Source organism: Antechinus flavipes, chromosome 2 (genome assembly GCF_016432865.1).
Source record: "Antechinus flavipes isolate AdamAnt ecotype Samford, QLD, Australia chromosome 2, AdamAnt_v2, whole genome shotgun sequence".
NCBI classification, from domain to species: Eukaryota; Metazoa; Chordata; class Mammalia; order Dasyuromorphia; family Dasyuridae; genus Antechinus; species Antechinus flavipes.
In genome coordinates this window covers 437,442,902-437,587,080 of record NC_067399.1, presented here as the reverse complement: position 1 = coordinate 437,587,080, position 144,179 = coordinate 437,442,902, and the positions used below count along the sequence as shown (strand labels likewise).

The following is a 144,179-nucleotide window of genomic DNA, read 5'->3' as shown; positions in this document are numbered from 1 at the left end:
ATAATAACAAAATTCATCTGGAAAAACCAAAAGTCAAGAATATCAAGGAAATTAATGGGAAAAAAACACACAAAAGATGGTGGCCTACCAGTAACAAACCTAAAACTACATTATAAAGCAACATTCATCAAAATCATTTAATACTGGCTAAGAAATAGAGTGGAATAGATTAGATACACACAATACAATAAGCAAGACTTAGAGCAATCTACTATTTGATAAACCCCCAAACTCCAGCTTCTGCAATAAGAACTCACTATTTAACAAAAATTGCTGGAAAAACTGGAAAATAGTATGTCAGAAACTCAGCATAGACCTACATCTCATACCACATACCAAAATAAGGTCAAAATGGATTCATGATTTGGGCATAAAGGATGATACCATAAACAAATTAGGAGAACGAGGCATAATTTACCTATCAGATCTTTGAGAAGGTAGGAATTTATGACCAATAAAGAATGAGAGAACATTATGAAAGACAAAATGGACAATTTTGATTACATTAAATTAAAAAGGTTTTGCACAAATAAAATCAACAGAAACAAGATTAAAAGGAAAGTACAAAAAAAAAATCTTTACAGCCAGTATTTCTGATAAAGGTCTCATTTCTAAAATATATAAAAAACTGTGTCAAATTTATAAGAATTCACATCATTCCTCAATTGATAAATGATCAAAGGATATGAACAATTTTCAAATGATGAAATTAAAACTATTTATAGTAATATGAAAAAATCCTTTAAATCACTATTGATTAAAGAAATACAAATTAAAATAACTCTGAGGAACCATCTCACACCTCTCAGATTGGCTAAAATGACAGGAAAGAATAATGGTAAATGCTGGAGGGGATATGGAAAAACTGGGACACTAATGCATTGTTGGTGGAGTTGTGAACTGATTCAACCATTCTGGAAAGCAATTTGGAACGATGCCCAATGGGTTCTCAAATTGTATATACCCTTTGACCCAGCAGGGCCATTACTGGGTCTGTATCTCAAGGAAATAATAAAAAAGGGAAAAGACCCCACGTGTGCAAAAATGTTTGTAGCAGCCTCTTTTGTGGTAACAAAGAACTGGAAAAAGAACAGGGTCTATCAATTGGGGAATGGCTGGGAACAAGCTGTGGTACATGAAGGTAATGGGATATTACAAGCTAATTATAGAAAAATCTGGAAAGATTTACATGAACTGATGCTGAGAGAAACAAGCAAAACCAGGAATACATTGTACCCAATAACAGCAAGAATGTGTGATGATCAACTATGAAACACTTGATTCTCGTCAGTGGTTCAGTGATCCAAGGCAATGCCAATAGACTTTGGACAGAAAACAGCAAAAATAAATAAACAAACAAGTAAATGAATGAATGAATGAATGAATGAACAAATAGATAAATAAATGAAATGGATATTTCTTTTAAAGTATTAGCATCAACATTAGCTTGAAAACTGATGTGTAGTGGTTGATTGTCCCTCAAGGTAATTTTGCTCTCCACAGGAATCTTCCTGCATTGTAGACTGAAGTGTAACAGACTTTTATGATGTATTTATTGCCTAGAAATCTAAATAAATTGGATAATACCTGGATCTTCTTGGAACTTGTTCACCAAGAGATCAAGATTGAGGAGGATCCCCCATTCATTAATTTAATAATTGTCAACCTATAATGTCCAGTTTGCCAGGTAAAGCCCTAATCCCTGGAATATATGAATACTAATTAATACTAAATGACTGAGAAACAGGGTATTGCCCCCTTCCTAGCAGCTTCCTTGCTGTGGCACAAGTAGAATGGTTGTCTGGGTCCCTGTCTCTCATTCCTTCTTAGGTGATTCAGAGAATACTCCGCTTTTAGGGGTCTAAACTAGCCCATTTCCTTGACTCATAGATGACCAGGCAGTTATCTTTTATTAGGAGTTTGAAGTGAACACTTTACACAATCGGAGATTGTCTACAATCTACAGGTTGCCTGTAGAGCTGATATTCTCACAGCTATGCTGTTTCCCATTGCCATTTGTCCTCCCAGGACAATCATTCCAGTGTGGGAGGGTTGCTCTTTAGGAAGAGCTTCCTTCCCTTTTGCCTTGCAATCATTTTGATTTGTTAATCTTTTCTGACTCAGTATTGATTAGTTCTACAATGCTCTTGCTTTCCCCATGACTTGGTAATTTGTCACTATAACTGTTGACATGAGTACCTTCTACTTGTAAGTCTATTCACAGACTTTGGGTCCTTTGGGGATCTAACATAAAAGTTTTAGGCTCCAAAACCAAGATTTTGACCTCCAATAATGATGATTTATTCATAATATTACAAATTAGTTTGCCCAGGAACTCAGCCCAGCACAAATACTTCCTAATCCCCAGCTCCCATACATAGGTCTATCCAACTATGAGTTTGGTTATAGAATCACTCACTGGCTGGGGAGTATTTTCAGGGGCCTATCAAATCCAGGAACAGTGAGAGGGCCAGAAATGACCAGACAAGGTGCTTCTCCTCAAGCTGGGTAGGTGCCTGCCAAAGTTTTCTGAAGCCCAGTTCTCTGCGAATTTCAGTTCAGCTTAAAATTCAAACCAAAAAGTAAGCTACTCCAGCTTTTAGGAAAATGCAGTAATGTGTGGTCTGAGTAGATAAACCCTGATATAGGGTTTACTTCTCTTTTATCACTAACCAGTCAGTGTCACTCTTCCCTTGGTTATTATGGCCAGTCCTAAGTCAGTTACTGTATAACTCTTATTCACAATTGGTGACTTCTGAGATCAAAGGAGATCTTTACTCATGACTGTTGTCTCAGAATATGCCCCTGTTTTGTTCCAATAAAAATGGAGTTCAGGAGAGTAGAATGTCATTCAGACACAGGTCAGCCCCACTGGTGCTTGGTGAGAGTGTCAGACTTGGAGTCAAAAAAATCTAGATTCAAATCCCACTAAATCACTTAGTAAAAGTGTGAGTCTAGGCAAGTCCTTTAAGTCTCCTCCTCAGTTTTCTCAGCTATAAAATGAGAATTCTAATATAACTATAGCACTTAGCTCATCCCTGTTATTATAAGGATCAAATGAGAGAATTGTGTTAAGTGTATTGAAAACTTTAAGATGCTATGGAAAACTAGCAACTCTTACTATATTGTGATTATATAATATGTGGGATATTGATGGGATGTAAGACTATAAGTTTAGGGAAAAAGTAAAAATCTGGAATTTCTGAAGAAAATTTATTTTAATATAATAACCTAATGACTGCTATAATTCTAAACCAATTAAAACATAGGTAATATTTCTGTAGAAATGTGATAATTAAATAACTTTGTAATGTACCTAAATAATTTGATATGGTTTGTAATTATTACAATGAGGAGAATTTACTGTATAAGATAGAACCTATTGGACTACTTCCATCTTCCTCTGTATTCCTGTTTTGATCTTGTGATTACTTCTTAGATCAGATAACCAGTAAGCAAGCAGCCTAGTTCAAAGGATCTTAATATTTTTTGTGTCATGGATCCTTCTGGCAGTCTACTGAAACTGATCAAGTGCTTCCCAGAATCATGTTTTTAAAAGCACCAGGAAAAAAAAAAAAAGATTAGTAAACAGCCTAATTATATTTAAATAAAGTTATCAAAATATATTTTCTTCAAAGTTCACAAACACCCCCCCCAGGTTAGAAATGCCTACTTAACTTTGCATATCTTTTGATCCGACAGTGTCACTAATGTGTCTGTATCCCAAAGAGACCATAAAAGAGTGAAAAGGACTCACATCTGTAAAAATGTTTGTAGCAGCAATTTTTGTAGTGGCAAGAAACTGGAGATTGAGGGGATGCCCATCAGATGGAAAATGGCTGAATAAGTTATGATATAGGAATGTTAGGGAATATTATTGTTCTATAAGAAACAATGAGCAGGATGATTTCAGAGAGGCCTGGAAAGACATGAAATAATACTGAGTGAAATGAGCAGAACCAGGACCACATTGTACACAGTAAAAAAAAATTACATGATGATTAATTGTGATAGACTTGGCTTTTGTCAGCAATGGGGTGATTTAAGGCAATTCCAAGAGACTTGGAATGAAAAATGTTATTCACAACCAGAAAGAATATGGAGACTAAATATGTATTGAACCTTGGTATTTTCATCTTTTTTGTTTGTTTGGTGTTTTTTTTTCTTTCTCTTGGTTTTTTTTTTTCCTTTCTGTCCATTTTTTTTCTTGCACAACATAAAAAATATAGAAATGTGTTTAAAAGAATTGCACATATTTAATCTATATCAGATTGCTTATTGTCTTAGGAAAGGGGAAAGGAAGTAAAAGAGGGAGAGAGGCAGAAAAATTTGGAACACAAAGTCTTACAAAAGTGAACATTGATAATGATCTTAACATGTATTTGGAAAAATAAAGTGTTATTGAGGAAAAAAAAGTGCCTGTTTAAGAACCACCTAATATGGTGGCCACATGAGAAAACTATTTAAATGATATAACAAAGCCCTAATAATAGTCCCAAATAGCACATCTGTAGAACCTCCTAGAAGTGAATAAATGGGGGAAGTGAGAGTAATTGAAAAAGTGTTTGGACTTTTTTGAAGATCTCATTGTGCTCCCTCTCTTGAAAGGATCAGACCCAAGTCTGGTTGACCATAGGCAGACCTGACTATGACATCCTTGGGTTAATATGAAGATGTATTGTATGAACTAATAATGCAGAAAGCAAATTTACCCAGGAGCAAAACAGAATTAGAATAACTAATGTTGGTTAGGACAACAGATGATAAAACATACTTCTTTCCCCTTGGGAACAATGAGTGCAGAATTTTAAATGTGATGTCACAATTACTGTGTCTATTGATTTTGTTTAATTGTTTTAATTTGTTTTAAGGGACTACGAGGTAGGGAGGAGAGATTTGATTTCCAGATTCTTATAGTCAAAAAATGAAGTAGCAAAGCAAAATCATCAATAAAACTTTGTTTTTAACTACAGGATTAAAAGAAATCAGGTTCAACAAAATTATTCAAAGATTAGTCTGTCTGGATCAAATATTGGCAGAAAACCATCAAGTTCTCCATCACTACCAGTGTTCCTCCCTCCCATTTTCACAATCAGTTCTTCCACTATAGTCCTTGAGAAAAATTTTCAGCTGCCACATAATCATATTTTTTGCAGCTATCTGACTCGTGCCTAGAGAAAAGAAACAAATGTTTGCAAGATCAGACTGAAACTGAGAGGGATATATTAGAACAAAAGAATGTTTCTAAGATATCCCTATTATGAGAAACCATGGTAGAAGGAATAAAGGGATACAGAATAAAGGGGAATAGTAATAACTCTAAAACTCTGACTGGTTTTTTTAAATACCCCATTTCAACTTTACTCTTTTGTTTACACAACTTATTTTCACAGTCCCCTGAAGGAGCATCCTTTCCTTACAGGATACCATTCTGGTATTCCTGAACATGAAAATCACCAATGAGGAATTCCTCATCCATGAAGCCTGACTTTTAGCACCATCAGGATTGGCCACAACTACAAAGTGATAAGTTACTTTGCTTAATTGAATAGCCCAGCTAATACTGTCAGTCTCAATTGGGATTGCCATTCCAAATTCTTTATATTTGTTATTTTTTTTCACAGAGCAGCCACAGAGCTGTCAAGAACAAACTCAAACATATATAATTAGGCCTCTTCTAATACTCTACTGCATGTCTAGGACCTGATTATGTACAACCAAGGAGTGGACTATGGTTTGTGAATCAGCTTGAAAGGCAAAAATCCTTACTTACTCAATTTGCTTTCCACATGATAAAAACAAGAATATGTTTTAAGTTTTGCTTTTCAATTTATTTCCCCAAAATGAGTCTCTCAGATCCTGGCTTTCCCATCAAAAAAAGAGAAGGAAAAAAAAAACCACTTGACCCAAGATCATACTTCATGTTTTCTACCAATGATACATACAAAGTCAATAAGGGAAAATTTTATTTTAAAATAGTAATAAAATCTAAACCCAAGGTCAAAGGTTCAACTGTATTCCTCTATTCCCTATTCGAATGAGCCTCAGTGAATATGGAATATTAGGTCTTCAGTCAAGAAAGTCTGAGTTTGAACATGTTCAGACAGTTAACAGCAATATGAATTTGGGCATGTCACTTAATGTCTGCCTCAGTTTCCTTATCTGTAAAATGAGCATAATAATTACACTTCTCTTCTAAAGTATTTGTGAGAATAAAATGCTAGACATTTTTCTTATTGTTTTTGACTGCTTCTCCAACTTTTCCAACTGGCTCCTAAAAAAGCATGATAATAATTCAATTCAGATTAAGAGAGGCCTTAAGTCATTCAGTTGACTGATTATAAAGCTGCATAGAATCGTAATTAAATTTACATAGAAAAATTAAAATATGAAATGACACTTAAAAAAAAACCTATGATAGATTATTTATTGAGACTGACTTTCAAACATACTACAAATCAGATTTCACCAAAACGAATTGGCAGTTTAACCAAAAAAAGAAAACAATTAATAGAATGAAAAAAAATAGAATCAAGTATATATGAAATATTAATGCTTGATTAATTTGAGGGAAAAAAACAACAAAATATAAGGGACTATGTAATTCAATTAAATTAAACAAATATTTATTAGGTATTAACAAGCTATGCTTGGCACTAGGGAGACAAAAAAAAAAAAAAAGTTCCTTCCCTCAAGGAACTTCCATCATAATGAATATATCATTCAATAAATATTTTTGGAAAACTAAATTGGGACAAAAAATGAATTTAGCCCTTCATAGCATTAAATATATTACATCAATGTAATGAATAAAACATCAAAAGAACTATAAACATTTTAAACTGGCATTATATATTTATGTAATTTGTAGAAAAGAGATATTTATTGAAGGAATCATTGTAAATAAGGCAGGTAGGTTAAATTACATAAAAATAAAATATTTCTAAGATAAAGGGAAAATATATTTATAGCATATGTAACAAAAACTTAATGCTTAAAAGGAATTGAAATAACTATTGAAACTCAATCCCCAATAGATAAAATGATCAAAGGATAAGAACATATAATTCACATAAAAATGCACACTAGGGCTGCAAGGTGGTACAGTAGGCAGGACAAAGCATTGGCCTTGGAGTCAGGAGGACTTGAGTTCAAATTCTCAGCACTAGCTATGTGACCCTAGGGAAAGAAAAAAAAAAAAAAAGAGGGAGGAAGGAAGAAAGGAAAGAAGGAAGGAAAGAAGGAAGAGGGAGAGGGGAGGAAGGAGGAGGTAAGGGGAGGGAAGAGGAACGAAGGAAGAAGGAGGGGGGAAGGAAGGAGGGAAAAGAGAAGAGAAGAAAAAGGAAAGGAGAAAGAAAAGGAAAAGAAATTACAATCATTGAAAAAATTTCTGTCTTCCCAAATAAGATGATGGTAAGGTAAAGTCTGGCATAGTGGATAAAGTGCCAGCCTCAGAACTAGGAAGACCCAGGTTCAAGTTCGGCCTCTAACACATATTGGCCATCTGGGCCTAGGCAAGTTTCTGAATCTCTCAGTGTTCCAGGCAATTAAATAAGACGATAAGTTTCAGAAAAGGTACCTGAGTAGAGAGAGTTCCCTATATCAGTGAAATGACAGGTCTGGTCTCTATACCTAATAAATAAAGCTTAATGCTTCTACTCCCTAAGAGATGTAAATTGAAACAGCTCCAGGGCATCAACTCTACTGAACCAAATTGTTACAAATAACAAAACATGCCCGTGGGGTTTGTGAAGAAATAGGTAAATCCATGCATTATAATACATTAATTGTGGAATTGGAAATTCTTTGTGATGATCCCATTTGTGTTTTCTGGGCAAAGACAGTGAAATGGTTTGCCATTTCCTTCACTAGTTCATGATGAGAAAACTAAGGCAGATTTGTGTTAAGTGACTTGTCCACACAGCTGGTGTCTGAGGACCAATTTGAATCAGGAAAATGTCTTCCTGACTCCAGGCCCAGTATTGTATCTACTGAACCATCTAGTTGCAACTCTTCTATACTTTAGTAAGTAGTTTAATACTGTGATGCTGTGGATGAAAAACAAGTCCTCGTTGATCACACTTCTGGACTGAGCTCCTCTGAATTAAATTAGGCTGGTCTTTAGATGACATAGACTTCTTACCAAGGCCATACTCCAAGTCTTTCTACTGTCTAAAGATGACTTAATCTGCTTGATAAAGCTTTCAAGAGCCATGTCATGACAAGATCGCAAAAAAAAAAAAAAAAAAGGAAACACACACACAGAGATGTTTTATATATATATATATATATATATATATATATATTTATATATTTATATTTATAAGATTTTTAAAAATCTTTTTGGGATGTAAGATTTGACTCAGAAATACTACTATAAGCCTATTCCCCCAAAAAGAGATCAAAGAAAAAGGAAAGGGATTTATATATACAAAAACATTTATAGCAGCACTTTTTGTGATGAAAAAAAAAAAAAAAAAACCTAAGGGAGTATCCCTTGTTTGGATGATGGCTGACCAAGTATAATGCAATACTATTGAGCTATTAAGAAATAAAGAGACAGTATTAGAGATATCTGGGAAGACTTGTATCAATAGTTGCAGTGAAGTGAGCAGAACCAGAACAATATATACTATAACATTAAATAAAAATAAACAATTTGGAAGAACTGGAGATTCTGATTAACAAAGATTCCAGAGAATAAGTGGTACAGAATATTACCCATCTACTGATAAAGAGATGACAAGCTAAATATGAAAAATGAAATCCATTTCTGGACTGGGTGCATATAGAAATTGATTGTAATTGACTACATTTCTGCAAAAAATACTTATTCATTCATTTGTTTTTCTTCCTTTCTATTTAAAAAGGAAGAGAAATAAATTCTTGACAATAAAAAACATAAAATTTAATTTTAAAAAGAGGATCTGAGTAGAAAATAATTTAAGAATCACAAATTGAAAAATATAAATTAGAGATATATAAAACAATACAAAGCAGAGAAAATAAAACCAGAGCAGTTTACATATCAAGTATAACTACATAAAAGAGGACATAAATACAGAGATAAATGTATAAATAGAGTGAGAAAGGACATAAAGAGAATAACATATATTGGTATATTGATTTTCATTTTAAAAGTAAATAATTATAAGTATATATTTAATTGGTTTTATTTATGATTATTTATGTCAGGCTATTTTTTAGAAAGGAATGTCTTCATGTGATTTTTGTGAAAATGATATTTCTTATAATACTTATTCATGTTTAAAGTAATTTTCATATATATGTATTGTTTCTCCATCTAGTTCAGTATTCTTGAGAAAAAGAACTTTTTCCTGAACAAATTATTCAGGATCTCCCCAAACCCTTACTAGAGTGTTTTGTCCTGTTTTGTTACAGGGAGTCCTCACCGAATTGCATGGCCTCTCGTGGATGACCACCAAGGCTCTTCCCCTAGAGCCTTTCCTGTCTTTCATTGTCCCCTTGGTGGTTTCGGCCAATCCCTTGTCTTTATAGAATCATGAAAAGCTGAATGAGGCCTGGAGGTCAAGCAGTTACATTTTAGAGATGCAACCTTTTATTTTACAGTAGAACTGAGTAAATGACCTGGCAATGCCCATGTACTGGTGGTCCAGGATTAGAATTCAGGTTCTGTGCCTCCCCCTTCAGACTTCTCTACATGATGGCACCTCAAATCCCATCTCCTAACCCAACCTGCCTGCCTACCACACAGCTAGGAGTCTCCTTTGATTGGTTTCCTAGACAGGAGAGGCTACTTTAAAACTGGCCAGAATGCGACAGTCTCTTGAGATTATGCACAATCTTTAGGGCCACAAAAATGGAACAGAACTGCTCCCACAACTCAGGTATCAGAAGGGCAGAACGATTTCCCTTTCCTTTCACCCCAGCTCAGAGAAATGGGCCTGGGGGGGGTTCTGTTCTTGTCCTTGGTTTGGGGTGTCACTAGTAACTGCTGCTGGACCTTGGAGTTCAAGTGATAGTGACCTTGAAGCGAGGATTCCAGGATGGGCTGTTGCAGTCAGGCAGCCTGGCAAGGAGACCAACAGAAGCCAAAGAACTTGCCATGTGAGCCTCAGAGAGGCTTGGGGATTTGGAACTGGGACTGTTCCTTATAGAACAAGAGCTAAACTGGGAACCTAATCCCACCCTCCTCCCCAGAAACTGAGGACAGGTAAAATATACCTCCCGTGTGTCATGGGGTAAGTATAAAAGTAAATTTTTTTTGCAAGTCAATAGTGAAGTCAGTTATTTCTTTATAAAAGTTAATCCTACTACTGGGGTACAGGAGACATCCCTTACATTTGAGGAAATGCCATGTGGGGACCCAGGAGCCCTTGACAGAGAGGGAGACCCCAGTTGCTTAAATAGAAGGCTTTGCAAGGGTCAATGTTTCCAAATCCTTTTTGTTCTTACTCACTCCCACCCTTCCTCTCACCTAGGCTATTCTAGTATCCTCTTTACTCTGGTATCCTCTCTGACTCTGGTCTCTCCCCAGTTCAGTCTTCTCTCTACAAACCTTGTCCAAGAAACCTTCCTAACCCAGCCCTGCCCTATCACTTCTTTTTCATTTATTTTCATTTATTCCTCACTGCCTACTAATAAAGTTTACATTTTTGCCTTTCTTATTCAAGGTCCTTCACAATCTAGTTCCAAATAGCCAGTCTAAACTCTTCTCATACTACTTCCCTTGACATTTTCTACTCCCTAGTCTAAATGAACTATTTATGCCACCCCATCCTCATCTTACTTCCCTTGCCTCCTGCCATCCCCCAGTCTGCCTAGACCTTATGGCCATCACCACCCTGTGTCCTGTGATCCAGGGACACTGGCCTCTTTGATACTACAATCTCCTAACTCTGGACACTTTCACTGGCTGGTCTTCACTCCAAGAATACTCTGTCCCCTCTATTCTCAACCTCAGGGTTCCCTAGCTAAAATTTCACCAACATGAAACCTTTCCTGATTCCCCTCAATTCTAAGGCCTTCCCTGTGTTGAGATTGGGAAGGGACCCCAAAATGATCACAAGGTGTCTCAAAAGAATTTGCAGGCTTGAAACCACATCCACATCAAGGAGCAAAGTTTATTGTAAATGTAAGGCCAATTGAAGTGGGCTAAAGTCCAAAAGATTTATCAAGGAACCTGAAACAAGAAGATACATTTATCTAGTTGTTTATGTTATAGATATGCTAATTTTATGGCCTAGGGGTAGAACCAAGGAGTGGTCTCAAAAATGTGCTTATCACTGACCAACATATTGTTAGAATAATAGTTTCAGGATCACTAATATATCTTCCCTAAAGTCTAATGGAAGAAATATTATATTCCTAGGCCAAAAGACTTTTACAATCATTGACAGAAACAGCATTCTTAGATCAAAAGGCCGCAGGATCAGATTCCAAAGCCAAAAGATTTAGAATCACTGACAAATTGTTAGAATAGAAGCCCCCTAAGGTCAGGGGACCTTAAAATTATTGCTGTCTCCCTAGAAGCTATATGACATCATCTGTGTTGATTAGTTCCAATTTATTCTATAAATAGCCTGTTGGTTTGTAGTTGTTTACATGTCTCCTCAGTAAACTAAAGGAGGACTTTTTCTTTCTTGGGGCTTAGCACAATGCCTGACACATATAGTAGATGCCTAATTATTGACCATCTGACTGCTTCTCTGTGGTGTTCTCTTCTTTTAAAATATAATGGTTCTCTCTGGGAGCAGGTTTCTTGGGGAGGTTTTCTGGAGGCAGCCTTAGTTTCAGTTCCCAGTAATAATCACTCCAAATGCAGCCAGGTGTTAAAAGTTCAGATCTTTTATTGCTTCCTCCAAAATAGCCCGGTTAGTTTTCTTAGAGGCCTATCTCTCTGCTTGGTTCCAAGAGCTCCCTCCCAATGTCTCCAAATCCAAAGGTTTGTCCTTCAGCCTCCAACCAGCACAAAGGTGGAAAATGGAATGAATCTCTTGTCTCCCTGTCTAGGACTGGGCAGCTTTCTGGAGAGCCTTTCAGAGCAGCCTTGGTCTCAGTGAGGAAGTGCAGGAGGCCAGCCACCACGGCGAAAGTTGGAATGAATCTGACTCCACCTCCGAGAGAGAGGGCTTGTGGGCTTCTGTATCTCCCAGAGTACTCCTTTCCGACTAATGGCAATGTTTCAAACTAACTCTGACTAATTCACTGAAGCTCTATTTATGCTCTGTGTAAAAGGTTGACTCCTCCTCTGAGGGAGGGATTAAGGGAGGTGTGAATTCACAAAGTTACAAAGTTAATTTTGTGAATCTCCCATACTTGTGAACTCCAATGAGTACTTAAATACATTAATGAGTTAGAAAATTTGCTAGGTACCATGCTAAATTAGATAATTATTGTCTCTATCAACTCTAATGAGTTAACACTTTGTAAAGATTCCAACACTTCTCTATGTCAGTTTGGTCAAATTTCTTTCATTATTCAAAATCCAACAATATGGCCCCAACCCATATTGAAAGTGATATATCTTTCCTAAAAATTTTTATGGCACTTTGCTTGGATTGCTCTTATCTCACTCCTCCTACAATGATTGATTATGCACTTCAACTAAATTCAAACATTTCTCAAGTGCTTCATAAGTGAAAGGCACTATTCTAGATCCTAGGAATATAAAAATGAAAAATTACACAATTCTTGCCCTCAGGGGATTTACAGAGTCTTGTGGTCATGTGCCATGTAAAAAGATGTTTTTGTTGTTTAGTCATTTCAATCATGTGCAATCCACTGTGCCTCCTCCCTCCAAAATAAAATATACATATAAATTTTACTAGAATTTTTTTCCTTCTTTATTTTTGGGGTTAGGGAAGTAGAAACATAGATTTTTATTCATTAAAAAATTTTTTTTAAACTTTTAAAAGTATAAAACAAACCAATCAGGAATACTCAATTTTCTGAATTAAATCTGGCCTCAGACACTTACTAGCTGTATGACCCTAGGCAAGTCACTTAATCCTGTTTGCCTCAGTTTTCTCATTTGTAAAGTGAACAGAAATGGTAAACCACTCAAGTATTTTTGCCAAGAGAACCCCAAATGGCGTCATGAAGAGATGGACATGACTGAAAAACAACTGAATAATAAATATGTGATGGAGGTAAAGGAAAAATCTGGGAGTATTGGGGAAAGTGGCCTGAGCAATATTTGGAGAAAAGAGACAGCAATTTCTTCCCCATATTAGATTTTAAGATTCTTGAGAGCAAGATCTGGGTTACACTGACCTAAATTCTGAGCATTTTAGGACTCTACCTCCTTGCACAAAGAGGATATTGTGGAAGAGATAGACTGTGAGTTTAAGAGAAACTTCCCCCCCCCTCTCTCTCTCTCTCTCTCACACACACACACACACACACACACACACACACACACACACACACACAAAACCAGCCTTAAAAATAAAAAAAATTTAAAAACTGAAAGGGGTTGTTTAAATAGAGACACTCAGGCTGTCAAGGATAAGATTTCTGTCTTGAAAGAGACCTCCACTAGCTTAAGAGATTTTCTCCCAGGATACCTGGTAATATTAACCACAGAGAAAACATCCCACTGAAATAAACCTGACCTATGACAACTCCTGAGATCCCATGGGTAAGATATTTTATACCCAAGATTAACTTTTTTTTGTCCCAAATCACCTAGCATCCTCTTCCTAGTATTTAAAGTAGCTGTGTGGCATTACTGGATAGGCTCTTTTTGTCACTGACAGTGTCATCCTAAGGCTGTGTAAAACCCCATATATTTGCATATCTCCCTTGTTCTGTGAAGTTGCTACCCTTCTGACATCACTCCAATCACATTATGCTAACTTTAAAATGTTCTAGCCTAATTTTAATTCTAAATTTCTAATTTTAATTGTCTAGCCTTCCTTTATTGTTCTCCAGTCCAGTAGACTAAAGTAGGAGGATCCTCGAGGAGGATCTTAGGTCCACTGGTGAATTCCTCAAAAGTTCATATTTTGAGGTTTGTTCAACTTAATTGGAACTAATAGACCTCAGAGAGGGATCAAGGAAGAAATCTTTTCCCTATTCTCTGTTCACATCCTGAACCAATTCTAAAAACCAATGATGACTATGAAAATGTGTTTCAGGCAGGAAATGAACTTTCTAAAGAGTTGGCAGCTCAACTTAGAGGCGTAATGTTTTATATAAGTTTGAAAAAAATATATTTGTTTAACAAATATTGGACTACTTGCCATCTAGGGAGGGGTTGGGGGAAGGGGAGAAAATTGAAGCACAAGGTTTTGCAAGGGTTATTGTTGAAGAATTATTCATGAATGTTTTGAAAATAAAGTTTTAATTATATATGTTTGTATTTTATAATACATAAATTTAAAATATGTATTTTATATATATATGTGTGTGTGTGTGTGTGTGTGTATTGGACAACCTCTGCATTGTAAGGAGTGGATTCTGTTGATTTTGGAAGGTCTCTAAAATAAAGAAAGCAATCACCAATCTATTTAAGAATGGGAAGGCGTGAATCTGTTTCTATGAAGTAGGAGAGGAAGCAGCTAGTAGCTAGAAAGAGCCAGAAGGGTGCAGGGTGCTGGAGAAAAGCGAGGCATATAGAGAAAAGGAACACAAAAAAAAAAAAAAAAGCGACGGGAGAAGAGAAAAGGATGAATAATTATGTCCAAGAGTTTTCAGGGTTCAAGTAGAAGAGTAGATGGATTCTGTTTGCTCAATAAAATTGAAGGAAAGGCTCTCGGCTGAGAGAAGGAATGGAATGACCACTTGTGGAATAGCCCCTGTGACCGTGAGACAGTGACATAGAAAACAACTGAGGAAGTCTGGAAGATCTCCCTGAACTCAAATCCGGCCTCAGATACTTTGAAGCTGTGTGACGCTGGGCAAGTCACTTCACATTGTCTGCCTCAGTTTCCTTTTCTGTAAAATGAGTTGGAGAAGGAAATGGCCAACCATTCCAGTACGTCTGCCAAAAAAATCTCCGAAATATCCCCAAACCCCAGTTAGGATTGAAAACGACTAAACAACCAAACAGAATTGTGCAACCTGCAGGGTCCAACTGGATTAGATAATTTAAATTTACACTGAATCCAGTAAAAACAAACTACGTGGCCTCCTCCAGAGCTATGCCTTAGCCCCCAGCGAGGAGGGAGGGAGATGGCACGATGAACCCAGGGGCGGGCACAGGCATGGGCGCGGGCACAGGCATGGGCACGGGCACGGCATGGGCCCTGTAAAGTCGGGATCACTTCGCGGTGGGGCCTCTACGACTATAGGAACGGTATTAGGAAGAAAAGTGAGGCCGGCGGACGAATAATGGCCTCCCAGAGTAGGGAGGGGTGGAGCTGGGACGCTTCCCAATCCTATCACTTCCTCAAGTTCAGGTTTAAAAGCGCTGACGCCCAACCCCCGCCCCTGCTTCTGAGGCCCCATACGAGACTCTTCCGTGTTTATTATCGCCAGCAATAGGTAGTACTTCTAGAGCGGTTTTTAAAGGTTTATAGAGTGTTTTTCCATTTATTAACTCATCTGACCCTCACTATAATAAAAAGGGAGATATTATCCACACTGAACAGAGGAAACTGGGGAACAGAGAATTTCAGTGACTTGTTCAGGGTCGCACAGCGATTAGAAGGAAGAATTGGAACTCAGATCGACCTGCCCCCCTCTACCTAAAACCGGCAACTCCTGGCCCGCAGGAAAGGCGGGATAAGCCAACTAGATTCCCGAGGGACCAATTGGCACGTACTGCGTCCCTCACTGGGACGCCCCGGACCAATCCGATGACATCTCGTGCTCAGACCGGGTATGGGTGGGGAGAAACGCTGAGCATGCTAGGACCCGGCGCCAAGGGACCAATCCCGAGGCACAGCGCCCTACCCTAGCGGGCCGCTAGCCAATAGGTAGAGAAGACGTTCCCGGCCTCCCCTCATTCGGACCAATCCTAAGGCAAAGCAGGTGGGCGGCTACTTCATCCTGCAGTCACAACAGTTAAAAGGGCTCTAAAAGGCAACCTCGTATATAGTCACATATTCTGGAGCTGCGCGTTGATAGAAGAGTTTGGGGGTGGGGGGAGAATAAAGAGTGGAGAGAGTCTGGAAGCTGCTCGCCGCCAATCGGAGTGGTTTAGTGCAGAGAGCGCGAGTTCCGCGCATGCGTACGGCCTCCCGCACCTGCGCGGTGACGTAGGAAAGCGTGCCGGGAAGCCCCACCCCGCTCCGCCCTTATAGCCACGGCCTCAAAGCGCGCGCGCCATTGTGTGGCTGGGATTCGGCCGCCGTTGTTCCTTCGTCCTCTGTTCGTGTTCTCTTATTCTCCTTTTCTTTCCTTTTCCCCCTTCTGTCTTACCTTTTCTCTTCCTACCTTCCTAACCTCCTCACCCCTGTGACCTCCTCCTTTTTCCCCCCTTCCCCCGCCCACCAGCGGAAATGCCGCGCGTCTACATTGGGCGCCTCAGCTACCATGTCCGCGAGAAAGACATCCAGCGTTTTTTCAGTGGCTACGGGCGCCTGCTGGAAGTCGACCTGAAAAACGGGTGAGCGCGCGGCCTGGGTGCCCTAGCTCTCGCGGTGTCTCTTGGGGTGAGGTGGGGCGGAGTGTATGTGTATGGGGGGGGGGGGAGGTGAAAATAAGCGTCCGCGCCGCCGCGTGGCGGAGCTCGCTCTCAAAATGGCGGCGGCCCGACTGACAGGGGGCGGGGGAGGCCGGGGGGCGGGGCTGCACGTGCACGCGGAGGGAGGGGGCCTGTCGCCCGTCGCCTGAGGCCTGACTGCCGCCGGGCGTCTCCGCCCTCTTCCCTTCGGTCCAGGTACGGCTTTGTGGAGTTTGAGGACTCCCGAGACGCCGACGATGCAGTTTATGAGCTTAATGGCAAGGACTTATGCGGAGAGCGAGTGATCGTGGAGCACGCCCGGGGCCCCCGCCGGGACCGCGATGGCTATAGCTACGGCAGCCGCAGTGAGTCCAGTTCCGCGCGTGCCGCGACGCCTTAGGGAAAGGAGGGCGAGGAAGGGCTGGGGGCGGGCTGGCAGGCAGGCAGTGAGGGTCAGGCAGACTTCGGTGGCTCCCCCTGGCGGGGAGGGGAGGCGGGGCGGGGATTCAGCACAAAGGAGCCAGGCGCTCTTAGTCACCCGGGCCTAGGGCAGGTGTGCTGTGTGCAGGAGTGGTGAGGGCAGTGGGAGAGGGGAATTGAAAAATTGCCTTGGTTTGCGGGGCTAGCCTGGGGCACCGATGTCCTAGCTCTTGCACCGAGGAAAACTCCATATTGAGGAGCCTCGAGCTGATTGTCAACCCGGGGAAGGGTGGGGGGTTTTCCAGAAGAACGGGTGCATAACAGAAACGTTCCTCTGAGTTTTGCCTTTTGGTAATTTGTAAGAGCTCGGAGCGAAGTTAGAAGGGCACCACTGGAACCAAATCTGATGCAGGGGGTGTTAAAACCGTTAGAGGGACACTCCCTGAATTTTTAGCTCAATAGATGAAAATATCTATAGGCAAATTCCTTATCTGAGAATCCTAGTTGGGGGGTGGGGGGAGGGGGATAATGTTGGGCAGACTTTGAGACTTCTCTAATTGACAGTCAATAAGTAGCTTCTCTAGAAACAATTTAATATTGCATTAGTTTATTCAGACCGGGAATTAGAGCTAGTGTCGTGCTGTAATTGAAGTGTGGTTGGGGCATGTTTATGGGGGGGAGGTGGTAGTTATTTACTACTTAATGAAAATGTTAAATGTTGAAATTGTTGCATGTTGAATTCAAACTTTTTAACAAGTCCTTGATGTTTCAATTTGAAAGTGACCAATGGGGCTGAGGCTGTGTCCACTGAGGCTAAGATGACTGCCTTTCCTGATTGGCCTTGGCTTTTCCATACATTGTGTGACCCTTGCCCTATGACCCTTTGGCTGACCTTACCGGAAGCCATGACGACAGCAGCCTTTTGCCATTAGACGCAGGGTGATGGTGAGGATTCCAAGGGTTAGACAAAACTGGTTAATCTGAACTAGGTGACTGTTACCTTGCGTGTTTTGTGGCCAAACCACCACCAAAAACCTCACACTGTGATGTAAGTACTTAGTGTAACTAGTAAACATTTTTGTAAAATGTAGAAATGCATGTAATCAGTTAAGTTTTATATTTTACAATGTTCTGTAAAATAAAACTTAGCGAGGTAAATTGAATAAAGGAGCAGTCACTTTCTAACAGATTGTAGGAGAAATTTAGTAGGATTTTAGTATATTTGACTTGCCCTTAATATAATGTATGGCAAATCACATATGTGTTGGAGGTTTAGCAAGATTAAAAGCAAAGTCCTACTCCAGTAAATAAATTACTTTGTTTGTACTAACTTTCAAAACATTTTGTGCTCCTAGCATTATGAAATGCCTAACTATTCATTTATGTGATAAAGGTGGTGGAGGAGGAGGATACAGCAGTCGAAGAGCTACTGGCAGAGATAAATACGGACCACCTGTTCGAACAGAATACAGACTGATTGTAGAAAATCTTTCTAGTCGTTGCAGTTGGCAGGATTTAAAGGCATGTATATTTGTTATAAAAGTATTCCTATTAGTATATTTTAGAAAAAATTTTCTGATAAAAGTTATTTTGTGTCTTGGAATAAGTAATTGCTTTAAAATTTACACAGTTGTGTAGTAGATTATAGAAACTTTAAACTTTTTGCTTCATAGGATTTCATGAGACAAGCTGGAGAAGTAACATATGCAGATGCTCACAAAGAACGCACAAATGAAGGTGTAATTGAATTTCGTTCCTATTCTGACATGAAGCGTGCGTTAGATAAATTGGATGGCACAGAAATCAATGGCAGAAATATAAGACTCATTGAAGATAAGCCACGGACAAGCCATAGGAGATCCTATTCTGGAAGTAGATCTAGGTAATTTAAACCATTAGTTACCATTAACCAACTTTCATGTACTGTCAATTAGGGTTTCATGCACTATTATAAAAGGTACACTGGTTTTGGAGTTAGAACTAAGGTTCTTAGTCTATGCCCTGTTAACATGGAAAAAACTGCCTAAAATTTAAGGCAATTTGCTTTAGATATCATGTAATGGGTAATTAGTTACCATCCTTAGGTTGGTAAGGTGACTATCAATATTCAGCAATGACTATTGATAGTAAAGTTATGCGTTAAGTTTTTCTTTGGAGTTAATCCTCAACATAGTTTGGATACCAATTAAATAAAATCTAAGTGGGGCTTCATTGTATTGAATGAATAAAAAAGCATTGGTTTTATTGCTTACTGGATGCAAATGCAAGTGATGGCAGATAGTAGTACAAAGAGAAAAAAAAAGTAGACTCCTTGCTTTCTACTTGTAGGTCCCGATCTAGGCGAAGATCTCGAAGTAGGAGTCGAAGAAGCAGCCGGAGCAGATCCCGTAGTGCCTCCAAAAGTCGCTCAAGGTAGAGGGTGTTTTTTTTGTTGTTGTTGTTTGGTTGATTGTTGTTTGAAGTTTGTTCATTTAAGGTATGGTCATAAGATGATGTGCATGATAATTTGTTTCTTTTCAAGATCCAAATCTAGGTCTCGAAGCAAAGATCGTTCACGTTCCCGATCTAAAGGCAGGAAATCTAGATCGAAGAGCAAGTCTAAGGCCAAGTCTGATAGAGGCTCTCGATCTCGTAGCAGATCCAAGGCAAAGTCAGAGAAGTCACATAGTAGATCCAGGTCTCCATCTCCCAAAGAAAATGGAAAAGGAGAAACAAAGTCAAAGTCAAGATCAAGAAGCCAGTCTCACTCCAATTCACCACAACCTCCACCACCATCAAAGGCTCGTTCTGAGTCTCCTCCAGTCAAAAGGGCTACATCAGTATCTCACTCTAGATCTCGGTCACGATCGAGATCTAGTTCAAGAGATTAAAAGTCCAGAACTCCTTTGCACACTTACGGAACACTTTCTTACTTGCCAGGCAATTATTCTGTGATGTTAGTACTTCCGGTGTTGGCCTCTTCTCAGGAGAAAGCCTGAACATAGGGGCATAAAGGTTTGATTTGGAAGCAAAATTAATGGGGAAGAAATAAGGCTCTAGAAAAATGGTGACACAAAGCAAGCAAAGACCCCTTTTGTAGAAATTAAGCTCTTTGATTTTATAGTATTTCAGCAGTAATAACTTTTGTAGAGATTAGGCTTACTTTTGATTTTTAGCATTTCAGCAGGATCTGCTGTTGAATGAAGTTTTCTTTTAAAGTATTAAACTCTCAAAGAAAGGCTTTAAACTTTTAAAGCTTTGGAGAGGACTCAGTTGTTGGTTTTTTTTTTTTTTTTAATTATGTTCAAGTTAAAAATAATCCTGAGTTGTATTAAAGGTTTGCTACCAAGGAAATGAAAGCCACAGGTCAATATTAAATGGCTTTTGAGCAGTTTTGTCTCGTATCTATTTTTTTGAAAAAATACGAACTGTGTTGTGTATGGTTAAGTGTAAAATTAGGCAAACCTCAAATCAGCAATAAATTCAATTTGGTATACCATTGTATTTCCATGTTATTAATTAAAACTTGCTAAAGTAAATCTTCCCACCACCCCTGCTTTTTTTTTTCTCTTCCCCCCCATATTAAAAACAAAAGTTCTTTGTAGGTAGTCTTGCATGATGCAGGAAATGTGGTAAAGATGGAAATGTTCTAACTTTTGAGGTTTGCTAGTGCCCTGGGTAAATGATATTCCAAATATTTTTAGGTAATTGTCTTAATTGCCATTTTCTGGTAGTGGTTAGTGTCATAAACATAATAGTTGCAGGATTTGCAACTTGAATGAAAGCAGCAGCTATTCCTTAGTCTTCCACTATATTCGGAATGGGAAGTGTGAACATTAGGTTATCTTTCTAAAGTTAATTACTTTTGTAAAACTGAAATTGGAAAATCAATCCAATTTAGTAATTTGGAGGATAGGAACTTGATCTATTGTTTCCCTTAAAATAGGGATTCCAAGATGAGGAAACTTCAACTACTGATATTGGTAGGCCACTTAGTATTAAACAATTCCCTTCAACACAAAGGTTAAGTGACAATATTTGGGGTTATTCAGCCAAGTCTTCCTGTCTAAAAAAGTTGGCTTTCTCTGTTTAGCCATACTGCCTCTAATTCTATTAAAAAGTAAAATCCCAGTCCTTTAGTTAAGACAATTTAATAATGTGCAATTAGAATTTCCTTGTAAATTTTATACAAAGTGTTTTTTTTTTTTAATCAGTGGTAATTCCAAACCTTTTTTTTTCCTCATAAACTTTTAAATTTCATTCCTAGTAACGGGAAACTTGAATTCATATATTCATGATAACTACCATTTAGATTAATATAGAATATATACATGTATGATCAACATCTTACATGGTTGTAAAGTACTTGACTTGCTGATTGATACAAAGACAAAATATTTGGGAGTTAGCCAGATGTTTGTCGACTTAGTGAGGATGAATTAGTCATTTCCAGGATGCATACATTTAAAGTTTTTATTACCTTGACACTTACAACTGAGACCTTCCTCAGCTGTGTTCATAAAGCATAATATTTATCTCGGTGGCATAGAAAAAGGTTGTTCATAGAACAAAGGTCTGCAGTAGTGTGATGAATGAAGTCTTAAATGTTAGGATTATAGTTTATATTTTAATGAGTTCATTGTTAAAATTTATACAAAGTAAAATAGGGATAACCAAATAAGGATAGTAGAAAGATCCAATATTCTAGCTCTCTTGCCAACAAGATGTGCAGTTGGGGCAATTCTTTTGCTTCTAGTTGTTTGATCAGAAGAAAAGTCGATCTAAAAATCCCAAAAGTTTTATCACATTGGAATAATTTAGGAGTTTGATGTTGAAAGACCTGACAATTGCCTCAAACTTTGAATTAGAAAATTCAGATGGACAGAGACTAGGAGGAGGACTGGTCCAGTTTATCTAAAGGTACAAACGTAATTAGAAGTTGGGCTTTTAAAAACTAATTTTAGGATTTATGTTTTCAAGGAACTCTGTATTCTGAAGTATAGAGATTGTTATAGAAGTTGTTTAAATTGCTGCCAAAACACAAGGAGCAAAAATATTGGTGTTTTGCCTTGTGATAACTAGGTTTTCCTTGTTAAGTTATAAAAAATGAGCTGCTTGTTTGGTTAATTTTTTTATATGTTTACTATAATAGGATGTCTTTTATTTGTAGAAGAGCCTAGGGTATTGTAAGATTAGAGAGTAGTTAACAACAGTCTGCTATTTTTATTCATACTAGTGACCACAAGTAAATGGTTGAGTGTACTATCTCTTGGGCACTAAGCTAAAATAAAAACCATGAAATAGCTCACCTTTGGCCTTTGTGGATTCATTTTTGGAGGAACTTGGCTAGAATTTTTTTTCTTTTAAGAGTAGTTTTGAGGGAGGGGGGTTGAAATTGGCTTTTCAAAATTTCCAAGGCAGGGTGGTCCTTCATTCGGGCTTTACTCTTTAAAAAGTTATGCTACAGTATATAGCAATATTAGCATGTTTGGACATTGTTGACTACTGCCTTGGCTATATAGATAATTGTTTAGCTGTATTATTAAATAAAATTTTTTCAGTAACTACAAAGCCTACTGCATTTATTGAATTTGCCTGGTCACATTAACATAAACATAACTTGTTTAATGGTTCTGGTTAGGTTAGTTTTTGTTCGTAGCATTTGAAATACTTATTTTTTAATTTCACAAATACAGTGGGTAAATTCCTCCAGAAATTGTTGTGATGGATCAATCTTTTAAACTTAAATTTTACAGAGTATTTAGAAGCCTGATAAATCTTAATGTCAACTGAAAGGGAATAAACTTTTTTTTTTCTTTCTTATTTGCAAAATGTTTACTAGAAACAATGAAATGGAGAAGCTGAGACAAATAGGATTCAGTTTCCCATTTCCCTCAAATCATTAGTATAGATTTGCCAGCCCTCTGAAGAACCTATACTAGATTCTCCATCTGACTAATCTATCCAACTCTTCAGTTTATTGACAAAGTAAAGGAATTTGGACTAATTCAGAGGTATTAATCAGCCTATTGAAAAGCTCCCAAATGCAACTGGGAACTACGTTATTTAACAGTAAAAATGCAACGGAATATAATGTTTTCCAAACCGTATGTGGCCAACAGCAATCCTTTTTGTATAGTTTAGTTGCCACCATTTCTGCTAGATACCATTGGACAAGTTCATTTAAAATCAGAAGATTCCTTCCAACTCTTACCAGGGCTTTTAAAATTATAATTAGTGCTCAAATAATTTGCTTCTCTGCAGAATTTTACACAAAATAACCAATACATACCAAATTGTTCCAGTTGTCTATGGTTGCCTAGTTTTTCAGTGGTAATTACACTGAACTGCTATCTTACTAATATAATTCAGTTGTGTAAGCCACCCTATGTGAGGCTTTTTTGGCAATGATAAACTGAAGTGATTTGCCATTTCCTTCTCCAGGTAATTTTACAGATGAGGAAATGGAGGCAAACAAGATTGACTTACCCAGTGTCAAAACAAGTTGGTATCTGAAGCTATATTTTAATTTTGGGAGTTGTGTTTTCCTGACTCCAGCACACTATGGTACCACCTCGCTGCTCTAAATAACTATTACATGACCATAGTAAATAAGGTTGTCCTATTATACTTTTCATTAATATATCCCATTATATATGTGAAAGGAATAGAAGGATTCTATGAGAAAATTGGAGTGGATTAGCTTCAAGAAGGCAGAATAATTTGATTTGCCCAATATCAAAAATTACAAGATAGAAACCAGGTTAAATCTTAAAAGGGCTTAATCAGTCTTTAGTGTACAAGATGTTGAGTACTAACTGATTGTTCTTTTGAGAAGAAATTGTCTTTTGTAGGGAAATAGGTTTTCCCTAAATCCCATAGACTTCAAATTATTTAAAATTATCTTTCCAATTATTTTTCTAATAAGCACTTATTTTCTCTCCCACTTCTTAATTTTCAACATTCATTATAAGATTTTGAATTTCAAATTTTCTTCCTTCCTTTTCCACCCTCTCTCCAAGACAGGAAACAATCTGATAATAGGTTATGCAGTAATGTAAAACATTTCCGTATAGTCATGTTGTGAAAGAAGAAATGGAACAAAAAGAATTTTGCTCCATAAGAGATAAAAAGCCAACCACGTATGTTGTAAGAGTCTGTTCCAAGACATTGAGACTTAGTCTCCACACTTAGTGGAGGAATACTGAGAACCCAACCAAATCCCAATTCATCTCCTTCATTACTTCTGTTCTAAGACTCCAAATGCATGGCTGGTAACCAACATATTTGAAATTAATGTTTCATACTGTAAGTCCCATTATTGGGCATTCTAAATATCCCTGTTAAAGAGAAATATTTAGAGCTGAAAATAACTTTTAGAGACCACCAAGTCCAAACTATAATATATTCCTATATTTGTTTGAATTTATGGTAAGCAGACTGTTCAAATGCACCCTTTCAACAATATGACTATATATTTTTAGCTTGTTTCATCCTTCAGAGCACTAAGTTCCTTCATTTTCAGACTTTTTGTATTGGAAAAAATTATTCAATTAGTAGATTATGCCAAATAAAATAATTCCAACAAAGTCAAGTTCAGTTACACAGATTTTTATATATATGAACAATTTGAACAAGTAGGAAATAGGCTTTCCCTAAATCCCATAGACTTCAAATTATTTAAAATTATCTTTCCAATTATTTTTCTAATAAGCACTTATTTTCTCTCCCACTTCTTAATTTTCAACATTCATTATAAGATTTTGAATTTCAAATTTTCTTCCTTCCTTTTCCACCCTCTCTCCAAGACAGGAAACAATCTGATAATAGGTTATGCAGTAATGTAAAACATTTCCTTATAGTCATGTTGTGAAAGAAGAAATGGAACAAAAAGAATCCACACCCCCCCCCAAAAAAAAAAAAAAAAAAACTGAAGAAAGTGAAAATAGTATGCCTCAACCTGCATTCAGACTCCATTATTTCTTTCTCTGGCTATGGACAGCATTTTCCATCATGAAACTTTTGAAACTATTACTGAGAAAAGCTAAGATATTTATAGTTGATCACTGCACAATGTTGCTATTACTATGTACAGTGTTTTCCTGGTTCTGTTCACGCAGCATCAGTTTAAGGATTTTCTGAAATCCTCCTGCTCATTTTTTACTAGAGAGTTATATTCTATTACATTCATATACCACTACTTGTTCAGCCATTCTCCAATTGATGAACATTCCTTCAATTTCGAGGTCTGTCATCACCCAAAAAAAAAAAAAAAAAAAAAAGCTGCTTTAAGTATTTCCCCCTTTTTTATGATCATATCCCAAAGACTTAGGTATTGGTAGTATTAGTGGAACAAAGAGTATACATAGTTTGCCTTTTGGTCATGGTTCTAGATTGCTCTCCAGAATGGTTGGTTCTATTCACAATTCCACCAACAATGCACCAGTGTCCCAGTTTTCCCACATCTCCAACCTTTGTCGTTTTCCTTTTTTATCACATTAGCCAATCTGACAGGTGTGGAGTAGTACCCTCAGAGTTGTTTTAATTTGGGTTTCTCATTTTTTTCATATGACTATGTAACAGTGATATATGACTATAGATAGCTTTGATTTCTTCATTTGAAAATTGCCAGTTCCTTTGAGCACTTATCAATTGGGAAATGACTTCTATTTGAGTTTTCTATGTATTTGGATTGTAAAAAAATTTCCCAGCTTTCTGCCTTTCTTCTAATCTTGATTGAATTGATTTTGTTTGTGCAAAAACTTTTTAAGTTAATATAATCAAAATTATCCATTTTGCATTTCATGTAAAATCCATCTCATTTGATCATAAATTCTTTTTTTTTTTCTATAGATCTGACAGATAAACTATTCCTTGTTCTCCTAATTTGTTTGTTTATCAATGTTTATGTCAAAATTGTTTTGTCTACAATATTATTCTGCTCACTTCATCTTCACATCAGTTCATATAGCTAATCCCAGATTTCTCTGGAATTGTCCCTTTCCTCATTTCTTACATCACAATGATTCCATTATATTAATACACCATAATTTGTTTAGCCATTCCCCAATTGATGAATATCCCTTTGATTTCTAGTTCTTTGCCATCACAAAAAGTTACCATAATCATCTTTTAATAAATGGATTCTTTGCCTCTTCCTTGTTCACTTTGGGATATAGACCTAACAGTAATATCAGTGGATAAAAGAGTTTGCACAATTTAGTAACTTTCACAGCATACTTCCAAATTGATTTGCCATGAACTCATATAAAGTGAAATGTACTGTGTACAGAGTAATAGCAATGTTATGGGATGATCAGCTATAAATGACTTTGCTAAGCAATATAGTGATCCAAGACTACATTGAAAGACTTATAATACTCATACTCAGTGAAAGAATTGATTGTGTCTGAATCTAGATTGAAGCATACTTTTTAAAAATTTTATTTTTGTGGGGGGAGTTGTGGGGGAGATCTCATGTTTTCTTTTGTAGCATGACTTTTTAAGTTATATATATATATATTTTTTAGGTTATACATATACATTCATTTTTTACATATTTCCATACATGTTGGGAGAGTAAAATCAGAACAAAAGAAAAAACAAGGGAAAAAAAAAGGTGAAAATTATGTATTCAGTCTCTATCATTATCTCTGTGGATGTGGATGACATTTTCTATCCAAAGTTTATTGGAAGTCCAAAGGATTATCAAACTGTGCATACCTTCTGATCCAGGAGTGTCTCTACTGGGCCTGTATCCCAAAGAAATTTTAAAGAAGGGAAAGGGACCCACATGTGCAAAAATGTTTGTGGCAGCCCTTTTTGTAGTGGCAAGGAACTGGAAACTGAGTGGATACTCATCAGTTGGAAAATGGCTGATTAAGTTATGATATATGAATGTTATGGAATATTATTGTTCAGTAAGAAATTACCAGCAGGATGATTCCAGGGAAGTCTGGAGAGACTTATGTGAATTGAGGTTAAGTGAAATGAGCAGAACCAAGAGATTGTTGTACATGGCAACAGCAAGATTATGTGATGACCAAACTGATGGACTTGGCTTTTTAACAATGAGGTGATTCAGGGCAATTCCAATAGACTTGTGATGAGGAGAGCATCTGAATCCAGAGAGAAGACTGTGGGAACTGAATGTGGATCACAACATAATATTTTCACCTTTGTTGTTATTATTGTTTGCTTTTTTTCTTTCTATTTTTTTTCCTTTTTGATTTGGTTTTTGTTGTGCAGCATGATAAATGTAGAAATATATTTAGAAGAATTGCACTTATTGGATTACTTGCTATGTAGGATAGGGGAGAAGTGGGGAGTGAGGGAGAAAAAGTTGGAACACAAGATTTTGCAGGGGTGAATATTAAAAATAATGTTTTGTGTATTTTGAAAAGTATTTAGCTATTATTTTAAAAAATTAAAAATGAATTTAGCTATTATTTTAAAAATAAAGTAAAACAAAGTTTATTGGAATTGCTTTGGATCACTGAATTACTGAGAAGAGCCAAGTCTATCACAGTTGAACATCTCACAATTGTATTGCTGTGTACAATGTTTTCCTGGCTCTGCTTGCTTCACTCAGCATCAGTTCATATAAACTTTTCAAAGCTTTTATCAAAATCAGCCTGTTCATCAATTCTTATAGAACAATAATATTCCAGTACTTCTATAACTTGTTCAGCCATTCCCCAGTTGATAGGATCCACTCAATTCCCAATTTTTGCCACCACAAAAAGAGCTGCTACATTTTTGCACATGTCCTTTTTTCTTTTCTATGATTTCTTTTGCATATAGACCCAGTAGAGGCACAGCTGGATCCAAGGGTATGCACAATATTATAGCCCTTTGGCCATAGTTTAAGTTGTTCTTTTTACTTGTTCTTATATTATAAGATTTGCCATATTCCTTTTTTGTCAACTTTACTAATCTAATGGGAGTGAAATAAAGGTTCCCAGAGTTGTTTTAATTTGCAGCTCTGTTAGTGATTTGGAACCTTTTTTTTCATATGGCTGTGAATGGCTTATTGTTTCTTCTTTAGAAAACTGTCATTCATAAATTTTGACCATTGGTCAATTTCAGAATGATTTTTAATCTAATATATTTGAGCAATTTCCTTATATATGTTGGAAATTAGGCTGTCAACAGAGAAACTTAATGTAAAGATATTTTTCCCCCTTGGTGAAGGTTCCTTCCTAATTCTAACTGTATTAGTTTGTATAAAAACTTGTAGCATCTGCCTTATTTCCATTTTTTTGCTATCACAAAAATATTTTAGTGTGTACATACATACATATATATACATATACATTTGACTTTTTGAGGAATATATAAACAGCAGTAGAATCACTGAGTCAAAAATCATGGTATTTTAGCCACTTTATTTTTTTAAAGATTTTTTTGATGTCTTCTGTTTCTGACATCATGAGAATTATTGCAAGAATTCTTCCCCATCCCAGAGAACCATATCATAACAAAGTGCATTTTTTTAAGAGAAAAAAAAATCAGCACGACTGAAAAATCCAAAAACATGCAATGTATACTATCCCTGTAATTCTCCTGCCTTTACAAAAGGATGATCTGGGAATGTCCTTTCTTATTTCTTTATTCAAGTCATGCGTAATCTATATAATTTCATTATATCACTTAAATTTTCATTTTTGTAGTCACTGTTTATATTGTTTTCCTGCTCTGCTATTGCACTTTGCAGCAGTTCATATGGATCTTTCTGTGTTTCACTGTATTCATCCCATGTATGACTTCTTACATACAGCACAGTAATATTTCTTTACATTCATGTACCACAATTTGTTTAGCCATTCCACAATAAACATTTCCTGTTCTTTGCTATTACAAAATTGATGCTTTAAGGGCATATTTGGGGTTTTCTTTTTATTCAAAGGGTCCAAAGGATATGAACATTTTATGCAGTTCTTTCCATAATTCCAAATTGCCTTCTAAAACGGTTATTGTATTTGTATTATTGTATTTGTTCTTTCACAATTTCTCTATTATTATTTCCCTCTTTTTTGATCATCTTTGCCAATTTCCAGGATGTGAGATGAAACTTTAGGGTTGTTATGATTTTAATTTCACTTATTAATAGTGATTTTGAGCATTCTTTCATGTGAGTGTTAATTCTTTGTAGTTTTTTTGAGAATTATTTGTTCATATCCTTGACCCAAATATCTATTGGGTAATGGCTGTTAGTTATATACAAAATTGTTTATATATATATATATATATAAAATGCCAAATTCTTATTTGATACAAAGCTTTTTTTTCCCCATTTTTCCCTTTACCATAGGTACACTGATTTTTTTCAGTGTGACATAAACAAAGCTATGGATTTTATCTTTTGTAATGGTCTCTATCTCTTGTTTGATTAAAAATACACCTGCCTATACTTGTGAGATGAATATGATCTGCTTTTCTAATTTTTTAGTATTGTTATATTTAATATTAGTCATTTATCCATTTAAAACATATTGTGAAATTGTTCAAGTCTCCTGTCACTATTATATTATTGTGATTGTCTTCTTATAGCTCCATTAATATTTCCTTTATTAATTTGAATACTTTGAATATTTGGAGAACATAAGTTTATTACTAGTATTGGTTTGATTCAACATTCCCCCTTCCATCATTTATTTGACCATTCCCCTTTCTTCTTTTACCACAATATTTTACCCATCATAATCTTCCACTGAATTCCTTTTTTAATCCCTTTTTATTTTTTAAAAATTTGTTTTTGCTTTGTCAAATAGCATGATTGCAAATCCTGCTTTTTTTGTATTCACTTGATACAGAGTAATTTTTCAGCTTTATTTTGTATGATTTTGTTTTTAACATGTGTTTCTTTTAAGCAATAGATTGCAGAATTTTGTTTTCTTAACCAGTCTTATACTCATTTTTGTTTCATTGTATTGTTTGATCCATTCACATTTAAAAAGTTTTTTTTCTTTTTTTCCCCTTTTTCTAATTATTTTTGCTCTAAACTTAAAAAATAAAACAAATATGTTTATAACAAAGTGGAATAAAAAAATATTGTAACTGAAATTGCAGATCTATTATATGCAACTAGCCATTCCTTTTAAAATGTACAGCAAAGTACATGGTAGATAACTACCATTTATAAACATTTTGTATATAAATATATGTGTGTATGTATGTATATATCAGTTCTTTCTTTGAATGCAAACAGCATGTTCCTTCATAGGACCTTTGCAGCTAATTGGGTTATTTATAAAAATAGAATGACTTGGTCACTCAAAGTTATTTTTATAACAGTATTGATGTTACTGCTTATACAATGATCTTTCGGTTATGCTCATTTTACTCTTCATTATTTCATACAAGTCTTTTCATGTTTAGTCTTTTCATGTTTTTGTAAACTCAAACTCATAATTTCTTATAGCAGAGTTCCATCATGAACATATACCACAATTTAGCTCTGTAATTTGTAGTTCTTTGCTAACACAAAGAGAACTGCTATAAATATTTCAGAACATTTCAGATTGGAATTTTATCCCAATCATTCTGGAAAACAGACCTGACAGTGGTACACTAGGTCAGAGGGCATAGGATAGTTTAATATTTCCTTGGGTATACTTCCAGATTGCTCTTCAAAATAGTTGGATCAACCCAAAGGGCTATCAAACTGCAAAACCTTTGATCCAGCAGTGTCTCTACTGGGTCTGTATCCCAAAGAGATCGTAAAAAAGGGAAAAAGACCCACATGTGCAAAAATGTTTGTGCCAACCCTTTTTGTAGTGGCAAGAAACTGGAAACTGAGTGGATGCCCATCAGTTGGAGAATGGCTAAATAAGTTATGATATATGAATGTTATGAAATATTATTCTATAAAAAATGCTGAGTAGGCTGATTTCAAAAGATCCTGGAATTATATGAACTGTTGCTAAGTGAAATGAGCAGAACCAAAAGAATATTGTATAGAGTAATAACAAGATTATGTGATAATCAACTATTTTGGACTTGGCTCTTTTCAACAATGAGGTGATTCAGGGTAATTCCAATAGACTTGTGATGGAAATTCCATTTGCATCCAGAGAGAGAACTACAAAGACTAAATGTGAATCAAAATTATTTTCATTGTTTGTTGTTTGTGTGCTTGTTTGGTTTTTTCTTATTTTTTTCCTTATGGTCTGATTTTTGTTGCACAGCATAATGAATATGAATATATGTTTAAAAGAATTGCACATATTTAACCTATATTGGATTGCTTGCTCTCTTGAGGAGAGTGAAGGGGAGGAAAGAGAGAAAAAAATTTGGAACACAAGATTTTGCAAAAGTGAATGTTGAAAATTATCTTTGCATGTATTTGGAAAAATAAAATACTATTTTTAAAAATGGTTGTATCAGTTCACAGATCTACCAACAATGAATTAAGATCCCACTTTTTCCATATCCCCTCCAATATTTGTCACTTTCTTCCTTTATCGTTTTAGCCAACCTAATAACTCAAGGTTGTTTTACTTTGCATTTCTCTAAACAATAAAGATTTAAAGCATTTTTTTTTTCATCTGAATATAAATTATTTTGATGTCTTCGTTGGAAAACTGCCTATTCATGTCATTTGACCATTTATCATTTCAGGAATGACTCATATTCTTATAGATTTGACAAAGTTCTTTATATATATTAGATATGAGACCTTTATCTGAGGAAGTCTATAAATGTTTTCTTCCAGTTTTCTGCTTTGTTTTTGATCTTGGCTACATTTGTTTTATATATATAAAACCTTTTTTAATTTAATGTACTCAAAATTATCCATTTTATGTTTCACAATGCTCCCCTGTTTGTTCATAAATTGTTCATAAGTCTTATATGTTCTTCAGATTTTCTTGTAACATCTCCCTTTATATCTAAGTCACATATCTATTTTGACCTTATCTTGGTAAATGGTGTATAAAATATTGGTCTATGCCCATTTTTAACTAGACAGATTTCCCAGTTTCTCAACAATTTTTACCAAATAATGAATTCTTGTTCCAAAAACTTTAATTTTTGCCTTTGTTGGACACTAACAATATTCGTTTGATTCTGTAAATTGTATGTCTACTCTGTTCCACTGATCTATCTTTCTATTTCTTAGTATCAGATAGTTTTAATAGTTACTGCCTTACAATGTAGTATTAGATCTGGTACTGTTAAACCCACTTCCTTTATATTTTTTCATTAGTTCCTTTGATATTCTTGACTTTTTGTTTCTCCAAAAGAATTTTGTTACTATTTTTTGGTACCTCTTTATAAAAATTTTTTTTTGTTAACTTAATTGGGATAGCATTGAAAACATGGATTAATTTTGGTAAAATTGTCATTTTGTTACATTGGCCCTATCTATCTATGAGGAATTAATATTTTTCTACTTATTTACATTTGATTTTATTTGTATGTCAAGTTTTAAAAATGATTTTGTTCATATAATTCCTGGATTTGTTTTGGCAGGTGTGCTCCCAGGTAGTTTATACTGTGTAGAATTATTTTAAATGGAGTATCTCTTTCTATCTTTTCCTGCATAATCTGTTGGTGATATATACAAATGTTGATAATTATATAGCTTTACTTTATATCCTGCTACTTTGTTGATATTATTAATTATTTCAATTAACTTCTTAGTTGAGTCTTTAGGATTTTCCAAATATAGCATCTGACCAAAAAAAGATAGTTTTATTCCCTTATTCCCTATTCTGATTCCTTTTCTTTCTTTTTCTTTTTTTATTGCTATTGTTGGGATTTCCAATACAATATTGAATAATATTGGTCACAGTAGGCATTCTTATTTCATAACTGATCTTACTGGGAGAAAAAGTTCATTTATGCCTAAAATTCAAGTGTTTTTAATAGAAATGAGTGTTAAACTTTATTGATATTATCATATCATGTTACTTTTATTGTTGATATAACCAATTATGTTCATCATTTTCCTTATGTTGAACCATCTCTGCATTCTTTGTATGAATCCCATTTAGTCATAAGGTATAATCTTTGTCACATATTTTTGTGATCTTTTAGCTAGAATTTTATTTAGGATTTTTGCATCAATATTCATTAATGAAATTGGTCTATAGTTTTCCTTCTCTATTTTCACTCTTCCTGGTTTTGGTATCAGTTTCATGAAAGGAATTTAGTGAAACTCTTCCCTTATTTGCTTATTATTCCAGATAATTTATTTAATATTAGAATTACTCTTTAAATGTTTGACACACATTTAAAGTTATGAGTTATTTTTATGTTTTCTTCCCTTGATCTCTAATGTTGATTTTTTCAAGTTATATTCCCCCCCCCCCACCTTCTGCTATAAATATACTACTATGTTCCTTCAGTTATTATAGCTTCATTTTTTTAAAAGTAGCTCTGTTCTCATTGGCTCTCTTTTCCCTACTCCCTTTTCTGTTTGTTACACCTCTTTTTCTTTAAGGTTTTGCTAATTAGTTCCTTTTTCTTTCCTGTTTTTATCTGCTGAATTTCCTCTTCTTTTTTCCCTTTCTTCCCCTCTTCTCCTTCAACTAGTCCCATTCATTAATTGTTTTTTTTTTTTATTATTCATTTTTGTACCTCCTTCTAAAGAAGGTCTTTTTATTATCCATCCTTTCTGTCTACTCTAGTTTCTCATTTGCTGGTTCATGTTCATGACCTTTATAATTATCTTCATTGTTGTTTAGTCATTTTTTCAGTCATGTCTGACTCTCTGTGACCCCACTTGGGGGGGTCCTCCTCCAGCTCATTTTAAAAATGAGGAAACTAAGGCAGACAGGGTGAAGCGACTTGCTTAGCACTTGGCTAATAAGCACAAGGCTGGATTGGAACTTAAAGAGGTGATTCTTGGTGGCTCCAAGACTGGCATTCCTTCCATTGTGCCACCTGGCTGCCCTGTCTCGAAGCTCTGTATTCCATGAAATCAAAACTTCTAAGATTTCTATTTTGAACTTTCTCCTCTAGATAGTTTCTGCCACTGCCTTTGCCCCTCGGCTTCCTTATTTCCATTGTGCCTCATACCCAGAATAGTGTCAGTTGCTATTGCTATGTATAATTGGGTGATTGCCCACATATGTACACCCCCAGAACAAGATTCCCATTCTCCTTCCCAGAATATCTTTTTTCTTTTCTTTTTTTTTGGGGGGAGGGAAGCTGAGGCAAATGGGGTTAAGTAACTTGCCCAGGGTCTCACAGCTAAGAAGTGTTAAGTGTCTGAGGTCAAATTTGAACTCAGGTCCTCCTGACTTCAGGGCTGGTGTTCTATGCACTGCACCACCTAGCTGCTCCTTCCCAGATCTTTCTTCACCCATGGGAACATTTATAAGTGGAGCTTCCTCCCACTACCAAAACAAGGCCTTACTCCCCATTTCTCACCCATTCTCCTTCAAGATCTTCTCTTCCTGACACCATAGAAATAACCTTTCCTTCATAATTAACCCTCTTTTTCACTGGGGTACACCATATCTTCCTCTGTCCCCTTTTATGCCCTTGCATATTATAATATATCCTCACAAAAACATTGGTTCACTTGTAAGCAGGCTATCTCCAGATTCTGGTCCTGTGGCCCTAGGCTCACATCCTCTGTATTAACACTACCTGGTCTCTGCCTTCTACCTTGTATCTTTGTGTAGCTTTAGTAAGTCATTTTTTTACAGATCTCTGCTAATAACTTTCTTTGATACTGTCCTTGGCTACTACATTCATTCAACCTTCCTGCAATTCTGTTGTCTGGGGTGTTCAAGAAGTAAATAATCCCTTCAGGTTTTTTTTTTTCCCTTAAGAATGATTCAATGTCTTTCATTATATTAAACATTCTTTTCTTTTTTTCATTTGTGGTTAAGCTCAGATTTTTAGGGTGGGTAACCTTGGGCAGCATTCTGAGCCCTGTTGCTCTTCAGAGCACATCATTCTTTCCCATTTAAGAATAGTCTTGTATTACTCAAATTTCTTTTCCTTTATATCACTTGCTATTGCTTACAATTATAATGTTCAGATCTTTTGTCTTGTCCTGTCTTTCTGGGAGACTTTTGATCTTTAAATTGTCTTTGCATATAATTCATTTGGTGAGCATATTTTCTTTAAATATGACAAGACAAAAACTCTGAACATTTTAATTGCAAGAAATATCACATGAGAATTATGCAGAGTTTAGGAATACAGAAAATGAAATACCAATTCAAAGAATTAAAAAAAACCAAAGACTATAAACACCAATACATATAGGGGTTGAATTTAACAATTCAATTCAGAAATAACACATTTTGCAAGTGATACATAGAAAGGAAATTCAAATAATGCAAGACTATTTCTCAAACACCACAAAATGTAGAAAGGTTCTGAAGAGCAGTAGAGCTCAGAATTGCTACCCAGGGTGACCTACCTGAAAATCTGAACTTAACCACAAGTTTTAATTTCCATAAGGAGCATTTCATAATTGAACTGATACAAGTACTTTGGTAGAATGATACCCAAACATTTTATGCATTTTATGTTTTTTTTTAATAATATTAACCCTCAAGAGAAACATAAAAAGGTAAAAAGAAATTTTGGGAACTATATTTCCATTATAAATATACATAAAGAACACATATATAATTTGGTTTTACAGTTATAATATAAAAAAGAAACTAGAGGTGGAAAGGAAATTGTACCAGAAAAAGGGCAAAGTGGGGGTAACTACATCTCACGAAGAGGCAAAGGAAACCTATTATATCTGAGGGAAAGAAGAGAGGGGGATGAACATAGTGTGTATCTTACTCTCATCAGAATTGGCTTAAAAAGAAAAAAAAAATATTAGACATATTCGATTTACAGAGAAACTTCTCCCACCTCATTGAAAAGTGGGAGGGGAAAAATGAGCTCTAAGATGGGGGGAAGGATCCTAAAAAGGGAGGGCTGTGAGGGGCAAGTGGCGCTCACAAGTTTAATACTGGAAAAGGAGGTAAGGGGTTTGTAGTGGCTAGAAGCTGGAAAATGAAAGGATGTCCATCAATTGGAGAATGGTTGAGTAAATTGTGGTATATGAACGTTATGGAATATTATTGTTCTGTAAGGAACGACCAGCAGGATGAATACAGAGAGGACTGGCGAGACTTACATGAACTGATGCTGAGTGAAATGAGCAGAACCAGGAGATCATTATATACCTCAACAATGATACTGTTTGAGGATGTATTCTGATGGAAGTGGACCTCTTTGATAAAGAGAGCCTTAATTGATCAAAGATGGACAGAAGCAGCTACACCCAGAGAAAGAACACTGGAAATGAATATAAACTGCTTGCATTTATGTTTTTCCTCCGGGGTTATTTATACCTTCTGAATTCAATTCTCCCTGTGCAACAAGAAAACTGTTCAGTTCTGCACACATATATTGTATCTAGGATATACTGCAACCCATTCAACATGTAAAGGACTCTTGCCATCTGGGGGAAGGGGTGGAGGGAGGGAGGGAAAAAATCAGAACAGAAATGAATGCAAGGGATAATGCTGTAAAAAATTACCCTGGCATGCGTTCTATCAATAAAAAATTATTTAAAAAAAAAAAAGAAAGAAAAGGAGGTAAGGGAGAAGGAAAGGAGAAAAGCATAAACAGAGGTTAAACAAGATGGCAAGTAATACAGAATTAGTCATTTTAACCATCAATGTAAATCGGGTAAACTCCCCCATAAAGAGGAAGCAGTTAGCAGAATGGATTAAAAGCCAGAATCCTACAATATGTTGTTTACAGGAAAAACACTTGAAGTAGGATGATACATACAGAGTAAATGTAAAAGGCTAGAGCAGAATCTACTATGCTTCAAGTGAAGTCAAAAAAGCTAGGGTAACCATCCATATCTCAGATCAAGCAAAAGCAAAAATTGATGCAATTAAAAGAGGAAGGAGGGCACTATATCTTGCTAAAGGGTAGCATAGATAATGAAGCAATATCAATATTAAACATATATGCACCAAGTGATGTAGCATCTAAATTCTTAAAAGAGAAATTAAGAAAGGTGCAAGAAGCAATAGACAGCAAAACTATAATAGTGGGAGATCTCAATCTTGCACTCCCAGAATGAGATAAATCAAACCACAAAATAAATAAGAAAGAAGTCAAAGAGATAAATAGAATGCTAGAAAAGTTAGGTATGATAGATCTTTGGAGAAAACTAAATGGAGACAGAAAGGAGTATACTTTCTTCTCAGCAGTTCATGGAACCTATACAAAAATTGACCATATATTAGAACATAAAAATTTCAAATTCAAAGGCAGAATAGTAAATTAATTCACGATACAATGAAAATTACATTCAATAAAAACCCAGGGGAAAATAGACCAAAAAATAATTGGAAACTAAATATTCTCATCTTAAAGAATGATTGGGTGAAACAGCAAATCATAGGCATAATTAATAACTTCACCCAAGAAAATGACAATAATGAGAAGTCATATCAAAATGTGTGGGATGCAGCCAAAGTGGTAATAAGGGGAAATTTTATATCTCTAGAGACCTACTTGCATAAAATAAAGAGAAGGTCAATGAATTGGGCTTGCAGCAAAAAAGCTAGGAAAGGAACAAATTAAAAACCCCCAGTCAAACACTAAACTTGAAATTCTAAAAATTAAAGGAGAGATTAATAAAATTGAAAGTAAAAAAACTATTGAATTAATAAATAAAACTAAGAGTTGGTTTTATGAAAAAAACAACAAAATAGATAAATCCTTAGTAAATCTGATTTAAAAAGGAAAGAAGAAAATCAAATTGTTAGTCTTAAAAATGAAAAGGGAGAACTCGCCACTAATGAAGAGGAAATTAAAGTAATAATTAGGAGTTACTTTGCAAAACTTTATGCCAATAAATTTGACAACTTAAATGAAATGGACGAATACCTTCAAAAATATAGCTTGCCCAGATTAACAGAGGAAAAAGTAAATTGGTTAAACAGTCCCATTTTAGAAAAAAGAAATAGAACAAGCTATTAATCAATTCCCTAAGAAAAAATCCCCAGGACAAGATGGATTTACATGTGAATTCTACCAAACATTTAAAGAACAACTAACTCCTATGCTATATAAACTATTTGAAAAAATAGGGATTGAAGGAGTCCTACCCAAATTCCTTTTATGATAAAGACATGGTACTGATACCTAAACCGAGTAGGTTGAAAACAGAGAAAGAAAATTATAGACCAATCTCCCTAATGAATATTGATGCAAAAATCTTAAATAAAATATTAGCAAAAAGATTACAGAAAATCTTTCCCAGGATAATACACCATGACTAAGTAGGATTTATACCAGGAATGTAGGGCTGGTTCAATATAAGGAAAACTATTAGCATAATTGGACATATCAATAACCAAATTAACAAAAACCATATGATCATTTCAACAGAGGCAGAAAAAGCATTTGATAAAATCCAACATCCATTCCTAATAAAAACACTTGAGAGTATAGGAAAAATTCTTTTATTCCTATACTTTTCCATAAAATAGATCTATTTAAAACCTTCAGTAAGCATCATATATAATGAGGATAAACTGGAAGCATTCCCAGCAAGATCAGGAGTAAAACAAAGTTGCCCACTATCACCATTACTATTCAATATTGTATTAGAATCACTAGCTTCAGCAATAAAAGTTGAGAAAGAAATTAAAGGAATTAGAGTAGGTAATGAGGAAACCAAATTATCACTCTTTGCAGATGATATGATGGTATACTTAGAGAACCCCAGAGATTCTACTAAAAAGCTATTAGAAATAATTCACAACTTTAGGAAAGTTGCAGGATACAAAATAAATCCACATAAATCTTCAGTATTTTTATACATCACCAACAAAATCCAACAGCAAGAGGTACAAAGAGAAATTCCATTCAAAATAACTGTCAATAGCATAAAATATTTGGGAATCTATCTACCAAAGGAAAGTCAGAAATTATATGAGCAAAATTACAAAACACTTTCCACACAAAGTTAGATTTAAACAATTGGAAAAATATTAAGTGCTCTTGGATAGGCCAAGTGAATATAATAAGGATGACAATAAATGCTATACCAATCAGACTCCCAAGAAACTATTTTAATGACCTAGAAAAAATAACAACAAAATTCATATGGAAGAACAAAAGGTCAAGAATTTCAAGGGAATTAATGGGGAAAAAAATCAAATGAAGGTGGCCTAGCTGTACCAGATCTAAAATTATATTATAAAGCAACAGTTATCAAAACCATTTGGTATTGGCAAAGAAATAGACTAGTTGATCAGTGGAATAGGTTAGGTTCAAAGGACAAAACAGCCAATAACTTTACTAATATAGTGTTTGACAAACCCAAAGATCCCAGTTTTGGGGATAAGAACTCACTATTTGACAAAAATTGCTGGGAAAATTGGAAATTAGTATGGCAGAAACTAGGCATTCACCCACACTTAACATCATATACAAAGATAAAGTCAAAATGGGTTCATGACCTAGGCATAAAGAATGAGATTATAAACAAATTAGAAGAGCATGGGATAGTTTACCTCTCAGACCTGTGGAAGAGGAAGGAATTTATGACCAAAGAAGAACTAGAGATCATTATTGATCACAAAAGAGAAAACTTTGATTATATCAACTTGAAAAGTTTTTGTACAAACAAAACTAATGCAGACAAGATTAGAAGGGAAGCAATAAACTGGGAAAACATTTTTACAGTTAAAGGTTCTGATAAAGGCCTCATTTCCAAAATATATAGAGAATTGACTCTAATTTTTAAGAAATCAAGCCATTCTCCAGTTGATAAATGGTGAAATGATGAACAGATAATTTTCAGATGATGAAATTGAAACTATTTTTACTTATATGAAAGGGTGTTCCAAATCACTATTAATCAGAGAAATGCAAATTAAGACAACTCTGAGATACCATTATACACCTGTCATATTGGCTAAGATGACAGAAAAAGATAGTGACGAATGTTGAAGGGGATGCAGGAAAACTGGGACACTGATCATTGTTGATGGAGTTGTGAATGGATCCAGCCATTCTGGAAAGCAATTTGGAATTATGCTCAAAAAGTTATCAAACTGCATACTCTTTGATCCAGCAGTGTTACTATTGGGATCATATCCCAAAGAGATATTAAAAAAGGAAAAGTGACCTATATGTGCCAAAATGTTTATGGTAGCCCTTTTTGTAGTGGCTAGAAATTGGAAAATGAACAGATGCCCATCAATTGGAGAATGGTTGGGTAAATTGTGGTATATGAATGTTATGGAATATTATTGTTCTGTAAGAAATGACCAGCAGGATGAATACAGAGAGGCTTGAAGAGACTTAAATGAACTGATGTTGAGTGAAATGAGCAGAGCCAGGAGATCATTATACACCAACAACAATACTGTATGAGGATGTATTCTGATGGAAGTGGATATTTTTGACAAAGAGAAAATCTAATTCAGTTCCAATTGATCAATGATAGACAGAATCAGCTACACACAGAGAAGGAACACTGGGAAATGAATGTGGACTACTTACATTTTTGTTTTTCTTCCCAGGTTATTTTTACCTTCTGAATCCAATTTTTCTTGTGCAACAAGAGAACTGTACGGATCTGCACACATATATTGTATCTAGGATATATTTTAACATGTTTAACATGTATAGGACGACTGCTTGCCATCTGGGGAGGGGTGGAGGGAGGGAAGGGAAAAGTTGGAACAGAAGTGAGTGCAAGGGACAATATTGTAGGGATTACCCATGTTTATGTTCTGTCAATAAAAAGCTATAATTTAAAAAATAATAATATTAACTTTTCTATTATTGTGTTTTGGGTTATGCCTTCATAATTTAGAAATGTTTTTAATTTTTGTGTGTTTATTTTGTAGCCTGCAACCTTGCTAAAGCTATTGTCTTAGTTCCTTTGCTGATTCACCAGGATTTGCTAAGAAAATCGTCATATTATCACAAAACAGAGAATGTTTTAATCTCCTCTTCAATTATGTTTATGTTTTTAAATATTTTCTCTTCTTTTACTGCTAGTGCTAGCACTATACTATACTATATAGTATACTAAAACTATACTTAATAATAGTGTATAAATTTAAAAAATTTTAAATATATTTTTTTGAGAAGGCTTCTACTGGATTGTCATTGCATATGATACTTGCCTTTTGTTTTGATAAATACTGTTTATTATACTAAAAGAAAGTTTTTTTGACTATATCTTGTAGAATTTTTAGCATAAATGAGTGCTTTACTTTTCAAAAGCTTTTTGTATTATCAAGGTAAATCATAATTTTTCATTTTTGTATTCTTAATATGCTTACATTGATTTTTTCCAAATGTTGAACTCTCCTTGCATCTCTGCTATGAATCCAATTTTGTTATAATGAATTTGGATAATTTTCTTTTGACAGTATTTTTCTTTTCTTTTTGGTAGGATTTTATTTAAAACTTTTAAATCTACATTTATTAATACTGTCAGTCTCTTCCTTTGTGCTTTGTCATTACCTTATTTAAGTATTAGAAAGGAATTGAGCATTTTCTGAATTCTTGAGAATAACTATAGGATTGTTATTAATTGTTCTTTAAAAGCTTGATACTGTTGAGTTTGGGAAGGAGAACTCAAAAATTTGGAGTCACGGACTGGTGTTGCCAGATATCTCAAAAGAATTTGCAGGCTTGAACCTATTTCCTAGCCAAGGGGCAAAGTTTATTGTAATTGTATTGCCATTACAAGCCTGCTGAATTCCAAAAGAAAATAGCAAAGTCCTAAGAGAGAGGACACCCCTTTATCCAGTTTTCTATCATTGACATGCCCAGAGGCATGGCCCAGAGGAGTGGTCTCCAGAATTTAGTATCACTAACCAGATCAGCATTCAGCAAAAAATTGAGGAGTCGTCTCCAGAATTTGATTATCAGTGACAAGATTATCAATGAGCAATGAATTGAGGAGTGGTCTATCCAGAATCAGACAGAATGTTGTTCTTAGATTGGGAGTGTGGAAAGTCCCTGAGACTGACTCTAAAATCGTAAGATTTAGGATTTACTGACATATTGTTAAAGCACAACTCCTCCCCCACTAAAATCAGAGGACCAGAGGACCACAAAATCATATTACATCAATACTATCCTTTTGTAATCTGTGAAGGACCATGGATTGTTATTATTTCCTTTACATCTAGTACCGTTTCTTTTTTCCGAGATTAAATTATTTAAGATTTCTATTTCATATTCTATTAGTTGGGTAATTTCTTTTTTTTTTTTTTAAATTTCTGCCATTTCAACTTTTATTTTTTTTCTATCTAAACCATGTTTTAACTTTTTTGGTCTAGAAGTAAGATTTCATGGATATGGGAAGTTTTCTATGTGGAAACTTCCTCTGTAGATATAAATAGGCAATTCTCTTGTAACTTACATCCTTACAGGGAGTTGTTTAGGGCATTATGAGCTTTAGTGATTTGTCTGTGGTCATCCAGCATATTTCAGAAGGTGAGACTTGAACCTGGACCTTTCTCCAAGGCTGTTCCCTCCATCTATTATGCCATGTTGCATCTCACCATACCCATTGTATATCAGTTGGATATTTTTAACCAATAAAAATGAGAAATAACAAAGCAGTTTTTCATATACTTGCTAACTCATTATTCTTATGATACTTTCACAATAGCCAACTTATTAAATATTTATTTCATATGCAAATATAATATCACTCTTGGACACGGTTTAACATTTAATCTTTAGTAGATGACTGAAATATTTTGCAATGTCTACTTTATTTCTTGGTTGTCAAATCTTTAGCCTGTGTTCTCTTTGGCACATGTCCATGCCAGTATTTACAATGTTAATATTGAAAGCGAAGTCCATGGATTTTCTGTACTTGCATACTCAGTATTCTATTACGTGAGTACTCAGGCAACAGTAGCTGATGTTGATCAAAAAGAATTGCTTGATAAGTGAATGAATAACCACTCTCAGAACCATTACCAACTATGTGTTATTATAATCCCAATGAGATGGTTAAATTTTTTTTCTTTCTTTTCCCAGGCTAAAATTGAAAAATATTATTAAATTGAAAAGCAGAAAGAGAATTCATAATAATACAGCATGCCAAATCTCATGAAATTTCCTAACAAAAAAGTACCAAATAAAAGCATTTCTAATTCTAAAATATATGAATTAGATGCCTAAAGCAATTTAGAATAATACTATTACACTAATGACCTGTTGATAAAATAAGTCTCTGGTTTAAAAAAAAAAATAAGAACAAATTCCTGAAGATGTATTGTTTTAGTGTGATCTATTGGAGTGAAATGGAGGGCATTCTAGAATGGTCGACCAGAAAAGCTAAATGTTCAGTCCCAGAAGCATCATCTCTAGTTGGGTAATTTCTATTTTTTAAGGTAATTCTCTATTTCTTTTGTGTTCCCAAACTTGTAAGCATATATCTGTGCAAAGTTCTCATAATATTTTTTGTTTTTTCTGGTTTTGTTCTATTTTTACCTTAGTAATGTTTTATTTTGTTTCTTTGATTTTGTCCTCTTTTTAAAAAATTACATTAACTAAAGTTTTATGAATTTTATTAATCTTTTTAGAGGACCATTTTTTGGTTTTATTGATCTTTTTAGGTTTCCAATTTATCGATTTCTCCACATTTTTAAGACTTCCATATTTCAAGACAAAATACTTTTGTATTTATTTGGCTTTTTTGTTGTATCTTTAAGTTTTAAAAATATGTTTTCAATTCATTATTTCTCTCCTTTTCTATTTTGTGAATTTTTTTTTTTTGTTGTTTTTGTTTTTGTTTTCTTGTGACTTGCCCAGAGTCACACAGTTAGGAAGTTAAGTGTCTGAGGTCACATTTGAACTCAGGTCCTGGTGCTCTATCCACTGCACCACTTAACTGCCCCTTTTTTGTTGTATTTCTAAGTTTTAAAAATGTGTTTAATTCATTTCTTTCCTTTTCTATTTTGTGATTGCATATTTTTAAAGATTTTTTTTTTCTTTAAGGACTGCTTTAAATACATCCCAGACATTTCACTATATTGTTTCATCATTATCTTTCACATAATTATTAACAATTCCTATGATTTGTACTTTGACCTACCCATTATTTGGGGACTTCATTATTGTCTCCATTTAGATCTATGAATTTTGATTGTGCTCCTCCAAATGATTATTGTTTTTGTTGTGTTAAAATGTACAAAGGATATTTTTAATATTTTTGCCTTTTTACACTTAATTGTAATTTCTCTGTACCTTCATACATGGTCAATTTTTATAAAAGTTATAGGTAGTATTGATATATATGTATAAATAAATATGAATGTGTCTATTATATATATGAATGTCTTATATATGAATGTACCTTTTATATATAGAAATATGTGGGTCGATTTAAAATATTAATATATACTTTTTTACTAGACCCATTTAGAAGGCCATATATGTCTTTTACCTCTTATTTCTCCAGCAATTTGTTCCATTCCATATTTCTCCTTTTGTTTATCTTTCTGTTAGATTTGTCCATTTCTAAGAGAACCAGGCAAATAATTTTTTAAGGGCTTATTGAGTGCCAGGAACTTTGACAAGTTCTGGGGATCTAAAAAAAGGCAAAACAGTCCCTCTCTGCCTTCAAGGAGCTCCCAGTTTAATGAGGAGAGACAACAATCAAACAACTATATACAAACAAGCTGTGGGAAGAACAAATTGGAGATAACCTCAAAGGGAAGGCACTAAAGTCCTTAAGGACTGGGAAAGACTTCTGGTAGAAAGTTGAATTTTAACTGAAAACTCAAGAGAGTGAAAAAAGCTGGGACATAGGATGAGAAGGGAGAAAATTCCAGGCATGGGAGACAACTAGTGAAAATGCAATAGACACAAACTGGGCGTGTTGGTGCAAACCTGCAGTTCTTACTACTAGACAGGGTGACACTATGGATTTCTTGAATGTGGGAATTCTGTGGTGTAGTACAGCTAAAACGAATGGGTGTGTGCACTTAATCTGGCACCAATATGGTGAACTCCCTTGGATTAGAAGGCAACCAGGCTCTCTAAAGAGGAGCAAACAGCACAATAAAAGACCGCAGGTCCTGGAATCATACCTACCAACACTCAAAAAGAACTAGGCCTGCGGTCACAAATATCATATTCACCAAGATTATCTATGATAATGAATGAGAAAAAATGGATAGTCAACAAATTCGCAGATTTTGGGGACTTTCTATTATGTGGGTTAGTAGTGAGCACAAAAAAATCAGACTCTGAGTAAGAAAAAACAAAAAGTGGTTTATTATGATCTCACAGTCTGACAAGGATTTTGTCAGTAAAAGGGAGTGTGAAGTAAAAATTGCAAAACAAGATTAAATAGCCTGAAGAAGCTCCTGAAGCCCCTTCCCCTCCCACCTGGCCTTTTCTCCCATTGTTTGGGGGAGTCCAGGCTTACATTCTAATCAGAAATCTAAACCAGAAATAAGAGTACAAGTCAATAATAATAAACTCAATTTAAATTTCTTTAGAGAACTGCTATACAAGCAGATATCTTCAGATAAAAGAATTCAAAGCCATCATCACCTTTAAAAGAAGTACCCAAATGCTAATAAAGAGGTGGTGGGAAACAGTAGGGGACAAATACGTGCAACTTTTTAGCTATAGATCTATTTGTTATTATAAAGTCTCAAGTCACAATTAAGGTACAGGTTATGGCTATTTTCCCATGATAGTGTCTTCACTCCATTAATTCCACACATTAACAACCAAATCCAAACTTAATTGAAAATTTTACATATAAGAGCCAATATCAAAGATCAGTTTCAAGGAACTCAACATGGACAAATTGTTTATATTTCTCTACATGGAAAATCTATGCCATATGTTTTAAGATTGGCAACAATAGGATAGTTCAAAAGAAAGATTGAGGCAGAGTTAAAGTAAAAATAGTAATTATGTTATACAAATGAGATGTAGAGGAACACAGAGGCATTAGAGGAGGAGAAGGGCTCCTAGTTCTGAAAACTTATTCATATTGGAAATGAGTTAAATAGACAATACTACATATGTACCATGAAGGGTAAAGCACCCTTCAAAATCTATAAAGAAATAAAGTGGGGTTGATGGGGAACAAAGAGTGAGAGAAGAAGACAAGGGAAGTGTCCATGGGTGAGAGGAGGTTAAGTACTAATAAAGCAAGTTAAGAAGCAGAATTAAAGCAGAGTCAGCAGGGATAGGAAAGATGTGTATGTATATGTATACATAAATATATTCTTTCTTAATTATAGCCCGCCTGGAGGTGGGGGGAGGAGGAACAAAAGGAGAAAAAAATAAAGTAAAAAAAGTTCTCAGCAGAAAACCAAAGAACAATTTACAAGGAAGTTAAAAAAAAAAGATGAACATTCATGAATATAATTTCTTCTACTAATACATATTTAATATATAATATTGCATTAACATAATACGATATATATTATATGTTGGATTCTAGCTCCATTGAATACTGAGACTGTGAATGAATATCCAAGGTCAGGCGGAAGATATGCTTTGCAATCTCTGTTTATTAATCTGAGTGCCAGCCTTAATATACTTTTTAGGCTAGTGTTACAATATACTAGCTATCTTCAGGTGATATCATATACCTTCCAGGGTTAATGCACAATCCATACTTTGACATTTAAGTTCCACCTTAACTATCAATATCAAGATACTTATTAATACAGAATTGTAAATAGCCTAGTTGTGATGCTCATCCACATCAGCAGAATTGTAAATAGTTGTGATGTTTTATCAATAACAAAGTACTTGTCAAAAGTACCTTCATCCCACATATCCTGTCAATTCTCTCCCTACAACCCCTGCTATGAACAATTTCCTTTTCTCTGCTCACCGAACCATTCCCTTAGGTTAGGCCCTCATTAATTCTCACCTGAACTAAAAAGATTAATGATATTATTGTCTCCTCATTAGTCTCCCTGTCTCCAGACTCTCCTCCACCATCTTCCATATAGAAGTAAAGCTGATATTCCTAAGGCACAAGTATGAGCGTCAGTCCCCAATAATAGCTAGTCTCTGTATGCCCAATTCTTTATAATTGTTACCTCATTGGACCCTCCCAACAACCCTGAGAGTTAGGTGCTATTGTTGTCCCCATTTGGCAGATGGGGAAACTGAAGCTAAGATACCACAATTAGTAAGAATCCGAAGCCAAACTTGCTGACTTCAGACCCAGCTCTCTATCCTCTGTGTCACCTGGAGCTCTCATGCTTGCCCTGATAGCTTGATACCTTGTACAGGTTTTCCATTACTCCAGGAATATTCTCCATCTTCAATGCTACCTGGTAGAAACAGCAACTCAGCTGGCACCTCTAATAACACTAAGTACTAACAATAGAGCACTAATAACTGAGAGATTACAGATCTCCCAGAAAGTATGAGTTCTAAATGTATTTTATATAAGATTATCTGCTTACATGTTGATATCCCTCCAAGACAATGTAAGTGCCACAAAGGCCAGGAGATTTCCTATTTGTCTCTATTCCCACTATCAAATTCAGTGTCTGGCATATAGTTGGTCCTAGATATATGCTTGTGGCATTGAAGTAAACAAAACGGTTCCTATGTATATCATATGTCAAAATGATCTAAGATTCTTTGAATTATACAACAAAAGAACTATTCTTGTTCAAAACTCCTGGATCATTAATATCTATCTGGGTAAAAAGGACAGGAATATATGCTCATTAAAGGTATTTGTCACTGTTATGAAAGAAATGCTGTGCAAATTCCAATTCAAAGATAGGTTCCTTATAGAATAGGAGATCTTTCAAATGATTGCATTTGTGGATGAAACGCTGATTACATAAAGTCTTAACATGTTGCATGACTTGCTAACATTAATACATTATCATTTAAAAGAATTTGACATAACTATCCACACAGAAAAAAAATAATGGACCATAGGATCAAACCTGTAAAGATAGGACTGCAGGAAATCTTAGAGGTTATCTAGCTCAGCTTCCTAATTTGGAGACGAAGAATACCCATTATTCAAGCTATAATGGAAAAGCCCAGAAAGCTCATCCCTCATTACAGACATCTTGGATATACGTTGCAATTGGACAGTGAATTAGAACCAAATTTCAACAAGAGGAGAACAGAATTGGACTGGTTTGGGAAAAATGCAAATTCTCTTAATGATCCTAAGCTTAATTTCTAAGCTTCTTCCAGAAATAAAGGTCCACCTTTTTAACCACAGTATTTTTTGTTGATGTTGCATTGCTTCATGTCACAGAACACTAGAACTAGAAGAAATCCATGGTGGTTACAGATAGGCTGGAAAACATTACAGAAATGGAATTATGAAAAAGCAGCTGTACCAAACATGGTGGATTTTAATCCTTTCTACTAGAGAACTTGAGGTTGGTTTAGATTGAAATAAAGAGTTCTGAGCTGAACTGGATTATACTAATCAAGTGTCCATATTAAGTCTACCACCAAAATGATGATCCTCCATGAGTGAAGAGAAGATAAGGTTGCTTGTGGAGGAACCAACTAACCAAGGTTGGAAAAAAAAATGATTATTGAGACCGAATGCCTGAATGATTGCTACACTTCAAACACCAGCAAGATAGAGTGATTCAGCCTGAGATGAGAGATATATTGCAGAGATAAATGAATAAGCCTATGCTAGATAAATGAAGTTAATTTTTTTTAATTTTAAGAGAAATAGTTGTATAATGGATGATATTAAAGAATCATGGTCAAAAAAGATAATGTGGTAAGAGTAAATAGACAAGCCATGTGTTCTATCAATAGCCTCACAAACTCAACAGAACATGAGGACAGTCCCCAGAATATTGAGTGAACTCCCCACAGCAAAGTCATTGTAGAATATGAGTCATTATCATATGGGATGATTATCATGGATAAGTTGCAGTCTCTATTATTGAAGAAAATATCCACTTCAATAAACTCACAACTTCACTGGAACTTTGTAAAACAATTTTCAGAAGTCTGTATATGTTACTGACAGGAGCACAAAAATGGATTTAGCCAAGATATTGTCCCCAAAGATCTTACAATCTGGTACAGGGGATTAAATGTGCACCCCCCCCCAAAAAAAAAAAAGTAATACCTGGAAGAATGTGCTAAGAACCCAAAAAAGATACAAATAAAGTGTTATGAGGATTCGGTTATAAGTAGGAAATAAGAGGGAAGAAAGCATTTGAGCTAGGCCTTGAAGGATGGGTAGCATTTCTTCAGGAAGAAAAGTGGCAAAAGCATTCCAGGTAGAAGTAATAAACATAAGCAAAATCATAGAAAGGAAAACGTGAAAACATGTTACAAAGACAGTAAGTAGTTTGGCTTGATGGTGTCAGCTGGATGGAAACTGTCTTACTTCTGGATGGTGGGAGTTGAACAGAGTAGGTTAGAGATAGGAGAGTTAGGAATTAAACAAATTTAATTTCAAAATGAGGGAAAACAGACAGATCAAACACATATGCAGGGGCCTGCACCCCTTGTGAGGGTACTTGCAACTGAATCTTGATTTATATATACTTGTGACTGGATAAAAAATGGATTGTATAGCAATAGTCAGGAGGCACAACAGCAACAATGAGGCAAGGTCCCTAGTGACAAAAAGTCCTTACATAGAGAGCTTCAGGTCTAGGCCAGTTGATGCTTGCCTGAGCACAGAGATCACCGGTTTCAGGTGAGCACAAAGAATTGTTGTTTTGCCAAGCTAAGTTCACAGCTTGCTTGCTGGGCCTTGGCTCTGGAAAACAGAGCGTCTCCTAATAGTGTCTTGACAATGGAAATAAAAACTGTACAGGGGAGTTGTGCCCAACTCACTGTGATCCCTTCTGGGATTTTCCTGGCAAAGGTGCCATTTCTTCTCCAGCTCATTTTACAAATGAGGAACTGAAACAAACAGAATTAAGTGACTTGCTCATGATCACACGGCTAGTAAATGTGTAAAGCCAGATCTGAATTCAGAAAATTGAGTCTTCCTGACTCCAGGCCCAGTCTAACCACTGCACTACCTTGATGAAGAGAAGAAACTAGTGTCAGGAAGGTAGCTTGGGGCAGATTCCCAGAGGTCATTGAATTCTAGACTAAAGAGTTTAAACTTTATTTTTTAGGCAATGGGAAGGGAAGAGCCCTGGGATTGTTGATGGCTTGCAATGTGGCTCCTGATGTTGCCAACAAAACTCTCATCTCTTTAGGGGACTTGGGATACTGCGGCTCTCTGTAAATTGGCATGGAGTTTATGACCAGAGATCTGAAAAAAAAGAAAGATTAGGGATGAAAAAGTGGTGTTTGCACCTGTCAGATTGGCTAGAATGACAGGGAAAGACAATGCGGAATGTTAGAGGGGATGTGGGAAAACAGGGACACTGATACATTGTTGGTGGAATTGTGAACACATCCAGCCATTCTGGAGAGCACTTTGGAACTATGCTCAAAAAGTTATCAAACTGTGCATACCCTTTGACCCAGCAGTGTTACTACTGGGCTTATACCCCAAAGAGATCTTAAAGAAGGGACCTGTATGTGCCAAAATGTTTGTGGCAGCCCTGTTTGTAGTGGCTAGAAGCTGGAAAATGAATGGATGCCCATCAATTGGAGAATGGTTGAGTAAATTGTGGTATATGAATGTTATGGAATATTATTGTTCTGTAAGGAATGACCAGCAGGATGAATACAGAGAGGACTGGCGAGACCTACATGGACTGATGCTAAGTGAGATGAGCAGAACCAGATCATTATATATCTCAACAACAATACTGTTTGAGGATGTATTCTGATGGAAGTGGATTTCTTCGATAAGGAGAGCTAATTCAGTTTCAATTGATAAATGATGGACAGAAGCAGCTACACCCAAAGAAAGAACAATGGGAAATGAATATAAACTGCTTGCATTTCTGTTTTTCTTCTCAGGTTATTTATACCTTCTGAATTCAATTCTCCCTGTGCAACAAGAAAACTGTTCAGTTCTGTACACATATATTGTATCCAGGATATACTGTAACCTATTCAACATGTAAAGGATTGCTTGCCATCTGGGGGAGGAGGTGTAAGGAGGGAGGGGAAAAATCGGAACAGAAGTGAGTGCAAGGGATGATGCTGTAAAAAATTACCCTGGCATGGGTTCTGTCAATAAAAAGTTAAAAAAAAAAAAAGAAAGAAAGAAAGAAAAAGTGGTGTTTGGAGTGTATTACAATAGGCCAAGCAAAAAAGAAATGTCTGAATTAGAGTGAGGACAGTGGGAATGGTAAACAAAAGATGATGAATGTAAGAGCCAAAACATATTAATTTCCTTTACCTTTTTTGCATTACAGTCTACAAAAAAAGTTGAGAAAGAAAGGGCATCTTTCCATACTTTCCTTGAGATAGAAAATTGATGTAATCCAACATGGAATGGAGAACAGAAGGATGTTGCATAGAGAATAAAATGGAGGGAAATGGCCTCTTTCTATCTTTTGACAAGACAGGTTTCAGCAAGGTATTTGACGGAGCTGCTCATATTATTATTAGCAATAAAGAATTACAGGCTAGATGATTATACAATTGAGCAGATTTGGAACTGGCTGAAATGACTAAACCCAATAAGTAGTCATTAATTGGATGATGTCAATTCAGATTCAGGTCTTTGGAGTGTTTGATTTTAAAAAGGGACTTGGATGAAGACACAGATGGAATATAGATGACATATTGGTGGGGAGAAGAAGCTAATACAATGGATGATAGTTTCCTACAGGCCAGAAGAAAACTGTGGACTAATTCTAACAAGGGAAAATTTAATACAGTATATGGCATTCTACATTTGAGTTCAAATTCTATGGGGACAAGATGGAGTAAACTTTGCTAATCAACAATTCACCTGATACAGATCTGGAGGTTTTAGGGATTTGCAGTTTCAATAGGAGCCAAGAGTGAATTAAAACAGTCTAAATGCTCTGGGATCCCGCGTCAGACAGTTTATTATTCATAGTTGTGCAAGGGTGCTCCCCAGCCCTTTTGCCAGTCCTGGGAGCATACCCAGACCAAGAAGCAAAACTCTGGGTTCAAAATCTCCATACATGTTTGGAGTTTCTAGACAGCTTCACAGAGACCAAGTGGGAGGGGCATCATTGGAGCAGTCACCAGCCAATCAGCCATCGACTGGGCTGAAATTCCATCCATCTCAGCTACAGGGTATTGTGGTTAGGAAATTTTGCTAAACAGATTATGATTAGGAGAGCCTTGAATATCTGGCTTAGATGAAGCTGACTGAACCAGTTATTGGGCATATAGGAACTTCCTGGTGCAAGTGAGTCAGTGCACAAACATGGAACTGCTTCTGTTACCTGTAGCCTAGTAAAAGACTAATCTTCACACAGTTAAAAAAGTTAATGATATCTTAGGCTGCATTTAAAGAAGTATAATGTCTTCATTTCCCACCATCTGCATTTGGTCTTGGATTTGACTGGATTTGACTCCTCCATTATATGCTCTCTCAAAAAAATAAATCATTCATTAACAGAAAACTCATCATCATAATTTGCTTTTGCTTCAGTAGTCAACCTCATCAGTACATACCCTCTGTGGACTCTGCCCCTCTGATTGGAAGGCAGAAGGAGAAACCAAAAAAGTCTCCCCTGCCCAAAACCTTCCTTTAAAAAGGAGATCCAGACAAATTTTCATTTGCCACCAGCACCATTGCTTGGTTTCCACTCAACCTCATACCCTTTGTACTTCTCTCTTCCCAGTTTCCTTTTGTGAGTCGTCTTCCTTCATTAGATTGTAAGTTCCTTGAGAGGAGGGACTGTATCATATTTGTTTTCCTTGCATTTAACACAATGTGTAGAACATATTGTTCACTCATTTTCCAGTCAAGTCTGATTCTTCACGATCCCATTTGGGATTGAGTTTAGTTTTTGTTGTTGTATTTTGAGGTATTTGGGTTGTTTTGTTTTTGTTTTTGTTTTTTTGTTTTTTGGTGTTTTGTTTTGTTTTGTTTTTGCAAAGACACTAGAGTGATTTATGATTTCCTTTCTCAGCTCATTTTATAGATATGAAAAATGAGGCAAACAAGATTAAGGGGCTTGGTGACATAGCTACTAAGTGTCAGATTTGAACTCAGGAAGATGAGTCTTGCTGACTCCAAGTCTGGCATTGTATATACTTTGCCATCTCACTACCCTTTGTACTCTGTATGTGGCACATTGTAGTGTATTGCATTGGATTGTGCAGAATGAAGGAGGTAAACGTCCCATTTTACTCTTCCCTGTTCAGGATACATTTGACATGTATTTAACATAAGTTCTGGGAGATATATTATAAGAAAGAGATTAGAAACAGCTAAAATGGTGCAATACATAGAGATTCAGGAAGTTTTAGTTAATCCTGCCCCAACACTTAACATTCATGTGACCTTAGGCAAATGTTCCAACATATCTCAATCTTAGTTTCTTCATCTGTAAAATGAGGGCAATAATAGCACTTTCCTCACAAAAACTATTGCGCAGATCAAATGAAATAAGATGTATAAAGTGTTCTGCAAATCTTAAAATGCTATACAAATGCCAACTATTATTATTATGGACAAGAGAGTGAAAGCCATTCATTTGACAATCTATCAAGTTAACTGGGAATATTTTGTCTAGAGATGAGAAGACTTAGTCAGGAACATGATAATAATTTCAAGTATTTAAAAGAGAGCTTAAACTTGTTATCCTAGATCCCGCAGTTGGAAACTAGAAGCAGGATTTGCAAAGACAGATTGCCACTCTCTGTAGTGTTGCCCAACCCTCCTAGATTTGCTCTCCATTTTATCTACATCTAAGTTCATTAGTTCCTTGCCAATTCAAATCCATAGCTCCAAGCTCCTCACTAATATTCTCTCTATACCAGACCAAACCAGATGATACATGGATTCAAAGCAATCACACTTAATTAAAACAGAAAGATGAGGTAATAACAAATAATTGGATCAAGTGTGAAACGCTTTTGGCACTCATTCCCAAATAGCTGCCATCCCAAATGTCTCAGGCGTGCTAGTCAGCCCCCAGTGAACTTCTCTATCTGCCCAAAATGGCAGGAGAGGGACATTGTCTACACACAGCAAGGTGAAAGTAATTGGTGTGCAGAGCAGGTTCTCCTTGGTTCGCTCTCCTTCCAGTTCATTCCAGCAGCAGTGTTGGGAACCATGCCTTCTTGGTATAGCAACTACAGTATTGTTTTTGTTAGTACAGCAGCAATCCTAGGGGAACCCTCAACTTCTCTTGAATATTGAAAGGGAACATTTTCGCTGCATCTCTCCATGTCTCTACTGTCTCCACTCCCTGTGCTTACTTGTCTTACATCCATGTAGCTTTGGCATGGTCTGAAGCATCACTCTTCACAGCTGAATCCATACCTTCCAGCTTAAGCCTACTCAATCAGAATAAAAACTGGGGGAAAAAAATAAAATTAAAAAAAAAACCAAAGTCTACTCAAATCAGAATAAAAACTGGAGAAATAAAATAAAATAAAAAGCTTACTCAATCAGAATAAAAACTGGGGGGGGGGGGAAATAAAATTAAATTAAAAGCCTACTCAATCAAAAATGGAGAAATAAAATAAAATTAAAAAAAAAAAAAAACAAAGTCTATTCTATCAGAATATAAACTGGGGGGAAAAAAAGAATATAAACTGTGTGTTATACCCACAGTGACTCAGCCTGCCCACAGGTTTCTTTTTTTCTTTTTTCTTTTTTTTTTGAAACATTTTTCTTTTTTTTATTATTTTTTGTTTTTATGTATATGTTTTTTTAAATTTTTTAATAATATTTTATTGATAGAACGCATGCCAGGGTAATTTTTTACAGCATTATCCCTTGCACTCACTTCTGTTCCGATTTTTCCCCTCCCTCCCTCCACCCCTTCCCCCAGATGGCAAGAGTCCTTTACATGTTGAATGGGTTGCAGTATATCCTAGATACAATATATGTGTGCAGCACCAAACAGTTTTCTTGTTGCACAGGGAGAATTGAATTCAGAAAGTATAAATGACCCGAGAAGAAAAACAGAAATGCAAGCAGTTTATATTCATTTCCAGTGTTCTTTCTCTGAGTGTAGCTGCTTCTGTCCATCTTTGATCAATTAAGGCTCTCTTTATCAAAGAGGTCCACATCCTCAAACAGTATCGTTGTTGAGGTATATAATGATCTCCTGGTTCTGCTCATTTCACTCAGCATCAGTTCATGTAAGTCTCGCCAGTCCTCTCTGTATTCATCCTGCTGGTCGTTCCTTACAGAACAATAATATTCCATAACGTTCATATACCACAATTTACTCAACCATTCTCCAATTGATGGACATCCTTTCATTTTCCAGCTTCTAGCCACTACAAACAGGGCTGCCACAAACATTTTCTGCCCACAGGTTTCTGGCAGGTAATTTAGTCTCAGTAAAATTTCCTCTAATGGGGGTTTGTCTGAACCCAATCACTGTGTGGAAACATGGGGCCTCTGCACACTCCCATATAAAAAAAGACTTCCTTAAAATTAGACTCATCCAGAAGTGGAATCTGTCATCCTGAAAAATGATGAATTCTTCACATGGTAGCCCAATGAACTCTTGGAGATGTCTTAGAAGAGGTTCCTATCCAAGGACAGTTAGAACTAGATGACTGCGAAAGCCCCTTCTAACAGTGAAACGTGTTGTTATTTTGTTTGAAGTATAATCCTAGCTCATCAGACACACCTATATTCGAAGACCAAGATCAATTCAATCCAAGAAACCTTTAAGGAAGCACATTAGTGTGCAAATCTCTGGAAACACAAAGAAAGAAATAAAATATTCTCTGCCATCATGGAGTTTACCTTCTACTGGAGAATACACTAAGACTGATCAGGACATAGAAGGGGTTTTGAAGAGATAGAAGATACTAAGAGGGAAATCTTCAAAGAGTAGGAGGCACCTGAGCTAGAAGATAATGATCCTTGAAGAAGGAAGACATCCCAGTCCAGGAGGATGGTGTATGCTTCTAATTGTGAGAGTTGAATTGCCAAATTCAGGGAAGAGTCAATCATTGTGCTAGACCAAAAGGGAGATTATGTGAAGGAGAGTAACATGAAATGAAGACAATGAGATGACTGATTTTGAGCTAAAAAAGGATCCTCTCATCCCAAAGGAAAGAGGAAATACAACTCACCCATGTTACTTTATGTAGTATCAGAGCTAGAATAGAAACCCAACTCTTCAGACTCTTGGAGCAGTATTCTCTTCACTACACCAGACAGGTAAGGGGAAATTAAAGGAAGGAAACAAGAATTTAAATCACTTAACCTTGCCTCCCTCAGTTTCCTCATCTGTAAAATGAACTAGAGAAGGTAATGTCAAACCCCTCCAGTATCTTTGCCAAGAAAACCTCAAACACAGTCACAATGGAAAAATGACTAAACAAATGTGCCAGGCAACTTACAAATGCTATCTTTTTGATCCTAAAAATAGCTCTGGGAGGTAGGTACTATTATTATTTCCATTATATGGTTGAGAAAACTGAGGCAAACAGAGGCTAAATGACTTACTGTTCAGTCATTCGTGTCTGACTCTTCAAGTCCCCATGGACCATGAATACCTGGTCACAATTACACTAGACAAAGAGAGGTAGAGCCACAATGAAGGGTACTTAAATGTCCTTGGTTTTGTTGTTGTTATTGTTGTTGTTGATATCAGGCTAAGCAGGAGATGGTATTTTATCCTAGAGACAATAGGGAGCCACTGAAAGTTTTTTGATCCAGGAGTGACACATTCAGACCTATTTCCTTCAAACATTATTTGACTGCTTTGAAAAGCATCCTTTAGAGAAGCGAAAGCCCAGAATCCAGGAGATTAATTAGGAACAGAAAGTCAAAACATGGTAAATTAATTTTGGGCTGTCATCTGTAGTGTGAAGGCCTAGGACTATCTCTAAGATAAATTATACCATTTCCCCAATTCCCGAGTCTGTTTAAAAGGAATGACTTGAAATAGAAAATTGGAGCTCAAAGACAGTTCCAATAGACTTATAAGAGAAAATATCATTTGAATCCAGAGAGAGAACTATGAAGACTGAATATGGATCAAAGCATAGGATTTTCACCTTTTTTGTTTGTTTGCTTTTTCTTTCTCATGGTTTTTTCCCTTTTCTTCTGATTTTTCTTATACAACATGACAAAGATGGAAATATGTTTAAAAGGATTATATATATATAAACTTTATCAAATTGCTTTCTGTCTTGGAGAAGGGAAAGGAAAGAAAAGGAGAAAAAATTTGGAACACAAAATCTTATAAAAAATGTTGAAATCTATCTTTACATGTATTTGAAAAAATAAAATACTATTTAGAAGAAAGAAAGAACAAAATGAGGAAAGAAGAGAAAGAAAGAAAGAAAGAAAGAAAGAAAGAAAGAAAGAAAGAAAGAAAGAAAGAAAGAAAGAAAGAGAAGGGAGAGAGGGAGGGAGGGAGGGAGGAAGGAAGGGAGGGAGGAAGGAAAAGTTGGTGTTCAACAGGACAGTCATAGGGTCCCATGGGACTTTGAGTACCCTGTGGTGTAGTTACAACCTCTTTTGTGTGTAAGGAAGACTGGGATTTTTTTTTCCTGTGATGGCAGGAATGAAGGGCAAAAATCATTAGCTCTTTTTCTCCTCCTACCCCCATCCCATTACTAAGTGCTTCACTGAAACTTCCTGAAGCTACAGGGCCATTTTGTGAGCCTAAACACCCATGCCTGGGACATGATGAGGAATGGAAGGACAAATGAAAAGTGATGTAGAAAGAAAGGGAAAGGAAAGAAAAGGAGAAAAAATTTGGAACACAAAATCTTATAAAAAATGTTGAAATCTATCTTTACATGTATTTGGTAAAGCATCAGAAAGACTTAGTGAAGGACAAGGAGAGGCGGCTTGTTCAGGAAGTGACAATTATGAGGCTGGAGGAAAGCAATAATTTGTCCTCTCAACCAGGAATAATATAAAGAAAAAAAATTTTTCAGCTAGGAATAAGGACTGGAATGTTTCTATGAAGGGGAAAGGATGAGGCAGCAAGACCTCAACAATTGCTTGAGAGAAACCTTTTTGTGTAACAGACAAGTATAATCTTAAAATAGAAAAGCCAAGAATATATTATTAGCTCCAGGCATATTGGCCCAGATGGTCTTACTAGAGTCATAATACTCCTCTAGAAAGATGCAACTACAGAAAGAAGTTTCAGTAGTAACTCTGTGGAAAAACAGTGACTTTTAGCTTTGGGGTAAGAGAACTGCATCAGAAAGCAAGATTTGAATGAATAATAGTAGCAGAGAGAATCAAGAGAAATGTGGAGTTTCACCAAGGGAGCCTGATACTTCACTTTGGAGATTTACTCAAAAAATTTTTTCCTTCCCATTATGAGAGATTTATATTGTTTTTGTATAGGTGAGCTAGAGGAGGAGGAGGAAAAAGAAGAGGAGAAGGAGGAGGAGGAGGAGAAGAGGAGGAGGAGGAGGAGGAGGAGGAGGAGGAGGAGGAGGAGGAGGAGGAGGAGGAGGAGGAGGAGGAGGAGGAGGAGGAGGAGAATGATTGAATTATTTTCATTGTTCTTTACTTTTCTCTTCTTTCTCAATTAAATCACCTGCAATTTGACTTACCAATTCTTGCTTTCTCTGAGAAGATACCAAATGGGGGATTGAGCCATACTTCCATAATTTTTATGACCAAAAATATCTCATGCTGAACCTGAGAGAGAAAAAAGTTAAGGAGATTCTCATGATAGTAGATACATGAGTAGTTCCCCTAGAAATGGTATGCTCCAGAACAGAAAACTGTTTAATGATCTTGGAGCTCTCCTTGCTGTTACTATTCTATTTTACCTATCATTTGAAGGAGTTCCTCCCTATGCTTTCAAAATTGCTTTTCACTATTTCTCTTCTGAATTGCTAAAAAATAATAAATAATAGTTAACATTTTGATAGTGCCCACTATGTGCCTAATACTATACTAAGCACTTTGCAAATATCTCAGGTTGATCTTCACAACTCTGTCAAATAGGTACCGTTATAATCCCCATTTTACAGATGAGGAAAATGAAGAATAAAAAACTATGCCCAAGTTATATGTTAGTATCTAATCCAGATTTGAACTCAAGTCCTCCCATCTCCAGGTCCACTACTCTATTCCCTGCACCACTTAATTGCTATTTATTAAAGTTGTCATATGTCACTGCTTACTATTTTTTCCTCAAGGAGAATATGACTCTTATAAAACCCCTCTTGGACAATAAGTCCAGGGCTTATCAACATATTTCCAGTTCTTTTATTGGTCATGTCTAAATATACTACTCTTGACTGTCACACAAAAAGATTGTTCAGTCAGATGTCAAGATCTTGCTTATATCATATACCCCATACCTCCTTCTTTCCCTCCCTTCCAGTCTCCTCACTCTTAAGTGGATCAGGGTAAATAAATTCATTTCTTCTCTCCCTTGATTCAGAGTGTGCCCCATGTGCCCTAACCCTCTCTTCTCTCCCACTATACACATGATGCACACTTTCCCCTGACTCTTTCTTAGACTGGGAATAAATGCATGCTTCTCATTTCCCTTCCAACTTCCATCATGGCAGCTAGCGCTCAACCCTGCAAATTACTTTGTTGTTTCAATAAGCCTCAAGGAGACATTAATGCTGGAATGCAACAGGTGAAGCTGATGACCTCCACCCCTACTGCCACAGCAAAAAAATCCCTGTATTCTTTACATATGCACATAGATAAAAATCTCAGGTCCTTTTGACAGATAGACTTATGCAGGCAGACATGCATTCATGAATCACTGCTGCCAGTTCTTCCAGTCTCATTGCAAGTCTCATATTTTATTTTATTTTTAAGAGTATTTTTTTCCAGATATATGCAATGTTTTCAACATTTCACCTTTGCAAAACCTTGCGTTGCCAATTTTTCTCCCTCTCCCAAGACAGCAAGCAATCGGAAAAATTCCAAGTCTCATAAGGGCTCTGAAGAACTCCCCATGGGACCTAGGACCTACACTGGGTCACTGAGTGATTTGGAAACAAACACATCATTGTATTCACTCCGGTGGGAATCTCTGACCTTCTCCTTTTCTTTCTCTACTGATCTGTTCCTGAAGTCAGTGAGGCTGCCCAGGGTTAGAGCCCTGGACCTAGAGCCAGGATGAAATGAGTTCCAACCTAGACTTAGACATTCTTCCACTCTGGGGCTTTGGGCAGCTACATAATCTCTTTATGTCTGAGTTGCCTCATCTGTAAAATGGGGATAATAATCGCACCTTCCTCTCAGGATTATTGTGAAGATCAAATGAGTAACTACTAAACTAGTAAAAAAGTTTTATCAACATTAAAGTCCTTTGTAAAAGCTAGTATTGTCATTATTTCATTATGTCTGTGAATTTATCTTGTTGCCCCTCGTGATATTTCCTAGGTGAGACAGCTTGCCCATCTTACATAGTACATTAGATACATTCTATACATACATACGTTGTCCATTCTATTGTCAAAAGATTTGGGTTCAAATCCTGCCTCTTCCCCTTTCTCTGTCTCTGTGACCTTGGATACGTCACCACCGACAAGAGAATTAGATGTCCCTGGTGTCTTGGTGCCCTTCAAACTCTAAGCCATTTCCAGGTTTTAATAAAGGACTTATTTTTTAAGGCAGAGTAAGCTATTATCTAAAACTACTATAAAGATATCAAGAGAATGTCTGGAGCTAGTGATAAGCTGCTGAATCTAACTAGTTTCACCTGGAAATCAGGTCAAGGCTCCAGGCCTGTGAGATAATAACAGTGAGAAGTGTACTCAGCCAGTCTTTCCTTCTAAAGCTTTGGGCTCCAATTCCGCTGCACGTGTCCTGAGGGCCAAAATGACACCTACTTAGTTTGTATTAACAATATATAATCTCATACTCCAAATATACCAGAAATATGGTCTCCTTGCATCAGCCCAGAGCAATTGCTCCATTTGCCATTATTCTTTGGGGATGGATCTGGGTATAGTATTGCCTCTTTCCTTTATCAGAAAAAAAAATTTGGCTGCATCCACGTTCGGGGTGTGATGCTTCATTTAAATATAAAAGCAATTGATGAAACCAGATTGTTAAACCAGCACTAGATGGCCCAGGGCTTTGTCCCAGGCATGCTTTGTTCCTCCCAGGACTAATCTGCCAATCTGTTCCGTTCCCTTTTTCCTCTTTTGAGTTGTCAAATCCCCAAAGTATTGTGGCCATCATGCTTCTCTCCCAGAACTGCGTGTCCATTGGAGTAGAATGCCATTTGTGAACCCCCACCAAATGGAATCTCCCAAACCAGTACACTCTCTGGAGGAGGGATGAGAAGGGAAGGGAAAAATTCTGGATGCCACATCCAGACCCAAAAATAAACTCAGCCCTAGCCCTTCCCAGTTTCTATCCTCTATTCTCTTTTTTTTTTTTCCCATCATGTTCTCTGGAATGCTCCTCTATTTTTATTGTTTATATTTTATTTTATTTTTTAAGCTTTTTATTTTCAAAACATATGCATAGATAATTTTCAACATTCATCCTTACAAAATCTTGTGTTTCAATTTTTTTCCTCTCTTCCCCTCATTTCCTCCCCTAGATGGCAAATGATCCAATTATATGTTAAACATGTGCAATTCTTCTATACATATTTCTATAATTATCATGCTGCACAAGAAAAATCAGATCAAAAAGAAAAAAATGAGAACGAAAACAAAATGCAAGCAAATAGCAAAAAAAGTGAAAATACTATCTAGTGATCCACAATCAGTTCTTACTGTTCTCTCCTTTAACATTCACTCTACCTTGTCCAGATTCTTGTTGCTGTCATCAATAGCCTTTGGTATCTTCAGTTCTCTGGATCCATCTTCAGATACAGTCATATCTTAGAACTGCCCCATATACCCACGAACAAACGAATTGTCCCCAGGTAAAGGAATTTCTAGTTATGGTTTGTTAAACAGTCCCATATTTCTAAGGATATTTATCAGGATTTGCCTAATCCATTTTTTTTTCAGATTCCCTCCCTTTTATCTTTTTTTTAAAATTAAAGCTATTAAAGCTTTTTATTTTCAAAATAAATGCATGAATAATTTTCAACATTCACCCAATTTGCCTAACCCTTAACAGAGACTAGAATGAGTAGCTATCTTCCCCACTTCATAACTTTCTAGTACCACAAATCTCAGATTTGAATGGGAGGTCAGAGGACTAGTCCGCACCTCACCTGAAAAGGATTACTCAATAATATTCCTGACAAGTTGCTATCCAACATCTATTTGAAGACCTCCAACAAGGGGGAAAACTATCACACCCTTGTTGCTGGAACTAGCTGTGGGCATTTGCTGGAGCCTTAGTGTCTTTCTTCTTGATTTCACCTTTGAGATCTAAAGATTAGCTAGAATCAAATCAAGTCAGAAAACATTTACATTTGTATATTAACTATATACAGGTACTATGTGATGGAGGGGAAGTGGGAATCATGGGAAAGGTGAAGGTTGAGGAACTCTGTAGTTAGCATTTTTGAAGGAGAGTAAATATTTATGTTAAAGACCCCTAGTGTGAAGGTAGTCGTGGAGGAAGAGAAAAATTGGGAGTCAGGTACCAAATTCATTGAGAAAGGAAAGGGAGTGACCCAGGAGTACTTGTAGACAACAGCTACCAGGATTTTAATAAGTGAGGAGCATGAACCTCAAAGGAAGAGAGATTAATGAGTGAGAGAAGTAGGGTGAAAACTTGGAAGTGCCAATGGGGAGCAAGGAGTATTCCAACTTTTCTGCTTCCACCAGTAAGCAGAGAATGAATGAAGATGCAGCCAGTACTGGAAAAGCTGGTCAAGGGGTGTCTTTGCCATCTGGGGGAAGTCACATTTCAATAAGAGCTAATAGATGAAGAGTAGGGGAAATTTAGGATAAAGGGAAGTTTAATGTCTATGGAACAGGCATTCCATAGGGCACAGTGGAAAGGTTGGGTGGAGTTAAACTTTGCGGTGGGAGGCTGAGGGTCAGACAGGGTAGTAGAAAAACCAGGAGAGAGCAGTGGAAGGAAAACCTAGAGTGGAGAAATTATCGACAGTGTCTAAGACTTCCAAGAAATCAAGAAGCATGAAGATTGAAAAAAGACCATGAGACTTGGCAATTAAGATATTTTTGTGTTTTTGTGTCTGATGATATTTGCCTTGGATCATAGACAACTTTGGAAAGGGCAATTTCAGTTGTGTGATGGGACTGAAACCTGACTGAAGATAATTGTGAGAGTAAGAGGTGGGGAAGAGGAGACACTAAGTCCTCTCTGGTGGCTTTCTCTAGAGTTTAGTCAGAAAAGAGAGAAACAATAGAATACGATAGTTCCTGGGGATTGTCAGATCAAGGGAGATGTTTTGTTTTGTTTTAGGATGGGAAAGATGTAGGAATCTTTGTAGGCCAAAGGAAAAAGGAGTCAATAGATAAAGAAAAATTGAAGATTAATAAGAGCATGGGGATGATAGCAGGAGCATCTGTTGGAGAAAACAGATGGAACGGGATCAAGTGTTTGCCTTGGCAAGAAGAAGGACCAACCTCTTCACATGAGACAAGAATCAAGAAGGAGATATCAGGGAAAGATATCTGATACGAAATGAAATGAAGGAGAGAAGAGGGAGTACTTCGAGAATTGTCTTAGTTGTCTTGGTGAAGTACTAGGCAAGATTCTCAGCTGAGAGAGTGGTGGGAAAGGATACTATGAGAAACTTGGGGAGGAATGAAAAGGTTTAGAATAGCCACTATGGTGAATGAGACAGCAAAATGATTAGGAAGGAGAAAAAGGATTATTATGCTTTCAGGGAGGACCCAGCTGAGATTACTTAACATAGCACCATTTACTGATTTTTCTCCAGTTCCATTTCACTGTTTGGGAATAGCAGTGAATGAGGAGGATGGTGGAAGCAGTCTAAAGTTGGAATTTCACAAGATATGATTAGCAACAGGGTAAGTGGACAAAAGTCACAAACATAGAGAATAATACAAGATGAATTTAAGTCCCAGAACTGGTTACATTGATCAACTCGCTAGTCTTTTTTTTTTTTTTTTTTTTTTTGGATATGTTGTTGTTGAAGGGAACTATACAATCCAGTTCTTGAGTCCTGAACCTAATAGGAAATATTCTAAATACTGAGGTTTTTGATTCCCATTGTGGCCTGAATGTATCACTCTGCAAAAAGTCTACAGAAATTTTCTTAAGAATCTGGCTGGGCCAAACTATGATTGTGGGAATCCCCTTCATCATGTTGACCAAGTGTCCCTGAAACACCATCAGAGCAAAATACAAGTTATGTTCTAGCACCTGAAATAACCATCCACTAATTTAACAAATGATTCAATTCAAAAAACATTTATTTTAACATTCTTTTTTTTTCAATTTTGAGTTCCAAATTTTCTCCCTTTCCCTGCCCTCTCCCTTACCCAGCGAGAAAGTAAACAATATTTTATCAATTATACATGTGAAGTCATGCAAAACATTCAAGATATATTTTATTAAATCAAAATTAAACTGTCTCTTCCTTTTTTTAGAAGGGGAGGAGTTCACAATAAGTTCAATGTTCATTCATACCATTTCTTTCACTTGTCAGCCTTTATCTCCATTCTCAAATGGTATCTCATAGAGGCTTTAAAAAAAAAAGCTAATATATGTTTGTGCAGATTTACCATGTCTTCTTATGCTGAATACTTCTTTTAAAATTATTTCAGAGTCAAGGGAGAAAAAACTCTAGTCTTGGCAAAGATAAGATATAAAAATAAGCAGATATCTTTGTGTTTGTGTATAGAGAGACGCACTATTTCCATTGTTATGGCAACCGAAGATCTCAACCAATTCAGTCTCATTCCCAATAATATGATGCGATTAACACTGAGCACTAAAGAATCAACAATTCCATCACTGTCACAACCAAAACAATTCAATTCCACAAACGTCTTTGAAGTAGCTACAAGTCCTTTGAAAGGCTAGGGGCTATGGATACAATGACAAGCACAAAATAACTCCTGCTTTGAAGGAGCTTAAATTCTAATGAGCAGATAAGGAAATGCAAGCTATATACAAAATAAATAAGAAATAATTTCAGGATTGAAGGGATGGGGGACCAGGGATCTCATAGAGCAGGTATCATCTAAATTGAAATTTGAAGGGAAATAGGAATTCCAGCAAGGTGATAGAGTGTGGGCCTACATACTCATCTTCTTGAGTTCAAATCTGGCCTCAGATACTTAACAGCTGTGTGACCTTGGGCAAGCCACCAAACCTTGTTTGCCTCAGTTTCCTCATCTACAAAATTAGATGGAGAAAGAAATATCAAACCCCTCTAGTATCTTTGCTAAGAAAAATGCAAATTAGATCATGAAGAAGCAAACATGATAGAATAAATGACTGAACAACAATAACAACAAAGATAATTCTATGGGTCATGAACCAGAAAGTGAGAATCTAGAGTAAACACAAAGAGAGAATGCATAATGAAAGAAACCTTCTTTGGAAAGAGGTGTAAAAAATTAATTAAAAAATTAATAAATGGGATTAGTAAGGCTGGGGGAATTAAATAAGCAGATAAAAGCAAGAAAGAAAAAGGAACTAATTAGCAAAACTCCAAAGGAAAGAGGTAACAAAGGAGGGGGTGAGGGGAAGCAAGCCAGTGGAAATAGGGACACCTTAAAAAAGATGAATCTAAAATAACTGAAGAAACATAGTACTATACTTATAGCAGAAGAGGTGGGAAAAATCAGAACTTGGAAAAAAACCAATAATCCAATTAAATGGAAGAAAATATCAAAATAACTCATCACTTTAAATGTGAATGGATCAAACAGTCCAATGAAACAAAAGAGTTAAAGATTATTTAAGAAAACAAAATAGTACAATCTGTTGCTTAAAAGAAACATTTAAAAAACAAAAGCAAACAAAATAAAACTGAGGGAATGGCTGACAACCATTGAAAAAGCATGGAGGAAAAAAAGAAAAAAGAAAGAAATGGAAAGTGGAATTTCTTGCCCCGGAAGCAATAAACAGATTAGTTTTGGTGTTTTGGACCAAAATACTTAAATCCTGCAGAGTGAAACCCAGCAATTTGGGGGAATCTGCCCCAACAAAATTAAATGAAATACTGTGGTTCAGCAGATTGCTAACTACCTATCTTTCTAGCTGAAAGAGGGTTCTGGCATTCATGCACTGACTGAACCAAATAATATTTCCGGATCAGAAACTGATCTTTTGAACATTTGAGTAGAATAGAAGAAACACAACAGGTACTCCCTATATTCAGCCATTAAGTTGGGTATTTCTAGGGACTATGACACTGCTATCCTGAAGATCTATGGTGATGAAAAAGATATTTTCTAAGTGCCTCTTATCTTCCTGGGGTGTGTGTCTCTGTCACCTATTTCAATAGCTTTCTAAGAACTTGTAAATGTGCAAACCAGTAGAAACAGCAACCTATTTTTTAAAATCACAATTGCCATTGTTTGTGATAAATAAAAACTCACTATTAGCATACATTATACCAAAAAAAGGAGGAGAGGGGGGGACGGCTAGATATTAGAGTCAGAGGATGTTATTTTATTGCATTTCAGTCACATCTGACTCTTTATGACCTTGTTTGGGATTTTCTTGTCAAAAATACTGAAGTGGCTTGCTCTGTTCTTTCTCCTGTTCATTTTACAGATGAAGAAACTAAGGCAAACAGAGTTAAGGGACTTGCCCAGGGTCACATAGCTAGTAAGTATCGGAGGCCAGGCTTGAACTCATCTTCCTGATTCCAAGTCCAGTGCTGTATACACTGTGCCATCTCGCTCTCTAAAGCTAGGGGGATCTTAGTTTAAATCCCTCCTTTGCCACTTAACAATTTATGTGATTTGAAGTATGTCACTTAACCTTCCTTGGTCTCTGTGTCCTCATCTGCAAAATAAGAGGTCAGACTTAAATGGCTTTGTAGATCCCTTCCAGTTCTAAATCGATGATAATGAGGAAGAGGAAGTGGAGGAGGAGGAGGAAAGGAGGAACAAGAGAAGAAGAAATAAAGGAGAAGAGAAGAGGAGTAAAAAAAGGAGGAGAAGGAGGAAGAAAAGAGGAACAGGAAGAGGAAGAGGAGGATGAAGAGAGGAAGACGAGAAGGAGGAGAAGGAGAAGAAGGAGGAAGAGGAGAAAGAGCTATCTTTCTAACAACTCTCTATGCCAGTCTGTCCCTCCTTAGGAAATCTGCCTCTGGAAGTTCATCATACTGATACTGAAGAGGTTTGGCTCCCCTAGATTCCCCTAGGATTTGGCGCAGGGCAGGGAGTTGTGGGAACCCCTTTCTGGAGGCACAGAGGACCCTCATAAAGGAATTTACAAACCCGAAAAGCTAGACTGGTAAAAGGAAGTTTATTATTGGCATTGGGAAGTCAGCCTTTGCTATGCATGACTAGAGAGGCTGAATCCCTCAGTGGCAAGGTCCCAGAAGAGAAGTAAAGTTTCTAGCAGAGAAATCCCAACAGAGAGCTATAAAGTCTTGCTAGGGAAATAGGTGAGGATAAAGAGAGGGTAACGCTGGAAGAGAATGTCATTCCAGCGGGCAGAGGTTGCTGCTATGCCAGGGAGAGAGAGGTTCCTTAACATGGTGTATTAGGTCCTCTGCAAGGACTGAGCCCCAAATTGGCTCATTTTATAATACAAGCCTAGGGCTTGTTCTTAAAGGGGGCTGGGTGCAGCCTGCCCTGGAATCAGAATAGACAATCTTGGAGTTGAATGAGTGTCTCTGAACCAATCTCCAATTCAGTGGGGTTAGAATCTCCAATTTGGCTAAGTAGAAGGGGTACTCAACCAAACCCATCTAGATAACAGAATGTTTGATTCCCTGGGGCTCGTCTTTCCCAGAGGCAGGGCTCAAGGAGAATCTTTCCTCCAAGGAACTTCTCAAGCGCTTTACCTCACAGCTCACCCATAAATCAGAGAGAGAGAGAGAGAGTTTTCAGGGCTCCCCTGGTCAATACCAGACTCAGTGCGGACACAAGATTTAGCCCTTTTATAGCTCAAAACTCAAGCGATTCATTAGCTTCAGGGAACTACCCAGGTTATTTTTACCTTCTGAATCCAATTCTCCCTGTGCAACAAGAAAACTGTTCGGTTCTGCAAACATATATTGTATCTAGGATATACTATAACATATTTAACATGTATAAGACTGCTTGCCATCCAGGTGAGGGGATGGAGGGAGGGAGGGGAAAAATCGGAACAGAAGCGAGTGCAAGGGATAATGTAAAAAATTACCCAGGCATGGGTTCTATCAATAAAAAGGTATAATTAAAAAAAAAAAAAAAGAAGTGGGAACTAACAGAATTAAGGTGAGCAGGCCCAGCTATGCTGGGCATTAAAATGTTGTTAACTCTGGAGAACCAGATGGCACAGTGGATACAGCACTGGACTTGGAATTAGGAAGATTCATCTTCTCGAGATCAAATCTGGCCTCAGACTCCTCCAAGTTGTGTGACATCCTGGGCGAGTCACTTAACTCTATTTGCCTCAGTTTCCTCAACTGTAAAACGAATAGAAAAAAGAACAGGGCAAACCACTTCAGTATCTTTGCCCAAAAAAATCCCAAACAAGGTCATAAAGAATCAGATGTGACTGAAATGCAACTAAATAACATGCTCTGATTCTAATATCTAGCCCTTTTAAATATAATGTGCACTATCAGTAATTTTTATTTATTACAAACGACAACAATTGTGATTTTAAAAAATAGGTTGCTGTTTCTATGGGTTTGCAGGTTTATCAGTTCTTAAAAAGCTGTTGAAGTAGGTGGCAGAGACACACACCCCAGGAAGATAAGAGGCACTTAGAGAATATCTTTTTCATTACCATAGAGGTTCAGGTTAGCAGTCTCATCGTCTCTTTAAGTATCCAATTTATACCCAGAAGTATCCTGCAATGTACCATGGAGAACACCGAGAACATGGAGAACAAAGAACATTGGATTGGGAACTAGGAAACCTCTATCCCTAGTTCTAAAACCAAAAATTAAAAAAAAATGCTATATGACCTTAGGCAAGTGACTTCTCTAATCTTGTTTCCATCCCAATCCCGCAGGCATCATTCATTCACTCTATAAATATTTATTGGGAAATTATGTATAAGCCAGTGTGCTGGATGCTATAAGGCACATGTAACATTTTATGAGTAGAAAATACTTTAATGTATGAACTAATTTGACCTCACCATCATTTTTCGAGGAAAGCAGTGCAAAGATCCTCGTCTCATTTTGCACATGGAACGTGGTGAATGGATCAGGATACTTTGGTTCTCCAGTGGTAGGGAGGGTTGAGGAGAAAGCCATGAAAAGCAGTAGCCTCTAAGATCAGAGGGAAGGTTAGGAGAAGAAATGCTGGCCAGGATCAGAATTGGTTCGGTGCCCAAGGTAAGAACAGCATCTGTTGGGCCTCTAGGCATTTTGAGATCTACTGAGGTGAGTACAGAGATCCAACAAGGTGTTTTGAATGCCCTGCGGCAAGGTCTGAAAAATACAAAATTTTCCTGTTAACTCTTTGCTCATCCACCTTCTTGCAGGAAAAAAAAAAAAAAAACATCTAGTCTCTCTTTCACATAAACCCCTCAGATATTTGATCCTGAAAGACAGCGGTGGTCCTCCACGCACCCCAACCTCAACTCTTTCCCGATCCTTCAGGGGGCAACCTTCAGAACCCTCCTTCCCCAGTGGGGCGTGCAGCTGCAGACTGGAGAGTTAAGCGCTTTGTACTGGTTTTTTGGGTTGGGCAAGTGAAAAAGATCCTGGATTTGTGACCTCAAGCGAGAGGGGTGAGGAAAAGAAGAATACAGCTTTCCCTCGCTGGACCCCCACGACTCTTTCCTGGGTCTGGAGGATCCGCATACACTGTCTAGCTAAAACAGGGGGGAGGCGTCCGAGTTGTAACAAGGTCCCAGGGCGGTGTGATGAAACAGGTAGGGAGCGGCCCAAACTCCGCTCAGCACTCTGGGCTCCTGGCCCCTGCGCACCCAGTTATTCATTCAGACAGCCCCAACCTGAACGCTTAGACTCCAGGCGGCCCGGGCCAGCAGGCCGTGACGCAGGTTCGGAGTGGCCTTTAACGTGCACTCTAGGTGGTCGTTCCCAGCCCCACCCCCACTCCTAATCCGAACTGAAATACGCTTTGCAATCTCTCGGGTCTAGACACCCAGACACCTGAATTGAAGCCCATCTTCGCGAGTGGCCCCTTCATTCCAATGGAAGGTTTACATTTTGCAAGCAGCCCAGGCTGGGGGCGGGGGTTCCGCGCTGCGGCCCCCGCCCCAGCTCAGTGTATATTAAATATGCTTCGCTTGTCAATTTCTCGCCCGTACGTTTCTGCAGAGGAGGCGGGTCCGCCCCCCGTGCGCGCAGGCGCGCGCCCAGCCTGGGAAGCCGCAGGCTCAGCGTTCAGTGACCACAGGCTGGTTATTGTAGGTAAGGAATCAGATAAGAAAGTAATTTATAAACCTCTTTAAATCATCAAAATGCCGCTCGCGGAGGGGCTTCTTGGGCTCCCGGGCCTCTGCTCTCTTTTTGCGTGCGGGGCAGGGTTTTTTGAGCAGCCCCTTCTCCGGCCTCGGCCAAGTGGACCGCCTTTCGTGGGCACGTCTTTTGCAAGGATGGGGGGTAGGTGGGGGAGAAATGAAGATGTTCGGGAAAATCCCGGGTGGAAGTGGGCTTGGCTGTCTCGCAGGGCGGGAAGGCAAAACGGGGGTGGGGGGGTTGGGCTCATTTTCGGGGCGTATTCTGGCTAAACTGGGAGAGTTTGGGTGTGTTGTGTTGTGTTTTTTATTTAATGCAACCAATTAAGAGTTTTAATTAATGCAGAGAAGGAGGGGGCCGGAGAGGGCAGAATTTTCCTTCTCTGGAAAATGGGTCATTTCCCAAACTTACTTTTTATTTTTCCTTTCATTGATTTTATTTTATTTTTTTTTCCTGGGAGAGAAAATGAAATCTGTGTCGGGGGGACAGGAATAAAAAGAATTCCGCCATTTTGATGTTTTAAAAAAAGTAAAGTGGTTTCGGGATGACAACGGCTGCTAAACCAGGGCTGCAAAGGCGGGGCGGGGGCGGCGGCTCCGGGTGGGCTAGGGCTGGCGAGCCTGGAGCGGAGCCCGCGGCGCCGGCGCGGGCTCGGGAGCTGTCCCTGCAGAGCGCGCTGGGCAGAGCGCAGCTGGCGGGTGCTGACTGAGGCCCCGGAGCCTGCGGGAGGGGAAGTTTGCAACGATCGCCCGTTTGGGGGGGATGGGGGCAGGAGGAGAAGGGTACCTGATGTTTGCAGGGAGAGAGGGATAGAAGTGGGGAGCAGGACGTGAGGAGAGGACCTGATGCACACTGACCGATAACAGCAGAGCTACTGGGCCTGTCCACAGCCAGATTTGAGGGGCCACTACTCCCCATCCCTATCAGAAAAAAGCATCTTTCCGTTTTCTTAGCTGTGTGGCCTGGGCTTTGTCCCGCAGGTAAAGGAGTCCTTTAGATAAAGGGACGGGATTTTCCCAACCAAATTCTGGCACGTGAATATCTCTTCTGTAAGATCAAAGTAAACTTTCTTTTCTTCAAATCTGGATTGTCCCGGATATCTTGGGAACTATGGTCCCCCTTGTGTGTTAGGATACTACTACTACTGCATTGTGGGTGCCCACAGCCTACTGGGGGAGACAGTTCAAGTCATTCAACGTTTATTAAACAGACTCTGGAGGAAATACAAAGTTTAGAGAAAACAGGGACACAACTATGCCTTTGGAGCTCATCTTTGATTATTGAATTGAATAAATTGATTATTGAATAATTAACAATATTCATATAGTTCCTTAAGGCTTATAAACCCATTATATATTTCACAATCAACACCATTTTACAGATGAAGAAACTGAGGCCCTAAAAAGTTGTTACTCTGTAAACCATAGTCATGTGTGATAAATAGACAAATATGTAGTTGCAGTGAAAAAAAAAAAAAAACACCACTCCACTGAATTTGTATTTAAGACAATCTGGATTTACATCTTAGGTCTGCCATTTACCCTATTACCTTGATTATGTCACCAAACCTCCAAACCTTAATTTCTACCAATATAAAATGGTTAGAGTTGAGGTCCTCTAGGGTTTCTTACAGCTCTTAGTCTATGATACTATTAATCAGAAAGCAAAATAGCAGCAAATAGTATATGATAAAAGCATTTTAAGCAAAATGTTTTGTGAGGTACCGGAACAGAACTGAGTCAGTGAACCAGAGAAGGTTTCCTAGAGGAGGTGGCATTTGAATTGAGATTTAAAAGAATTTCCAGCATTGGAGTGGTTTGGGAGCAGCCATTATAGATTTAGAGACCTGGGAGCAAAGAAATGGGAAAGAAAAGGGGAGCCTTTACTTAGTGTGCCTAGAAGAGGAGTAACATGAACTAAGGATGACCCGTTCTACTCCCATCTCTACTGTTTGTAATTTTTGCCTCTTTTGACACCACTTCCTCCTAGAAGCCTTCCCTGATTGCATCTACTTCAAGAGTTTGTAACTGGTCTGAGTCAAAGATAAAAAAAAATTTTTAAATGAGTACCGAGATCCCAATTGGTGCATCAAAATCTCTACATAGGGACAAAGCCTCTGATGCCTGAACCCTGAATTCTCTGTCAGAGCCCTGACATCTGGTGGAGCAGGGCCTGTTTATTTATTTATTTTATGCTGGCCTAATGGGGAAAAACATGGCCAAAGGTCCCTAGCTTCCCATTCTTAAAATCTGTCCTCTGTGAATTTATTTAATCCTAATTATATCGTACAGCCTATCTCACCTCTTGGGAAAACTTGTTCTGTATGTTGACTCCCAGCTGTGGATGGTCAGACTTCCTTTGCTTTGTCCTAAATTTACCTCTTTCAGATTTATGTTGTGCTCCCTTGAAGAACATGAGATATATGGTGAACAGCTTCCTCTTCTCTTCTCATACCTTTCATGACACTATAATCTTGGATGTTCCTCAAAGGCTGCTCCTCCCCAGATGAAATAGGGCCATTTCTTTCATCTTGGATGAAAAGCTCTGGCCCTTGGATGATGCTCTTGGATGTTCTGTGAACATTCCCAGCTTCTTTATTTAAGGGACATGGCTCAGTGCAGATGACCCTTGTTCTTTCTGACCCTGCTTATTAGGGCTCTCCCCTCCCAACTTCCTCCTCCCCATTATCGTATACATGTTGTACTGATTTGTCTATACATATTGGTTCACTCCAGTAGAGGGTAAACTCCTGGGAGTTTCTGTCTTTGTTTCCTGGGAATGCAGCACAGTGCTACATATAGTAGGCACTTAATAAATGCTTGTGGAGTTGCTGTCACATCAGAATAGCATAAATTTAGACCTGGAAGAGTTCATGTGGTCTAACTTTATCATTTTGTAGGTGAGGATACAGACTCAGGAAAGGAAAGTGATTTCCCAAGTCCCACACAGAGCTGGTGGCTTAGTGAGATTTGAACTCGAGTCCTCTCACTCTAAATCTGGCCCCTCTTTCCACTATTCTACTTTGTCTCTTGGTAATCTATTTATAGTACCTTTATCTAAACTGCTTATTTGGGAAAGCAAATTACTTTTCAAGGTACCCCGTATGCTGTTTATTCTTAAATGCCTTTCTAGCATGTTAACAGTACTTAGCTGCCTTAAAAAAAAAAAAAAAAAATCCATTCACTTAAAAAAATGAAGTTTTCTCCTAGAGGGTAATTGTTCTCCTGTTCTCTCCTACACGGTGTCCCTGCTGATTTGTGACTGCTTGAGTCTGATAAGGCTCATCTCCAGGGATGCTGCTGCTGCTGTGACCACTTCCCTTAGAATCTTAAAGATTTCCCTTAGAATCAAGAACATTCAAAAGCCAGGTGTAGGCTTTCATTACTGGGGTCTTTGTGCCCCCAAGGGCTGAACTGGAGCTACTTAGGAATCAGACTCTTTCAATTTATAAAGTGTGCTACACATATTATCTTGTTCAGTATTCATCATGATTCTGGAAAAGAAGTGTTGTTATTATTATCATCCCCATTTTACAGATAAGTAAACTGAATCTGGAAGAGGTTTAGTGAATTGCCTAGGATTCCATAGAGAATGAATACATGACTGAGATAGCATTTGAATTCAGGTTTTCCTGTCTCCTGAATCCATTATTCACTATTCTGAGAGCATTCTCCCTATGCCTTCTATCTGCCTTTCCTTTCTTGGGAAAGAAGATTCAGTCCCTTTATAGTTCTCTTGATTTCAGGTTAATTGGCGTTGTTGGGCTTTAGATGGTTATTATTATTGTTATTTCATTTTTTTTTTTTGCTGAGGCAATTGGGGTTAAGTGACTTGCCCAGGGTCACACAAAGAGGGTTATTTTTTAACAATAGCCTTTTATTTTTCAAATTACACACAAAGATAGTTTTCAACATTCACCCTTGAAAAACCTTGTATTCCAAATTTTTCTCCCTCTCTCTCCTCCCCCCCCCCTTAGAAGCAAGCAATCCAATATATGTTAAACATGTACAATTCTTCTAAACATTTCCACATTTATCATGCTGCATAAGAAAAATCATATCAAAAAGAAGAAAAAATGAGAAAGAAAAAACAAGCAAGCAAACAAAAAAAAGATGAAAATACTATGTGATCCACATTTTCCTATGGTCCTCTGGCTGCAGAGGATTCTCTGCATCACAAGTTTATTGGAATTGGCCTGAAACATAGAGGGTTATTTTTTAATCACATATGTCAAAGGTTGGCTTCCTTGGCTTTCTGTTTCTGACGCTCCTGCACAGTGAACTTGACCTTACCTGGCCCAGGCCAAGTAAAGGCAGCTCTAATCTTTTGTTATAATTAGGGACTGATCCCTCTCTTCCCATTGCTTGTTGATACAGTCACCTCTGCAAGTAGTAGGGAAGGGAAACGTGTCAAAGGAAGATCTCAGAGTTCAAAGATCTTGCTTTACCTGTAGTCCTGAGCAGGTTGGTTCATAAACGTCAAACTTGTGATTGCTTTAGTATAAGGAACTCCCATATGAGGAGATTCCTTCTACCAAAGCAGGTCAGCACCTTCTCTGCAGCTTACACAGCCTTCAGAAATTGCCTAAGCATGAAGAGAATGAGTTATTCCACCAGGGCCTTACAACCAGAGGCTAGGATCCTCTTGGTTTTCAGGTTCTCCATCCACTTCACCATGCTGGAATCTTAAACCTAGAGGAGATCTCAGAGCCGTCTTGCCTCTTTTTTACAAAGTCTCTGACAATCACCCAGATCCTTCTTGAGAACTGTCAGTGATGGAGAGCCACAGTCCTGTAAAGTTAGAGTTGGAGAAGGTCATTTAATGCAACCTCCACATTTGCCAAGGTCACACAGGTGATATTAGGCAGCCCAATTCCATTGGCTTCCCTGTGACTTTCCTCCCTGGTTCACAGTCTGCTCTTTGGGACCATCTAGAACAAATCCAATCCCTTTTGGTCTTAATTGTCCCTGAGCTGTTGGAGACCATGATGACATCTGCCCTCATGTTTGGTCCTCTCCCAGCTAAACATTCCTGATTCCTTCATGCAGTCCTAAATATGCTACCCCATCCTGACCATTCTTCTTTAGATTTGCTCCAGCTCTTCAGTGACCCTCCTAAAAAATTAGGAGCAGGGCACCATGCTCCTAATTCTCTGTTCTCTAAGCACATCTAGTTATATCAGAAAGTCTTCCTTGCAGTGTCTTTGTTCTGTTCGATTGACCCCTGAACATTAAAGAGTATCCAGTGCTTTTTTCCTAATATGGAAGAAGGAGCATTGACTGGAGTCAAAAGAATAAAATCCTACCAGTCTTTTACCTATGTGACTAGGGGCAAATCATTTAGTCTCCCTGGGGCTCAGTTTTCTCATCTGTGAAGTGAGGGAGTTGGATAAAATGGTCTCCAAGGCCCTTTCCAGCAGTATTTCTATGATCCTGTAAGATGGGGATGGGGATTCCTACCCTCTCCCTATTTCCCAAGACCTGACATCTTTAAACCACTTTGAAAGTGCCTATGAACCTTTGCTTCCTCACCTGATTTCTGGGCTGGATAGAAGTGGGAGCTAGAGAGCACATAGACCAGAGGGCTTTCTTGGGGCAGGACATCATCAGAATGAACAAGTTTTTCTTGAACCTCAACATGCTGTGATAAACGTAAAAGCCAAGAGCGATGAGTCAGGCTCATTTTGGGGGAAACTTATTTCCTGAAGCTAGACCTCTCCTGGGGCCTGCTTTCCATTGATTTAATGTCCTTTTCTGTTGGGGGCTTGTGTGTAGGTGGCGGTGGGACCCTTCAGTGGTCCATGGATGGGAGAGTGGAGATGGAGATGTTGAGGACCTTGAAGGGCACTGCTGCTGGGGAGGTCAGCGTCCACCTGGTTGCCAACGACAGCACTGGCCACCTGCCAGCCACCACCTTCATCATCCCAGGTGCCCCTGGGCCCCAAGTCCTCAGCCAGCCAGGGGCCCCATCACTGCCTTTCCTCTATCCTCCAACAATTCACAGCAGGGTGGGACTTAGAAAGAACCCTCCTGTAATCAGCCAAGAAGCCACCCATGTCCATTCCAGCTATGTTGTCTTGCATCCCTGAATATGCCCAGGGATATACCCAGTGCTCCTAGAAATCCTCCCTCGCCTCTGCTTCCGAGCCCCCCATCTCTACTGGGGGAGCCAGGGAGCTGAGGACCAGACCTGGGATGATCTGAATTCTCCCTTTTTGGGCTCCCTGAGTCCCAGCAGCATCCTGGCTAGAAACTCCAGCCCGGGTCTGGAGAATCCTTTCTTCCTAGACTTTGTCCAGTGGACAAGAGATGATTGGGATAAATGGTGTTTCTACCCATATGATAGTTCCCTCCAGCTCCCAACATGAGGGAAGATGTTGGTTTTGGAGGAACTGGGAGTTAGGACAGCCGTCTATGGAATGACAAGGCTCTTTGGAGCTTGTTCACTCTCTCTCTATGTTCTTCTCTTAGCCAACACCACAACCATCAGCCTCCCCACCAATACTTTAGAAATCCCACGGTTCCCCAGGGAATCTGCAAGAGCAGGAGGATCAGAGCGGATCCCAGGAAGCGAGCCGGTCACAGCTACGGTTCTCCCCCAGCTCAGTTCGGGGCAGGCTGGCAACACGGTCCGCGTGCTTGAGTGGAAGGACGGGGCAGCCTCTCTGCCTGGGAGCAACCTACGGGTCAGTCAATATGAGGAAAGTATCCTCAGCCACCTTGGCGTGGTGGGGAAGCCTGGAGGCCTTTCTGAGGGAGAGGCAATGTAGAGAAAACTGGCTTGGGAATTAGAGGAGCTGGATTCAAATCTACTCTGCTGGCACAACCCCTGTATAATTGTGGGCAGGTCACCCAAGCCCCCGGTTCTCAATTTCCTCATCTATAAAAAGAGGGGGCTAGATTAGAGGGCTTCCAAGGTCCTTGCCACTATGATCCTAAGTTAGAAGAAGATAAGGGGATTGCTAGAACATCTCTCCTTGTCCACTAAAAGGCCCAGAGGAAGGGGAGAAGTATGTACAAGGACTTTCTCTAACCTGCCAGTCACTTCCCACCATCCACTCAGTTTCAGAACTCTAGACTTGGACAGAAGTCCTTATTGCTCTTCTCCTGGGGGTCCCCTCCGAGCGTTCTCCCCATCTCCCCAGGACCTTTCCTTGTATGAAGGCCTCAGCCAGCATGAAGGTGGGAGAAGGGGGACTGTTACCCCATTAGGACTGGAACAAGGAGGCCGGAGAAGGCCAGTCAGAGCCTGCTGACTTTCCCTTCTCTCCCCAGCTGCGGATCAGTGACTATGGAACGCTGAAGGTGGTGGGCACAGACAAGTTAAGCTCCCCAGAGCTGCTCCGGGAAAACTTGGACCCAGACAGAGCCTCTCAGGGCCCAATTGTTGGTGGGGATGCTGCTTCCCAGATGCAGGGTAGGCCATTCCCCTGTCTGAATGCTGGGCCTTGGGGCCAGAGATGAGGGTGGAGGCTGTCTGATCCTAAGTGGGGGGCTTCTGTAGGGCTCCTTCCCACTTGGACTCTTGACCTGACTACTCAATTCAGATTTCTTTTCCTGGGATCCATTGGGGTTGGGACACCTCTGAACCTCAATCAGAGAGCGGCAGTTGGGTCATTGAATTGAAGAGCTCTCCAAGTTTACCCTAGAGGAGGGAGGAAAGCAGAAGTACCTGTAGGGAGGGGTTGAGAGTCCCAGGGACCCAGAAGGAATGGGGAGTTATGGGACCCTAACCACTTCACATCCTTTGTTTCTGATGTAGAATGCCCTCAGGGGCGCCAAGATGAGGAAACTTTGGGCCACTGCCACATGTGTGGGCGTCAGAATGTAACAGGGCAAATCAGGGGTTTCTGCAGCGAGCAGTGCCATCGACAGTTCAAAGAACGGTAAGAGGAATGGAGGCCTGGGGGCAAGGTGGAGGGCTCCCCCATCTCAGGCTGGGGAATCCAAGGGATCCCTTGGCCTGCAGTCCCTTTTGAGTGGAAGGCTTTCCCAGGGCCACAGAGAGCCTTTCAAACATCCAGGTCTCCAGTCAGGAACGGCCCCCCGCTCAGTGCTTAGGGAACCAGGGCCCTCTCTGACCAGTACCCCCTTATATGTGTGATCTTGTCCATTAGAACATAAACTTCTTAAAGGCAGGGAGAGTCTACAAAGTGTCTGCAACCCAGAGCTTAGCACATAGTAATTTCTTAATGAATGTTTGTCTATTCCTTTATTCATGTTGACATTCAGTTCATTGGATTCTGAATGTGATTGGTTGAGGTGGGCAGGAAAGCAGCTCCAGGTGTCTGTGTGTGGAGCGGAGAGAAACTTGGGGTGGGCCCTGTGGAGAGAGAGAAGCCCCTCATTTCCCTCAGGTCTCTGTGTTTCTTCTTTCCTCCTTCAGATCTGTGATCGTGGAGAACTCGGTGGGCAGCAACAACACATCCGAGCTCCTGAAGCCTGTGAAGAAGAGGAAAAGGAAGGAGTACCAGAGCCCCTCCGAGGAGGAGTCTGAGCCCGAACCTCTGGTAGGGAGAAAAGTCTGGAAGGAGGAAGCCTGCCGGAGGGTGGTGGCCCGGGCAGGGTTGGGAGGCCTTCATCTGCTTATTAAGATGCTTATTAGCATCCTCGCTATGTGTGGGGCCGTGGGCTGGGGGGAGACAATTGGACTAGACCCACTCCTGTTGTCAAGAAGCTGATAGCCTGACTCGGTAAGCTGCGGGTGGACACCCTCTGAGTCCTTGGGCTCACCTAAGTAACAAGCAGCAGCAAAGTCTGCCTGGGGAGTAGTGGCTCCTGAGTGACGTAGCTCCATCCTGAAGGGGAGAGAAGAGGATGTCATTGGAGATCCTGCCCTGGTTTGGGGGTCTAAGAGCCGGAGGGACAGGGTGGGGTGGGTTACAGGAACAGCCATGGGGAACAGGGGAGGAATAAAGAGAAAAAGCTCCCACGGTAGCAGCTGGCAGCCTGGCCTGAGCCTGGCACACTGGATCTGTTTAAGGCCTCAGTTTCCCCCTCTGTGGCTGCCCACTGGCCCCAAGCTCTTTGGTGGTGTGTGTATGAAAGATCATCCAGGGGCTCTGACAAATTTCACTTGGGTCAGAGACCCTTTCCTAGAAACTGGGAAGAGGCTTATTTTCCATAGGAGAAACAAGAGGAGCGCAAGAGCCTGGGGCCTGAGCCCACCGCTGATACCCCCGAAAGTGAGGAATGGAGCAGCCAGCCTGGTATGGTACCTGTTTTGTGCAGGAATGGTGGCAAGTGTGTCTGGACTGTCAGTCTGTAGATGAGAATATTTATCATGAATATCTACAAGTAGATTTATCTGTTGGGAAACCGTAATGAAACAGTGCTGCAGAGCCAGGTAGCACAATGAAGAGAGCACTGGACCTGGAGCCAGCAAGTTATGGGACCCCAGGCAAGTTCCTTAACTTACCTTTCTCACTTTCCTCAAATGGGGATAAGGCTTCCAGGGCTGTTGGAAATCAAGTGAGATACTTATAAAGTTTCTAGCACAATGCCTGGCATACAGTAGGTGCTTAAAATACTTGTTCCCTTTCCCTATCATCACTTTATTGTGGATTGGAGGAAGAGATAGAATTATTTTTTATAAAACTGTGCTTGGTTCTGGATCTTTCCCACATCCTACCCCTCATCCCTAGCTTCTTTTAAAAACTTGTTTCTCTCACCTAGTCTTTGGCAATCTAGCTCCTATAGGGATGGTTTTAATAAGTCAGTCAATAAGCATTTTTTTAAGTGCTTACTTTGTGTCAGACATTGTGGTAAATGCTGGGGTACAAAGAAAGGCAAAACAGTCCCTATCCTTAATCAGCTCACATTCTAATGGGGGAAACAACATGTAAATAAGTACATGAAATTTGCAGAATGAATGGAAGTAATTTGAAAGAACACAATTTAAATTTTTTAACAGAACTAATCTCACATGAAAAACTAGTTTTTTCATAGAAAGTCAAACAGTTGAAGAACACGCCAAGATTTATTTATTTCATGCTGTTCTACTGGCTTACTTCAGATTTAAAACCTGCCTTCTATTGTCCTCATCTGCTAAAAATATTAAATGGCACTTTCTATGTCCTGCCTGTCATTAATTTTCATCAGTTTGACATGGTGGCACATGAGCATAAACATCTATGACTGAGAGCATTGTGAGATTGTACTGGCTGGATGTGTGTTTTTAGCTTAAATGAATAGATACATTTGTTCACCTTCAGAATTATGAAGTCCTAGGTAAAAAAAAAAAAAAAATAGAATGCCTTAGAGTGTAATGGTGGTATTTTCATCACAGCTGTCAAGTTGATGTGGGGGGCTTCAAGGGAGGGTCAGTTTGGGAAATGAAAAGGCTAGTTGAGAAAATGATATCTGAGGATAAAAATCTAGATTTTGACCATGGGTTTCACCATTAGCAATGATGGACCTTTGATCATGATTGGTGTATTTCTAATGAAATCAGTAAAACATTTGCCTGGAATTTGTGAATCTAAGCATGAGAACTTTAAACTGAAAATGGAAAGAAGAAAGAGAAAATTATATATATATATACACACACAAATATAGAATATATGCATATATATTTACATATTATCTACCAAGCTATATTGTAGCCAGTACAACATAGCATCATGTTATCTAAGAATGAAGTTAATACTAAAACATTTGTCTGGTCTTTGATATCTATGGGAAAATTATAGATGATAAATATGGTGAACTAGAAAAATTCATACAAGGAAGCAAATTGAATCTTTTAGGTATCATTGAAACTTGGTTGGATGGTTTTTGTGATGGTAATATGTCCTATAAGGGTATATCTGATTCAAATGGAACAGAAAATATAAAAGTAGAGCATTATTATTATGAATATCAGCAGTTCCATAGAAATAGAGCCAGTTTCCTGGTCCTCCAAAGCCCTCAGAAGGAGCCATTTTTGTTTTGAAAATTATATATATACAAACATAGAATATATGCATATATATTTACATATTATCTGCCAAGCTCTATTGTAGCCAGTACAACATAGTGTCATGTTATTTAAGAATGAAGTTAATACTAAAATATCTGTTGGGTCTTTGATATCTATGGGAAAATTATAGATGATAAATATGGTGAACTAGAAAAATTCATACAAGGAGGCAAATTGAATCTTTTAGTTATCATTGAAACTTAGTTGGATGGTTTTTGTGACTGCAGTCTATCCTGTAAAGGTATATCTGATTCAAATGGAACAGAAAATATAAGACAAAAATAGATTATTATTATTATTAAAATATTAGCAGTGCCATAGAAATAGAGCCAGCTTCCTGGTCCTCCAAAGCCCTCAGAAGGAGCCATTTTTGTTTTGAAAATTATATATATACAAATATATTTACATATTATCTGTCAAGCTATATTGTAGCCAGTATAACATAGTGTCATGTTATCTAAGAAAGAAATTAGCACTAAAACATCTGTATGCTCTTTGATGTCTATGGGAAAACTATAGATGATAAATATGATGAACTAGAAAAATTCATACAAGGAAGCAAATTGAATCTTTTATTATCATTGAAACTTGTTGGGTGGTTTTTGTGACTGGAATATAGCCTGTAAGGGTATATCTGATTCAAATGGAAGAGAAAATATAAGTTTAGAGTATTATTAGCAGTGCCATAGAAATAAAGAGCCAGTTTCCTAATCCTCCAAAGCCGTCAGAAGGAGCCATTTTTGTTCAGACTGTCTTTAACTATTGACACTTCCCTCTGTGAACTCCCTTTCCCAAGTTCTTAACATTGAGAAATGAATCTCTCAGCTCTTGCTTTTTCACACTGGTCACTTCTCCTGCCTTTATTCACAAAGATTCATTAATTTAGTAGGCAGCTTTAATTGAATAGAAAAAAAAACCAATAAAAACAGAATTTAATCACTTAAAACATAGACAGCATATACATTGCATTTAAGTTCACATCTGACCTCAGACATTAAACTGTGTGACACTGAGTAAGTCACATAATTCTCTCTTGTCTCAGTTCCTTATCTGGAAAAGGAAATGGTAAACCGTTTCAGTTGCCAAGAAAACTCCAACATAGAGTCAGAGAAAGTCAGACACGGCTATCCTGAATGAATGATAACAACAAAAACATTCCTTTCAATCCCATATCCAGCTCCCTCTGGCAGAAAATTCAGTTTAGCACCTTTTTCTTCCCCAGCCCAAGTCTTCATCTCTTAAGTACAGAAAGAGTATCTGGCCATAATTGTCTCAGCTCCCAGATGCACACATGGTGTGGGGAGACAGCTACGATTCATTTTGTGAGTCCTAATTCATTATAAGTGCAGAAGCTTGAGATCTAGAGGACCCCTTTTCCTTTCTGCTAGGCCATTTGCCTCTGTAATACTCACTCAAGCATATGAAAGGCTATTTAAGCCTTTCCCCAATGCCAAGGAAAACCTATGTTAGCAAGCAGACCCTTTCTTATTCTGTCTGTCTCGGTCTCTACCCAAAGAGCCATTGACCTAGAACTGGAAGGAAAGGGCCCTAGAAGTCACCCAGTCAACTCTCCCCTCCTCCTCATTTTATAGCTGAGGAACCTGGGGTTTGAGTAGCTTGCGCACTCATCCAGTTAGGAAACAGCAGAACCAGATTTGAACTTGGGTCCTGTGATTTCATCCATATTTTTTTTTTTCTGTGAGGCAATTGAGGTAAGTGAATTGCCTAGGATCACATAGGTAGGGTAATTAGTCAGAGCTTGGATTTGAACTCAGCTCGGCGCATCCAGCTGCCATACTTTCTTTAACTCTTCAAGTCTGCTACTTGAACTATCCTTGAAGCCTGCCTTCATTAGGAAGTGCTGGTGTTCAAAGGCATCCAAAGCTACCAGGACCAGGAGAATCTCCCTCGACTTGGAGGTGGGAAGTGGGGTCCAATGTAGTAACCCATGTCTTTCTTCTCTTCCCTTTCAAAAGTTCATGTGTGATTCTCACTCACTATCCCCATCATTCATCCGCCTTGTTTATAGATAGAAGGCAAATTAAGCAAATGAAACCATGTCAGGATGTCAGTCGGTCAATAAGAACTTTTTAAGCAGCCACTGTGTGCCAGACCCCGTGCTAAGTGCTCGGGATACAAAGAAAGGCAAAAGATGTCCCTGAACTCAAGGAGCTTACAGTTTAATGGACAGTGGCCTGACAAAGGGCTAATTTGCCTTCTGTTATATTCTTTTGCCTGTTTCCAGTGAAAAAAGTTGTGGTTTCTACAGATTCCAAGAAGTACATTTGAGACACCTGTAATCATACATTATAAAGATCTTTCAACTGCCTACATTATAAACATCTATCAATTTGCTATGACATAGAAACAAGTAATTATCACAAATACACTGTATAATATTTATGCAGGTCTCTTCCCTTTAACCCATCAGAATTGGACGCAGCAAGCATGAGTACATATTAAAAAGAAGGTTTATGATAATTCCATAATCAGTAGGTGAAAAACAAAAGTAATAAAATATATAACACAAAATATCCCACACAGGGTTGTGTGCAATTAATATATGTCACAGAGGTCAGATGCAGAAGTAATAAAGGTCCATGTAACAAGAGTCTTCCAGCACTAGCTTTGTTTATTAAGAATAGAATATGGCATTCAAAGCATACTGCATAACAAATAACCCATCAAAGTTATACGTTACTTGCTCTCTGTCTACAAAGGAACCACTTCCCCACTATTGCTCTTAAAGTATCATTAATTAGCTTGGTCACTAGCCCAGCAGCCCTGGCACTTCCACTGTGGCCTTGACTTGTAGGGCCCACAGGTATCCTCAGACTTGTTGTCCTTCCGTCTCTATCCTGAGCATGTAGATGGCCCACGCTGACTATTTCTGTAGCTTCTTCATCACTCATCTTCCTGCTAACTCACTTTCTCAGTTGGGCAATAGGGCACTAGTGATGGATCTTTCCCCAGGGCTTCTTTATTGAAAACTAAGTTATTGAGTTCAACTGTTTCTGATTCTCCCTGGCCTAGTTTGTTCCATTAATCTAATTCTTTATTTTTTAGCTAATATGAGACAGTTTTGATGACAGCTGCTTCATAATATAATCTAGAACTACTATTCCCTTATCATCCCCACCTCTTTTCCTTGTTTCCCTTGAGAGTTTAGTTTTTTTTTTTTCCAAATGGAATTTTGTTAATATTTTATCAGGTTCTATAAAGTATCCCCTTAATAGTTTCATTGATACAGTAGTAAAAGTTTAAATTGACTTTGATAGCAGTGTCATTTTTATTATTTTGGCACAACCTAGCCATGAGCACTGAATATTCCTTCTTATTCTTTATTTCTTAAAAGAGAACTTTCTGATTGAATCTATACAAGTCTTTTGTGTGCTTTGGTAAATCAAACCCCAAATCGTTTATTCATTTTATAGTTATTTAGAATAAGTTTTGTAATTATTATATAGACATGCAGTTGATGTTTGAGGATTTGTATTGTAGTCTGCAATATTGATGAAGCCGTAATTATCTCAGTGTCTTTACTGATTCCCAAGGATTTTCCAAATATGCCATCATATTATCAAGCAATTAGTAATGACTTTATTTCCTTTTTCTATCTTTATATCCTCTTCCTTTATTGTTGTTATCAGCATTTCTAGAACTATATCAAATAACAGTGAAGAGAATAGCCATCCTTGCTTCACTAACCATATTTATTGGAAAGCATTCTGTTGCATCCTTACTATATATAATATTAGCTTTTGGCTTTAGGTAGATGCTTTTAAAAATATTATACATTTTATAATATTAACAATATATTATTATATTATAACCATAATATAAATATCAATGTTATAAATATAACAATAAATATTAATGTGATATAAAATATCTATGTAATTATATATTAATATTATATAACAATATAATGTTAAACAAAGGTTTCTCTATGCCTATAGTATAAATTTTATGATGTTAATAATATATTATATTATTAATGTAATATAAATATTAATGTTATAAATATAATAACAAATATTATTATAATATAAAATCTATATAATTATATATTAATATGACAGTATAATATTTAAAAGATTCCTCTATGCCTATAGTATAAATTTTATGGTGTTAATAATATATTATTATATAATTACTATGATATAAATATGTATAAATATAATAATAAATATTAATGTAATTTAAATATCTATATAATCATTTAGTAATGTGACAATATAATATTAAACAAAGGTTCCTCTATGCCTATAGTATAAATTTTATAATATTAACAGTATATTATTATATTATTCCTATAATATAAAAATCAATATAACAAATATAACAAACATTAATATAATATAAAATATATGATTACATTTTAATAATATATGGCAATATAATATTAAAGGTTTCTCTATGGTTCTACTTAATAGAATTTATAACATAAATGAATCTTGTACCTTGTCAAAGATTTTTTCTGTTTTTATGAAGATAATCATGGTTTTTCATAGGGTCTAACCACTTTTTGGAACTGTTCTGTTGACTGACATGTTATTCGATCTTCCATCTTGTTTCAGTAGATAATAATTGCTGGCATTTATATAACACTTTGAAGTTTGGAAAACAACTTACATGTATGATTATCTCATTGTTTCTCATAATAATCCTGGGAGATGGGTGCTATTATTATCCCCGTTATACCAGTGAGGCAACTGAGGCTGAGAAGTTAAGTGATTTGTTGAGGGTTACACAGCTAGCAAGTGTCAAAAGCAAAATTCCAACTACTCAGGTCTCCCTAACTTAAAATCCAGTTTTTAATCCAAGCTTCCTTGCTATGGAGAAGCTTTCTATGGGACTGATATCTGATACACCAAGATTTCTTAATTCTGTCCCATTGCTAAAGTACATGAAAGGGAACTTGAGTGTCCTATTCGTCAGAACTTTTCTGAGCTGAAGTCACAGTTAGAATGGGAGGCCTTCTTCAGCTAGATTGGGAGTACGTCGTCTCCATCTTGTGAGAAGAAATGAGTGCTGGGAACTGAGGGGAAGTCTCGGTGGAGCCGTCACTTAGCATTTCTAGTGGCTACACCCAAATATCAGCAGATATGGAGTTAAGTCTATTTCACATCATTTTTGTAGCTCATACGTAGCTACTAGAAATGCTAAGTGACAGCTCCACCGAGACTTCTGTTAAAACAATTTTTCTATGCTTCTATACCTTTTTTTATAATAACCAAATTTTTATAATATTGTTATAATATCTTTAGATAGGTCATATTTCCAACTGTGTTCTTCATAAGCTATTGAAAAGTAGTAGCTGACCCAAAGATTCTTGGGGACATATGCACAAATTAGTAGATTCTTGTTAGGCTTATAAAGGGCATCTTTTTCTACCACTGAGATGCTAATAATATATCCTCTGCACAGGGCTGAGACCAGTGGCACCTGGCAAACAGTCCAGGGCTTTTAAATTTGTAGCATGGTACACTGGTCTACTCTTCTCATTCAAAAGTCCAGGAGTCCACACATATCTGGATCTCTCTAGTCTTCTTCTGTCCCAGAATTGTGAGGAGACATATGAACTGCAGGGCACTCTGATGAAGCTGTTGACTAACTTAAACAACAGGGTCAGATGCTTTTTTATGGTTTTCTGTCTCATAGAGGGCAACCTCCTGAGATGGTTCTTGAACTAGTGGGTTGGGTTGTGTGCTCCATGATCATACACCACATCCTGCTCCTGCAGTGAGAACCCACCATGCTGTTTCTTCCTTAAACGATCCTCCTGTTCCTCAGGCACTGAAGAATCACCAAACTCAAATTCCTTTGGCTGCGCTGCCATGGATTGTGACCCAACTCATTGCCTGCATTAATTTGTTAATATTTTGAATATGCAATAATTGGTCTTGATTAATGTTGATACTTCAGGGATGTTCAGCAGGTCAATTAAGTCATAGAATCATAATTTAGAACTGAAAGGGGTCTTAGAGGTCACTGAGACTCCCTCTCATTATACAATAGGAGATATTAGAGATTAAGTAACTTTGCTCATGGTCCCACATCTAATGGATATTGAGTTCAAATTATGAAGTCTAGTATTCCATCCAGGTGGGAGCCTGAGATGGTTGTAGGGGGAGCACTTTTCAGTTCCTTTAGGATCTGGGTAGCACCCTGTTCCCAACCTCATTGCCATTTCATTAGCTTCTATTAAAGCTCCATTTGCTTCTTGTGTGTATTCAACATGCCCATGTCCAGCTGGACCAGAGATATCAAACTCACAGGCCCTCAGGAGGCCCAAAATAGTTTCAGTACAGAATCAGATTAAAATGTAATGGAAAAGTTTTTAATAAAATAAATAAAAATACGTGTCCTAGATAGTGCAAATTTATGGTTTTATGTGCTGTGGGCAAAGATTTCTTTCTATGTGGGTTAGACTCCATTGAATAGTAAAGCTCTCCCTGACTTCAGTCCTGGTGTAAGGGGTCTAGTTTCATTCAGGCTGCCATGAATCTACTCTTTATCCTTCCAGAACAGCCGTTTTATTCATCAGTCTATGTATCAGCAGACTTTCTATGTACTTCTGCCTTGGAATCTGGAAAAGGGGTGATAGGATGAAAGACTGCTGGCATCCATGGCCTGTGGATGAAAGGTTGTTTTGGAGCCGGTTGAAGGCATTTTTCTTTGTTGCAGTCCTCCTTCTTATTCTCTGGCTTCTCCCCAAATCCTTGTGATCTCTGCAGCCACTGGTCACATGCAATCTACTTTCTTTCCCGTCAGGGCAAGCTGGGTGCACTCACAGATTCTCACCCAGCAAACCTGGCTCCCTTGAGACAGAACATCCATCTCTTCATCTTCTTTAACTTCCAGCTTCCAAAGAAGCCTGTCCACAAGTAGCACAAAGTCAGAAAGGGTTTTCCCATCCTTTCTATTGTTAGCTATTAATGCACTGGACATAGTCTCCTTTCTGGGTCACTGCTCCACCACATTGCCTATCTAATCTTTGCAAGTATTCCTCATTGTGGCCTGCCATCCAGCCTGAGTATGAGCTCACATCTTGGACCTCTTTAAGTATTTTCTAAACTAGTTTTGTCCCACTTGGCCCGCAGCACATGCTATAGTGTTGAAGCTTAGCTTCCTCAGGGCTGGAATGATTCCTCCCCAGACAGATGTGGTATTTCCCCTGAGAAGCTTCTCAGCTTGGCAGTAGTGAATTGCAGTGAGTGAGTCAGTAAGAATATAGTCTAATCTCCATTTCTTGCTGCTGTGAGTATAGGTGTTAGTCTCTCCTTTCTCCCCTAAAGGCATGAGTGTCTATCTATAGGCAATCCTTCATTTCCCAGGAGGTTTCAGACTTTTAAGCAACTTCTTATCCTAATGGAAGCTCTAGTGATAGGTTTCTAGGTATTTCCAACAACTCCTCTCTCCAGGGATGCTGGATTTAGTATTCCACTAATTTGCACTACATAGATGCTGCTTTGTCTCCTTCCCTAAACCCTTAAGAAATATTCCGCATTCCCACAAGTTCTTCACAGCACTATATATGCTGCTTTCAGGGCCCTTATCATCAGTGTGAATAGGGTAACCCTAAACTGGGGGTTCCTTCTGAGGCTCCAAACCCACTACTTTATGCCAGTGTTCTAAATGTGCTGCATCCATTCTGCTGGTCTCTCTGCCCAAATCACACGCAACAATGTGATAGATGGGAATAATTATTCACACAGTAGTAACACAGCAATGGCTTAACATTAGAGGCAAAAAAAAAAAAAATGTAGCTGTTCTATTAAGGAATGAAATCTCTCGTGGGAACAACAGAATTTCAAACTCTCCATGAAATCTAAAAGCAACATAAAACAAAGAACAAAAAACAAGTTTAGTTAATCAGGAATAACCTTAAGCTGTTCCAAATAGACTCACCAAAAAAAAATGTTTAAGGTCTAGAAAGGAAAAAAGAGAAAACTGTCATGAATTCCCTTTTATAAATCATGAGGTGGTGCTGTGAGAGTGTACAATCCGTTGTTTTAGCCTTAGTTCTTAGACTAAGCACCTGGCACTGTGCTAGGATATAAAGCGCCCTGAAGGAGCTCATAGTTTAATGGAGCAGATAATGCACAAACAAATGTGTAAGCAAGATCTAAAAGAACTAATTGGAGACAATCAACAGGAAAGGCACTAGAACAAGGGGGATTGGGAAAGGCTTCCTGTGGAAGGGAGAGTTTTAGCTTGAAGAAAGTCAGGAGGGAGGGACAGCCTTCCAGGTATGGAGAATAGCCTGAAAAAATGTCCCGAGACCAGAGACGCTGGGTCACAGAGTACATGAAGGTGAGTGAAGTATGAGGAGACTGAGAAGGGTTATAACCCAAGGGTTATAAAAGATTGTGGGTGTAAATAAAGAATTAGGTTTTATTCTGGAAGTGATAGGAAGTCATTAGAGTTTATTGAATGGGGTGACAGTGAGATGTTCTTTAGGAAGATCACTTTGGCAGATGAGGGGAGGATGGAACGCAGTGGGAAGACCAGCAGGCTGTTGCAATATTCCAGGTGTGTAGAGATGAGGGTCTGCCCTTGGGGGGTGGCAGTGTCAGAGCGTCAGGACCATGTAACTTGAGATGTTACTAAGGTAATATCTATGTACCTTGGCAACCAATCAGATTGGGGGGGAAGGGAAGGAGGGTGAGAATGAATAACTGAGGATGACCTCAAGGTTGCAAGGAGAATGGAGGTAGTATCCTTGCCTAGGAGAAGTCAGGAAGAGAGGATGGTTTGGGGGGAAAGTCTTCTAAAACTGTTAGAACCCAGGTCTATGGTGGTCATTGATATCTACTGGAACTCTGATATATCTGTCCGGACTTTGTGGTTGTTTGTCCTTCTCTCTCAAATGACCATGGTGTCAGGGAAGTGATGCTACGGCATACAAATGAGTTGGATTTTAGGGAGGGAAGGACGGAGTCATCAGCCTCACTTTCCCCTTCAGAGTCATCTAGGTCAAGGAACCATATATAGATCAGGACAATTGAAAATGGCCCTGGTTGCAGTGGGAGACCTTGGCCCTTTTAAGCTAAGATCTTTAACAAATCTCAATTTGACTGAGGTAACTGCCTATTCAGTGATTAAGGCTAAGTAGGGAAAAAAGAATTTTAGTGTATCTGTCAAAGAGTAAAATTTATTCAGCCTCTAGGCTTATGCCTTTATATCCACTGGTCATTCCTCTTTCTTCATAGAGTGGTATGTGAGTTAGCTTTGTCATTAACTTAGTAAACCATTTAATTGGGTTAGGGGGAAAAAGGATAGCAAAAACAGAAGCGTAATGTATGTTTAAACTCATATGTAATATAGTTTAAACATTCCACTTGATCACAAGTCCAATCATTTCCTAGATAGGAAAATTCCTGTTAAGTTTGGTATGTATTTTCTCCCCAGCCAAAATCTGGGATCCAGGACTGTCAGAATTTGTATCTGACCGTAAACATCCCAGATCCTAGGTAAAGCACAAAGTGTGGGAAGACAGTCTTAACCCACAAGAAGTCCATGAGACCCCTTTCACTCTTACTGAAATTGGTTTGGTTCACTCACCTCTAAACTGTATCAGCTCAGGTATAGAAGGAGCTACTTGCATTCACTCCTTAATCCAAAAGTCAGGATGTACCTGTGGGAGCATCTCTAGTGTCCAACCTTTTCCCCTTGAGAACCATGAGCTCAAACACTGATCTGTCTTGAAGGCCCACTCATTGGGAAGGATGGATGCTTAATGATTCCTCAGGCCAAAGAAGGTCCAAACGCAAACACAGGAGAAACTGCCTGGCTATTGCTCTCTCTTCAAAATTTTACATGGGGTGTCAGGGCTAATATCACAATCTCCTCTTCTTCCCTCAAGGAACTAAGATCTCTAGAGGCAAATGGGGCAGATTAAACTACATTTCAAGGTCGGAAATACCCTCCTTTACATTAAGAAGCTAAACTCTTGTAAGGAAATCTAGGAATTGGAAGAAGACTGGTAGAGAACATTTGAATAAACATCAGTTGAAGTAAAAATCAAAGTGATATTGTTGCTGGTGTAGATTATAGACAACTTGGATAGAAGGGGGAAATAGTTAATTTAGGATCACAAACTTGGCATGGAGGCACAATATAGCAATGATTATGTGTGTGTATGTTTAATACATGCTTATATGTATATGTACATAAAAATGTGTGTAAATGTATATGTGTGTACATATATATATAAGTATATGTATATTTACAAATATATGAACACACACAAATAGTAATGATGGCAACTTAATTCAACTATCTGGTCATCTCATGAAATTTTCTCTGTCAAAAATATGGTAACTGGTGATTTCTTGACTTGCCTCAATGATCATTTAATTCTTCAAATGAAGGTGCCAGTGGAAAATAATGAAAAAGCCATTTTAAATCTATTGGATTATAAAGAAGGACTAAGAAGTGGGTAGAATCATAATAACAAAGGGAAGAAGGCAGAATTTCTCAGATCTTATTCTGCTTGTTTTCCCTGTCAAGGAGAATTCTTTTCAGACTGGAAAAGATGGAACAAAAATGGTTAACAAAGAATTGGCTCCAGAGGACAGAACCAGCAACAATGGGTAGAAATTGAAGAAAGGCAAATTTAAATTTAATGGAATAAAAAAATTTCAGAACAAGTAGAGTCAATTAGATTGTAAGCTTCTTGAGGGAAGATGCCATCTTTTGTCTTTTTGTGTGTGTTCCCAGAACTAAGCACAGTGCCTGACACATAACAGGGAGATAATAAAATAAATAAATATTATATATTTCATATAGATATGTGTGTGTGTGTGTGTGTGTGTGTGTGTGTGTGTGGTATATAAATAAATAAATGGGGAGATAATGAAAAATAAAATAAATAATTGATTGGAATTATCCAAAAGTAGAATTAGCTGCTTTAGGAGATTCATTTTCCCTCAAAGGGTTCAAGCAGCTGTTCCCCCCAACACAGAAATTCTAAAATTCTGATTTTGTGAATTAAAACCCAAGATAAGTGATATGATGTTAAAAGAGAACTTGATGCTCTCAGTTCCTCAAATCTCTTGTATTAACCTATATTCTAGGACACTAAAAGGACCAATTGCTGAGTTTTCTTTTACAAATTATGGAAATTAGTAAAAGTATAATACTGAAAAAAGCAGATCTCTGACGCCTATAGGTAATACAGTGGATAGAGATCTCTGAACAGATGGTGCAATGGATAGAACTCTGGGCCTTGAATCAGGAAACCTGAGCTCAGATACAGCCTCAGATTCTAGTTATTTGACCCTTCTCCTACTTCACAGTGTTATTGTAAGGATTAAATGAGATAATGCTTGTAAAGCACAGTGCCTTGAACATAGTAGATGCTTAACCAGTGCTTTTCCTTCCTTCCCCCACACCAGTTCCTCAAGTTTTAAGCAAATAATTTGGGTGGAGTCTTCCAAAAATAGTCCATTAAGTTTGACTTCGATTCATGGCAAATTTTGTGAGCCTCTAGAAAGGGAAGTAATGTTCACTGAGAGCCAGCCAGGCTTCACCATGACCAACTCATGCCAAACCAGCTTTATTTCCTTCTTTGGCAGAACTAGTAAATCAGGAAAATGTCATAGACTTTGAATACCTGGATTTCAGCACAACATTTGACAAATCCTTCTCTGCTGTCCTTGTGGAGAAGATGAAAAGATGTAGAATTGATAATAGCACAATTATGTGGAATCAGGCTGATTAAATGTTAATATTTATAGGGGAATTTCTAGTGAAGTATCTCAGAGATCAGTTTTTGTGTACTTGCTGTCCCAGTTTTATCAATGATTTGGATGAGATTTGAATAGGATAAATTTTGGACAAATGGCATGCTTCTCAGATTGAATAGCAGGATCAAAAAAAAAAAATGTCTTGAGAGGCTAGAAAGAACTATGGGCCAAATCTGAATTTATCCCTGTGAAATTTAATACATCAAAGACCTACACTTGAATTCAAAAAATCAACCACATAAGCACAAACCAGACAGTAGCTTGTGTGTAAAAGATCTGGAGTTTAAGTAGCCTGCAAACTCATTATGGAGACCTTGCTTCAACAAAGCTAATGGGATCTTAAGCTGCATTGGTAGGATAAAGTCTCCAAGAAGAGGGAGGGCTTAGTCTTGCTCTTCTCTGCCCTGAGTCAGTTACATTAGGAGTACTGTATTCATCTCTGAATGTTAAACATTTTGGAATGAGAAAAAACTGGACTATATCTAGATAGGAGTCTGCAAACTACATATTGGATGGCTACCTATATTTTTTGTTTTGTTTTCTTTTTAATTTTAATTTTATTTTTCTTCTCAGCTACATATAAACAAAAATATTTAAATTCATTTAAATTTTGAATTCCATATTCTTTTTCTCCTTCCTGTTCCCCCTCAAGAAGGTACACAATTTGATTTAGATATGCCTATGTGTTTTTGTACATCTCTTCAATATATAATTTTACACACATACAATATATAAATTTACATGTTAAAAATCAATAAAACTTAATTTTAAAATATAAATATAAAAACAATGTTTAACTTGTGGGCCTCCACAGTGGCTGATGAGATTTTTTCTTTGGGCTATAGCATGCAATTCTCTAATCTAGAGGAAGGCAAAGATATAAGGGGACTAGAGATCATATCTTATGAAGGCTAATTGAAAGAATTAAAGATATATCACCTGGAAGAGACTTATAGGATATGTATTATCTGTCTTCAAGTTTGTGAAGGGTTATTAATGTGGAAGAAAGATTTGAGTTGTTCTGTTTAAGGGAAAAACTTGGGTCATTTGGTAGAAGTTTTCAAAAGAGAGAAATTTCAAATGCATAGAACAAAAAGCTTCCTAATTATTGGAACTAGCCCAAGTGGAATGAACAGTCTCAATGGGTAGTGACTCCACTATGAAGGAAAGTCTTCAAATAGAGGCTAGATGGCCATGTCTAGGATGTTGTAGAAAGATTTCCGCCCCCCTCCCCACCCTGATCTGTATTAGAATGACCTTTTGAGACACATTCTAATTCTGAGATCCTATGAATCTGTATTCTGAGTACCTATTTCTCCCTTGGACTGCTAGGTAGCATAGTGGATATAGTGTGGGAGCTGCAGGAAGACCTGAATCTAAATCCTATAATTTGCTATATAACATAAGGCACACTTTTTTCAGCTACAATGTCCTCTTCTCATAAAATGGGGATAATAATAGCACCTGCCTCACAGATTTGTTATGAGGATCAAATCAGATAGTATGGGTGAAATGCTTTGCAAACCTTTAAGTACTATTTAAATGTTAGCTATTATTATTATTCTAGCTTTGGTGACTTCTCAGTGCTGACATGATCTTTCTGTTCCTTATGAGCCTTGCTCACTACCCATAATGTCCCCCTTTTTAGGATAAAGTCATTTTTGTCCTTTGGATCCCAGATCTACTTCCCTTTGTTCTCCACTTTACCTCTAGGTAAACAAAAAAACTGATTCATAATCCCATGCTTCCTTCAATGCCATGAAAGTTGAACAAATTTAATTAAGCAGTCATAATCTCATAAAATTCCCTAAGGAAACAAACCTAATTGAGTAAATTCTGTAGGTAAACTGAGTCAGGTTACAGATTAAACACTATTTGAAAAATCCTACACTTACAAAAGTGTAAAGCCACATTGTGAAGAAGTTATGTGACTTAATTGAGAGAAAAAGATTTCATATGTCTCAAAGATTTGACATCAGGGAAATTCTTCCCCAATAAAATATTTGGGGGAGGTTTTAAACTGTATTCCCTTCTTTCTCTCATTTGGTTTATCTCAGGAATGTCAGATGTCTTCCCTTAATGTTATTATTCCAAAAGTCAGGTCTTGATCAGATGAAGTTAATATTAACAGAAGACAGTCTTTTAGCAAATCTTTTAGCAAAAAGTTGCAAGAGGAATGGCCCTGAATACTGGATATAAAAATTAATGATAGGAAATAAAAAAATAAGAAATTCCCATTATAAGATATTGCCAGCAGTTGTCACATCTCTGGGCTCTTGGAATTTTCCCAAGCTCTGGTCTCATTGTCTTTTCCCTGATCTTTCAGATCTCAGCATTAGGACATGGGGTGGGAGGAGCTGTGGTCTTATTAAATGGGAAACTACCAAATTGCGAAGGCTTAAGGCTGAAGAGATTCCAAAGCCAGTCTGTGACCTTTCCCAGAGTTAATTAACCTTCAGCAATTCAAGTATCTGTCTAATTTTGTTCAAGGATTTTTAATCTTTCTTCCTTTTCTCTACTCCTTTCTTCCCTTCCCCCTTATTTATTGGGCCTTTTTGTCTTCCAAAGAAAATGATTAAATCAAAGGATTACTCAGAATTTCCATACCCACCCATTCTGGTCAGAGTTTACAGTCCTACAGATTCCTCTGCCTGCTTTTACCAATGTCTACCTTGCTTTATCCCTGAGCGTCTCCCCTGTTTATCATTCACTGACTGAGCATTCTACGTGGCGTTTTGCCATCAGGTGCATCCTTAGTCCATGGTATTACCATATCTTGCTCTAAAACTTTCTTTACTTTGAGCAGTGTGGTGGAAAGGGCACTGGAGAGAAGAGCTGGGCTTAATTAACCAATCAGTCAGCAGGCATTTATGAAGTACCTGTTACATGTCAGGCATACAAGCACCAAGAATGGTGGTGGGTGCTGCACTTTTGCACTTCCTACCATTGCAGAGGAGACTGAAACTGGTGGCTCTCTGGAACTCAGCGGTTCCAAACTGCAGTGGGCTCTGCTGAGTGTCAGACATTCATGTGGTTAGACCTTCCGAGTGGAGATTGCCCAAGGAGGGGCAGGCAGTTGGGCCAGGTCAGAAATGGAGCAAGTCAAAATGCCTGTGTCCATTAATAGTAGAATCAGACTCATGAGTCATCCCTGAATTTTCAGCCTGAGTGAGAGAGGGAGACAGTCTATAAAAAATAAAGAAATTAAATTCTAAATTAAGAAAAAATAAACAAGTAAAGAAGTGAAACAATCCCTAATTACAAGGAGTTTAAATTCTAATGGGATGACAAATATGTGTATATAGGGAGATATATATTTCACTGCTTCTTCTAGTTGTATAACTGGGCAAATCCCTAAACAATTCTCAAAAATTCTTTTCTAAAAAAGAAATGATAATATTCGCAATCTCAACTCACAAAGTTGTTATGAAGAAAGTGCTTTGGAAACTTTAAAATGCCATCAAATTATGAGTTGCTATTATCATTATTATAATTTTTAAGACTATGCTTGTGATTTTATTAGGGCAGAAAATTCCCTCTATCAAAGCAGATTTGTAACTTAGATCCTTAGAGAGCTGTCAGGAAACAGGTGAGGGGATTCGTTCAAAGCCACAGAGCCCATATGCATCAGAGGCATTTGCACCCAGATCTCCATGACTCCATGCTGCTATGTTTTGGCTGCTTTCTGGACTCTGTCCCTCACATACTTGACTTATGAGAGATACTGGTTAATAATGGCTCCTCCCTTAATAGCAGTGAGATAAAGTCTTTTTGTTAAAGCTGTACTTCCCTACAAGTATTTGGGATATTAGATTTAGGCAAGTAGATTGCAGAGCTACCCTGTCCAAATTCCTTTTGGCTGACTTATGAGACCTACCCCACATATGTGAGGACCAAATGCCATGTGTAAAGCTCTTTGCAAACCGTAAAGTGCTGTAAAAATGCTAAATATTATAGTTATTATTAAGAACACACTCCACTCTCTAGAAGTTTATGTTGAATTAACAAGGCATGACTCAATTGAAGCTTCTTAATGCCCTGGGCCAATACAGTGCTTTGACGCAAACCTATTCACATTCCAGGCTGAACTTCTGGGATCCTTGAAATCCTACTCTGGGTTCTTAGGTTACTGTGGAGGATTCCCCTCCCTTGCTGAACTACTGAAAGATTTCTTGCTTTCTCCAGCACTTAGCACGGTGCTAGGCACATAACAGACACTTTAAAAATATTCATTGATTGACTGAAGGATTGTCTGATGAAGAAAAAAGTCAGGCTAAAGCCAATTCTATTCTTTTAAAAAAAAAATTAGTTTTTAAAAAAATTCATTTTGAATTAAATACAAAAAGAGAAAAAACAAAGAACATTTCTATGAGCACAGCACAACTTAAAAAGAGATTCATATAAAACCATGAATTTCCATTTCACAGTTTGCTTTTTTTTTGGAAGACTATGTAATAAATTTTATATCTTTTTTGGATTTTATATTTTTATTTTTTAAAAAATTATTTTTAACATAAATATAAAATAAGAAAAGGAAAAAATTGTCACATGTAAAACAGAACATAAGTGAGGATTCAAAAATATAAAGCTATTTCCATTTCAAGAAAGTTTATATAATATATATTACATATTGTGTTCAGAGCTGTTTTTTCTTTGCTTCCTTGTAGGTTTTCTTTTGATTTCTGCTGTATGCTTTTTATTTTATTTTTCCCCTTTCTTTTTCCCTCATCCCAAGAAGGTTACAATTAATCATGAAGATTATATAAATATATATACATACACATATATACTTGCAAATATAGAGATATCTATAATCATAGACATACACACATATACATTCAAAAGCATGAATGTAAAACTGTAATATGCTTATTTCCACTTGTCCTAATTCTCTGAAGATGGATAACATCTTCCTTCATAAGTCCAAGTCTTTCCATATTTTTCTAAATCTACCGCCAATTTATGATTTCCTGTACCACAGCAATATTCCAACCTACACTCTCTAGTTATTTTAAATAGTCTAAAACAATATTGATTAATGTAGCTGACATATTATGTAACAATATTGATTAATGTAGCTGACATACAGGATACCTTCTAATTTTTCTCTTTTGATTAAACCTATTTTAGCTTTAAATTTGCTTGAAATCATGATTTTCAAAAAAAAAAAAAACCCTGCTTTTTTTTTTATATGATAAATTCTACTTCTGATCTTTATTTTATGTTTGTGTGCATATCTTATTTGTATAATATTTCCTGAAATGAGTTCAAATTTTTAATCTGCTATCTGTTTTCATTTATGGGTAAATTTATCTAATTCACACATTAATCTACTTGTTTACTTTCTTCACCTTATTCCTAAACTTCTTGATTCTTCTACTTTACTTCTACCCATACCTTGTCTGATTACTTAACATATCTTCCCTTCTAAAAATTTGTCCCTTATCTTATCTCCTCTCACTCTTCCCCCTTGCCTTCTTGTTTTTTTCCTCAATTTATAAGGTTTTTATATCTTTCTAGATATACATGTATTGTTCTCTCTTAAACCCATTCCTAATGAGTAAGATTCCAGAACGACTAGCTTTCCTTCCCATCAAATTCCTCTGTATCAGTTCTTCTTCTCACACCTCATTTGTATAATTAAAACCACTCTTTTTATCTTTATCTACATGGTTTTGCTACTTAGAATCACATCATACTCAGCTCTACCCCAGTCTTTTTTTTCAAACTCTCCAGTTAATAATGACAATTTTAAACAAATGATTTATATTTCCACTATAAAAAGTAAATAGTTTGTCCTTATTGAGTCCTTTGTAATTAGTCTTTGATGTTTACCTCATATTTCTCTGCAATCTTATATGTCAAATTTTATTAAGTTCAGGTCTTTTTGCAACAAAATCCTGAAAGTCCAGCAATTTATTGAATATCCTTTTTTTTTGTCATTGTTCAGCATTATGCTTAACTTTGCTAAATATAGTTTTGGTCAGAACTCCAGTTTTTTTGCTCCTCAATATATGGTATTCCAAGATCTATGGTCTTTTACTGTAGACGCTGCCAGGTCTTGTATAATTCTAATTGTGACTCTCCTGTATTTGAATTGTTTTTTCTTATTACTCAAAATATTTTCTCCTTAACCTGAGAGTTTGGGAATTTAGCTATGATATTCCTACAGGTTTTCCTCCTTGGATTTCTTTTGGGTGGTGATCAGTGGACTTTTTTTTTTCTATTTCTACTTTCCCCTCTTGTTCTAATACTTCAGGACAATTTTCTTTAATTATTTCTTATATGATTTTATCAAGATTCTTTTTCTGATCTGAATAACTTTCAGTTAGTCAGATTTTTATATTTTCTCTTCTTGGTCTGTTCTCCAAATCAGTTGTTTTTCTTGTGAGATGTTTCACATTATCTTCTATTTTTTTCCCCCACTTTATGTCTTGTTTTATAATTTTTTGGATTCTTAAACATCAATGGCTTCTCCTTGCCCTAATTTTCAAGGAGTTGTTTTCTTCCTTAAGATTCTGAATCTCCTTTTCCAGTTGGTTGAATGTTCTTGTTTTTCTTGGCTTGTTCTTACTTTTTTAAACTTTTCTTCAGTCTCTCTCATTTGATTTTTAAAGCCTTTTTTGAGTTCTTCAATAAGTTTTTTTAGGCAGCTGACCCTTTGACATTACTCTTTGGGGTAGAAGAGGCTTTTTTTGTTTGTTTGTTTACTTCAGTATCCCCTGAGACACACCCTGTTCTTTCCTATTTCCAGAGTAACTGGTTGAGTTGGGTTCTTTCTCTCTTGCCTGCTTTTTCTTCTTAAATTTATGCTTTTGTTATTATAAGCACCTTAGTCCTGGGTGTGGGGGACAGAGCCTCTTGCCTCAGGTTCTTCTTACTGTTAATTTTTGACCCATCCCACTGCTTCTGCACTTACCAGGCAGTGCTGGTCCTTCTCACCCAGTGTCCAGTCTCGGCCACATGGCTGGATCTGGCATCCCTTTCCCTCAATCTGTCAGATTCCCCACACTGGAAGGTGAAAATGCCTGTAGCTGAAACAGGGGCTATCTTGCAATTGAGCTACCCCCAAGACTCAGTACTTACTGTTTCACATCCAGGCCAAACTCCATCCTGGGGATCTTTCCTCAGATCTTCTCCACTTGTCCCAAGATGACCACTGTTCTGCCCAATTCTTTTTTTATTTTTTTCACTCTGTGTTCATTCCAAGGTATTATTTTATCTTGTTTGTAGAGGAAATCTGGAGAGTATGGAATTTTCTGATTTAATCTGCCATCTTCCCAGAATCATCCTCTAGACAGTATTCTAAGTTTTCTTTTATTCTCTGGTCTGTACTTTTTTTTTCCCTTCCTCATCCTACCCTAGAGAAAGCTATCATTAGACTCAAAAAGTGTGTGTGTGTGTGTGTGTGTGTGTGTGTGTGAAACCATTTTACATACTTATATTTATCAGTTCTTTCTCTGGAAGTAGATAACATCTTCTTTCATTGGTCCTTTATAATTGATTTGGGTTGAAAGAATTATTCATTCAAAATTGTTCTTAGAACAATATTGCTGTTACTGTATACAATGTCCTCCTAGAATGGTCATGTCACTCTTCATTATTTCATACAAGTCTATGCATGTTTTTTCTAAAATCAGCCCAAACTAGTGCTTTTCTTTTTTATTGTATTAAATTTATTTATTTTTAATACATAGTGCTTTATGAATCATGTTGAGAGAGAAAATCAGAGCAAAAGGGAAAACCATGGGAGAGATTTTTTTAAAAAGTGACCATAGCAAGTGTTGATTTACATTCAGCTTTTTTAGTTCTTTTTCTGGATGCAGATCCAAAGTCTGTCGGGATGACTTCGGATCACTGAACCACTGAGAAGAACCAAGCCTTTCATAGTTATCATTGCACATTTTTGCTGTTATTGTATACAATGTATTCTTGATTCTACTTAATTTGTTCAACATTAGTTCATGTAAATCTTTCCAGGTCTTTCTATAATCAGTTTGTTCATCATTTTTTTATAGAACAGTAACATTCCATTTCATGTACCACTTGTTCAGCCATTCCCCAGCTGATGGGCATTTACTCCTTTTCCAATTCTTTTTCGCCACAAAAAGAGCTGCTACAAACATTTCTGCGCATGTGGGTCTTTTTCCTTCCTTTATGATTTCCTTGAGATACAGACCCAGTAAGGGCAAGCTAGTGCTTTTCTAATAGGCACTAAGGGCTTCCTAGTAGATTCTCCTTTTTCTAATATGAGCTCCTTGGCAGGTCCTGAAGTCATTGTGGCAGATACTAATGCTCCTTGACAATGACCCTAAGATCACGAACATCTCTGAGATTCTTTGTTGACCTTTGAGAACACAAGGGCTGGAAGAACCAGGATGCTTATAGCAGGACCAAGAACAGAGCTGCTTCTTTGGGGTGTTCCATGAAGGAGCAATTGGGACAACAGCTTTAATAGAAATCATTGGGTTCTTCATCTACAAAAACACTGCTACTTCCCAGGGTGCTGTCTGCTTCTCTTGGATGTGAAAGAGCCTTTGATTTGAGAAGATCACAGATTTAGAACTGGGAGAGACCTTCTGTCACCCATTCTAATTCTTCTTGTTTTACAGATAAGGAAACTGAGGTCCAACAAAATTAAGTTACTTGTTCAAGATCATATCAATAGAAAATGTCTGAGAATGGATTTGAACCAGTTTCTCTAGCTTCAAATTTGGTGCTGTTTCCAGTGGAAAGGTTAATTCAGTTGATCTTCATTTAGTGCAACCCCATCATGAGCAGCAGAGGCCTAGAGAAGACTAGAAAAAGCAACAATCCTTCAGTCTTTGAAGCTAGGGTCCTCTTTCTCTGCATTCAATTATCTTTCTACTGCTTCAGGCTGGCCCAGAGTCACAGAAGTACTAGATTTCTTCTTTTTTTTAAGTTCTAGTCTTTTTTTTTTGTAATAATAGCTTTTTATTTTTTAAAATACCTGCAAAGATAGTTTTCAGCATTCACCTTTGCAAAACCTTGTATTCCAGATTTTTCTCTTTCCTTCTCTTCTCCCCCTCTGCTAATAACAAGTAATATAATATGGTTAAACATGTGCAATTCTTCTAAATGTATTTCCACATTTATAATGGCAGTTCTAACTTTTTAGAGTAAGGGATGCCCACTGAGCAAAGCCACCCCCACCTCATGGTCTTATTCAGCCCTTCAGGGATCTCCAGCCTTAAATTATTCCTAGGCTTGGGAATTAAGTTACTTGTTCATGAATCCATGAATCCAATACCATGGCTGATATAGAGAAGGAAGAAAGGGAGATGAACAGAACAGGAAATGGAAGGGAAAGGAGAAAGAAACCCTGATGAAGCAGTGTGGCAAGGAGGCTACCAGTACTGGAGGAAATATGCTTGACTAAGTATTTTAAATGCAAAATGGGGCAGGGATGGCTTTGCTCAGTGGAGATCTGGTGGTTTGGGTCTTAGAGCTCAAGATTGTGACCAAAAGGTTGGGCCATCTGTCTTATATCTCGTTTTCCCTATCCTTCCCAGGAAGCAAGCCGGGGAGAGGTCCGGGGATCTTGGGAAGTGTATGTTCTTCAGATAACCAGATTTAGCTAAACACGGCTGAGGCTGGTCTGACAGGTCAGGAAAAGCAGCAAAGCAGAGAGAGCGCAGAACCATAGCATCTTAGATGGAAGCGTTAGAAGGGACCTGAGATTCCACCGAGTCCAATCTTCTCATTTTATAGATGAAGAAACTGTGACCCAAAATCCCACAGGTAGTAAATAAGTCAAACTCAGAACCTCCCTCTCCACACACTAATGGAGGCTACCTCAGCACATGAAGCCCAAGGAGGACATGGAAGGCGTCTGCCGAGGTCCAGCTGTTTGCTGGGTTTGTGTGCAGCCTTTGATCCAGAGCTAGCCTAGGTGGACTGCTCCCTTCTCCCCCACAAGCAGGCTGACTCCTGAATTTCAAGGGACCTTGTTTGTCACTAGTTAAGGTGACCCACTACTTTTATTAGAGAAAAGGGGCTATATTCGTAGATCAACTTGGGGCTGGAGAGGAATCTACAGGAGACCAGGTCAATGGACATTGCTCCTCGGGGGGAAGAAAACTTGGTCTAGGCTTGAGCACTAGCCATGTCAGTTAGACATTCAACAGCACTGTTTGTTACCGTGTGTGTGTGTGTGTGTGTGTGTGTGTGTTGGGGGAGGAGGATGAGGGTACCAAATGAATATATTTAACGGTAGCATCTCATCACCTGGCAGGGCAGCTAGATGGCACAGTGGATAGAGTGCCAGACCTGAAGTCAGAAATATTCATCTTCCTGAACTCAAATCCACTTCCTATCTGTGTGAGCCTGGGAAGTCACTTAACTCTGATTGCCTCAGTTCCCTCATCTGGAAAATGATCCAGAGAAGGAAAAGGCAAACTACTCCAGTATCCCTGCCAAGAAGCAACAAATGGGTTCTTGAAGAGTCAGGCCAACTGAAACGACTGAACAACCGCAACAAGCATCTGAGTATGCTCACCAACTTGTATGCCTCCAGAAAACTACTTGAGGTTTGAGGCATCTTGTGGGTTATCCTATAGTGAATCAATCAATTAGCCAATCAATCAGTAAACATTTATTAACAGCCTACTATGTTCCAGGCACTGTGCTAAGCACTATGAAATCTATAATTCATGAGCCCCCATTCTAGCCGTAAGATGAATTTTAAGATATTTTTTAAAATGTAATTAAACAACAAAGCAAAATAAATGATATTTTAAAAATTTTAGTTAAACAACAAAGCAAAATAAATGACAAATAAAATTCAATGTCTTTCATTCAAATGGGAGAAGATAGTACCAGAAGTTTTCCTATCACTGCTCTGGGAATGTAGGTAGGGAATATATACTATCAGAAACCCGGGGCAAAGAGAAAAGGGGCATATAATAGGAAACAAGTAGCCAGCAAATATATGTGACCTCAGCAGCTCATAAGTTCCATGCTGCAGAACCATTAATGTCCATTGGGATCCTCCCCTCCTGCTGAGCTGCTGTGGCTCTCTGTGGCCACCTGCCAGTCTTCAGCTGGCTTCTCTACTGCCACAAAGTGACCTTCAACCAAAGTCTGACTTCTGCAGCCCCTGATGCAGTAGACGGAGGGTTCTGCCAGCTCTTAGCTTGTAGCTTCAAAGGACAGGTTTAGTTTTGGGGGGCTATAGTAACTCTTCCCACTTGGCCACATGGAGAAGGCTTTGTATATTTAAAGTCCGTCTTTTGATTCTATATGAGCTGCCATTCTTGAAATATTGCACTAAAGGTAAGAAAGTGCCTTCCCCTGCCCTCTGCCAATCAGTAGTCTATGTGTATCTGAAGGAATAGGACCAACTCCGTGTTCTGTGTCCCAGCAAGCAACAGAATTACTCTTCTGCTTGCAAATACCCTCAGCCTCCACTACCTTCTTTCTGGAGTAGTTCATCATGGTGTGGAGGGGACACTTGAAGACCAGCCTGGCTTATCAGAGGTTCTCACAGGGCTTGCCAAGTTGACACAGCTTCAGGTATGGACCTGGTGAGGGACAGTGGGTCTGTCACCTTAGAAACTACAAACTCACAAACAGAGTCTCTAGCTGGCTAGCAAAAGAACAGTGAACTTCCCACCCAGAGTAATTCTTAAAAATCAATCAGCGACTAGGTCAGGGATTTCCCAAACTTTTTAAATCTATGTACTCACTAACTTTCAATTAACTCTCCATATTACCTCCCATTCTATGTGAAAATGAAGAAATTCCTGAGTTTATTGAGTATATATGCAAATTGGAAATAAAACAGAGAGATTGAGAATTGAACTGAAAACTCTGATCTACACAGAGAGGTTGTTATAAACAGAATTAAGAACTTTTGAAATATTTCAATATGATAATAGTAATGATATCTACCAGATATTCCCATACTGCTGTAAACTTTGAGAGAAATATTTCTTCTCTGAATTCATGTGGTAGGTAACTGCTACAAATACATTTACCATAATGCAGAAATTGTGGAGGTGAAAACCTAAGTTTTATTATTATGCTCAACCAAAAGTTCAGGCTTCAGAGAAAATCCAAATGTTCATTAGTATTCTAACAAACTCTCTTATAAACAAAATTACACCGGGGCAGAAATAATTCTTTTACCTACTGCAATCTTGTACATTCCTCTTAGGCCATAAAAATTCAAGATAAGACAGCATACTTCCTTTAATGTCAAAAAAAAAAAATTGAACAAATTTAGCAAACATATACATAATTTCATGCATTCCCTAAGGAAACAAACTTTATCAAACAAAATCTATAGGTAAACGAAATCAGGTTACAAATTAAACTACATTTAGAGGTTTCACAAATAGTCTAGTTGAGGAGGAAGATTTACATTTTACCAAGGAGTCTGGCACCGCTGCAATTTTTTCTCTGGCTTCTTATCTAAAGAGTGTTTATGGCTTAAAGTAAATTTTCATATCCCACTGGACAGATTTTGGTCAAGTGAGGTTAATATTAATAGAAGATAGGCTTTCAGTTAAATGAAACTTGTTAAGAGGAATAAAAAGAAATTTTTTAAAATCAGTAATTCCTGTTATACCCTGTACTGTCAGTAATATGGTCAGAGGAAGGAAATTACTTAACTTCATAACCTCAACAAGGGATAGCAGGAAAAGAACTTGAATATCATATGAACTTGAGCAAGATCATCCAACCAGTTACTGGTATATAGAAAGACTAAAACTAACTCAATCCCCATTGGATTTTCTCTCCTCTCTGGACTTCGCTTCTAAATTTGTGATTTTTTTCAAACAGCAAAAATATACCTCTCTCCTTGCTCCTCTCCTCTCCCTCAATTGAGGGAAAAAAAACCCTATTACAAACATAGTCAAACAAAACAAATTTCTGCAATGACCATATCCAACAAAAAAAGTTTCATTCTATACTCTGAGCCCATCAACTCTATCAGTAGGTGGGCAGCATGTTATAATAACATGTAGGTAGGTGGTACAATGGATACAGCACCTTCCTTCCAAGATTGTTGTGAGGACAAAATGAGATGACATTTGTAAAGTGCTTTGCAGACCTTCAAGTGCTATGTAAATGCTAGTCCTTTGGCTCTTGCATTTGTAAAATGAAAAGTTTGGACTAGAAGATCTTCAAGAATCATTTTACCCCTGACCCTTTGTGAATTCCACAAAATCTCTTATATAATTTTCTTAGACCAAACTTTAAAAACAAATTTATCACTGCAGATTATAATTATTCCTGACTCTCTTATTCTATGCTATCCATATCTATTTCTTCCCAACAATCATATATAGAAGATCCACCTAATATACTAAATCTTATTTTCTAATTCCTTTAATGTTTTAGAGCAGTTATCTTTCTTTTTTCTTTTTTAGACATGACATTATTGTATTAATGCTTCCTAGAACAGCATTGGTGTTTTAGACTGTCATGTTAGACAATTTCATTGATTTGTAATTAATTTGTAGTCTACTAAAACTCCCAGGTCCTTTTCCCCCCATCTCCACCCCCAGTCTGCTTCTGTCTGTCCACTGCCTTCCCCCTCCATTGAAAAGAGTAAGAAAAACCTTTGTAATATATATTCTCATATTGACTATGTCTGATGGTACCTGCCATTTCATAGTTTCTGATGAAATTTCATTAAATGAAATGAAAATGCAGATTAAATAAGTGACCTCAGCACCCCAGGGCTCAGAATCCAATAAGAAAGGCCTGTGTTAGTACCTGGATTCCCCAACTCCCACACAAACCCCTCTATCCTCTTTTTTCCCCCAGCAGGGTATTTGTTCTTTTTTGGTTTTGATAGGTGAGCTCTTGAGTTTAGATAGTCTTTATTTAAGAGTTCAGTATGGTTAGAAGGAATTGAAGGGTGAAGTTCACTTAATGGCAGGTCAAAAGAATTGTAAAGAGTTCTCTGCATCTCAACATTTGCAGTGAACTAGGGCAGCAGTTCTCAAAGCATGGTTGCAAAACACTGAGCCTGTGAATGCCCTTTCAGAGGATCCATGAGGATCCAGAACTATTTTTATAATAATACTAAGATATGTACCCACAAAAATATTCTTCTCTTTTCCAATTACATAACTGCATAAGTCTATTTTCTTTATAGCCAAAGTAATATATCACAACTGACTAATTAAATGCAGAAGCAGATAGGAGAAACCCCAGATATTAAGGAAATTTGCAAAAATGTATAAAACAGTGCCACTCATCTCACTAATTTCTTTTTATTTTGAAAAAAGTTATTTATCATTGTAAAATATTAATTATATTCACAAGCAATGAATGAGTTTATTTTTATTATTTTTAATGATTAATAGTTTAATAATTTATCAGCTTTAATTTCTAATATGGTAAATATAAATAGATATATAACCCATGTAAAACAAAAGTTCTTTAGACTCCTCAATAGATTTTAGAAGTATAAAAGTATTGAGACCAAAAAATTGGAGAATCACTGACATAGAGAAAGTTCATTGTTGGATGATACAATAGAGAATTGGGTCTCTGAGTCATCTCATAGCAAAGATGTGGAATTAATTTTGTTAAACAGACAATTTTTTTACGTTATACACATATAGTCATATTAACCATATTTACACATTAGTCATGTTGTGAAAGAAGAATCAGAACAAAAGGGAAAAAACACAACAAAGGAAAAACAACCCCCTAAAAGTGAAAATAGAATGCTTCAATTAAACAGATGTCTTCTTTGCAGTGTTATTTGTTGTTATGGAATTCTGGAGAATCCAGTTTTTTCATAGCAGACATCTAGTTTTTAGTAAGGAAAATAAGGGGGTACACTTTTGAGCCCGTGCCCTGAGAAGGGGTGTGAGTGGGATCTTGGGATTCTGCAGATAGGTCCTCATTCAGGCTCTTAACTAAGACCTAGAAGTGGGAGATTCAAGCTGTTCAAGCCTCCAGCTTGTCTAAGCTCAAAGAGAATGAAACCCTGATTCATTCCTTACTTTGTATAGTGCTAGCTAGTGAACTACAGCCTTACAGGGAGGTCCTGTGGAGTCACCCAGTAAGGATAGAGCTGCCTATATAAAAAAGAGACAGAAGGACTTTATAATTGTATGTATTATATAAATATGTATGCATAAATAATTGTAGAATATTAAGTATGAAGCCATCTGGTCCATCATTTTACTATTAGGGAAACTGAGGCCCGGAGAAAGTCCAATACTTTTCCCTCCACTATCCTTTAGTGTTCTCTAGTACTGATTATGTCCAATTTATCCATAATGCTCCTTGTTTGTACCTCCTTATTTGCATAGTCTTCCCTTTAGACCTAGAGCTTGGTCTTATTTTTTTTTATTTTTTATTATTAAAGCTTTTTATTTTCAAAACATATGCAGGGATAATTTTTCATTGGCTTATTTTCAACTGAAACCTGTTAAAGACCTTAACTTAGAAAGGCCAAGGTCTCCCAGGGCATCCAGGGCCTGATCCACATCTGGCCACTGGACCCAGATGGCTCAGGAGAAGAAAATGAGACTGGCGACCTTGCACAGCCCTCCCTCCCTGAAATCCGGTCATCGCCTCCCTGATGTCTTCGAGAATGAGGGACAGACCACAGAACACTGAGAGGAGGGCCCGTTTTTGCCTTTTCCCCACCCCCAGTACTTGTCTCACAAATGGTAGATAATTAAAAAGAGGAGGATACTTCTCCCCCAGCCTTTCTTTCTCTATTCTCTTCTCTTTAGCTCGATCCTAATCCCTTTCTTCCTTCTTTACACCTGAGTGCTCCCGCTAGTGCTGTCCAGTGAAATTCCCAGTGCCCGGGGGTCCTGGATCTAAACGGTCTGGGGAAACCGCCTGATAGGGAGGGAGGGAAGAGCTCTGGCTCAGCTGGTCTCCCGCCTGCACTTTGCCCACGAGGCCCCAGGTCTTGGACTCCAGAGGCAGCCCTTCCTACCTCAGGTCACAGGGCTGTGTCCCAGCAGCCCTTGCCTCCCCTTTCCTGCTGGTCCCACCCGGGCTCCGGCGCGCGCCTCCTAGTCCACGGAGCGTTCGGAGGGCATCCCGAGCAGCCTGAGTCAGGCCGCAGCGAGCAAGGGTTCTGTCCCTGCAGGAGCCGGGGAGGAGAAGAAGGACGGCTGGTCGTGGGCCACGTACCTGGAGGAGCAGAAGGCCATCGCCGCGCCGCTGGACCTCTTCCACGATGTGAGTCCTGGACTTTCCCCGCGGGAGCTCCTCCTTGCCTCTGTGCCCCAGAACTCAGGGCCCCGCTGTCCGACATCCACGGCTGGGGTAGAGAGGCTGCAAGGGGGGCCCCAGGTAGGGCCCCGCTCCCTGACCCGTCTCTGAAATCTCAGCTCATGAACCTGGTGGGGGGAAAGCCTCGTTTTTCTCTCCTCCCCCAGTGATGCTTAGCTAGGGTCTCCTCAGCCCGCCTTCCACCTGCCCAGGACCCTCACACTGGACCAGGGCTTGCCTGCCCTCCTTTGTTCCCTTACAGTGCCAGGCTTTCCCTCAGAACAAGAACGGCTTCAAGCTGGGCATGAAGCTGGAAGGGATTGACCCTCAGCACCCATCCATGTACTTTATCCTCACGGTGGTGGAGGTGAGTTCTGTGCGGTGACCCCATGGCGAGGGGGCTTGGAGGAGCCTTTGGATCCTCAGCAGAGCCCGGCCCCGGACAGTGGAGCTGTACATGGCAGCTGCAGGTTTGTAAGAGGGTGAAAGCGGTCCTCTGGGTCTCCAGCCTCTCTGGGAAGACTTCCCTGAGGAAGAACGTTTGGAAAGGCACAGAGATAAAGGGGAAATAATCCTCAGGGGCAAAACATCCAAAGCTGAGATGCAAAGGGCGCGTTTGGGGGACAGTTGTATAAACTGTTTGTTCCAAGTTCGGGATTATGTAGGACAGTCAGGAGCAGGAAGGATAGAATGGGGCTGGATCCTAAAGGGCTCTGAATGACATTACCATCACCAGACTGGGCAGGGCTCAGACAAAAAGTAGTCAGGAAGTGAGAGCCAGACCCAGGGGAGTGCCTCCCAGAGGAAAGGGGCTTTTCAGCCGGGCAGGACTATCCGAACCCCAGAAGCTAGGTCTCTCTCCTTCATGGAGAAGACAGATAATCTCGGAACCAAGGCCCTAAACGAAGAGGCTTTTGAATTGTCTACCTTTTTCCTCTCCAGACCTTCAGCCTTTCTTTAAGGCTCCCTTCTTAATAAGTGTATGCTCGTTTTGCTTCTCTCCTGTAGTATGTCAATTAGCTGGCATTTATTGGAAGCCTCCTGGGCACCAAGCACTATCCTGGGTGCTGGGAATACAAAGGAAGCAAAAGACTTTCTCTGCCCTCAAAAGAATATAAACTACCACATCCAAGAGATAGGTAGTGTAAATGGGAGATACACTGTGGTTTGTCCTTCATTCTCAAAGACGACCATGACATACAAGTAAATTGGATTTAAGTGAGGGGGGATTGTGCAAGGTCCCCTGCCTCACTTTCCCCTCCAGAGCCTCTGGGTCCAGTGGCCAGATATAGACCAGAACAACAGGAGATGGCCCCAGATGCAGTGGGGGACCGTGGACTTTTTAACTTAAGCCCATCCAGTGATTATGATTAGATCAGAAATGAGGCAGAGAATAATTTCTGTTATGTAGTTACCCAAAATCTAATCTGGGAAGTGAAGATCCTCCAGAAATGGAGAAGACTGGGAAAGACTTTTTGTAAAAAGTGGCATTTGTGCTGAGAATGGAAGCTCTCTGAAGGCAGAGTCTGATTCCTGTGGGACTTTACACCCTCTGAGTCCAGCTCAGTCTAATGCATAGTGGGCATGTGTTTTAAGACTGTAAAAAATTAATAAGTGAGGGCCAGTGATGGAGCAGATGACCAAGCAGAAAAGGAGTTTTAGTGACTTATCTAAAATTATAGAGGTAATAAGCATTTGAGGTGAGATTTTAAGCCAGGCCCCATGATTCCAGCATCAGTGCCCCCCTCAGAATAGTCTGTGATGGCTTTGGGGTTCCAAGGTTATTCAGGAGAATAGTGATGTGGGGTGGAGGGAGGAATCAGGAAGAAGACCAAGTTTTTAGCAAGGGATAAATATGCTGTGCTCATTTTGGGGACATGTTGAGCTTGAAGTGCCAAATGGGCATCCAGGAGGGGATATCCTTGGCCCATGGAAGCTGCTGATGCTGACCTGGTACTAGGGGAGAATGGTCAAGGAAGAGATTTAAAGTTGAGTCTCCCCTATAATTCTGAGAGAAGATGATTCTGCCAAAGAAGAGGAGACTTTAAAAATAGAAGGCCAGAATGAAGTTCCCCAAGTTGCTTTTGTTCCCGTTTCCCCATAATTTAAACTCTATACCTGTGTCTTTGTACCTAGCTTGTACCTAGTCTGGCACAAAGTAGGTGCTTAATAAATGTTTATGAGCAGAAAGGAGAACTTGGAGGTGAAAAGGTGTATGAATTGGGAAGGAGAGGGAGAGAAGTTAAGGTTCAGCTGTTGGCCCCTGATCTGATACTAGACTTTCTTTCCCTGGAGCTCTTGTGTCTCCCCTCTTCCTAGGTTTGTGGGTACCGAATGCGATTGCACTTTGATGGCTACTCCGAGTGCCATGACTTCTGGCTCAATGCTGATTCCCCCAATATCCACCCCGCTGGCTGGTTTGAGAAGACTGGACACAGACTACAGCCCCCCAAAGGTAAGGCTTGGCCGAGGCCCACCCCAGACAGGACGGACCAGTAGATATGTCTGCCCTATCCCTCCACTCCTTCTGTAGCCACCACTTCTCTCCCACATCCCTTTCATGCTCCCCTGTCCCCCAAGCACCAAGCCATGCCCTAGCTTCCATACCCTGCTCTGTTTGTTCCCCCTGAGGGGACTAGGTTACAAGGAGGAAGAGTTCAGCTGGAGCAACTACTTACGGAGCACCAAGGCCCAGGCTGCCCCCAAGCACCTCTTTTCCAGCCATAGCAATGTGAGTAACTAAGCCCCATTCCCCACCGCCATGCTAGAAGAGAGTCTCTCTCCTACTTCTCCTTCTGGTCATCCCCAAGCCTGTGTGACTGTAAAGTTATTTACCCTACTTAGGCTTCCATTTTCTCATCTCTAAAATGTAAGGGCTGGACTACGTGGCCTTTGAGCCTTCCGCTCTAAACTCATGAGCCAGGAGCCCTTCCATTGGATCAGGGGAATGATTTCTCCTCCCTAGGCTAGACAGGGACTCCCTTGCCTAGTCCAGATCCAGGGAATGGACCTGTAGGTGTCAGGGAAGGGTAGGGGCCAAGTACTTCTATTCTGGGAAGGGAAGGGAATCATAAATTTCTAGTTCCATTCCCTAGGACATTCTCCTGTGTCCTTCCTCAGTTTCCCCTAATGAATGCTATGTGATGGCCAGTCATTCCTCTCAATCCCTCTGGCCAGCTCCTTTGAAGGAGCTTTACAAGATTGAAAGTGAGTTGAGAAATCTAATAGAATGTAGGCTCTTTGAGGGGAGGAACTGTTTTTGCTGAATACTGAGGTATTCAGTGCCTAGGAGAGTGCCCAGCACATAGTAAGTAGGCCCTCAATTTTTAAAAATAGTTAGATTAAGGGCTTGTGCCAGACTACTCCTATTTTCCCCACCTTCTCACTCTTCCCAAAAAAGACTTGGGGTTACTGCCTCTTCTTCTGTCACTGGATTCAAGGGTGGGACAGTGGCTTTGAGCAGGGACAGAAGCCCTGTTTGGTCTGTGACAGAGGGGCTCGTGTTACCCTGCAGAGCTCAGTGCCCACGGGCTTCCAGGTGGGCATGAAGCTGGAGGCTGTGGACCGCATGAACCCCTCCCTCATCTGCGTGGCCAGTGTCACTGACGTGGTGAACGGTCGCTTCCTGGTGCACTTTGACAACTGGGACGACACCTATGATTACTGGTAGTGGGAGCTGTCCTGGAGTGGCAGGGGTGGGAGTGGTGATCTTGGGATCAAGAACTGGGAGAGTTGGGGGACAGAACAAGGGAAAGAGGTGCTATCTCAGCCTAAGACTTCCAGGCCAACATTCACATAACCACCCTGTAAAGTGGAAGGAATCGCAGGGCTTGGATTCAGATCCTGCTGTCTCTACCAAACTCTTCCTGTGGACTTTGGACAAGTCCTTTTTGGACTTCAGTTGCTTCACTTTTAAAATGAACTAAACAAACTCTAAGACCTCTTCCAACTTTAAATCTATGATCCAAGAAAATAAAGTCCCTTCCACCCCTAAATCTAGGATCCTTTAACCAGAGTGATGACCTCCAGCCCCTGCAGTTCTAAACAAGGTTATCAGGACTCTGGCTCACTGTTGATGAGGAGACGCTCTCAGGTCCAAATAGAATTGAGCCTCCTTTTTCTGCCCCTTATTTCTGGGGCTCTAGGAGGTGACTAGATGCTCTAAGGCCAGACCACTGTAGATTCTTTGTCTCTTTATTTCTTTATTACTTCTTTCTATCCCTTCATGCCTACCTCTTCCTCTTTGTCTCTCTCTCCTCTCCTTCACTCCATTCCTTCTTTGTTCCCATCTCCTTATTTTTCAAAGGTGACTGCTATTTTTTTTCTAACAGGCCGGGGCACTCAAGAATGGACAGTGTCTCATGGCTCTGGGGGCCTTAACAGAGCAAGAATAAGTAGGGGAAGGAACAAATTCTGCTAAAAATCAAGAGAAGAAAAGATGGAAAGAAGAAGAATGTGGGGGCTGGGAGAAGCTAACCTAGAGTTCATTGATTAGGTTCCCAATCCACCCAAGCTTCCTCCTCCATTGGTCAACATTTTAAATAGAGGGCATCATTCAAAATTTTTAACTGGAAGAAAAAAACAATTAAATGTCACCTTATGTTATTTTAGGGAATACTCTCTAATTAATCAGATAATTAGTCTGAAAAAACATGAGATTAAGACAAATTATTTAAAACATAATTTCTATTGAAATAAGATGATACTATTTAAGTTTTTCCATAATCATCTGGAAATAGTTTTTAAAATTCTATTATTTACACTTTCAATATTAGATTTTTAAAAAATTAATAAACCAAAGCTATTTGATCCCTGAAGCTCTGCTCATTTTAAGAAGGCCCAGAGTCTGAGAGCTGCACTCTGAACATTGAGGTCTCCTTGTGTTTCAGGTGTGACCCCAGCAGTCCTTACATCCATCCTGTTGGCTGGTGCCAGAAGCAAGGAAAACCTCTCACCCCTCCACAAGGTGACCTGGCTGATCCCTTTTCCCATGCTCCATCCTTCCCTCCTGTCCCCCTTCTCCAATTAGTACATTTCGATTATGGGAGACGCTGGTGGGAGGGATGCCCTTTCTCAGTCCATGGGCACTACTCACCTTGTTACCTTGTGTTGGGGGAGAAAAGTGTCAGGAGCCTGGACTCTTTCAGAACACTCCAAGAGAATCTAGGGAAGGTCAGCACTTTCACCTCCCTAAGAGTCCAAACATGAGCCTGACACACCCAATGAGCAAAGCAAGTTGAGATCAAGTAATTCAGGCTTTTCAGTTTCTCTAGGGAAAAATCAGAAAAGAGAAACAAGTAGGAGAAAAGAGCCAGAGCAGCAAAACTCAAAGGGGAAGAGGGAAGAATTTGGAAATGACCCTCTGGGCAGATAAAATACACTATTCCTCTTCTCCTCCCACCCAGGATTCTGAGTCTCAGTGGCCAAGATTCTGCAGGATCCAGAGCCTTCCAGCCAGGAGTTGCTAGCTGAGGGCTAGTTCTCCCCTTTGGCCCTTTCCCATTTGGTACCCTGGCTGGCCCAGGATAGAGTTATGCAGGAGCTACATTCATTCGCTCCTTCCTACCTGACGACAGGGGACTCCTGGAACAGAAGCAACACCCAAGCCCTCCAACTTACCAACACATCATAGCTTACTCTCCATATTCCCCTCTAGATTATCCAGATCCTGATAGTTTCTGCTGGGAAAAATACTTAGAAGAGACTGGAACTTCTGCTGTCCCTTCCTGGGCTTTCAAAGTGGTAAGTGCCATGGGAGGAACAGAGATGGGAATGAAGCCTGATAAAAGGGTATGGTTGCTACTTTCAGAGATCCAACAGGCCAGGGGAAGAATCCAGAAAGGGAGGACAAGCCTCCTTAGCCCTCTACTCTATTTCCATGTAAGAGAAAGAGTGCTGGATTTGGAGTTGAAAGACCTGAGTTAAAATTCTGTATTACCTTAGACAAATAAATTAACTTATCTGACCAGCAAAGGATATGAACAGACAATTTTCAGAGGATGAAATTGAAACTATTACCACTCATATGAAAGAGTGTTCCAAATCATTATTGATCAGAGAAATGCAAATTAAGACAACTCTGAGATACCACTACACACCTGTCAGATTGGCTAAGATGACAGGAAAAAATAATGATGAATGTTGGAGGGGATGCGGGAAAACTGGGACACTAATGCATTGTTGGTGGAGTTGTGAACGAATCCAACCATTCTGGAGAGCAATCTGGAATTATGCCCAAAAAATTATCAAACTGTGCATACCCTTTGATCCAGCAGTGTTTCTATTGGGCTTATATCCCAAAGAAATACTAAAGAAGGGAAAGGGACCTGTATGTGCCAAAATGTTTGTAGCAGCCCTGTTTGTAGTGGCCAGAAACTGGAAAATGAATGGATGCCCATCAATTGGAGAATGGTTGGGTAATTGTGGTATATGAATGTTATGGAATATTATTGTTCTGTAAGAAATGACCAGCAGGATGAATACAGAGAGGACTGGCGAGACTTACATGAACTGATGCTGAGTGAAATGAGCAGAACCAGGAGATCATTATACACTTCGACAACGATATTGTATGAGGACATATTTTGATGGAAGTGGATTTCTTTGACAAAGAGACCTGAGTTTCAATTGATAAATGACGGACAAAAGCAGCTACACCCAAAGAAAGAACACTGGGAAACGAATGTGAACTATTTGCATTTTTGTTTTTCTTCCCGGGTTATTTATACTTTCTGAATCCAATTCTCCCTATGCAACAAGAGAACTGTTCGGTTCTGCAAACATATATTGTATCTAGGATATACTGCAACATATCCAACATATAAAGGACTGCTTGCCATCTAGGGGAGGGGGTGGAGGGAGGGAGGGAAAAAAAAATCGGAACAGAAACGAGTGTCAATATAAAGTAATTATTAAATAAAAATTAAAAAAAAAAAACTTATCTGACCAGATAGCCTTTAAGGACCTTTTTAGCTCTAAATTTTTGGTTCTTTTAGAATAGATCTAGATGACCCTTATCTTTGACTCCAGGGCTTTGACCTTTAGCCACTCTTTCTGGGTTTCTTTGATATACTTTATTTTTTTATATAAAGCTTTTTATTTTCAAAACACATGCATATATAGTTTTCAACATTCACCCTCGCAAAACCTTGTGTTCCAATTTTTTTCTCCCTTCTTTCCCTCATCCTCTCCCCTAGATGGCAAGTAATCCAATATATGTTAAATGTGCAATTCTTCTGTACATATTTCTACAGTTCTCATGCTGCACAAGAAAAAAATTAGATGAAAAAGGAAAAAAATGAGAAAGAAAACAAAATGCAAACGACAACAAAAAAAAGCAAAAATACTATTTTTGTGATTAACATTCAGTCTCCACAGTCCTCTTTCTGGGTGCAGATGGCTCTCATTATCTTTGATATATTTTATATGTGCATTTCTGAGTTTTTCCAAAGGGAAGTAAGGGAGGGAGGAGAAATTTTCATTTTGCTAGAATCTAGCACTCAGTCAACAGACATTAAGCACTGATTATGTGCCTGGCTCTAGGAACACAAAGAAAGGCAAAACAGTTTGCTCTCATAATATATTGGACTAGCACATAGTAGGTGCTTAGTAAATGCTTAATGAAATGAAAGAATAAACTAATCAGCCTTGACCAAGGGTCACCTGATCCCTAGATTCTTCCTGACCTGTCTCCCTGGAATCAGATCCCATTCAATTCAACAAGAACTTGTTAAGATCTTAATATGTACAAGGTATGTTTTGAAAATAAAAAGCTATTAAAAATATATGTACAAGGTATTGTTCTAGGATCTATAAAGACTGACAATCTCTGTTCTCACACAGCTTACCTTTTGCTGGAAGATATAACCTATAAAATGAAAACTAAATATAAGATATTTAATAAAGGATAGTGGGAGGAGAGGTAGCACTAACCACAAGAAAGATCAAAGATAAATGGCTTCCTGTAATAAGTAGCACCTGAGCTAAACCCTGGAGAAAGATCCAGCTACATTTGATTCCTCTATCTCTTCTGATATTGTTGCTACTGCCAGAATATCTTAGTGGCCAGGTCCAGCATCTACTTCTTTCCCTTGTATCATTCCCCACTTTCACCCCAACTTCTAGCCCCAAGAGTACATAGTCTAGGTTTCATCTGCAAAGAAAAATTCAAATTCAGAATTAATATACCAAAGTCAGGTCACTAGAACTGCAAATAAATCTGCCTAGTTGCAATTGGATAGTATTTAAATGCTAAATTCTTCTATTGAGGACAATATTTTGGATCTCGTTTGGCCCAAATGATTCCCTCCCACCTTGGAGAGTCCACATACTCATTTATCCTAATAAGACGCAAGGGAGAAAAATGAGGAAAAACATTGGTTTTGGAATCAGGAAGTCTGAATTTGAATCCCAGCTCAGTGAAATGAAAAAAATGCTGAATTTATAGCCAGGAGAGACCTGAATTTGGATCTCACTTCTGAGTCTTACTAGTTAAATAATCACAAACTAGTCATTAACCTCTCTGAAGTTTATTCAGTTTCATCATATGTAAAATGGGGTGCTAATATTTGTGGTTCCAGGTAAGACTCATTGAATTACTGTATAAGAAGACATTTTTAAAGATGATTTATAAATAATGTGTTATTATCATGAATGTTGCCTTGAGCAAGACACAGATTCTCTGGGCCATGTATTAAATCTAAGTTTTATGATTAAATGAGAAGGGGATTTCTTATTTCATAATCTCTGCTCCCCGTTCAAGACTATGTTTTGGGGGAGATTATAGTCACTGATCCATTCTATAATCCCAGGCTTATTATCTTAGGCAATTAGGAAGACTTCTCATTACTTAATGGAACATGAGTTGTTCCACCCATGTTCATATTTAAATGGAGGCTACCCACTCCTACCCAAGAGAAAAAATAAAGGAAATACAAAATAAGCACAATGTTTCCATGACCTCAGAAATAAGAATAATCCACTTAGGCTCTTAAAATTGCCTCTAGCATTCACAAAATGCAGACTCTCATATGGAAAAGGGATCATATTTGTCCTGCTTGGCTCCCAGTTGTGGAACAATGATTGAAGGGAGCAGATTTTGCCTCATTTTAAAGAACTTCCTCATAATTAGAATTGTCCCAAAAAGAATGTGCTACTCCCTGTCAGGGGAGCTGTTGAGGCAAAAGCTAAATGACTGCCTGTCAAGAATTTTGTAGAGGAAATTTCTTCACTGGGTAGGAGGTTAGACCAGATGCCCTTCTCAGTGATCTTCCAGTTCTGGGATTCAGTGATCCAGGTGTTGGATTTACCCCATGGCTACTCCAGCACTGTCTGTCCTGAGACTGCAGAGCATGCAACAGTACACATACCTGCCTCTGGAGACCTAAAGAGAACACCTCCCTGGGGTCTGACCTCTGCTCTGAGGGGTTCCGAGTCCTTGTCAGCTATCCCCACGGAGCACCAGCTGGGGTGGGGGACCACAGGGTAGACAAAGCCAGTCAGACAGCCTGAGGTTTGAGCTCTGTCTGAAACACCCTGGATCTCCACTGAGCTGGGTTCTCAGCCTGATGGTCTGTCTCCCTGCAGCGACCACCCCATGGCTTTCTCATCAACATGAAGCTTGAAGCCGTGGACCGAAGAAGTCCTGCTCTGATCCGAGTGGCCAGCGTGGAGGATGTGGAAGACCACAGGATAAAGGTGGCAGCAGGGGCTGGGAAAGGAGAGTGGGCTGAGTGGGTGGGAGTCAGCTAACCAGGTTGACTTTTGTCAACCAACAATATTGAATTTGGCTGACATTGTCCTGCTTTTGTTCCCCAGACTCTGTCCCGACCTGCCCTTCAAGGCAAGCCAAAAAACATTTAACTGTCTGCTCTATGCAAGGCACTGTGTCTGGTGCTGGAAACACAAAGATAGACAGAGATAGAGCAGAGGACCTGTTTTCAAGCAGTTTATAATCTGATAGGGGAAGAGGTGGTCAGGAAGAGGACATGAACAAAAATAATTGAAACTGAAGAGAGTTCTAAGGGAAAAATGGAAAGTTACAAAGTACCCTGGGAGATTGGAAGGGAGATAGAAGTCAAGGAAGACTTCATGAAGTTGAACCTTGAGAAGAAGGAGAAAATTCAGTAGATAGAGATGGAAGTGGGAAGGATGATGTGCACCTTCATTCCAAGCCTATGAGGTATGGTATGAGAAAAACACAAAAATGATAGAAGGCACAATGAGAGAGAAGAAAAGAGAGTTTATATACTGTGATTGAAATATAGATTATTTGGATGGATGACTTGGACTAGATTGTGGAGGGCCTTGAATGACAAGTGTTAATTCTTTATTCAATAAGCAATGAGGAGCCACTGAAGATTTTTGAGTAGGGTCATGAATTTATTGTTGGAAAGCACTCTCAGGTCCTTTCCTAGATCAGTTGATCACTGTAACTTTGGAGAGAGAAGTTTCAGTTGACTCATGAGGTCAGAAGCTGCATTATAGAACATTTAGAAGAGAGTAAAAGGAGAGGGAGTGGAAGCAATGAGTATAGATCACTTTTTAAAGAAATTTGGCTGAGAAAGGGAGAATATAATCAAAATTTAATAGGGATGGTGGAATTTAGTGAGGGTTTTTTAAAGGTTAGGCAAAATATAAAAAAATCAGTAGATGGAGATTAAAAATTAAAGAGAAAAATTATAATTGAGACAATATGCTAGAGAAGATGGGAAAGGTTGATATCAGAGGGTTTGACCTCAATGAGAGGGCTGTGGGTTTGTTGGAGACCAGTACAAAGAAGGAAATGGTGGGAGTGATGTTCAAGGAGTTATGAGATGAGGAGGAAGAGGAAAGAAAATCAAAATGAATGACCTATTTTTTTTTTTTGGTAAAGTATTAGGTGAGGACCTCAGGTGAGAAGGTAAGGGATGCTGTTGAAAGCTTGGGGAGAGATGAGAATAGCCATTTGGAAGAGCCATTGTGGAGAGTGGGATAGAGAATCAATTAGAGAAGAATAAAAGGATTGCCTTGCTGGTGAGGGCCAAGTTAAGATAAGATGACATAATTTTGTGGCAGACCCAGTCAGCAGAGTATGAGATTTTCTCTTACTCTGTCCAGTAGCTGTGCACAGTGCATAGAGCAATGGACCTGAGTCAGGAAGACCCAAGTTCAAATCCAGGATCAGACATTCATTAGCTATATGATCTTAGGTGAGTCACTTAACCTTGATTGCCTCCAAACAAACAAAAATAACAGTGCCTAATTCTGGGGTTATTGTGAAGATTCAGTGAGATGGTATTTTAAAAGTGCTTCACACAGTGTCTGACACATAATAGGCTCTTGATGAATGCTTGTCCCCTTCCTTTTCCTTTGTAAAGAATAGGAACAAAGTACATAGATGGAGGGAATGATGTAGGGTTAATATTAACATAAGGGAACAAGGGATTTGGGAGTATCAGACATTGTAGAGATGAAGTGCTCCATCACCGAGTCAAACTTGAGAAAGAAGAAATTACAGGTTATAGTGAAGACAAAGATAGGTTTGGGAAGAGTAAGGCGTAGGGAGAGATGGAGTGATAAGATGTTTTCATTCGATAAAAGAATTGCAAAGATCTTGATCATTGAGGGGAAGACTTTTGGGTGATGACAAGGTCAAGAGTATGACTTGTGTAGCTGAGATGGAATGCAGGGGTAGGGAATGAGAGTAGGAAAGATAGAGGAACTGATCATTTAGGATATTTGGGAAAACTCAGCATGTAAGTTGGAAGACTTAGGGCGGAGTTGGAGTAGGGAGAGAGACAATGAGTCAGATATTGAGCTTCTTGACAAAAGAGGGAACATGTCTTGAGGTGAGGAGATTAGTAATAGCCAATAATAAGGAGAGGTTGTTGAGGGATTGTGGCTTTCAAGAAAGAGTCAGGTAGGGGTAAAGGGAGCCAGGAATAGTCCTGCCCTATCTTCAGGTTCAGGGAATTGTAGGGAGCCAGGTAGGGATCAGAGGGAGAAGGTTTGGAAAGGAAGGTAACACTAGCCAGTGATATGTGGAGTTTTGTGTGGCTAGGCTTTTAGGTGCAGACACCCTTTATGTAGTTGGAAATGTGGATCTGCAACTCAGAAGAAAGAAAAAGACCAGAGATAAAGTCTTCTTCATAAAGGTGATAGTTCAAGGCGTGGAAGTGAATGAGATTACTAAAGAAGTGAGTGTAAGGAAAGAAAAGATTTTGTGGGGATCTCCCTATTAAATTGGATGGGTTGAATGAGGAGTTCAGAAAGGGAAGCTGCATCCTGCGTCTCTGTGGGGTTGTTAGAAAGCTTCAGATCAGAAGGAGAAATGGGTTATAATTCTCTCTTCCTCTGTGGATCTCTTGTTCCCTGCTGCAAAGCTTCCCTCTGTTTCTGTCATTCTATATAGACCATTCAAAGGGGAGGGAGGAGTTCCTGGCAGTGGCCTGGGGGTGTTGGAGCCTGGTTACTTTTGCTTCCTCAGCTCCACTTTGATGGCTGGAGTCACGCCTATGACTTTTGGATTGATTCTGACCATCCTGACATACATCCTGTGGGCTGGTGTTCCAAGACTGGCCATCCCCTACAGCCCCCACTCAGTATGTACCTGTCCCCTCCCAGGGACCCCTGGGCACATACCTCTAACTCTATGCAGACCCCCTACCCAGCAGAGACCCCCTGGAGATATCCTTGTATTTCTCTCCCTTAGTTCAGATCCCTTTTCTTCATTTCATGGAGTCCTGGCACTTCTCCTTCCTGAGTTTGGTGGGGAGGGAAGGGATGGTGAAGATGGAAAGACAGGAGTTTTTAGGAGCTAAGTAATCATGGGTCCTTGACATAAAGGCCTTAAACTGGGGTGGCAACCACAGGAACTTAGTTTGACTAAACCCTCTTTCCTTGTTCTCTCTTCTCTAGGACCCAGAGAACCCAGCTCTTCCTCTCCCGGGGGCTGCCCTCCACTCAGCTGTAAAAGCCCACCTCACGTTAAGACCTCCAAGTACAGTTTTCACCACAGGTGGGTGGGTGGGTAGGTGAGTGAATGAGTGATCAAGCAAAGCTTTCCCCTTCCTCCTGCCCTAGATGACCTTCTCTGCTAAAGAGATCATAGGGCACTTTCCCTGAGTTATGGTGGACACCTACACATACACCATGAGAAGTCCAAACTTGCCCATGGGATGGTGCTGGGTGGGTATCTGAGGTTGGTGACCCTGTCTTCCCTCTCCCCCAACCCTGTTTTTTGCCTCCTTTTGGGGCCCCCATCAGAGACAAAGGGCATCTCCTGGGTATTGGGAAGAACTTTTGGACTTGTAGACACTTGGTGAACTTCTGAGGAGGATTTAAAATTCAAAGGACAAGGAACAAGAGAAGATGCTCAGGGAGTGATCTTGAAAATAAACACTAAAGAAAAGCAACAAAGCAGACTCCTCAGATCAAATCTGCAGCATTGTGTTTAGTTCTAGGCACCATGTTTTATGAAGGATTTTAACAAACTGAAGCTCCCAGAGATGGAGCCCAGATGGACAGAGGACTGGAAATCATGTCATATGGAGGTGAATTGAAGGAACCAACGATGTTTAACTTGAAGAAGAGAAAACTCGGGGAAAATATGACGGCACAAATTAGCTTCAGATAGCTGAAGGACTGTCACATGGAAGATGGACTAAACGAATTCTGTTTACTAATGGATAGAGACCACTGGGAAGTGGATTTCAGTTCAATATAAGGGAAATCTTGCTAACAGAGCTGGCCCACAGTGGAATGGACGGCCTCGTGAGGAGAAAAGGAGCTTCTCATCTCTAGAAGAATTGAAGTAGAGACTAAATGACTGTCTATTACGTGTGTTAGGGTGGAGATTCTTGTTGGGAGTGGGAGGTCAGCCTAAGTACCCTCTAAAGTCCCCTCTAACTAAGACTTTGTAATTATAAACTCTGTAAACAGTTGTAACTATGTTTACATGAGGCCTATGTGAATTTTCTCTTTTCAGCCCACCCTCTTGAACCCATTCCTCCTCCCTCACCATCACTCCCTGGGTCTCTCCAGACAGTCCTGGGCATTCTGGATCACCTGACCAGGGGAGGGGGGCACGGTTTGAGTCGGGGTCATGGAGGCACAAGGGCACAGAGCATAGTGATGAACATCTTCCAGAAGAGGCCACAGATTAAAAGTCAAGTCAAGAAGTATTGATGAAGTGCTTACTGTGTGCTAAGTGCTGGGGATGCAAATAGAAGCAAAAAGAAAGCCTGTTCTTGCCTTGAAGGAGCTTACATTCTAATGGGGAAGACAACACATAAAAAGAAGTTGAAAGGGGGCCTGGTGCAGAAGGAAGGCTGCAGAGTCAGGCCTGGGGAAGAAGGCATGAACACGGCTGGCCTCCTACAGTGGAGGCTCCGGGAGGAAAAGGCCAAGCGGAGGAAGGGGCCGCAGAGACATCCACGCAGAGGACTCGGGGTCCTCGGGCCTGGGCATCCAGGAAGCAGGATCCAGTCCCAAGACTGCCGGTCACTTTGGTTGTGTCTCCTTTCCCTTCCCAGGAAGTGCCCCACCCCCGGCTGTGATGGCTCGGGCCACGTCACGGGAAAGTTCACGGCCCACCATTGCCTCTCAGGCTGCCCTCTGGCCGAGAGGAACCAGGGCCGCGTGAAAGCTGAGCTGTCGGACACCGAGGCCTCTGCACGCAAGAGGAACCTCATTGGCTTCACCCCCCGGAAGAAATCCCGACACCACGGCCGGTAGGAACAGGCCCCCCAGCTTCCGGGGCTGGGGGCCGGGTGAGGGGTGTCTCCTGGGGGAGGGCCACGGGGATCAGGAGCGCAGCGGCAGTGAGCACGACCGCCCAGCCCGCCGGGCCTTGACTGCCGCGGCCTGTCTCTGCTTCTCCTAGGATCGGGCGCCCTCCGAAGTACCGGAAAATCCAGCAGGACGACTTCCCGGGTAAGTGACACGGAGTGCCCGCGCTTGGCCCAGCTCCTCGGCCTGCCCGTGTCTCCTCCGCGCCGGCCCGGCCTAGCACTCCGCACGCGGGGGGCGCGGGGGGCGTTTGCTGGGCGAATGACATGGTTGAAGAAGGCAGGCGGTGCGGGGGTCTCCTTTCCGTTCCTCCGCCCCAGAGAGGGAGAGAGGCTGCCTGAGGCTCTGTGTGGTGAACCGGGCCTCCAGGGGCTGCTGGGTCTCCGGGGGGCAGACGTCCACTTTCCCCGGCTTAAGTGGGGGGGAGGAGGGGGAGAAGGCGAAGGCGCAGGGCGCGAGCTAGATCCAGCACCCCAGCATAGTGACGCGCAGCCGGGGCTGGAGAGGGAGAGTTAAAAATTCTGGCCTCGTGGAAGAACCCACAAATTCAGCAGTTTGTATAAGGAGTGGCCATCAAGAGGTCTGGGACAGCTTCGCAGAAGAAATGGGGTGTAAGCTGAACCTCAAGGCGGGAGTTAGAAGGGAAGGGAGGCTGTGTGTGCAAGGCAAAAATTGCATCCCAGCTTGGGGTGTCCACTGGTCACTGGGAAGGCTTCTTGATGGACCAAGGAAAATATATGTGAATAGGTGGAATTAAGCGCGGCTTGTGGAGAGCGGGCTCCAAATGGCAAGGTTGTGTTTTCGCCAAGGCCCAGGAAGCTTTCAGTGCTTTGTTCCAGCATCTGGGCTGTTAAAAGTTAGAGGTTCCCAGGAGAGCGAAAAAGGAAGGAGATACACAGCAGCAAAACTATGGGGTGGAGGGTCAAAAAGACAGGGTGACTCCAAGGAAAACAGTTAATCTGGCTTCACTGTACCCCAAATCCCTAATTACTTGGAGGTCCTTCTCCAGAGATACAGAAAGCAGAGCCCGAGTCTAAGTGAAAGCGATGGAAGGCACAGTTTCCACCTATGTGCTTTCTTCCCTCTCAGGGAAAGTGAGGTCCTCTCCAGGGCTTCTCCCAACTTGACTTCTGCCCTTTCTTCTCCACCACAGGCTGTATAGGGCTACCCCTTTATGTCGCCGCCCATTTGTCCAGCAGTTTTTCTTTATGCCCAGCCTAACTCCTTCTTGCTGCATTTTTTAGCTTATTGCTCTCAGTGAGCACCTACAACAAGGAGGTAACATGGAGGCAGCCCTGGGCAAACCCTCTCAGGTTGCTCTAGCCACCAAAAGGAAGGAGGCAAGCCAACATAAATAATATATTCTTTGTTATAATATATTACATATTATATAATATGAATTTATTACATATTATATAATATTTGTATGTTATATATCATACAAACAGTATATATAATATTGTATATTATATAAAATACATTATATAATATATATTATATATGCAATGTTTCTCACTCGTCTTTCCTTAAGCTTTATTATAATGGACTCACCCTCAGAATTTTCCCTTGGAAAGGTACCTTGGGAAGAAAGCAGATGGGTGACCACCTGTTTTCCATTTCCTCTGAGGTCAGAGTGAGAGGCAGTGATCTTGAGATACATCTCTGGGAACATCATCTATTCTAGCTCTTTTCCAAACAGCTTAATTTGATTTGCTATTTTTATTATTTGATTTGATTTATTTTATATTTGATATATTTTGCTTTTAAATCATTTACATTTCTAAATATACTCTTCCTCTACCAACCATCCAGTGAACCATCTCTCATAATAAAGAATAATTTTTTTAAAAAGACTTCCACAAAACTAATGTATCATCTATGTCTGATGGCATATGCATTGTTACTTATCTGTAGTCATCCTCTCCAAAAAAAAGGAAAGATAAACATTTTCTCCAGGGCCAAAGTTGTCCATTAAGAGCACAAAGCATTCAGTTTCTTTCTGTTGTTGTTGTTTCCATACACCTTGTTGTGGTCATTGTGTATATTATTTTCTAGGTTCTTCATACTTCATTCTGCATCAGTTCATACAAATCTCTGCAAGTTTCAAAGAATCCTTAAATTTCTTGTTTCTTGAAGCATAATATATTTCATGACTTTTACGTGGTACAATTTATCCATTAAACTTCTTATTTTTCAAAGGACAAAGGGGCGAAGTGCTTTGCCCATCATATAGCTCGTCAGTGACAGAACCCAGGGCTCCTAACTTCCCAACTAATTACACTCTTCACCACTCCCTGCTGTGTTTTTTAAAGAGGACAATAGTGACATGGATTTAATAGATGCCATTAATGATAGCTCCCCTGTCTCTAGGACTTTGTTTTGTACAAACTGTTTTGTAACAATCTTACAGATAAGCACCTCAGGGATTATTATCCCCATTTTTCAGAAGGGGAACAGAGATTCAGAAGTTGAAGTGACACAATCACGTCACACGTTACCACGAGTGGGGGTTGGAACACAGATCAGGAGGACTCCCTTCCTGAACCAGCTGCAGTGCTTCTCATTCATCCTTCCTTAAGTTTTATTATAATGGGCTCACCCTCAGAATTTTTCCTTGGAAAGGTGCCTTGGGAAGAAAGCAGATGGGTGATCACCTGTTTTCCATGTTCTCTGGGGTCAGAGTGAGAGGCAGTGGCCTTGAGATGCAGCTAAAGGGCTGACAGGTAGACAGGAAGAAGAGGCTGGCTATGATGTGTGAAATCCTGGCATGGGTTACTGTGAAGCAGACTAGGGTGGAGCAACTGGAACTTTGTCCAGGACATCCACATTTAGATGGTGCCGACAACACCAGCCCTGGGCATGCTTCCTTCTCCCACCCTCAGCAGCCACATCCCAGGTGAGCTCTTCCTTCCCTACACAGTCCACCCCCTTTATGCAGACTGAAAAACTGTCAGCTCAGAGGCTGCTATGAGGAAGGAAAGTTATAGAGTTCTTCTCTGGTGTTTGGGGAGAAGAGGGTGCGCCCCTTCTCCTGACACTGTTTTAGGTGACGTTTTCTTAGAGCTGTCCAGAGGGACAAGGTGATCTGGAGAGCACTGATAAAGATTTTGTCAGGCAGAGGCCTTTGCACTTATAGGGAGTGGGCTCTGTTGGTCTGAGTCAAGGAGCACATTGGGAAAACTTCCTTCAGACTTCCCAGGGGACCTTTCAGGCCTTATAAAAGGCAGGGTCCATGGGAAAAGTTGGGCCCCAGGTGAGAAAAGAGAAAGATGCGTGGGGAGCTGGAGAAATCGTCTTAGAGGCAGGATATATATAGACCAGGCAGTTCAATAGGAGGAGAGGAGAAAGAAAAGGATGGTGTAAGTGGATCCAAAGGCAATCCATAGAAAAAGAAGGTGTATCCTTAAACCCTATGTGCAAAAATAAAAAACTTTTTTTTGAGGTTTATTGAGCCCCCAAAAGAAATCAACTAAGAGGCAGGTAGCTGGCACAGTGAATAGAGCACTGGCCCTGGAGTCAGGAGGACCTGGGTTCAAATTCAACCTCGGGCATTTACTAGCTGTGGGATGCTGGGCAAGTTATTTAACCCCAATTGCCTCCAAAACATTTTTTTAAATCAACTGAAACTCACATATATTTAAAAACCACTTGATTTTGATTGTAACGAGCCATTCTAGGCATCTACTGCTTTTTAATTTAAGAATATATAAATATATTTATATAAAGAGAAGAATGAAGGATTACAGATTTAGAGATGAAAAGAAGCTAAAAGATTATCTAGTCCAGGGCTTCTTAAATTTTTTCCGCCTGCAATCTTGAGAAATTTTTGTGACCTCAAATATATAGGTATATAAAGGAGGCATGCTAATCAAACATACTAACAATAAATCATAATTTTGCTATCCCCACATTGTTATGTGACCCCATATGGGGTCTTGATCCATAGTTTAAGAAGTTAATTTAGTCCAACACCCTTTTTACAGATGGGGAAACTGAGGCAAAGAGACTTGAATTGATTTTCCCAAGGTACACAGATAGTAAATGATAGACTGACTCCTAGTCCAGCATTTCACAGTCTCCCAGAGATAACTTTCCATCTTTGGGAAGGGGTTGCTAGTCATGGTTGACACTGAAATAGGCTAGTTTTTAATCACAGCCTTGTTGCTACAGGACAGGAAGACATGAAGGTCTGTGATTTTGTCAGTTTAAAGAACTCCCACTGTAAGGAATCTCTCCACCAAGAGCAGTCTGCAACTGCCTGTTGCTTAGCAGATAAATTCAAGACAGGTTCACACTCAGCAACTGAGTGTCAAAGGGGAATTTGACCCTAGGCCTTGTTGGCATTAAGGCCAGTACTGCCTCTGTATGCATACAATAGGCCCTAAGTAAATTTGGAGCCCAGTGTTAGGCACCATGTAGACAATAAACGCCTCACATAACGCTAACATCCATGCTGATTAAATGACTATTACATTGCTGAGGACATAGAAAGAGTGCAAGTGTTTACACAAAATAGGTCATAGGATGTTTAGCACAGGGACACACCAAATCCTTAATTACTTGTTCTCTTAGAAAAGGGAGTTTGGTGGATCAGAGAGAGATGTAACAGTAAGATGTGGATGTAGGCTTCCCTCCATCAACCAGCAATGAACAAGTAATTATTAAGTGCCTACTATTTATTAAGAGCCTCCTACTCACTAGGCACAGAACTAGATGCTAGGAATATAAATTACAAGAAATGAGATCTTATTCTCAAGGTGGTGAGACGCTGAGGAGACCCCACTGACATAGCTAAATGTATGCAGAATAAATAACAGAATATACCAGACGTCAAAGTGCAGTTTTAAGCTAATAATGGCTTCAAGCTAATAGGGATTTTAAAAATTGCACTAAGATTTTTGGGATGCTCTGCACAAACAAATATAGACAGGTATGAATGCAAGTTAGCCTGGGAGGAGATTAGGAAAAGCTTTATTTAGAAGGTGGTACTTAAACATTTAAGCCCAGTCTTTTTGTTTAAAAAAAAAATGATTAGCTGAAGGAGAAGAGAGGGAATGAGAAAAGTCTCAAGGATGAGGCAATGTGGTGCTTCTGGATGATTTAGGTTTCTCTAGAGTAACTAAGTGGCACTGGCCCTAGAGTTGGAAGACCTGAATTCAAATCCAACCCCAAACACTTACTAGCTATATATATGCCCTCTGGGCAAGTCACTTGAACTATGTCTCCCTCAATTTTTTCAGCTGTAAAATGGGAATAATAATATTAACACTTCCTCCTAGGATTATTATGAGGCTCAATAAAACAAATTATGTCCTCAATGAGATAATACTTGTAAAGTTTTTAGCATCCAGTAAGTGCTTAATAAATGCTTTTCATCCGTCCCCTCCCCTATTTCCCATGCCATCATAACCCATGGGCCCTTGAACAAGCCCCTCATCTCAGTTTTAAGTTACCATTGCCACCTCATTTGGACAATCTGTGTGAAATCCATATTCATCTGTTTCTATCCATACAGTGTCAAGAAACTTAGAGGATGATCTCCACTGTGTCAAACAAGTCCCATGGGGATTTTACCAGTGGTTGTGGGACAAGAGTCCTTTAGGATGGCATGGAAAGGCAGGAATGGGTTACCATTTTCATCATCGGTGGGAGTTTAAAAGACCATAGATTTAGGACTGGAAGATATTTCTGAAGTCATTTAATCCAATCGCCTCATTTTACAGATGAGAAACTTGAGTCTCAGAAATATGGAGTGACTTGCCCTGAGGGCAGGTGTCCAACATAGGTTTTCTTCACCTCAAGGCCAATGCTTTACCTTGCCCCATCAGTGTGAAAAACTCACACTGATCCACCAAAGTCTAACACAGGATAGGAGTAATCATTAATAATCAATAATTAATCACTTCTCAGCCTCCCTCAGAAAGCTGCTGAAAATAAAGTTACATAGGATGTCCAAGGAGCTTCACCTGTACACTTCACTGCTGAGGGAGGAGCCTTTGGAAAAGGACACCTTAAGTCTGAAGTGAGGATGTTGTGTCAGGGACGAGTCAGGATGGTGTATTTACACATCTTGACTGTGATCACAAAGTGAAAGTGGCCTGTCTTAGGCTGACCCACAGGGAGAACCAGACACACGCTCCCCTGCCCCCATGGCTTTCCACGCATGTCCCCTCCCCAGGCTCAACTTCTCTGCTGGCTTCTAGATGCCCATCAGGAGCGCCATGCACTGCCCAGAGCGGGCCGAGCGCCCCTCCCCATTTGTCTGTCAGGCTTTGCATTTGGTTTCCAGCTTTGCCCCCCGACAACATGCACCAATCCTTCTTCATGTCGGCCTTGCCAGCTCACCCGGGTCGTTCTTTGTCCACATGCTGGGAGCAACACTGCAAACTCCTGCCGGGAATAGCAAGTGTCAATGCAGCATCAGTGACCAAATGGACCATCGAGGAGGTAGGAGGGCCCTCCTTGGGTCTGGGGAGAAGCCTCCCCTTCCCTTGCCTCCACAGCCCACTAATGAAAGAACTTGAGGCCTTCCCTCCCTGAGCCTAGCACAGCCTAGTTGTGATAGTCATAAATGCAGAACTGGATTCTGAATTCAAATGCCTTTGTCTAATGGTGTGGCTCAGTTTTCTGTCCTTTGGAAAGCCCCACTGGGGGATTTTTAGTGGGGAAGAAGAAGAGCTTCCAGTCCAGCCCAACAAAGGTTGGGAATTTTCCCATTCGGGACCCTCAGGTACAAGGGCCCCACATCTCACCGGACTTGCCGGAGCAGCCACCAAATACGGCGTTGCAAGATTGCCTGGGATTAGCTTCACCTGGTAGATTTGGGCACAGGAAACCTCTGCATGCCTCATGGGAAGCCAGGAGGCATTTCTAGCCTGACTATTCTGCCTTCTCACTTCCCATCTCTCCCCCTCCCTTCTGCTTCCTTCCCTCCCCTTTCATCAATATTCCCTTCCTTGGTTTCTAAGGTCTTCAGCTTTGTCCAGATTCTGACGGGCTGTGATGAACAAGCTAAACTCTTCAGAGATGAGGTAAGGAAAGCCAGTCAAAGCAGTGGGGAGGCTGCTGGTCAAGCCAGGGGGCTCTGGGAGGGCAGGTGTACATGCTAGTCTCTGCTTTGGAAGCCAGACCACAAACAATCTCATCCCATCAGAGGTCCCCGTGGCCCTCAGTTTCTACATTTTAATCACAGCCTATATCCTGAGGAACAATATGGCATGGCCTGTAAAGGGGGATGGTAAACCCTCAGACACAGCAATGGTCTCTCTTGCTAACTAGGACAATAGTGAATACTATTGGGAATTAATTCAGATTCTCTGTTCCTCCTAAGCATTTATTTATTTGCACTAACCACCTATTAGTCTGAAGTGCTAATCAGTATAAATGTTTTTAAAATTTCATAGCATAACAAAACATGACATTTAAAATTAAGAGGCAAGGCCTTATTTGAGCTAATAAATAATGAGCTTAAAATAATAGAAAACAGTATCTAATTCCTGACTATTAATTCATATTCTATGGATTGCCAAGGACCTCAGGGGCCATCTAGTCGAACAGTATAAAAGCCCTGTTGACTTTTGCTTGCATACCTCCAGTGATGGGACTTTCATTACTTCATAAGACAGTCTATTCTGTGTTAAACTGCTCTCACTCTTTAGAAAGGCTCTTAGGTTGAGATAAAATTGGCATCCCTATCATTTTAGTCCATTGTTCTAAGATTCACTTCTGGATGAACACTTTCTGGAAGACTAACATGTTTCATCTTCCACAGTGACTAGCCTTCAAATATTTGAAAATAATGATCTTGTCTCTCCTAAATCTTCTTTTCACCAAGCTGTACATAATAAGTTCTTCAACGATTCCTACTATAGCATGGTTTTCAGACTTCTCATCATCCAGGTTTCATTTCTGTGGTTGCCCCCTAATTTGTCAATGTCCTTCCTAAAGAATAAGTCCCAAAACTGACAACAGAACTGGATATACTATATATTTTAGATGTGGTCTGATCAGTATACAGTATGATGGGAGTCTTACTTCCTTTATTCTGGGCAATGGACTTTTACCCAGTGCAGCCTAATTGTTACTTTTTTTTTTTTTTTTTTTTAAGCAGCTACATCACATTGTTGCTTTATGTTGGACTTGTTTTCTATATTAAAAACTCCCAGGTCTTTCTCACCTGAGCCGTTGTCATCAACTTAGGATCATCCCTAATCCCATTCCTCTACTTAGATAATCGATTAGTTAGAATATATTTGATTTTGTTCATTTCCTGTGATTGTTTTAAGTCTGTTTCTATCATCACTGGTCTTAGCTATCCATTAGCAGATTTGATAAGAAAATCTTCCATATCTTCATTCAAGTCATTGGTAAATATATTGAACATAATTAGACCAAGGATAGAAGCCCTGTTGGCAACTGTTCTCTCTAGAGAGCAGTAATTATTTAACTAATTAGCCATTAATCTAAACACTTTGGGCACAGTTATTTAATCCATCTTATGGTATTATCTTCCATATTCTTATTTTACAATCTCATCCTTGAAAATAACATAGGAAAACCTACCAAGTGCTTTATTAATATCAAGACGTATAATGCCTACAACTTTCCCCCAACCTACTCCCAAAGAAAACCTATCCAAAAAAAAATAAAAAAGGGAGAAAAGGTTAGTTTAGCACGATTTATTTAGAGTGCACTAATATTAGTTCCTAGTGTTCACTGAATTTTTTTCTAAATATTTGCAAACTATCTGGTTGGTGTTCCATTTTTAAATTTTGCTATTTAATGATACCTGGCTAGCTAGTTGCTCTGTAGTTCCTAGGATCCATATTGTTCCTCTTTTAAAAACAGACATTTGCCAGTCGCTTATCTTCCACGGTTTCTTCTCTCCACAGTTTCTCAAAGATTATTGGCAATAGTTGGAGGATTATATTAGAAATAGCCTGGATTGTGATTCATCTGAGCCTCTAAACCTGACCTAAATAGTAAAAGGAGTAGGGACTCTTTTATTATCCATTCAGTCAATCAATAAATCATTTATTAAGTGCCTAGTATGTACCAGGCACTGTGTTAAGCAGCTAGGATTACAAAAAGAAGTATAAAAGACTATCCCTGCCCTCGAGGAGCTGACAATCTAATGTAAAATTGTCTTTGATGTCATGAAATTTCTCCTTGATTTTGTTTGTCTTGCCCTTTCCAATTTGAAGACCATTCTTATTGCTAGAGATAATAAGAGCAAAGAAGGAGCTGCCTAATCCATTAAGTTAAAATAGTAAATATGTTCATTGGCAGACTTTTCCCTTTCTGCTTCCTATCTAAGCATGGCTTTAAAAGTTCCTTCTCTTATTCTTAGTATTTTTTGCAAATCTCAGCCCACCTTAGACTTTCTAATACTATCCTTACACACTATGGCTCACTCTATTGTACAGTACTTGTCATTAATTATGAGATACTTTTTCCATCTTCTATGTGGTGCATCCTTTTAACATGAATTCATCAGAGAATTCCCTATCTTGGTTTCTTTGTCTTCCACATTGCAATTAATTTGCTACTGTAAGATCAAAATTTTCACTTTTAGAGACATCCCCCACTATATTCCCTTTTACAATCTCAGGCAAAGTTTGTGGAGGATGGTCACTGTGTCCCTGTGGTTGCATGGATGGGAAAGGGGAGGGGGATGAGAAGGGTGGTGGGACGTCCTTTACTTTCATTTGGTGCATTCTCACTATCAGCATACCCCATTGCAGCATGGTTTCAACCTTTGCCTTGAGATCTTATCTCTGTTTTTTTTTTTTTCCTGAGTGTTTAAAATTCAGGTTTCTTATGTTTATTTCATTACATCTCTGGACCTAGTATTCCTTTAACTCACTGTTACCCTGCTAAGGTGTGATCATTGTTTCCTACTGAGAATATTAGTCTCATTACCTTTAGGAATTAATTCAGTAACAAATCAGTTGTCATTTGTTTAGCACCTACTAATGTGTGGAATCTGTAGTTTCTAGTACTTGAGGGAGATGCAAACTGGTGCTTAAGACCCTGGAGTTTACTGAAATAGGAGACAGGGAAATTATGATTGAGAAAGATGAAAGTGCGTGTGCTCAAGAGGAAGAGAGGAGTTTGAGCTTTCTGAATAATGGGAGTCACCTCCTGGCATCCTGGCCATGATCTATAGGGAGAAAGATTTGAGAGGAAAAAAAGGATTTTAAAAAGTCTCTGTGATGTTAATAGGAAGGAGGGAAGGAAGGAAGGGAGGAAGAAAGGAAGGAAGGAAGAAGTGAAAAAAGGAAGAAAAAGAAAAAGAAAGATATGAACAATCCAAGCTTTCAAGCAGAATTTCATTTCCTAGTAATCTCACCATTGAATCAGAAAACTCCTTTAATCAACCCCCCTTGCATATATATATATATATGATAATCCCAAACCAGTTAGTTTAGAAGTCATCTATGAAGTACAATTTAATATTCCTATTTAATAATTAATACTGTTAAAGCTATTAAATGCTATTTTAAAAAATTCCTATTTAATAAACTATTAGATACTACTTAATATTCCTATTTAATAATTAATACTATTAAGGCTTTTAAATACTATTTAATATTCCTACTTAATAAGCTATTAGATACTACTTAATATTACAATTTAATAACTAATACTATTAAAGATATTATATACTATTGAACATTCCTATTTAATAACTAATACTATTTAAGCTATTAAAGCTTAAAGACATTTGGGCTATCCTATATCTGTATGTAAGGTCATTCTCAGAATTAAGAGGGCTAGCAAGAAAAGCATTTAAGGAGAGGCCATTTGAACAAATTAAAGCAGTGCTGTGTTGCAAACAGAATTTTTAAAGCAGAAAAAGCTCAGTTTTACATTGAATTTAGAAAATAAACTAGTGAGACCTGTAGATCAAAACTGTACTGAACTATTCTAGATAAAGAAAACCCTGCTCCTAGGCCTTCTTAGGCAAATGGGACAATCATTTCTTCCTTGAATACTGGGTAGCATCACATTTTTTCTGATCGCCTGTCTGAAGATCTGTTTGCCAAGAATGACAGGTGCACCTGTCCCTGGAGCTTTCCTGTTGGTGACAACAGCCCGTAGCGAGCCCAGCACTTTCTGTCCTGCCTCCCAGACTGGGTGTGAGCATCCAGATTGTAAGCAGCCAAAGATAGTACAGGATGGGAATCGTAAGCACAGATTGGAGAAGGCCTTACCCCTGGAGGCTGATGTCACAGAAGACACATTTCCCTGCCCACAGAGAAGCTATGTCAGAGACAGATTCTTTCATCTTGGGGGAGGCTAACATTATCTTTTGGGGTTGTTGACTTCTTGAGGGCCTAGAAAAGACAGATGCTTGCTTTCCCTTAGCTAGGCCCAAATTGCCCCATGGAGCCTCAGGATCCCAGAACCCACAAGGAGGAATAGGAAGAAGGAAGTATTGTTTTCTTGAATTTTCCATAATAAACAATGAATGAGACCCTTAAACCCAGACAACCTCCCCCCATTCAAGGATCCCTTTGTTCTTAGCCATCCTGCTCCTCTAAGAAGGGAAACTCATGGAGTCTGGGATGAGATTAGGAGAGATTGCTCATCATTAATTTCCTCTTGGTACCTGCAGCTCCTTTGATATACTCTCTCCATATAGCTCCGAGGACTTTCATGAGATCATAGTTTTAGAATTGGAAATGACCCTAGTACTCATCCAGGCCAACCCTTTTTTTCTTCCCACCCCACCACGACAGTCTCAGACTCAGAAGCTCCCCTGAGTCACAAACAACCCTTCTGGCTGTTACTTGTCTATCCTTAAGACTTAGCTCCCCACCATCTCTCCCTCAGTGCCAGTCATTCCTGTCCCGGTTCTGTCACTCAGTCAATAGCCTGCAAGCTGTATAAGCAAAGGGATCAAAGCAGCCAGTTTCCTAACCCATTCAATGAGATTATCAGGAGGTGAAGTTATGCTTAGACGCTTTGATTGTTCATACCTTTCAATAAGCCCTGACTTTGCATTGCTCAAACTTCTTTCTCATTAGGAAGTTTTTGGTGACTGTTCCCAAGGGTGAAGAAAATCTTAGGTTCATTGTAATTTCTTTTTTTAAACTACAGAATCCAAGGTTCCAATCTTAGATATTTTTATGGAATCCAAAAACATTTTGTACTTAAAATCATCAGTGCCTGTGCAAATGTGTATGTGTTAATAGAGAGAAGCCACTACATCTTTCTTTCCTTCTCTGTCCCTATCTCTTGGTCCCTCTTCCTTTATTCCTTTCTCCCCTATCCCCATCTTCCTTTATTCTCCTTTTTCTTTCTCCCTTCTCCCTTTTCTCTTTCCCTTCTTCCTTCTTCTCCTTTCCCTTCTCTTTCTTTCTTGTCCTTTTCATCTCTCTTCTTTCTTATTCCTCCTTTTCTCTTTCACAATCCTCCTTTTCTCCTTTCCCTTCTCTTCCTTCTTGTCCTTTTCAAATCTCTTCTCTTTTCGCTTTTCCTCCCTTCCTTGTTCTTTTTCTCTCCTTCATGATCCCCCTTTTCTCCTTTTCCTTCTCTCTTCTTCTTTCCCTTCTACCTTCTTTCCCCCTTCCTCTATCCCTTCCCTCCTTGTCTTCCTTTTTTATTCTCTTTCCTGCTTGTCCTTTTCCTTCCTTCCCTCTTCACCACCTTTTCCCTTCCCCATCTTCCCCACCTCAGAAGATTGATGGCGAGGCCTTCCTTTTGCTGACACAGGCGGACATCGTGAAGATCATGTGCATCAAGCTGGGCCCAGCCCTGAAGATCTATAATGCCATTCTCATGTTCAGAAATGCCGATGATACCTTAAAGTGACTGTTACCATGGGCCAGGACTCCCAATTCTCGGGGTCCTCCCCCTCCTGACATCTTCTGGCCCCAGTTCCCCAAACCTACATCCCCATCCTCTCTCTGTCTTGCCTCTCCCTGCCAGGAGTCTCGTCTGTTTCCATCCCAGGTTTGGTCTCCGTGTTTCTGGGGTGGGTCCTTAGGAAGTGGGAATGGAGGGACTTTGGAGAAAGTGCAGTCCCCAACTCCACAAGCTGAGTTTTCTCCTAAGGTCCTAGCAAAGGCAGAATATGGGCTGGAGATAGGCCTTCCTTCCAAGCTAGCCCAATCTCTTGGTCCAGCTTTGGGCCCACACATTCTAAAATTGTTGTGGGGGGTGTTGGGTGCTGGGGGAGGGAGGGACAGGATTTCTCATCAGTGATCATCACTGGAGTGGCTGGAATCACACGGTCCCTCAAATCTCAATATTTCTCCCAGGGACATTTTTTTTTTTGGGGGGGGGTGGCAACTGGACTTTTTCAGAGCAGTCAAGAGCAACTTTTCAAAAGCTTTAAAAGCTTGGAAGAATGAAAAACATCCAAGAGGAAACATCTTCTGACAATTTTTCTGAAGTCTTCACTCACTTTTCTCCCCCCATCAGATTTCCTGTTCTGTTCAGTTGGCCCACCCATTTACTACAGTTTCCCCCAGCTCCTTTTCTGTCATGGGTGCCCCTGCCTGAGGACAGGCCTGGTTCCCCAGTTCTGCCAGTAGAGCACTCCCAGGCCCAACCCAACTCCTTTTTCCCCCTCTGATATTCTGATCCACAGGGAGACTGGTTTTTAGAGGATCTGTGGCAAACCCCTCATTGCCTTCCTCCCCACTGCCGAGGAGATCAGAATTCGAGCCAAGATGCCTTCTTAGAACATGCCTTGAGTGTCAGCCCTGGACTATATGATGTTCCAAACTCCAGTGCCAAGGTCCCAGCCCCAAGGTTTGGGAGACAGTCTAGGGTCTCTTTCAAGGCAAACAAAGGTCTGGATCATTTTTAGCCCATTCCTTTGCTCTTCCAACATGCTCTCTTCTCGTTGGCTAAAGTCCCCATCCCCCACCCCCAAAAAACGGGCTTGGGAGTGACCGCTAGAGAGAGAGAGGTGGGCCTAGCTCCTGCAGGACAATCTCTGCCAAATCCCTGAGCAGCTCCGGGGAGGGGCCCGGCCCCCATGTCTGCAGTCGCTGCCCCTCCCTGCCTGCAGGATGGGGGTGGGCACCCTCATCATGAAACACCAGCAACCTGTCTTCACTGCTACATGTCTGCAATCCACGTTGGTGTGTGGGTCAAACTCATGCTCGGCTTCCCATGGAAATGTCGCATTTTGACTCTTTACTACTGAATATGTGGGGTCACTTCTGACCCATCATTTACATGTTTGCTGCTTGCTCTTCATGAGAAATTTTTAAAAAGAAGAGATGCTGGGGGTGGGGGGAGGCTGTGAGTGTGTGTGTACGGGGGCGCATGTAGGTGAACTTTTTTATCTTTTTTTAATGAGTTCTCTGGCATCTGTCCCTTTCTCATGACTGTCCTTCTTCACCACTGCCAAACTGTTTCCTACAGGGGGGGGGACTCCTGGGACCCTATCCCACCTCTGCTCGGGGGTGAGGCGGAGGGGACAGGAGAGAGACCCCCTGGCCCCGAGCAGTCACTGCCAAACCTCTCCTGCGGCCAAGCGGCACTGACCCTTTTCCTGAGAAGGTGGACTGGGCTGGAATGCTGGGACTTCTTTGTTTCCAGCCTCACTGGTGAGGAATTTTGAGAATGTGGGCAAGAAAGGCTCTGGAATCTATATCTTTACCATGGGCCTTCGGGCTCCCCACTCTGAAAACTTCATTCAGCAACTGAGCTTTTTGCCAAGGAAAGCAGACCCCTAACCAGAGGAGCTCTGTTTCTAGCAGCCTTGTGCTATGTGGGGAGGGCAGGGGAGAACACCATTTTCCCTGTTTTCTGGGGGCCACAGAGCCAGTCTCCAGGAAGAATAAAAGCAAACCCAAGACCATAAAGTATAAATCTGTCCACAGAGCACCAGCCTTGGCCCTGCTGGGGTTACAGGCTTCAGTCCAGAGCCAGCGGCTTAGTGGGAAGGGGTCCCAGGGCTGGGCTTTCCTGTCCCACCCAATGGCAAGAGCCCAAGCTCCCCTATCCCCAGTTTAAGCAGACTATCTCTGCTCTAGCCCCTGGATCTGCTCAGGCTCTGCCCCATTATCATGCTGAATGTGGTGTTTTAGAGAGTAAAGCCTGGATGGAGTAGACCAGAGGGAGCGTGGATGTGATTGTCTATGTCGGGAGCATGTTGGGAGTGGGGAGAGGGAAGAGGGGAGATCATGTGGGTGTTAGGGAAGTACATGAGTGGATGAAATTGTACATACTGTGAACATGGGAGAGAGGGGGATATGACTTGGGGGTATAGTGTCTCTGTGTCAAGTCATACCTGTCTGCGTGGTATGAACACATTAGCTGAAACGTGAGCGGGTCATTGAGTATTCTCTGGGTGTCTGTGTATGTACTTGGATGGAGAGGTATCTGAGTGTGTAAGGACCTGTGCGAGCAAGATTATCTGTATATAATATGAGTGTGGGTGAGATCTTTGTGGGAATATATGTGTGACAAGTCAGGATTGTCTGACTGTGTGTAAGATATGAGTCATATCATATGTGTTCATATATGACTATATGAGATATGAGAAAGTATGTATTTTGAAACTGGATAGGGGAAGGGCAAGGAAGGTGATACAGAGGGGTCCATGAGCCTATGAGTATGAATTTTAGAGAGTTACATTGTGAGGGAGGGGGGGGTGTTGTGTCTGTGTATGGTATGGAAGCAAGATGTGAACACAGGGAGAGTGTTATGTGAGTGTGGAAAGCATATTGTGATTAAGTGTGTGATGTGAAAAAGGTGCTATGAGCACGTGGAGCTGGGGGTTGTCTTCCGGTATAGAGAGCCCTGACCATAGGTGCTGACCTGAAAGGCCATCTGCCCAGGACAAGGTCAGGACTTAGGGAGAAAGTTAAGGGCTATTACAATTTGAATTTTTTTCTTTTAAAACAAAACAAAGACAGATAAATCCAAAGCATTGCCCACTCCTGCCCCTTCACCCTACCAAGGTGGAACCCTGCTGGGGTTCATTTAAAGAAGGGGAAGTTAAAAGAGAGGCCCTCAGTCCTCAATCTGCAAGCTGCAGAGAGCCAAGCAGAAGTAGGACATTCTTATGAAGACATAGAGTGCAGGTTTGGGGATGGGACCTCTAGAGTCACAGAGGAGCCTTTCTTGGGGAAGGAGGAGGGGATCCCTGTACAAATGGAGCAGGTCCTAGGGAGCTGTGGGAAAGGGTATCTGTCAGAAGGATGAGAACTTGCTGTTGTCTTTGTCTATGGTGCTACAGCAACTACTGCTTATCCTGACCAGGGACTCTAAAGCCAAAGGCATTTTGGAATTGGGGGGCAGGGGGGAGCTGGAAACCAGCTGCAATCACTTGCCCAGAGTGACTTGGAACTTATAGGACCTGGCAGGAGTCCCCCGCTTCTGGGGTTTCCTTTTTGGTGGTGAAGCTGCTCCCCTGTTGATGAGGCAATTTTGTGCCTTGTTTGGGAAAGATGTCTTGTTTTGTCAGTGTCCTGCCTGCTCTTTACCCCCAACCCACCCCCACTTCTCTGAGTTCAGTGTCTCCCATACCCCACTGCCTCTGCATTATCACTCCAAAGTGAAGAGAGACCTCAGAAGCCAGCATTAGAAGGCGGGTGACTTGTTCCCAAAGGGCATGGCCTGCGAGCCCTCCGGGGTGATGGGGTTGGGGTGATAGCATTGAGTTTTGTCAAGGCTTCACTGGTGCAGAGGGGGCCAGAAGTCTGATTGACCCTCCTCCAATCCTGATTCTTGGGCCCGGCATTATAGTTTTTAGTCGGCCTCTTTGTTAAATGAGAGAAAAGTTCTTTCACCTCCTGCCTTGAGGCAAAATGACTGGTGCTAGGTCAGCCCCTCCAGGACCGCTAGTGAGGTGCTAAGCCAGTATTTGCTTCCCTGGAGGGATGATCTGCCAGCAAATACTTGTGTTGTTTGGTTGTGGAGAAAGTAAGAGAAGCGGGGACTTTCGCAGGAAGGGACCCTAACCTCCCCAAACCTGGAAGCATCCATACTTTCTGCATCAATGTCAAGCACTTTGGAATGGAAGAAAAATCACAGAAGGGGAGAAAATTCAGCCATTGCCTTTTGTCTCTCCAGGATGAAATCTTTGCAGTTGGATGTGGGGGAGGCAATGGGGGATTGTTTCTAGCTAACTTCTTTTATTCCTCCTCACATCCCCCCGCCCCAACCCTGCCAGTTTCTGAGGGATAGGGAGATGCCCAGCCCTGGATTTGAGAGGTGAGAGGCCCCTTCTGTTTAAGTTTGGATTTGGGAGTGTGGGGATAACTGTGGTGACAACAAAGGAACTTTTGCACTTTTGTTCTTTTGCACATTTTTTGGGCACGTTTTTGATATTTGCACCATTTTTTTTGTGTTTTCATGAGGAAAATACTCTGATTCAAGTAGATGCAGCTAATCTGGAGCTTTATGTCCCAAGTATACAGAGTTTAAGTTGGGGAAAAGTTACAATAAAGTGTGATGTGTTTTGTCAGTGTTTTGAAATTATCAGTAAATAAATGTGAACAGCTGAATCAAATGACACCTGGGCTTGATTCTCTCCATTTGTTTATTTACACTCCAACCTGCTCCCCAATGTTTATTCATACTTCACTTGATCCCCAAAAGGATTTGAGATCATTTATATAAACCCAGTATAAGACAAAACAAAAATTTTCTAAATGAAAAAAGAAAGGTAGAGGGCAAAGAAATAGATGCTACGATAGTAATAAAGGGAATTTTCCTCAAAATGATAAGCAATATCTATCTAAAATCATCAGCAAGCATTATTCATAATGAGATGCCTGGATGTATTCCCAATAAAATCAGGGGTGAAATAAGGATGCCCATTACCATCACTATTATTTGATGTTATACTAGAAATGTTGGCTTTAGCAATAAGAAAAGAAAAAATTAAAGGAATTAGAATAGGCAATGAGGAAATAAAACTGCCATTCTTTTCAGATGATATGAACATATACTTAGAGAATCGCAGAGAATAATCCAAAAACTTAACTTGAAACAGGTAACAGCTTTAACAAAGTTGCAGGATAGAAAATTAACCCACACAAATCATCAGCATTTCTATATATTACTGACAAAGCCCAACAGCAAGAGATAGAAATTCTATTTAAAATAATTGTAGACAAAATATCTGGGTTTCTACCTGCCATGACAAACTAGGAACTTAATTTTCTAGGACTTTGAAAAGTTGAATGCCTTGTCTAATCATCTGGCTAGTATAGGACTTGAAATGTTGTCTTCTGGATTCTGAGGTTAGCTCTCCATCTGCTATATCACATTGCCCATCAGTTGGGGAATGGCTGAATAAGCCATGGTATATGAATGTAATGGGATATTATTGTTCTATAAGAAACAATGAATAGTCTGATTTCAGAGAGGTTGGAGGGACTTACGTAAACTGATGCTAAGTGAAGTGAGTATAATTAAGTAAACATTATACACAGAAATAGCAAGATTATGTGATGATCAGCTGTGATGGACTTGGCTCTTTTCAACAATGAGATGATTCAGGCTGGTCTTGTGATGAAGAGAATCATCCTTATCCAGAAAGAAGACTATGGGAACTGAATGTGGGTTACAACATAATATTTTCACATTTTTTTTTCTTTCTCATTTTTTTTTCCTTTTTTGATCTGATTTTTCTTGTGCAGCATGATAAATGTAGAAATATGTTTAGAAAAACTGCACATGTTTAACCATATTGGATTACTTGCTATCTAGGGAAGGAGGATGGAGGGAGAAAAATGTGAAACATAATGTTTAACAAGGATGAATGTTGAAAACTATCTTTTGAAAATAAAAAGCTATTACCAAAAAAATATATTACAAATTAGTCAGCCAATCAACAATCATTTATTAAGTGTTTATCGTGTGTCAGGACATCATGACCTAGCTTCAATCTCTATTTCCAGCCCTATTATACACTACTTTATAATTCAGCTAAATACCTTCTTGTTATTCTTTATAAACGATACCTCATCTTTTGTATAGGCTGTATCCCATGCCCAATAGACATTCCCTCCTCACCTCTGCCTCTTAGATTCCCTTACTTCCTTTAAGATTCAGCTTAAGCATTACCTTCTTCATGAAGCCTTCCCTGATCCCCTTAGTTTCTAGAGCCCTCACTCCCAATATTATTTTGAATAGATTTTGTATATGTTCTGTAAACAATAAACATATTGTCTCTTTCAGTAGAATATAATCTGCTTTTGAACAAGGAGTGGTTGGTCTTTATCTTTATCTTTATAATTTAGCACAGTGTCTAATACTTATAGGCACGTAATTAATGCTGTTGACTGATTATAATTAAACAGATTCTAAGAGATCCCTGAGGCACATTATTAGAAAGAGAATTCTCTCCAAATTGACATTCAGTCAGTCAGTTAACAAGCATTCATTAAGCACTTACTAAGTGCCAGGCATGGTGTTTAGTAATAGGTATAAGGCAAATAGACCCTATTATCAATGACTAGTCTTGAGTCCAGTAATTCAACTTATTCTAAATTTAGTTAACTATTATTATTTTACTCACTTTCCTACCTTCTTACACCCTTACGACTTGAATGAGAAAGATGTTCTGCAAGGTTTAACCCTTGTAGCTCTGGAATTCCTATCCTGGAGCTCCCAAGGTTCTGAATGATGAGTGATTCAAATTTACTATTTTGTGCCAGCTACTCCTGCCATGATTCACTTTACTTCCCCACCACCCTTTTAACAGCTTTCTGGATTCCACAAGCTTGCCTTCCCTACTCTCTACCTCCAAACTGTCTACTTTCGAGGGCATTATCAAGTTAATATTTCTGTTGCTCTTGGAAAAGACATGTCAACTCATACACAGTGGCTCCACTCACTATTCTTATAACTTTACAAATTAAAGAAGTGGCCTTCACTGGCTACAATTTCCATATATATGTTGTTTTCCCCTATTAGAATTTAAGCTCCTTGAGCACCATTCACATTTGTTTTTGTATCCACAGGGCTTAGCACAGTACTTGCACAGGACTTAATAAATGCTTTGTCATTCATTCACAC

The 144,179-nt window shown here is 39.1% G+C and overlaps 2 protein-coding genes and 1 long non-coding RNA gene across 7 annotated transcripts; 2 read left to right on the top strand and 1 right to left on the bottom strand.

Annotated features, from left to right (window-relative positions):
- The first annotated feature begins 16,201 nt into the window (after positions 1–16,201).
- On the top strand, positions 16,202–22,564 carry SRSF6 (serine and arginine rich splicing factor 6). The gene is made up of 6 exons (XM_051979118.1): positions 16,202–16,537; positions 16,811–16,959; positions 18,408–18,535; positions 18,688–18,896; positions 19,343–19,426; positions 19,536–22,564. Exons 1-6 carry the CDS (start codon positions 16,431–16,433, stop codon positions 19,882–19,884), a joined length of 1,026 nt encoding a protein of 341 aa, XP_051835078.1. The 5' UTR covers positions 16,202–16,430; the 3' UTR covers positions 19,885–22,564.
- Positions 22,565–58,588: 36,024 nt separating this feature from the next.
- LOC127550321 (uncharacterized) lies at positions 58,589–70,255 on the bottom strand. Its single transcript, XR_007950856.1, has 3 exons — positions 70,165–70,255; positions 69,183–69,477; positions 58,589–58,676 (listed from the first exon to the last, which is right to left on the bottom strand). It is a non-coding gene; the product is annotated as an uncharacterized LOC127550321 (long non-coding RNA).
- Positions 70,206–141,668, top strand: L3MBTL1 (L3MBTL histone methyl-lysine binding protein 1). Of its 5 annotated transcripts, XR_007950814.1 has the most exons (23): positions 70,206–70,425; positions 76,248–76,400; positions 76,944–77,158; positions 77,748–77,889; positions 78,235–78,358; positions 78,859–78,982; positions 79,600–79,681; positions 109,288–109,379; positions 109,675–109,779; positions 111,732–111,867; positions 112,052–112,143; positions 112,927–113,078; positions 114,302–114,378; positions 115,069–115,154; positions 118,998–119,108; positions 121,879–121,993; positions 122,310–122,409; positions 123,926–124,123; positions 124,276–124,325; positions 130,471–130,628; positions 131,150–131,212; positions 136,866–137,141; positions 137,782–137,868. XR_007950814.1 is itself a non-coding variant. In XM_051979098.1 (22 exons), exons 1-22 carry the CDS (start codon positions 70,206–70,208, stop codon positions 136,998–137,000), a joined length of 2,730 nt encoding a protein of 909 aa, XP_051835058.1. In that variant the 3' UTR covers positions 137,001–137,560. The 5 variants fall into 5 exon arrangements, 4 of the variants coding, with proteins under 4 accessions (XP_051835058.1, XP_051835060.1, XP_051835059.1 ...); XM_051979098.1 differs by lacking the exon at positions 137,782–137,868 and having other exon boundaries at positions 136,866–137,560; XM_051979100.1 differs by lacking the exon at positions 136,866–137,141 and having other exon boundaries at positions 70,348–70,425; positions 130,522–130,628; positions 137,782–141,668.
- Positions 141,669–144,179: the final 2,511 nt, after the last annotated feature.

Excerpts from the sequence above, each read along its gene's own strand:
- SRSF6 (XM_051979118.1), top strand. The coding sequence starts at position 16,431 with ATGCCGCGCGTCTACATTGGGCGCCTCAGCTACCATGTCCGCGAGAAA. Across the intron at positions 16,960-18,407 it reads CTATAGCTACGGCAGCCGCA|GTGGTGGAGGAGGAGGATAC; the intron begins GTGAGTCCAGTT and ends TATGTGATAAAG. Across the intron at positions 18,897-19,342 it reads TATTCTGGAAGTAGATCTAG|GTCCCGATCTAGGCGAAGAT; the intron begins GTAATTTAAACC and ends TTCTACTTGTAG.
- L3MBTL1 (XM_051979098.1), top strand. The coding sequence starts at position 70,206 with ATGGAAGGTTTACATTTTGCAAGCAGCCCAGGCTGGGGGCGGGGGTTC. Across the intron at positions 79,682-109,287 it reads GGAATGGAGCAGCCAGCCTG|GAGCCGGGGAGGAGAAGAAG; the intron begins GTATGGTACCTG and ends CTGTCCCTGCAG. Across the intron at positions 119,109-121,878 it reads TGGAAGACCACAGGATAAAG|CTCCACTTTGATGGCTGGAG; the intron begins GTGGCAGCAGGG and ends TTGCTTCCTCAG.